The following is a 144,179-nucleotide window of genomic DNA, read 5'->3' on the forward strand; positions in this document are numbered from 1 at the left end:
GCAGTGCTGAATTCACTCTTTGTAAGTAAAGTGTGGCCACTGGGACCTAAGTGACTCCCCGTGTGGACTGTGAAGCCATATGGTCACCCTCCACTTTTTGTGGTGTTTCTTGCTGATGCATTAGGAGTTTGGTATTTGCTTCATGAAATACAAGGAGTTCAAGTGGGACACAGTGCTGGAGGGAGTTCTGTCATGTGTGTATTGTCAGGGTCTGCAGGAGAATGCACCATCCAGGCTTCTATTCCTCATATCTTGCCCCCATGTCCATAGCAACCTGATTCTGAAAATTTCCCTGAAACCTCTCCATATAACAATTTGCCTTACATATATATAAGGGTCTGCTGGCTGCACCATGTGAGTCACAAGCCACTTAGAAGACAATGGCAGATCCACATGGCCCCACCACAGATGTTTTATCACACACATGCCCACCACTTCTCTAGGCCTACTACTTAGCAGGCTCCAACTTACTGGCATCTCAATTTTACACCATTTTAATGAAACCCAGTCAATCAAGGCACTGTCTGGTGTACTCATGAGCAGCCACAGGACATTCAAAGGTTCTCCAGTGCCACCTGGTCATGGGAATTTCAAAAATTTCATGGTATTTATCTAGCCATTATTCAAGGTTGAAGTTGGAGGCACTGTGGGTTTCAATTAATCCAGGCACCATTAAATTTGGAGGAAGCACATTTTAAAAAAAGGTCTGGAGAACTCTCACAGGCAAGAATTCCCAAAGAGTGGGCAAAAGATCACATGAAGTCAGGCACATTGAGGTCTACAATGTGAAGTCGATGTGTGTTTTGACTCTCTTTTTTTTATCTCTCTTTTTTTATTGGTTATTCAAAACATTACAAAGATTGCAGAATCACATCGGTTTCACATCCACATTTTTACATAATACCATAATAGTAACTGTTGTATTCTGCTACCTTTCCTATCCTCTACTATCCCCCCTCCACTCCCCTCCCATCTTCTCTCTCTACCCCATCTACTGTAATTCATTTCTCTCCTTATTTTTTTTTGACTCTCAAATATGACTGCCAAGTCTTTCAGAATATAATCATGTGATATCCTGGCTAAGATTCCCAGTGTTCTGTGGAAAGTCGCAATGGGCCATCAGTTCCAAGGGAGACTCTCATGCATAGCATCCTAAAATTCCAACACAATTAGTGTTAATACTTCTCTGAGGTGAGATCCAGAACTCAGTCTCTAAGGGGAATCTCACCAGAGTTCAAGCCCATGTGGACCCAGTCATCTCTTCCAACCACCACAGAAATGACCACAAAAAAAAAAAAACACTCCCCCATGGCCCTCATCTTCTTTCATATAGGCACTCATCATAACCTCTGGCTGATAGTTTCTTTGAGGTGTGCAGCTATAGAGAGTGTCCAAAATATGCTCCCTTGCCCCTCATTTTCCTAAAGTCATGGTGGCCTGGACACAATTCCTGTGAACCAGGAGGGATCAAATAGGCCTGCCGTTAATACTGCTCTGCTTCTTCTATTTGGGGCCTATTGACTGTCATGAATAGATTCTTTATGTGATTTGGAGTCATGAGAGAACCCAAGAACCTCTGAAGGGCTTTGAAGAACTCATTTGACACAAAGAATTCCTATTCTCACTTGATGGAGGTCAGGAACCTTACAGAGAAAGGCGAGTGACTTCATCAACAATGATTCCTTTTTTTTCCATTTTGGTTTTGGATGCACACAAGGCATCTTTCTTTAGAACCATCAGGTGCTGAGAATCTAAGCCACAACCTCACACAGGGCCAACAGGCTCATTCAGACACATCCCTTTCAAAAGCAATTACTCAAAGAGCCACAGGTGATGCGCATTCATTTCCATTAAAAACTGTTTTCTTCTGGCTTCAAAAAGGGGTGGCCATAGGCAAAGTCCTTCCTGACATTCAGTGGTACAGAACAATAGTAAGCAAAAGGCCCCAAGCACGGTTTCTCCACTGAGACTTTCCTGGTCACACTGATATCTGAGTTTTCTGAGATGCTCGCCATTCTCTACAGCTATCCAGTACATGGCCATGTCACAGAGCTTTGAAGCGGTACATATCTTGGACACAAAACCATGAGACTATTCTGGCGGGTAAGCAGAATTATGGAAGAAAACAGGAACTTAGGAAGATAGCAGGTCTTGCCCATCAATAAGGCAAGCCTCTGTCCTTTCATAAATTGGGCAGGATGAATGTTGCGAAGTTTTCTCCTAGACAGGAACCATCCATTGATGCATTTTCTTTTGTAATGTCTACAACCACGGACACAGTGGGATACACAAACATAGAAACACTCACTTTGTCAAATAACTTACTAGAAACAGTCCCCTACAAACCAAAGAAACCACCTTTCCTACCTATTCTCAGATCATGAGACAAAACCACAAACCCACACCCACACACCAAAGGAACCTCCTTCCCCCAAGTAGGTCTGTGACTATCCGGAGTGTCCTCTGCCTGGTGGGCTATACTATGTTCCCCCGAAATGGTCTGTCTGTTCTCAAATCTGGACTACTTGGCCAACTCTGTGAAGTTGTCAAGAGCCAGCGGTGAGCCACTAAATGCTTGCTCAGAAAAGACCCCTCTTTAGATGTTTCCTGGTATTTGGCCATCCTCACATCTGTAGGTACCAAGGAAGTCTGACTCTCTCCTTGATAAATCCAATCAAGTGAGACCTCTGAGACTGTTACTGGCCCTGGCTCTGGGTGCCTGGTTTCCGGGATCCCAAGTTCAAAGAGTTCCATCACCAAGTAAGTGAGGTAGGTCACTTCCTTCATGAAGGGAATGAGCTCACAGCCTTGGCAACCACTTTGTCCTAACAGTTTCTTCCTATGGTCCCATGAGATGGAGGCTGCCCCTACTTCCTGTGACTCTTTCACAAATTAGAATGGAATATAAACCGTAGGTACTGTGGGAAAGTCCTGGTTTGGTCCATTTTCTCTACATTAAAAAGAGTGAGGCTGATTCAGACACATCCCATCATCCTGTCCAGGTTTCTTGCCATGGAAGATGACTATTGCTCTCTCAGGTCCTACATAGCAGTCTACATCTTCTTCAGGGATCATTTCTGCATGGATCTTTGAGATTCTCAGCAGGTGGAAGATCCCCTACATTCCTGTATTGTAAGACCAACTCTGTCCCTGCACTGTTGTAAAGTTAGATTGAGGGAAAAGTGTATGGTTAGGGTTACTAATATGTTCAATATGTGTTAGGAATCATTCTGCTGGATGAATAATGGTATTGGGAACCTGCGATATTTACAAGAATATATAGGTGAAATATAAGAATGGAAACAGAAATCTAGGAAGGATTTGAAGCCAAGTATGGCATTGGGCCCTTAAGTGGGATATTTAGCTTTGAATTATATTCTGCACAGATGTCTCAGATAAATTAATATACAATGAAATAGGATTTTCTACCTTGGATGACTGAATAAGAAACAGAACATCCAGTCAAAAAGGGATAGTCTGTAGGATTAGCAAAATAGTCAGTAGGTTTAGAAAGAAAAGTAAGTATAGGATTTGGCCCAAAAGTTCTTTAGCAATAGGGTTTCGGGTAGAGAGTGAATGTAAATGTGAGCACATGTGAAGAGTCAGTCACAATGATGAAATGGGAAAATATGTAGGAAAGCAGATATAAATAGAGACATTAGGAAATAAGCAAAAATATAAAGTGTGTAATTGGATTAGACATTTTTAACTTTTTTCAGTTTGAATATATCAACGTAGGAAGAAACAAATATGTAGTCACCAAGAGGATTGACATTTGGGAGCATTAGGTCACCAGGACATGCATGTTTTTAGTAATCCATGCTCACTTTCCATTTAAGCTTTGGTAAAATCATAAGTGTGACCTTTGCATTTTGTGTCCAGAGTATTATTGTGATAAAATGTATATGTAGATCAGGTGACATGAGTATTTCTTCTACCATTTCTGGAAAAATATTTTGTAGATGTATAAATTAGCATTTGGGTTACAAATAGGTGTACCCTGTGCCTATGAATATAGAGATAATGCATGAATAGACCATACTGTGTGCAAATAATATAACTGGTTCCACTTTAAATAATGGATTGAATTGATATCTGAAAAGTAAATAAGAATTCTCATATTGATATAAAATCATTCATTCCAACCAGTTATATATCTAATGGTAATATTAAGGTTATTGTTTATCCTGAAAGGTGTGTGAGTTTTGGTTCAAAAGTGATTATCGAAATCAAAGTTATGTGTTTGGAAAGAAGTCTCTTGAAAAGAACAGTCAAGAATCCTGGAGGAATACATTTGTTCTGAAGCAGGAAGTGATTGAACGTGAAAAACATGCCTGTAAATTTGTGAACTTTTGGATGAAATATATATAGTGTGATGTGCATAAACTTCAGAAATAGTAATGTACCAGTGTTCAATAAAAATGAACATAAAAATACACATCATGTCCCATAGGAATCTACTTGCATTGATGTTTATCTGGGTCAGTTACTGTAGAAATATTAGGATTTGTAAGCACCATTCACTGAAGTTAGTTTTCAGTACTAGGAAATAAATATGTATTTCAGGTGGATGAATATTTCTTGGAATAATCTTGTGAAAAGTTGATTATAAATCCACATAAATCACAAAACATTATAAACACAAAACAAACAAGGACATTAAAATGTAGCAATATATATGCCAATCAAATTCATCATTAAATATAAATGATCCACTGAACCAAAACTATTTATTTAATGAACTTGGATTTATGTAAAATGTTTTTCAAATAGGAAGCTCCTCCATAGATTGAATTTTTTGTTCCAACAGTGTTTAGGAGGAGTGATCTCCAAAATCTGTATGCAAATATGTGCTACACAAAAATTTTTCCACTCTCATCCAGAACAATGCCTTGATATTACCTTCGCCCCAAGTAAGAAGGCAATTGGAGGAAAAGAGTTAGAAAATCTGTGAATACATATCTGGAATGTAAAAAGGTCAGGAGTTCAAAACCTTGGAGGTTGTAGATGAGTTTCCAAAAGTAAGGGACAGGCTTGATAGACCCAACCGGATCTTTTATTAAAATTGGGAGCCATCTTGCCAAAAAGCTGTGAAAAGTTAATTTTGACTTTACTGTAAATTACTGCAAATTCTGAACCTGCTTGGAATGCCTGCATTTGTCTTGAACTCATCCATGCCTGGCTCTCTGACCAGATAACAGTGGTCTCTGAAACTTTAGTGACACCTCATAAATATTGGCCTTCCGTCGCCAGACAACAACCCTCTCTGAGGCTCTAATGGTCCTCATAATTTCTGATGTTGGGGATAGCAAAAAAAAAAAATGTAAACTACCATTAGTGTGATGCTTGTCAAAGTTCTGTTATTTGTAATCACCCTTTTGTGTAACGTTTTGGGCTATATAGCTGGGCTGTAGGAAAGGTGGGGTTGCTGTCTTGTTCCTGCCATTTTGGAAGGGAGAGGCAGCCCGGCCAGTTGAAATAATAAGCTTGCCTTAATTTGATTTTAATTGGAGTCAGTGGTCATTTCTTGCATCCTAGTCCAACATTTTGGAGTTCCCCAGCAATATGACCCTGCCCGACCAGATCACAAGGCCAGATTGCTGAAAATTCTGAAGCTGGCTTTCCCTCCAGGACACCGGCCTGGAGAGCCACTCTAGGGTGTGCGCAACTTGAGATGTCCCAAGGCCTTGGAGTAAGCCTTCGGTCTGGGGAGCACGGCAGTGAACCACTGCACTAAAACAATTAGTAAGCACCTGGTGGAGGAGGCCTCCATAGGTAAGTGGTGCCTTTATAACATCTGATATCTGGTTAAGGGAGATTTCTTCTGATGAAAGAGAGGTGGCCTGAGGAGGCTCACATATACTCCTGTCCTGGACAGTAATGAGAATCGTTCTGTCCTCTGTTCTGTCCTCTAGGGAATTCCTCTGGAAGGTTAGAGAGGTACCGACGGGCACGCACGCGTTCCTAGCCCGGAGCTTTAGCAAATATTGCAGTGCTCCTCTTTTTTTTCTGTTTTGGCACCGGGACTCTATTTTTTTGTGTTTGGTTCTGTGTTCTATATGTTTTTTCTTTGTTTGTTTTTGTGTGTTTTCTTGTGTGATTTCTGTGGTAAAATCTTAAAAATATTGGACGTGAAAATGGGTAACAAAGCAAGTAAGCCTGACACCCTTTGGACTGTGTTATAAGGAACTGTGATGAACTTTACCCAACATTGTTAAGCAGGATCAGAGAAGCCCCTAGCTGGATGCCTGGAGCACACCCACTGCAGATGGCAATGCCTGCTGGGGAACTAAGAACTGAGTATCTCCCAAGTTAACAAGTGAAACTCCTTTAAAACCCCTTGTCCCTCCAGATCAAGAAAGTCACAACAAGTCCAGATCAACAAGTCCCCTTGTTTTTCCTTTGTTAGCAAAGCAAAAAAACTCCCTTTTTTTCTTTTTTTCAAAACCCTGTCCTCATTATTAAATTGGCTTTAAGTGGCTTCAAGGTCTGGAACCGAACATTAATTTACAAATTTTAATACCACCCCTCCATCCCGTAACTTTTTGAGACCTGACTACTGAAATGTTAGAAGATGGAGCATGCTAGGGGTGGAAACAAACCAGAAGAGTTAATTCTGTAAATAACAGGAATGACTGAGGGACTCACAGCAGCTACTGAAGCCCTATTTCTTCAGGGAATTCCCTCCTTCCTTCCCTGCACTGTAAGGATTATGCCACCTCTATCTTCTTTAAGAAGAGAAAAAGAAATGGGGGACACTAAATGCAGTAAAGTCACCATGGAAACCCTTGATTTTACATTTCAGGTTGCCCCTCTGTGAAAACATCTGGTGTCCTTGTGAGGACATCTGTGGTGGCACTGCTGTAGGAGATTTTTCTCTTATCTGCTCTGTTTTAAAGGCTTCTGTCTATCAGCCATATCTGGAGCTCCTGTCTGTCTGTCTTGTGTCTTTGTTTCTGGCCCTTTAAGACATGTGCAATAATGTGTTGATATTATAAATTGTTACTTGCAAGTGATCTTAGCTGAATGTGTATCTAAATGATGATGTTTCATTGTAACAATCTGGTATCTGAATGCATTTTTGAAGCATTGCACAATCTTGCAGTTAAGAGTCGGGTTTAGGTAATTGTTTAGTTTATGATTTTAGAAAATTCATGCCAAAGAATTTAAATACTTAGGATGGAAAACTAAAGAACTCCACTTTCAAGTTGGCAAGTAACTTCCCAATCATTCAGTTATTTTTTTCACCAATTTTGAATTGGGTAGCCTGGGAAAATATCACTGTGTGTACCAGTGCATTAATTTGGACAAGGATAGTAAATCATAGTATGGTATCTGTTGACAAAACAAGATGTAAAGATATAAAATTTTGTGAATTGTAACGTAAATTTGTACCATAATTTTCAACATCCTAACCTGAAAATCATGTTTAAAATGCCTTAGGCCTGAGGTGTCTGCTCATAATAGCAGTTTTTTCCTGCTCCTTCCAGACCTCAGCCAGGACTTATATTGAAATGCAAATGAAAAAAGTCTGTAAGCTCAGTATGAGACTGATCAGAGCCCTAAGGGAAAAAAAAGGTAAATTGTATGGTATTTACTAATTACTGGCCAGTCATTTTTTCTAGGACTCTTAATTTTTTACTTATATTTTTTATTTATTTATTTTTTGTTTTGGCTCATGATTTTGATCCTACAGACCTAGGTTAATGTTTTTCTGATCAGTTCTATCTTTAACCAACTCTGGAGATTTTGAAACATTGCAGTGGAGATTTCACCTATGAAAAGCTACAAGGCCTTTAGTATTATTATGTGTTCACATTTTTGTTTTGTGTTGTATGTCTATATATATACATATGTCCGTATATTATATATGTATGATACACAAATTAACATATATAAGGAGCACTCATATACAAAAGCACTCATAAAAACACATTTGAAAAAGTGGATCCAAAGATCTTAAATTCACGTGATTTAAAGGTTTCAAATTAAATTGGATAAACAGATAAATATAAATGTCTTTAAATTTAAGCTTACAAGTTTTTCTAGGTGTTCAAAATCTAATAAAATATTACTGTCTTCAAAAGGTCTAAAATGCCTTTGTTCTAGGACTTTTCCTTAAACAAAAAAAAATGGTTTACACTGTTCAATACATTTGTCTAATATTTTGATACATATGTAAAGTAATTTTGATATGGGGTTACTCATTCATGAGTACTTTTGTTTTATAACTGATTTATATACTAAGGTCTGTATAAGTTTGTACTAAAGTCTGTATAAGATTTTTAAAATCAGTCATGTGTTAAAGAGACAAAATTTTTTTAAAACATAAGTTTACCCATAAAATTGTGTTTATTAAGTTTTATTTTTTCCAGAGAAAGCAACCATAAAAATTAAACTGTTTAAATAAGAACTGTTATTTTAGAGCACTGTACTGTCATTTCTTTAAAAGCGATATTTGGTTACTGTAGAAACGTCAATGTAATTGTGATGCTATTAATGTGCTCATATCTTCCAGGTATACAAGCCGATAAGGTAGAAACTTTAAAACAGCATTATATCAAGCAGGTGTTCTGAAGTTGTATGGTAAGTAAAATATATATTGGGGATTTTTTAACTTGTTGTCAATAAGATTTGTAATGTTTTATGTTACTTTTTACATTGTGGAACAATTTAAATGTATTTTTAAGTTAATGAGACCCTAATCTACGTAAAGGTTAAAAACTTTCAGCTGTTCTTTAATTCATGTTTTAAATGTGATATCATATGGCATCAGCTAATGTTCATGTGACCTCAAACAATTTATGTAAACTTTGTAAAATGTTATTTAAAAAACAAAGATCAGCTTTAGAACTAAAACACTTAAGATTTATAAAGAGCCCGGCCTTACCTGAGATAAGGCTCTGTGTCCTATCTTACTACATGTGAGAATGACTATGAAAGCAGTAGGTCAGATTTTATTTCATTTAAAGTTTTGTTCAAAAGTTTTCTCTTTTTTTTCTGTCAAGATTACTAGGATCTCAAACAGGGGATATAATGTATAACTCAGCCAAAAAATTCAGGGTAGCTATTATATGAACTAAGTATTTTTACTCTTGTTAGAAAATTTTATTTTTTAATTTCCTTATAAGTGATCTAAAGATTCCCTGTTAGTGTTTTACAGAAGTTTTGCTTTAAGAACAGAACATGGATTAATTTAAGATAATAAGTCATCACCTAAAAGACAGACAGAATAATAAGATTTCAATGAATAATAAGATAAATAATTAAAAAGTTATAGACATTAAAGCCCTGTACTCTTAATATAAGGCTGTTTAAATGTATTTGCTTGATGGTTAATATTAGGATTTAAAATAAAATTTAAATGAAAAGGGCCAAGAAAACCAATATTTGGCTCTTTCCCTCTGAGTCATTCTGAATCCAGGGAACAGAGGGACTTCTCTAAGTGCTTTGCAACTCTGGACCACAAAACCTCCTGATCAGGGAGATTAAGGAGACCACTGTAGAACAGAAAGCCAATCAGTGCATTTGCTACAAAGAGGAGAGTTGTTTAGAGCAGTGTTGGGGTATTTATGCTGATAGTGTCATCGGTGGAACAATTTTTCCAAAAGGAGCCGTCAGCTGGCTTGGTGTATCTTCCTCCCTTCTGTTTGTCATGATCGTTCAGCTAAAATTTGGGGGCCAACAGAGGTGAGGCAAAGAACCTCACACCCCCGCTGGTACAAAGACCTCTACACAGGTGTGGCTGTATACTGGACTGGTAGTCAATGACGGGTAAGATCCAATTACTATGATACCAACCTAAGACAGGAGGCTGACGCCTTGAGGTCAGCTCATCTGATAACGGGTAAGGACCATATGTACTATTGGACAACCTAAGGCAGGCACGGTCCCTAAGCCACATGCTTGTTGTTTAAACAGAGAGGGGGAGATGTTGAGAGACACAGTCAAAGGGGCCCCAGCAAACTTTCAGACTGCCAGCTGATGAGCTGAAGGGGCCCCAGCAAACTTTCAGACTGCCAGCTGATGATTGGCTCACAGCGGCCCCAGCAACATCTAGCTGATTGGCTCCTCTGTGGTGATGCTCATTGGGCTGTTTCCCTGCCCTTTCAGACCACGGAGCTGCTCATTGGGGGACTTTTTTGGCTCCGCCCATGCGACCCAGCCAATCGGCCTCAAGAGCAGGAGGATTGTGGAAGAAAGAGGTTGTTGGGGTGTGTGGCTTGTGGGAAGCCGGTGCTGGAAGTTGGGCTCTGAGGGTTTTTTCCTGAGGAGCTGTTTTGTTTATTGTGTGTGGTTCTAAAAATAAAGTTAGTTTCTTTTGACAAGTGGCTCCTGAATTGTGCCCAGCCAGACTGCAGCAGAGAGTCATCAGAGAAGGGAGACATCCCTGATGCTTCCGAGGGAAGCCACATGGTCAAGCATGACCTGGACCCACCTAGCACAAATGGCACTAGCAGAACTGAGAAGCTGCTCTCAAGTTTCCCCAGGCATTACTCCCATAAAAGCTTAGCTGACTGTTAACAATAGATAAAAACAAAAGTCAGTTTGACTGCTTCATCTTAAAGACTTAGCAAAGACAGTTGAACGCAAAATACAGCCATTCCTCGGCATTTTAAATAATAAAAATAATAATAATAATATTCTAAGGTATACACTTTATGTTAGCCTCCCAAAATAAGGAAGACTGGAGGCTACAAAGAAGGATTCTCAGACAGAAATGCCTAATAACTGTAAAAAGAGACTATCAAGAGGAGCTGCCAGAGGCAGAAATTTTTAGTTTAAGGTCTACAGATATTTCTAACCTACACAAGTAGGCTTGGTGTTTGCTAGTACGATTATCCATCCCTGAGTAACAGAATTAAAAGTTTCTCTATTAGACACAGAGGTCATAGTAGTAAAAAAATTTTGCAAGATCAGATGACATTCAATTATTAAACTGTATCTTAGCGGGAGGGACAACTGTAACACTATAAGTTAAATATTATGTTGACAGTCCTGATAATTGGGGATATTAAAGACTGGTGAGGGAACTTCATACAGTGACATGTTCCAGCTGCTGCAACATTATTTCAGTACTCATGATTTTTGTTTCTCTCATAGAAGAACCAATCCCCAGATGACTTTATAACCTTTTCTTCCAAAACCAGACTTCAAAACGTACTGACTTCTAAAAGGCAACTCATGTCCCTCACGCCATGCCCCCTCACGTCACCCTCTCTCAGGTCAGAAGAAGCCAAAAGGAGAGACGACTCTATATTTAAAACAATGGAGCCAAAAATAAATAGACTATCAATATATGTAATTAATTAAGTCAGGTAATATTAGGGAGACCGGTTTTCGGTGAGTTCTAAATATTTGGAGACTGTTACCTGAGGGATTATAATTTCCCCAGTTCTCTTCCCCTACCCTATCAAAGATTTGAAAGGGACACATAAGAAAACGCGGGGATGATAGACCCAACCTTATCTTTTATTAAAATTGGGAGCCATTTTGCAACAAAGCCATGAAAAGATAATTTTGGTTTTACTATAAATTACTGCAAATTCTGAACCTGCTTGAAATGCCTGCCTGTGCCTTGAATTCACCCATGAATGACTCTCTGATCAGATAGCAGCCCTCTCTTAAACTTTAGTGACACCTCATAAATATTGGCCTTCTGTGGCCAGACAATTACCGTCTCTGAGGCTCTAATGGTCCTCATGAATTTTGATGTTGGGGATAGCAAAAAAAAAAATGTAAACTACAATTAGTGTGAGGCTTCTCAGAGTTCTGTTATATGTAACACCCCTTTTGTGTAACTTTCTGTGCTATAAAGCTGGGCTGTAGGAAAGTTAGGGTTGCTGTGTTGTTCTGGCCATTTTGGGAGGGAGAGGCAGCACAGACGTTGGAAATAATACGATTGCTTTAATTTGATTTTAATTGGAGTCAGTGTTCTTTTCTTACATCCTGGTCTAACAGGTAAAAACTACATAAACATAGAGCTCTGCCGACCTAAAGACTTCTTGAGAAACTGCCTCTGAGGTTGGGCACTTGAAATACATGTTGTTCTCAGGAGCTTTAGCATCTATGTGACTGGAGTGCATGGTTTCTTATTTTCCAATGAACATGAGGCAGCAGTGCTTAATTCTCTCTTTGTAGGTAAACTGTGGCCACTGGGGGTTAAGTATCTCCCCTTGTGGACTGTGAAGCCATTTGGTCATCCTCCATTTTCGTGGTGTTTCTTGCATCTGCACTGTGAGTTTGGTATTTGCATCACGAAATACAAGGAGTTCAACAGGGTCACGGTGATGGCGGGAGTTCTGTCACGTGTCGTGGGTCAGGGTCTGCAGGAGAATGCACCTACCAGGCTTCTATCCCACATAGCTTTCTCTTTGACCATAGCAACCTGATTCTGAACATTGCCTTGAAACCTCTCCGTATAACAAGATGCCTTCACATATAAGGGTCTGCTGGCTGCACTTTGTCACCCACAAGCAATTTGGAAGTCAATTGGAGATCCACATGAACCCACCATAGATATTTTACACACACATGCACACCACAGATCTGGGCCCACTACTCAGCAGTCTCCATCTTACTGGCATCTCTGTTCTTTACCATTTTCATGAAACCCAGTCAATCAATGCACTGTCTGGTACACTCATGATCAGCAACAGGAGATCCAAAGGTTCTCCAATGCCACCTGGTCATGGGAGTTTCAAAAAATTCAGGGTATTTATCTAGCCACTTTTCAAGGATGAAGTTGGAGGCACTGTGTGTTTCAATTCATTCAGGAACCATTAAATGTTGAGGAAGCTCATTTCAATGAATGCTCTGGAGAAATCTCAAAGGCAAGGCTTCCCAAAGAGTAGCCAAAAAGTCACATGAAGCCCAGCCAATTGAGGTCTACAATGTGAGGTCCATGTGTGATTTGATTCATTACTATGGCTGCCAAATCTTTCAGAATGAAATCATGTGATATCCTGCCTGAGATTCGCAGTGCTCAGTGGAAAGCCACCCTTGCCCTAGATCTCAGTTTCCAAAGGCAACTCTCAAGCGTGGCTTCCTAAAATCCCAACAAAATTCAGGGCAATACTTCTCTGAGGTCAGTTCCAGACTGAGTCTCTAAAGGGCATCTCACCAAAGTTCAAGCCCTGGTGGACCCACTCATCTCTTCAAACCGCCACACCAATGAACACAATTAAAAGCAAAACACTCCCACATGGCCCTCACCTTCTTCCATATAGACAGTCATCATAACCTCTGGCTGGAGAATTCCATGAGGGGCACAGCCCAAGACAGTGTCCAAAATAAGCTCCGTGCCCGTCATTTGCCTAAACTTAGGGTGGCCTGGACACCCTTCCTGTGAACCAGGAGTGATCAAATAAGCCTGGCATTAATACTGCATTGTTTCTCCAATTTGAGGCCTACTGACTGTCAGGTATAGATTTTTTATGTGATTTGGAGTCATGAGAAAACCCAAGCACCTATGGGCTAGCCTCTGCAGGGCTTTGAAGAACTCATTTGACCCAAAGGATCCCTATTCTCACTTGATGTAGGTCCGGAACCTATCAGAGTAAGGCAATAGACTTCCTACACAATGACTGATCTTTTTGTCATTTTGGTTTTGGATGCACACATGGGATCTTTCTTTAGATCGATCAGGTGCTGAGAATCTAAGCCATTGCCTCACAAAGGGCCAAGAGGCTGATTCAGACACATCCCTTTCTAAAGCAATTAAGCATAGAGCCACAGGTTATGCCCATTCATTTCCATTTGAAAACGTTTTTCTTCAGGATTTACAAAGTGGGGGCCTGAGGCAAAGACCTTCCTGACATTCAGGGCAACAGAACAATAGGTAAGCAAAAGGCCCAAAGCAGGGTTTCTCCACTGAGACTTTCCTGGACACACTGATATCAGAGTTTTCTGAGATGCTCGCCATTCCCTTCAGCTATCCTGTACATGACTATGTCACTCAGCTTGGAGATGGTACATATCTTGGACACAAAATCATGAGCCTATTCTTGAGAGTGACCAGAATTCAGGAAGAAATCAGGAACTTAGGAAGATAGGAGGTGTTGCCCATCCATAAGGCAAGCGGCAGTCCACTCATAAATTGGGCATAATGAATACTGGGAAGGTTTCTACTAGACAGGACACATACATTAATGCATTCTCTTTTCTAATTTCTACAACCGTGAACACAGTGGGATACACATACATGCAAAAAACCACCTTGTCAAACGACTTACTAGAAATAGTCCACTCCAAACCAAACAAACAGCCTTTTCTACATATTCTCAGAACAAGACACTAAACCACAAAATCACACACACACACCCACAAACGCACCTCCTTCATTCAAGTAGGTCTGTGACTATCCGGAGTGTCCTCTGACTGGTGGGTCATACTATGTATTTCTGAAATGGACTGTTCTCTCTCAGATCTTGTCTCCTTGGCCAACACGGTAAAATTTTCAGGAGCCATTGGTGAACCACTACCTGCTTTCTCAGGAAAGGCCCATTTTCAGAGCTTTCCTGGCATTTGGGAAATCTCACATTAGTAGGTACCGAGGAAGACTTATTCTGTCTTTGGTTATTCCAAACAACTGAGCCCAATGGGAAAGAAACTGGGACTGACTCTGTGTGCCGGCTTACTGGATGTCAAGTTCAGAGACATTCATCCCCAAGGAAGAGCGGTAGGTTGCTTCATTCAGAAATTTAATGAGGTTACTGCCTTGGAAACCACTTTGTCCTAACAATTGCTTCTAAGGGTTCCAAGAGATGGAGGATTCCCCTACTTCTTGGGACACTTTCACAAGTTAGAATGGTATATCAACCTTAGGCACGTGGGATCAGATCTCCACACAGGTCTGGTTTGGTCCATCTTCTCTACATTAAGAAGAGAGAGGCTGATTCAGACACAACCCTTCATCCTGACCAGGTTTTTTGCCATGGAGGATGACTTTTGCTCTCTCAGGTCCTTCATAGCTGCTTACAACTTCTCCAGGAATCATTTCTGCATGGATCTTTGAGTTTCTCAGCAGGTGGAAGATCCCCTACATTCCTGTATTGTAAGACCAAGTCTGTCCCTGCTCTTCTGTAAAGTTAAATTGACTGAACAGTGTATGGATAGGGTTACTAACAAGTTCGATTTGGATTAGGACTCATTCTGTGGGATGAAAAATGGTATTGGGAAACTGCAATATTTACAAGAATATACAGGTGAAATATAAGTATGAAAACAGAAATCTAGCTAAGATTTGAAGCCCAGAAGTGCATTGGGCCCTTGATTGGGATACTTAGCTTTGAATTAAGTTCTGCACTGATGTGTCAGATGAGTTGATATACAATGGCTTAGGACCTTGTACCTTAAATGATTGAATGTCGAAGAGAACATCCAGTCAAAAGGGATAGTCTGTAGGATTAGGAAGATTCTCGGTTGATATAGAAAGAAGAGTGAGTACAGAATTTGGACCAAAATTCTTCAGCAATAGGGCTTCGGGTAGACAATGAATGTTAATGTCAACATATGTGAAGAATCAGTCACAATGATGAACTGAAGAAAATAGGTAGGAAAGCAGATATCAATAGAGACATTAGGAAATCAGGCAAAGTATAAAGTGAGTGATAGGATTAGATATTTTGAACAGGGTTGAGTTTGAATATATAATCATAGGAAGAAACACATTTGTAGTGACCAGTAGGATTGACATTTGAGAGCATTAGGCAACCTGAACATGGATATTTTAGTAATCCATGGTCACTTTCCATTTAGGCTTTGGTACAATCTTAAGTGTGACCTTTGCTTTTTGTGCAGAATTTTACTGTGATAAAATGTATATGTAGATCAGGTAACATGACTATTTCTTCCACCATTTCTGGGAGCAATATATTGAAGACGTATAAATTAGTAGTCTGGGTACAAAGAGGTGTACTGTTTGTCTATGCATATAGAGATAATGCGTGAATAGACCATACTGTGAATAAATAATATATCTGGTTCTGACTTTACATAATGGATTGAATTTATATCTGAAAATATACAGGAAATCTTAGATTGACATATAATCATTCATTCCAACCATTATATATCTAATGGTGATATTAAGGTTATGGTTTATTATGAAGTGTGTTTGAGTTTTACTTCAAAAGTGATTACGGAAATCGAAAATAATGTGTTTGGAAAGAAGTCTCAGGAAAAGACCAGTCAAGAAATATTGAGGAATACATGTGTTCTGAAGCAGAAAGTGATTGTGAAGCAAATGCCTATAAATCTGTGAAATTGTGAATGAAATATATATCCTATGATTTGCAAAAACTGAAGAAATATTAATGTACCAGTTTTGAATGAAAATGAACATCAAAATACACATCATGTCCCATAGGAATCTACTTGCATTGATGTTAATCTGGGTCAGTTACTGTACAAATATTAGGATTTGTAAGCATAATTTACTGAAGATAGTTTTCAGTACTAGGAAACAAATGTATATTTCAGGTGGATGAATATTTCTGAGAATAATCTTGTAAATATTTGATTATAAATCCACATTCTTGAACATGAATGAATTTAGGGAGTGTATATAAGATACATATATTTCATATTTTGAAAAATCAGGAGAGTGTATATATAATATATATACACACACACACACACACACACACACACACACACACACACAGACACACACACAGACATTAAAATGTAGGAATATAGATGCCAATCGAAATTCATAATAAAATATATAGCATCCACAGATTCAAAAATCTTCATTTTACTGAACATGGATTTATGTATGATATTGTTCAACTAGGAAGCTCACCCACAGTTTGAATTTTCAGATCAAACAGCCTTTAGGAGGAGTCATCTCTTCTCCCAATTTGTATCTGCCAAGTCAGCCACCTCACAAGAATTTACGTGTAGTACCAGGTAGGATTCTATATGTGCATATAAAAATACATGTGGTGAATAGGCTACAGAGAAAGGGGGACAAGAATTCACATATTTGTTAACTTTAAAAACACATGGAGAACTATTTCAATTAAAAATTAAGTAGATTTATAACACCTACGCTATATCATGCAAAAGGCAACTCCAACTATAAAAAACGCCTCCTCTGAACTGGTTGTATTTCTATTCTGTTTGGGTTATTTTTCTCCAACCTATTAGGATTAGTAGGCAGAGTCTAGTAGGGTATGTGTTAGTGTCAGGAATTCAGAATTTTTAATGGAAAATAGGAAATTGAATCCAATGTATATTCAAATATGTACTACACAAAAATCTTCCCACTCTCATCCAGAACCATGCCTTGACATTACCTTCACCTCAAGTAAGACACAATTAGAAAAGAAGAGTTAGAAAATCTGTGAATATATATCTGGAATGTAAAATGCTCAGGAGTTCACAAATTTGTAGGTGGTAGAGGAGTTTCTAAAAGTAAGGGACAAGGTAAACACTCTACAAACATGGATCTCTGCTGGCCTAAATACTTTTTGAGAAACTGCCTCTGAAGTTGGGCACTTGAAATATATGTTGTGTCAGGAGATATAGTTCCTTTGTAGAGAGACCATCAAAGCTGGGTCTGCATCTATGTGACCTGGAGGACATAGTTTCTTATTTTCCAATGAACATGAGGCAGCAGTGCTGAATTTTTTCTTTGTATGTAAACTGTGGCCAATGGGGGCTAAGTGTCTCCCCGTGTGGACTGTGAAGCCATTTGGTCATTCTCCACTTTTCGTGGTGTTTCTCGTTGCTGCACTGGATATTTGGGTATTTGCTTGACAGTATACAAGGAGTTAAAATGGAACACAGTGGAGGAGGGAGTTCTTTAAGTTGTGGTGAGTCAGGATCTGCAGGAGAATGCACCAACCAAGGTTCTATACCACGTAGCTTGCCCCCTTGAGAATAGCAACTTTATTCTGAACATTGCTCTGAAACCTTTCCATATAACAAGATGCCTTTACATATAAGGGTCTGCTGGCTGCACCATGTCAGTCACAAGCCATTTGGAAGCCAATGGCAGATCCACATGGCCCCACCACAGATGTTTTATCACACAATTGCATACCACTGCTCTAGGCCCACTACTCACCAAGCTCCAACTTACTGGCATCTCTTTTCTACACCATTTTCATGAAACCCAGTCAATCAAGGCAATGTCTGGTATACTCAGGATCAGAAATAGGACATCAAATGGTTATTCAGTGCCAGCTGGTAATGGGAATATCAAAAATTTCATGGTAATTATCTAGCCATTTTTCACGGATGAAGTTGGAGGCTCTGTGGGATTCAATTAATCCAGGAACCATTAAATGGTGAGGAAGCTAATTTCAATGAAAGCTCTGGAGCACTCTCACAGGCAAGGCTTCCCTAAGAGTGGCCAAAATGTCACATAAAGCCAGGCCCATTGAGATCTACAATGTGAGGTCCATGTGTGTTTTGAAACTCAAATTTGGCTGCCAAGTCTTTATGAATAATTTTATGTAATATCCTGGATGACATTCCCAGTGTTCTGTGGATATCCAAACTGGGCCTAGATCTCAGGTTCCAAGGGTGACTCTCATGCGTGACCTCTTAAAATCCCAACACAATTCATGGCAATACTTCTCTGAGGTCAGTTCCAGAACTCAGTCTTTAAGGGGAATCACACCAGAGTTCAATCCCAGGTGGACCCAGTCATTTCTTCCAACCGCCATACAAATGACCACAATTAAATCCAAAACACTCCCACATGGCCCTCATCTTCTTCCATATAGACACTTCCAAACGTCTTGATGGAGTTTTCCATGAGAGGCACAGCCCAAGACAGTGTCCAAAATATGCTCCTGTTTCCCTCATTTGCCTAATGTCAAGGTGGCCTGGACACAATTCCTGTAAACCAGGAGTGATCAAATAGGCCTGCCATTAATACTGCTCCCATTTCCAATTTGATGCATTCTGACGGTGCGGTTTAGATTCTTTATGTGAATTGGAGTCATGAGAAATCCCAAGCAACTCTGCAGAGACTTGAAGAACTCATTTGACCCAAAGGATCTTTATTCTCACTTGATGGAGGTCAGGATCGTAACAGAGAAAGGTAAGAGAATTTATTCACAATGAGTGAACATTTTGCCAATTTTGTTTTGGATGCGCACATGGGATCTTTCTTTAGATCCATCAGGTGCTGAGAATCTAAGCCACAGCCTCACACCGGGCCAAGAGGCTGATTCAGACACATCCCTTTCTAAAGCAATTAAGCAAAGAGCCACAGGTGATGCCCATTCATTTCCATTTAAAAACCGTTTGCTTCAGGCTTCCCAAAAAGGTGGCCAGAGGCAAAGACATCCTGCTATTTAGAGAAACAGAAAAATAGGTAAGCAAAAGGCCCAAAAGCAGGGTATCTTTACTGTGACTTTCCTGGTCACACTGATATCTGAGTTTTCTGAGATGCTGGCCATTCCATTCAGGTATCCAGTTCATGGCCATGTCACAGAGCTTGGAGGTGGTACACATCTTGGACACAAAACCAAGAGCCTATTCTGAAGATTGGTCAGAATTAAGGAAGAAAACAGGGACTTAGGAAGATAGTAGGTTTTGCCCATCCAAATGGCAAGCCACACTCCATTCATAAATTGGGCATGATGAATGTTGTTAAACTTTCTACTGGAGAGGACACATCCATTGATTCATTCTCTTTTCTGATGTATACAACCACGGACACAGTGGGAAACACAGACTTAGAAACACCTTGTCAAAAGACTTACTAGAAACAGTTCACTCCAAACCAAACAAACCTCCTCAGAACAGAGAGACAAAACCACACACCCACACTCATAAAGGCACCTCTTCCCCCAAGTCGCTCTGTGAGTACCCAGAGTGTCCTCTGACTGGTGGGCGATACTATGTTCCCCGGTAATGGTCTGTACTGTCTCAGATCTGGTCTCTTTGGCCAACTCTGTGAAGCTGTCTGTAGCCCGCGGTGAGCCAGTACCTGCTATGTCAGGAAAGGCCCCTTTTTTAGATCTTTCCTGGCATTTGGCCATCCTCACATCAGTCGGTACCAAGAAGACTGACTCTGTCCTTGGTGATTCCAAACAAATGAAACCACTGGGACTGGGACTGTGCCTGGCTCTGGGTGCCTGGCTTCCTGGATCCCAAGTTCAGAGAATTCCATCAGCAAGGAAAAGAGTTAAGTCACTTACTTCCAGAACTGAATGAGGTCACTGCCTTGGCAACCACTTTGTACTAACAGTTTCTTTCAAGGTTAAGATGAGATGGAGGCTTCCCTTACTTCCTGTGACACTTTCACAAGTTAGAATTGTATATCAAACTTAGGCACCCAGGAACAGCTCTCCACACAAGCCAGGTTTGGTCCATCTTCTCTACATTAAAAAGAGAGAGGCTGATTCAGACACAACCCTTCATCATGACCAGGTTGTTTTCCATGGAAAATGATTTTTTGGAAAGATAACTTTTGCTCTCTCAGGTCCTTCATAGCTGCCTACATCTTCTCCAGGGATCATTTCTGCATGGACCTTTGAGGTTCTCAACAGGTGACAGATCCCCTACATTCCTGTATTGTAAGAACAAATCTCTCCCTGCTCTTCTGTAAAGTTAGATTGAGTGAACAGTGTATGGTTAGGGTTAATATCATGTTCAATTTGGGTTAGGAATCATTCTGCTGGATGAATAATGGTATTGGGAACCTTCGATATTTACAAGAATATACAGGTGAAATATAAGTTTGAAAACAGAAATCTAGATAAGATTTGAAGCCCATTAAGGCATTAGGCCCTTGAGTGGGATATTTACAGTTGAATTATATTCTGCACAGATGTCTCATATAAATCGATATACAATGGCAGAGGAACTTTAATCTTAGATGATTGAATGCAGAAGAGAACATCCAGTCAAAAAGGGATAGTCGGTAGGATTAGGACGATAGTCCATAGGTTTAGAAAGAAGAGTGAGTACAGGAGTTGGACCAAAAGTTCTTTAACAATATTTTTTCGGGTAGAGTGTGAATGTAAATGTCAGCACATATGAAGAATCAGACACAATGATGAACTGGGGAAAATATGTAGTAAAGCAGATATCAATAGAGACATTAGGAAATCAGGCAAAGTATAAAGTGAGTGATAGGGTTAGACATTTTCAACATGGTTGAGGTTGAATATATAATCTTACAAAGAAACAAATATGTAGTCACCAATAGGATTGACATTTGAGAGCAGTAGGCAACCTGGACATGGATGTTTTTTAGAAATGCATGCTCACTTCCATTTAGGCTTTGGCAAAATCATAAGTGTGACATTTTCTTTTTGTGTCCAGAATAGTAACGTGATAAAATGTTTATGTAAATCAGGTGACATGAGTATTTCTTCCAACATTTCTGGGAGCTACATTTTGAAGATGAATAAATTAGTATTCGGGTTACAAATATATGTACCTGTGTCAATGAATATAGAGATAATGCATGAATAGACCATATTGTGAATACATAATATAAGTGGTTCCAACTTTAATAATGGATTGAATTGATATTGGAAAATATACAGGGAATCTTATATTGATATACAATAATTCAACCAAACCAGTTACACATGTAATCGTAATATTAGGGTTATGGTATATCATGAAGTGTGTGTGAATTTTGCTTCAAAATGATTATGGAAATCGAAAGTAATGTGTTTGGAAAGAAGTGTCATGAAAAGACCAGTCAAGAAACCAGGAGGAATACATGTGTTCTGAAGCAGGAAATGATTGAAAGTGAATAAAATGCCTATAAATGTGTGAACTTGTGGATGAAATATATATCCAATGATATGCAAAAACTGATAAAATAGTAATTTACCAGTGTTGAATAAAATGAACTTCAAAATACACATCCTGTCCCATAGGAATCCACTGCATTGATGTTAAACTGGGTCAGTTACTGTAGAAATATTAGGATTGTATGCACCATTCACTTAAGTTAGTTTTCAGTAGTAGGAAACAAATATGTAGTTCAGGTGGATGAATATTTCTGAGAATAATCTTGTGTAAAGTTGAATATAAATCCACATATTTGAACATGAATGAATTTAGGTAGTGTATATAAGACACAAATATTTTATATTTTGAAAAATTTGGAGAGTGTATATATATATATATATATATATATATATATATATATACACAAAAATAACACACACACACAATTAAAAGTAGCAGTATATATGCCAATTGAAATTCATCATGAATATATATATCAACCACAGATGCAAAAATATTTATTTACTGAACTTGGATTTATGTATAATGTTGTTCAACTAGGAGGTTCACCCATTGTTTGAATTTTCAGTTCCAACATCGTTTAGGAGGAGTGAACTCTTCTCACAATTTGTATCTGCCAAGTCAGCTCACCTCAAAAGAATATACGTGTGATACGAGGTAGGATTCTATATGTGCATATAAAAATACATGTGATGAATCAGCAACAGAGAAAGGGAGACAGGTATTTTCATATTTGTTAACTTTAAAAACACATGGAGAACTATTTCAAATAAAAATTGACTAGATTTATAACACCTACACTATATCAAGCAAAAGGCAAGTCCAACTATACACCATGACTCCTCTGAACTGCTTGTATTTCTATTCTGTTTGGGTTATTTTTCTCCATCATATTAGGATTAGTAGTCATAGTCTAGTAAGTTGTGGTTTAGTGTCAGGTGTCCCGGCCAGCAGGACACATCAACTTGGCATCGAACCTAGTTGGCGAGGAATTAAGGGACAAAAGACATGAGAGATGACAGCAAGATAGGGGTTCTGATTATGCTGCAAACTTTCATTGTTCTCACAGCGTATTTATATGCTGCGGATGGAAAAGCTGTCTTATCAGTAGTTGCTGGATGTCTTCACAGGGTGAGATAACCTCAGGATACTTCAGGAAGACAGATGGCCGCAAAATGTCTCAGGGAGATAGATAGCTGTGGGATGTCTCCCATGCAGGATGTCTCCCAGGGGGCTATTTCTTGTAACTGTCAGGCTATTCTTTGAAGGAGAACTTCCTTCTAGCCCCTGACATCTCTTCCTTTCTTATATAAAATATTTGATGATACCTTACCGGCCAATGTTTTAGGGGGTGATAGAGGCTCTGTTTCTCTAGGAGGCCTTAGAATATTTCCTGATCCGAGCGAGCATGTTTACTAGGAGATTTCATGGTGGCCTTGGCATGTTTTTGGAAAAGACGGCTTTTAGGGGGAAGCATGCCAACCACCATGCACCAGAGCGTGTCACTCAGAGGTCTTGTATATTGAGATCCGTGGATCCATTCTCCTGCAGTCCTTCCTGCACTGTCCGTTATTATGGCCTAACGTCCTCACTCCATGGGTACGTCCTCCCCCATGTGGAGGGGCCCAGGGAAAATGAACCCTTATGGCAATGTCAGAAGATGGTTGGTCAGAGCTGTTACATAGAGTTTTATGTAAGAATGAGTGATCTGTGGGGATGTAAACTTAAGAAATAAGCCTGTGAGAAAGGTAGAACATCCTTTTAAATGTTGGCAGTGTGGTCTTCCATCTCCAGACGATGATAGTGGACCTGAATGGGCTTAGAGGCCAAACTATTAATCTGTTCTTTAATAAATTTTACCAGCCTGTTTATAATTCAGGGTCCTATGGACACCATTAAAAGTAAACCCAACAAATGGCCTAATAGGTGAAGAAGGTAGGGTAGAAATCCTAAGCCCAGTCCAGAGGGAATTTTCAAATAGTTCCTTTCATCTCTTTTCTTGATTTTCTTGAAGCTGCTTAATTTTAGTGCATACTATGCCTGAATTATTGGCTTAAAAGCAGCATAGTTCCCCTTAGGTCAAGCAAATTCCTCCCTTGATAGCTGTCAGCAAATCTAAGCCTCGTCTTTTTTGAAGGAACACTTCTGCCAGGGAGTCTATTTGGTCCTGCAAATCTTTAATTAATCCTGATAGAGTTTGTACATCATTTATAAGTTGTTGAGACAGGCGATGGTAAGAGTGTATAGCCGTGCCTAAGCCAGTATACCTGTGCCCACAGCAGCTGTTATTCCAAGGCTGGCAATGAGTGGTAAGACCTGTATTGCCCGCCTGTGTCTTTTGACTAAGGTGCCTAGGCTAGGAATGGGTAGAGGTTCGTCTCATGGGACAATAGTTATATCAGGGAGTAATAAGGTAAGAACACAGCCACCGGTCCAATTCTCTGGAAGCCTGGGGAAGGCCGAATTTCCTCCACACATAAAAACTTTGTCATTGGGGGGACAAAGAGATGGGGTGGGTGAGGAACAATTTTGTACTGTTGAGCAATTTCCAAAGGAAGAAACTCCAACATCAAAATCATATGTATTATACTGCATCGCGCTTAAAAGACATAATGTAAAAGTACCTATGGGCTGTACTTCAAAAGGAAATCTGGGTTGGCATGTATTATCACTGTCTATGATAGAATTAATAGAAACTGCCATAGGCATGATTGTCGCTGTTGTTATGCAGAGCCAGCAATCACTAGAAAGGGTGGGGTTGGAATTATTAAGCAAGGAGAAGGTAGTTTCCAAAATTTCTAATGTAATGGTATCTAAACCTGGAGCTGGGATTTAGGCTACATTAAGGGATGATATGTGAGCTCAGGGATTTGGGGGTTCAGAAGTTTGAGTACCTGAGGATGCTTGACAGCATCAGTTTGACTCCACCTTGAGAGAATGCTCTAGGGGCCTTAATGGGCCAGCAGGACGGTTTACCGAAAGGGCCTTGGCACCCAGGTGCCTGTAGATTGGTGTGTGTGCCTTCTCCTCCCCGGTCAAAGAGAACGGTTGTATAATGAATAGTGGTCTCCCCTGCTGCCTGAGTTTTAGTTAGGGAGGCTTCAAAAAATTGTTCACCCTGCTTGTTAACACAAATTGAGTGTGACACATAACAAGAGTCATGCATCGCCTAGGTATGCATACAGGTTGCAGAACAATTTTGGAGAGCTTTCTTGTACTATGGGGAATAAGCTTTGGCTTCTTAACACATACCCATTTAGGCTGATGAACTCCTCCGAGTTTATGGTCAACTTCGGCACGGAGGTAAGCCATTTTAGTCACACAGTCAGCAGTCTGGGTACAACTAGTGGGAGCCTGAGTCCAAGATCCTCCCTTGAATCACAGGGGGGCCAAAAAGGTACTCCATGATGTTGGAAGGTGGAGGGCCAAGGCCTCCATGTACAAACCTGTTCAGCAGAACTGCCTTAAGCAGGATCCTCGCACAGATTGTTGGCTGCATCTGAAAAAGAGGAAAATTTGTCCTCAGGCCGAGGGCCTCCATCCCTGTGTTGAGGTAAGTCATTAACCTGTTTAACCAGGCGTTCGGGTTACCATCTTGGGGCTGCTTGCTCTTGTTCCCAAACACAAGCTGAGTCTCGTCCCCAGATTAGGACAGGAAGTGGGCTTTTCCATTTATTTGTAAGGGGATTGCGCCACATAACAGGTGGGCGAACAGAATTGGATGAGGGATGCCAGTGTCTGTCTGCGGCCAAATGGGATTCACTGTCTAGGGTAAGAAAAATAAGGGCAAATAATGCATGGTTAAGGCAATGCCTGGGAGTGGTAAATACAAATGCGGAAGCCTTAAAGCGGGTTAGCCAAGTTTTTAAGGTAAGGTCGGCACGTTCCACAATGCCTTGGCCCTGAGGTTTGTATGGAAATCCAGTAGTATGACAAATTTGCAAGGTAACACAAAACAGTTTAAACTTGGCACTGGTATATGCAGAACAATTATCAGTTTTAATATATATTGGTTTAGCCATTACGGAATAGGCTGAAACAAGATGAGAAAGGACATCTTTTGTAGCCTCTCCAGAATGTGCTGATGCAAAAATAAAGCTGCTGAAGGTATTTATAGAAACGTGTATATATTTGGATTTTGCCATTCAGGAAAATGAGTAACATCCATTTGCCAAAACTGATTGGGCAGTAATCCTCGGGGGTTAATTCCCAAGTGTTGAATGGGGAGGGAGACTGTGCAACCAGGGCATGTTTTTACTATCTCTTGTGCCTGTTACCTGGTAATTTTACAAAGTAATCGAAGGCTCTGGGAATTTAGATGGTGAAGATTGTGTAACTCCATGATCTTTTGAATGGAGCCAACAAAAATTGCAAAGATGGTACGAGTTGCTGCATCAGCTTGGGAATTACCTTGTGTTAGAGGGCCGGAAAGATCAGAGTGTGCCCTGATGTGTCCTAAGAAAAATGGGTGTTGTCTGGCCTGAATTAGCTGCTGAAGCTGGTGAAACAGAAAGGCCACATTGGAAGAAGACTTCATGGTTGATGAAATCTCCAGCTGGGGCACAGAATGAGCAATCTAGGCACTGTCTGCATAAATATTAACAGGATTATCAAAAAATGTTATAAAAACTTGTGTTATGGCAAAAAATTCCACAAACTGTGCTTACTGATAGACAGTATCAAGTGTGGTAGGCTGGTTATTGACAACAAAGACTGCATGGCCATTACTGGAAACATCTGTAAAGACAGTAAAGGCTTGAGGAATGGGAGCCTTTTGAGTAATTTTGGGAAAAATAAATGGATGTAACTGGACAAAATATAAAAGGGGGTCATTGGGGACGTGGTTATAAATTGTTCCCCAAAAGCCTGATAGGGCAATACCCCATTCATTCTCTGTAGTAAAAATTGGGTTTGGTCCTTAGTATATGGAATTAAAATATTATCAGGGTCTTTGCCAAAATGTTGTAGAGAAAGCAAATGACCTTTAATAATAATAGAAGATACCTGAGCAAGATAAACAGTAACAATCTTGTAGCATGTGGTGGGTAAATGGACCCACAGTAAGGGGCAGCCTTTATTTTTAAAATGTGGATCTCATTGCCAAAATATTCCTGTCGGTGTATGAGGAGTGTGTAAAATAACCAGAACCAGAGGAAGGTTACAAGAAATTTGTGTAACAAACTGTTGGGCAATGGCTTCTGTGACTGGTTTAATGCTTTCCATGCCTTGGGAGTAAGGTTTTGAGGGGAGGCGCGGTGGGAATCACCTCTCAAACTATCAATAATGGGCAAAAGTACACAAGTGGTTAATCGTAAATATTTTCTTAGCCATTGAATATCCCCCAGTAATTTTTGAAAATCATTAAGGGTGTGATGATGGTCCACACGTAGTTGTATTTTAGGAATTTGGATCTGATTATCTTGAAGTTTAAGGCCCAAAAGGTATAAGGCTCCTGTGTTTGAACCTTATCAGGAGCTATCTGCAGTCTGAAGGTACGGAGGGTTTTGTAAAGGTCCAAGTAACAATTATTAAGGTCATGGGTATTAGGTGCAGCAATTAACAAATCATCCATATAATGTAAAATATAAATTTGTGGCCATCGCTCTCTCACAAGGTCTACTGCTTGAGCAACGTATTTTTGGAAAAGACTAGGGCTGTTGGCCATACCTTGAGGAAGAACCTTCCATTGAAATCTCTGCAAAGGGCCCTGAAAATTAATGCGAGTGAGACTAAAGGCAAAATAGGGTCTATCCTCAGGATGTAAAGGAATGGTAAAAAAGCAATCTTTTAAGTCAATAACCATTTTACAATAGTTTTGTGGAATAGCCACTGGTGTGGGAATGCCTGGCTGTAGTGCTCCCATCGGGCACATAACTTTGTTAATGGCACACAAATATTGTAAAAGGCGCCACTTGCCTGATTTTTTCTTGATAACAAAAATTGGAGTATTTCATGGTGAGGTTGAGGGCTCTACATGGCCGGCTGCCAGCTGTTCCTGCACTAACATGGAGGCAGCCTCGAAATTTTCTTGGGTAAGGGGACACTGATCCACCCACCAAGAGTCTGAGTCTCCCAAATAATTTTATCTGCATGGGGAACAGGAGGGTCAGGGACCGACACTAAAAATATGAATACCCAAGTCCATATGTATTTGTTTTTTGTATGGGTTGTATAGGCTCAACCAGTCCTTGTCTCAGTCTCACAAGGCCTGTACCAGGGACAAAATTCATAGGAAGCATTTGATGAGTCACCATGGAATTGGGACTGGCAAGAATAACTTCCATTTGACTCAAAATATCTTGGCCCCATAGGTTAACAGTGAGGTCAGGAACAACGAATGGAGTGACATTTCCCTTATTACCCTCTTTATCAGTCCAGCTAAGAGCCCTAGAGCTGACCAGAGGATTTTTTGACTGTCCTATCCCTTTAAGGTCTGTCAAGGATGGGGTGAGGGGCCAACCTGATGGCCAGTATTTTTGAGAAATAATTGTGGCATCAGCTCCAGTATCTAGAATTCCTTTGAATTCCTTTCCTTCAATAAGTAAGGTAATGGTGGGTCTATTGTGAGAAATGGGCTGAACCCAATATACTTCAGAGGAGCCAAAGGAGGCAGTCCCCCGCGGTCATTTTGGGCAGTGGAATTGCCTCTTGAATCCAAGGGAAAGAGTATTAATTGTGCAAGTCTTGTTCCTGCTGGGATGGCTGTAACTACATTAATAGCTGTGGCCAATGTTTTTATTTCTCCAGTGAAATCATTATCATTAATGCCAGGGAAGAACTGAACACCTTGTAAGAAGTAGAGGCTCTTCCAAAAATTAGGGCACATGTATGAGATGGAGGGGGACCCATAATTCCAGTGGGTATTATTTGGGGCCCTTGCATTGAGTCTAATATTGTATCGGTGGAGGCAAAATGTTCCAATCCTGCGCTGCCTGGGGTGGCTAGTTGGAGGGAGGCAATTGTGGAGAAGGATTTTGAGGTAGGTTGGGAGTATGGGAGGGAACAAATCTTATTGCCCCTGGGCTTGTCCTGGGGGAGGTCGTGGCCAGGGCTTGGCCCCACAGGGAGTTTCCGGAGAAGCAGGAAGAAATAGGTTGCCGAGGGCATTTGTCTTAGATCTACACTCACTGGCCCAGTAATGACCTTTACCACATCTAGGGCAAAGGGTAGCTGCAGGCGGTTTAGCCCCAGTTTGAGGAGATGGTATTCCTAGGCTTTGTTTTCCTGTGGGACACTCACGTGCAAAATGGCCAGGTTGTTTACAAGTAAAGCAAGTACATGAGCCAGGATTGTGAAAGGCCTTGTTAAAGGCGGCACCTAGGGTGACACACATGGCAAGGGCTGCACCCACCCCTGCACAGAGTCTAATAAAGTCAGAAAGTTTCCCTTTATCCTTATGTGGTTGAAGAACATTCTGACATGCTGGGTTGATGTTTACAAAGGCAAGATGTTTTACAAAGGTGCTTTTGCTTTCGCTTGGTGCAAGCAAGCATTCCGCAGCTAGGTTAAGCCGGGGAACAAAGTCGCTATAAGGCTCGTTGGGCCCTTGTCGAACTTTTGCCAGGGAAGTGGTAACCGAGGCCTTTTGAGGGAGGCGTCTCCAAGCATGTAAGCCAGCCATCTGAATCTACCCCAAAAGTTCAGCAGGGAAACTTGCCTGTTTAGTTTTAGTGTCAAAAGGCACATTGCCCACTAGCTTAACATAAGTCCAGGATTTAGAGAAGGGCTTAGTTAATTTTTTTGAGCAGTTTCCTGACAGTGCTCTTTGAAATCTGCATTCTGGAACAGGAAGTCTCCGTCCCTTAGGGTAGCTTGGTCTAAAAATTTCCAATCATTGGGAATAAGCCATTGTGTGCTGTGGCTTTCTAATAAAGCCACCGTATAGGGCGCAGTGGGGCAATAGTGAGCACAAGCCTTTTTAAGTTTTTCAAGAAAATGCAGGCTTAATTTTTTGTAGACACTTTGTGTTTCTTCCTTCCTAGGGGTGAACTCCTCATCCTCTGAGTCCTGATCTCCTTGATCCATTTCCCCCGCTTCCTCCTCTTGATCCTCGTCTAAGTCTCTGAACTCAGCCTGGGCAGGCTTATGTATCTGACTGCGGGTGACTGGGAAGGCGAGAACAGGCCAATGGAGTGGCTTAGCCTTTGTATTAGACCGCTGTGGGCCAGCTTGCGTTGACTCTGTGCCTAAGACTAATGAACTGAGCTCAGAGTCAAGGGATCTTAATTCTTTTAAAAGTTGGATCTGTTCCCATCTATGTTGGAGAGACTCTCTCAAGGGAGCCAGGTTAGGGAAGGGAAGGGGGGAAAATTTTTTTTTTGGGGGGGCATTAGGCCACTGAAAGTCCGGAGCACAAAAGGCAGGTGGGATATAGGAGGGAGGTGGATATGTAAGTCCTGTAGGCTGTGGCAGGGTCCTGATAGGTGGCGGGTCTTCTGAATGGTAGCCAGCTGCTTAATTCTCCAAGGTAGCCTTCTCCCCAGGGGTTCAATGTGTCTCCAGGATTTAAAACTGGATAAAGGCGGTTGGTAACCATTACGAGCCTTATTCATTAGGGTGGTATTTTGAGTGGGACCAGGAAGGTTCCCAGGGTCCTGGGGAGACTGAGAATGGTCTATGTCTATACTAACTGATGGGCATGCCGATGGGGAACGAGAGGTCTTTTGTACAGTCTCTTCCCCAATCCTGACAAGTTTTAAGGTACCATTGTCAAAGGGTGAACTTTTAAGAATTTCATTAATTAAGTTCCTGTAATAAAAGGTGGGAACAGGCACTTTTTCTGGGCCAAAGGAATCATAATGATCTTTTAAACAGCCTCCTACTCTAAGCCATCTTTTACCATCAATGGTCCCTTCAAGGGGAAACCATGGAAACAATTCTCCTATATATGAAAAGAAAAATTTTAAGTCCTTTTTCTTAAGACATGCCACCCATGTCTTGAAGGACACCTTGAGGCCTGACAAAAAATAAAAATCATGTGACGAAATTGCTTGTCCCATGGTGGATCACTCCCCGTGCGTCATCCCCACTCTCCTCCTGGATCTGTCTCTCGGTGGTGTCTGCTGAAGCAATTGCGAGCTCCACGTGACCAAGTCTTCCAGGAGGATGGGGTTCCCAATCAGTCAAAGGCTCGAGCCCCAGTCAGTGGGCACCAGATGTCCCGGCTGGCAGGACACATCAAGGTGGGCAGCGAACATAGAAGGGGAGGAATGAAGGGACAAGAGACACGAGAGATGACAGCAAGAAAGGAGCTCTGATCAAGCTGCAAACTTTTATTGTTCACACAGTGAATTTATATGCTTGGAGATGGGAAAGCTCTCATATTGGCAGTTCCTGGATTTCTTCACAAGGTGAGATAACCTCAGGATATTTAAGGAAGACAGATGGCCACAGGATGTCTCAGGGACACCGATGGCTACAGGATGTCTCCAAGACAGGATGTCTCCCTGGAGGCTGTTTCTTGTAAGTGTCAGTCTATTCTTTGAAGGAGAATTCCTTCTACCCCTGAGAGACAGGAATTCAGTATTTCGAATGGAAAATTGGAAAAAGCATCCAATGTGTATGCAAATCTGTGCTACACAAAAATCTGTCCACTCTCATTCAGAACAATGCCTTGACATTACCTTCAACCCAAGAAAAACACAATTAAAGGAGAAGAGTTAGAAAATCTGTGAATACACATCTGGAATGGAAAATGCACAGGAGTTCACAACCTTGGAGGTGGTAGAGAAGTTTCCAAAAGTAAGGGAAAGGGTAAAAACTCCACAAACATGGAGCTCTGCCGGCCTAAAGACTTCTTGAGAAACTGCCTCTGATGTTGGGCACTTGAAATATATGTTGTTGTCAGGAGCTTTAGCTTTCTTTGTAGTGAGACCATGAAAGCTAGGTCTGTATCTATGTGACCTGGACGACATGGTTTCTTATTTTCCAAAGGACATGAGGCAGCAGTACTGAATTCTCTCTTTGTAGGTAAACTGTTGCCACTGGGGGCTAAGTGTCTCCCACTGTGGACTGTGAAGCCATTTAATCATCCTCCACTTTTCGTGGTGTTTCTTGCAGCTGCACAGGGAGTTTGGTATTTGCTTCACGAAATATGAGGAGTTCAAATGGAACACAGTGCTGGAGGGAGTTCTGTCATGTGTGGTGTGTAAGGGTCTGCAGGAGAATGCACCAACCAGACTTCTATCCAACATAGATTGCCCCCTTGACCATACCAACCTGATTGTGAACATTGCCCTGAAACCTCACCATATAACAAGATGCCTTTATATAAGAAGGTCTGCTGGCTGCACCATGTCAGTCACAAGCCATTTGGAAGCCAATGGCAGATCCACATGACACCACCACAGATTTTTTAACACACACCTGCACACCACTGCTCTAGGCCCACTACTCATCAGTCTCCAAATTACTGACATCTCTGTTCTACACCATTTTCATGAACCACAGTCAAACAAGGCATGGTCTGGTACACTCATGATCATCAATAGGACATCCAGAGTTTCTCCTGTGCAAACTGGTCATGGGAATTTCAAAAATTTAATGGTATTTATCTAGACATATTTCAAGGGTGATGTTGGAGGCACTGTGGGTTTCTATTCATTCAGGAACCATTAAATTGAGAGGATGCTCAATTCAATGAAAGCTCTGGAGAACTCTAACAGGCAAGGCTTCCCAAAGACAGGCCAAAAGGTCACATGAAGCCAGGCCCATTGAGGTCTACAATGTGAGGTCCATGTGTATTTTGACTTGCAGCTATGCCTGCCAAGTCTTTAAGAATAAAATAATGTGATATCCTTCCTGAGATTCCTAGTGCTCTGTGGAAAGCCCCCCTGGGCCTAGATCTCAGATTTCAATGGCGACTCTCATGCATGGCCTCCTAAAATCCGAACACAATACACAGCAATACTTTTTTGAGGTAAGTTTCAGAACTCAGTCTCTAGGGTAATCACACCAGTGTTCAAGCCCACGTGGACCCAGTCGTCTCATCCAAAGGCCACACAAATCACCACAATTAAAACTAAAACACTCCCACAAGGCCCTCTTCCATATAGACACTCATGCATAACTACAGGCTGTAGGTTTCCATGAGGGGTGCAGCCAAAGACAGTGTCCAAAATAAGCTCCCTTGCCCCCATTTGCCTAAAGTCAGTGTGGCCTTCCTGTGAACCAGGAGTGATAAAAAGGGCCTGCCATTAATACTGCTCTGGTTCTCCTTTTTGAGGCCTACTGACTGTGGGGTTTAGATTCCTAATGTTAATTGGAGTCATGAGAAAACCCAAGCACCTATGGGCTTGACTCTGCAGGACTTTGATGAAATCATTTGACCCAATCGATCCATATTCTCAATGATGGAGGTCAGGAACCTTACAGAGGAAGGCGAGAGACTTCATACACAATGATTGCTCTTTTATCTACTTTGTTTTTGGATGCACACATGGGATTTTTGTTTAGATCCATCAGGTGCTGAGAATCTAAGCCACAGCCTCACACAGGGCCAAGAGGCTGATTCAGACAGATCCCTTTTGAAAGCAATTAAGCAAAGAGCCACAGGTGATGCCCATATGTTTCTATTTGAAAACTGTTTTCTTCAGGATTCACAAAGGGGTGGCCTGAGGCAAAGACCCCCTGACATCCAGGGCAACAGAAGAATATGTAAGCAAAAGGCCCAAAGCAGGGTTTTTTCACTGAGCCTTTCCTGGTCACACCGATATCTGAGTTTTCTGAGATGCTCATCATTCCCTTCAGCTATCCAGAACATGGCCATGTCACAGGGCTTGGAGGTGCTACATATCTTGGACACAAAACCATGAGCCTATTCTGGAGAGTGGCCAGAATTCAGAAAGAAAACAGGAACTTAGGAAGATAGTAGGTGTTGCCCATCCATAAGGCAAGCCGCAGACCATTCATCAATTGGGCAGGATGAATGCTGGGAAGATTTCTCCGAGACAGGACACATGTATTGATGCATTATCTATTCTAATGTCTACAACCACGGACACAGTGGGATGCACTGACCCAGAAACACTGGCCTTGTGAAACAACTTACTAGAAACAATTCTCACCAAACCAAACAAAACGACTTTCCTACCTATTCTCAGAAAATGAGACAAAACCACAAACCCACACCCACACTCACACCTACACAGACCCCCAAGTAGGTATGTGACAATACAGAGTGTTCTTTGACTGGTGGGCTATAATATATTCCCCCAAAATGGGCTGTCCTTTCTCAGATCTGGTGTCTGTGGCCAACTATGTGAAGCTGTCTGGAGCCAGCAGTGAGCCACTACCTGCTTTCTCAGGAAAGGCCACTCTTCAGACCTTCCTGGCATTTGGCCATCCTCACATCAGTAGGTACCAAGAAAGACTGACTCTGTCCTTGGTAAATCCAAACAAGTTTGACCACTGGGACTTGGACTGGGACTGGCTCTGGGTGCCTGGCTTCGTGGATCACAAGTTCAGAGAGTTCCTTCACCAAGGAAGTGAGGTGAGGTCACTTCCTTCAGGAATTGAATGAGGTCACTATCTTGGAAACCACAATGTCCTAAAAGTTGCTTCCAAGGGTCCCATGAGATGGAGGCTGCACCTACTTGCTCTGATATTGTCACAATTTAGAATGGTATATCAACCATTGGCACCCAGGAACAGCTCTCCACACAGGCCTGGTTTAGTCCATCTTCTCTACATTAAGAAGAGAGTGGCTGATCCGGCACAACCCTTCATCCTGACCAGGTTGTTTACCATGGAAGATGGCTTTTGCTCACTGTGGTCCTCCGTAGCTTCCTACATCTTCTCCAGGGATCATTTCTGCATGGACTTTTGAGGTTCTCAGCAGGTGGAAGATCCCCTACATTCCTGTATTGTAAGACCAACTCTGTATCTGCTCTTCTTTAAAGTTAGATTGAGGGAAGTGTGTATAGTTAGTGTTAATAACATGTTTGATTTGTGTTACAAATCATTCTGCTGGATGAATAAAGGTATTGGGAACCTGCGATATTTATAAGAATATATAGGTGAAATATATGTATGAAAACAGAAATCTAAAATTTGAAGCCCAGAAAGGCATTGTTCCCTTGATTATGATACTTTGTGTTGAATTACGTTCTGCACAGATGTCTCAGATAAATTCATATACAATGGCATAGGACCTTGTACATTGGAAGATTCAATGTGAAAGAGAACATCCAGTCAAAAATGGATAGTTGGTAGGATTAGGAAGATAGTCGGTAGGTTTAGGAAGAAGAGTGAGTATAGGATTTGGACCAAAAGTTCTTTAGCAATAGGGTTTCGGTTATAGAGTGAATGTAAATGTTAGACATATGAAGATTCAGTCACAATGATGAACTCTGGAAAATATGTAGGAAAGCAGATAATAATAGAGACATTGCAAAATCAGGCAAAGTATAAATTGAGTGACACGATTAGACATTTTGAACAGCGTTGAGTTTGAATATATAATCTTAGGAAGAAACAAATATGTAGTCAACAATAGGATTGACATTTGGGAGCACTGGGGAACCTGGACATGGATGTTTTTAGCAATCCATGTTCACTTTACTTTTAGGCTTTGGTAGAATCATAAATGTGAACTTTGCATTTTGTGACCAGAATATTACTGTGATAAAATGTATATGTAGATCAGGTGACATGAGTATTTCTTCCAGAATTTCTTGGAACAATGATTTGAAGTCCTATAAATTAGTATTGGGGGTACAAAGAGGTGTACCCTGTGTCTTTGTTTATAGAGATAATGCAAGAAGAGACCACATTGTGGATAAATACTATAACTGGTCCCACATTAAATAATGGATTGAATTGTTATCTGAAAATATATAAGAAATCTTATATTGATACAATCATTCATTCCAACCAGCAATACATCTACTGGTAATATTAGAGTTATGGATTATCATGAAGTGTGTGTGAGTTTTGCTTCAAAAGTGATCATGGAAATAGAAAATAATGTGTTTATAAAGAAGTCTCATGAAAAGAACAGTAAAGAAACATTGAGAAATGCATGCGTTCTGAAGAAGAAAGTGATTGAAAGTGAAACAAATGCCTATAAACTTGCAAAATTGTCGATGAAATATATATACTATGATGTGCATAAACTGAAGAAATAGTAATGTACCAATGTTGAATAAAAATGAACATCAAAATACATATCATGTCCCATAGGTATCTACTTGCATTGTGAAAATTTGTTTATAATTCCACATCCATGAATATGAATGAGTTTAGAAAGTTTATAATAAGACACATATTTCATATTTTTAAAAATCTGGAGAGTGTGTGTGTATAAATATACACACACACACACACACACACACACACAGAGACATTAAAAATAGCATAATAAATGCCAATTGAAATTCACCATGCAATGTATATCATCCACAGATCCAAAAATTATTTGTTTTATTGAACATGGATTTATATATAATGTTTTTCAACTAGGAAGATCACTCATAGGTTGAATTTTCAGTTCCAACAGCGTTTAGCAGAGTGATCTCTTAAAATTTGTATCTGCCAACTCAGCCACCTCACAAGAATATACGTGTGGTATCAGGTAAGATTCTAAAATTGCATGTAAAATACATGTGCTGAATAGCCTACAGAGAAAGGGAGACAGGAATTCACATATTTATTAACTTTAAAACACATGGAGAATTATTTCAATAAATAATTGACTAGATTTATAACTCTTACACTATATAATGCAAAAGGCAATTACAACTATACACCATGCTTCCTCTGATATGCTTGTATTTCTATTCTTTTTGGGTTATTTTTCTCCATCTTATTAGGAATAGTTGTCAGAGTCTAGTAGGGTAGGTGTTAGTGTCAGGCATTCAGTATTTCGAATGAAAAATTGGAAAATGAATCCAATGTGTATGTAAATATGTGGTACACAAAAATTTTCCTACTTTCATCCAGAACAATGCCTTGACATTACAATCGCCCAGAGTAAGACACAATTAGAGGAGAAGAGTTAGAAAATCTGTGAATAAATATCTGGAATGGAATATGCTCAGGAGTGCACAACCTTGGAGGTGGGAGAGAAAATTCCAAAAGTAAGGGACAGGGTAAAACTTCACAAACATGGAGCTCTGCTGGCCTAACGACTTCTTGAGAAACTGCCTCTGAGGTTGGGCACTTGAAATATATGTTGTTGTCGGGAGCTTTAGCTTCCTTTGTAGTGAGACCATCAAAGCTGGGTCTGCATCTATGTTACCTGGAGAACATGGTTTTTTATTTCCCACCATATATTTGGCAGCAGTGCTGAATTATTTCTTTGTAGGTAAACTGTGGACACGGGGGGCTAAGTGTATCCACATGTGGACTGCAGAGCCATTTGGTCATCCTTCACTTTTTGTGGTGTTTCTTGCTGCTTCACTGGGATTTTGGTATTTGCTTCATGAAATACAAAGAATTCAACTATTACCCGGTGCTTGAGGGAGTTCTGTCATGTATGGTAGGTCACGGTCTGCAGGAGAATGCACCAACCAGGCTTATATCCCACATAGCTTGCCCCCTTGACCATAGCAGCCTGATTCTATACATTGCCCTGAAACCTCTCCATATAACAAGATGCCTTTACATATAAGGGTCTGCTGGCTGCACAATGTCAGCCACAAGCCATTTACAAGCCAATGGCAGATCCACATGGCCCCACCAAAGATGTTTTTTACACACCTGCCCACCACTGCTCTAGGCTCTCTACTCTGCAGGCTCCAACTTCCAAACATCTCTGTTCTGCACCATTTTCATGAAAACCAGTCAATCAAGGCACTGTCTGGTATACTCATGATAAGCCACAGGATATCCAAAGATTCTCCAGTGCCACCTGGTCATGGGAATTTTAAAAAATTTCATGGTATTTATCTAGCAATTTTTCAAGGATGAAGTTGGAGGCACTGTAGGTTTCAATTCATTCTGAAACCATTAAATGGTTAGGAAGCTCATTTCAAAGAAATCTCTAGAGAACTCTCAAAGGCAAGACTTCCCAAATAGTGGCCAAAAGATCACATGAATCCAGGCCCATTGAGGTCTACAATATGACGTTCATGTGTGTTTTGAGTCTTAACTGTGGCTGCCAAGTCTTTCAGAATAAAATCATGTGATATCCTGTCTGAGATTTCCAGTGCTCTGTGAAAAGCCACACTGGGCCTAGATCTAGTTTCCAATGGCGACTCTTGCGAAGCCTCCTAAAATCCCTACACAATTCTTGGCAATACTTCTCTGAGGTCAGTTCCAGAACTCAGTCCCTAAGGGAAATCGCACCAGAGTTCAAGCCCAGGTGGACCCAGTCATCTCTTCCAACCGCCACACAAATGACCACATAAAAACCAAAACACTCCCACATGGCCCTCATCTTATTCCATACAGATACTCATCATAACCTCTGGCTGGAGGTTTCCATGAGGGTGGCAGCCCAAGACAGTGTCCAAGATATACTCCCTTGCCCTCATTTGCGTAAATCAGGGTGGCCTGGACACTCGTCCGGGAAACCAGGAGTGATCAAATAGGCCTGCTGTAAATACTGCTCTGCTTCTCCAATTTGAGGCCTACTGATTGTGAGTTATAGATTCTTTATGTGATTTGGATACTGGAGGAAACCCAAGCACCTATGGGCTAGCCACTGCAGGGCATTGAAGAACTCACTTGTACCAAAGGTTCGTATTCTCACTTGATGGAGTTCAGGAACCTTACAGAGGAAGGCGAGAGACCTTTTCCACAATGCCTGCTCTTTTGGACAATTTAGTTTTGGATGCACTCATGGGATCTTTCTTTACATCTGTCATGTGCTGAGAATCTAAGCCACAGTCTCATACAGGACGTAGAGCCTGATTCAGACACATCCCTTTCCAAAGCAATTAAGCAAAGAGCCACAGGTGATGCCCATTCATTTCCATTTGAAAACTGTTTTTTTCAGACTTCCCAAAGTGTGGCCTGAGGCAAAGACCTTCCTGACATTCAGAGCAACAGAACAATTGGTAAGCAAAAGGCCTAAAGCAGTGTTTCTCCACTGAGACTTTCCTGATCACAATAATATCTGAGTTTTCTGAGATGCTCACCATTCCCTTCAGCTATCCAGTACATGGCCATGTCACAGAGGTTGGAATTGGTATATATCTTGGACACAAAAACATGAGCCTATTCTGGAGAGTGGCCAGAATTCAGAAAGAAAGAGGAACTTAGGAAGATATCAGGTGTTGCCCATGGATAAGGCAAGCCGCAGTTCATTCATAAATTGGGAAGTATGAATGCTGGGAAGCTTTGAACTAGACAGGACACATCACTTGTTGCATTCTCTTTTCTAATGTCTAAAAACACAGACACAGTGGGATACACAGACCCAGAAACACTCACCTTGTCAAACGACTTACTAGAATCAGTTCACTCCAAACCAAACAAATCGCCTTTCATACATACTCTCAGAACATGAGACAAAACCACAAAAACACACCCACACCCACAAAGGCACATCCTTCCCCCAAGTAGGTCTCTGACTATCCGGAGTGTCCTCTGACTGGTGGGCCATACTATGTTCAAATGAAATGGCCTGATCTGTCTCAGATATGTTCTCCTTGTCCAAGTCTGTGAATTTGACAGGAGCCAGTGGTAAGCCACTACCTGGTTTCTCAGGAAAGGCCCCTCTTCAGAGCTTTCCTGGCATTTGGCCATCCTCACATCAGTAGGTACCAAGAAAGACTGACTCTGTCCTTGATAAATCCAAACAAGTGGGATTGGGACTGAGACTTGGACTGGATTTGGGTGCCTGGCTTCCTGGATCCCATGTTCAGAGAGTTCCATAACCAAGGTAGTTAGGTGAGGTCACTTCCTTCAGGAACTGAATGAGGTCACTGCCATCGCAACCACATTGTCGTAACACTTGCTTCTAAGTGTCACATGAGATGGAGGCGGCCCCTACTTCCTGTGACACTTTCACAAGTTAGAATGCTATATCAACCATAGGCACTCGGAAACAGCTCTCCACACAGGCCTGGTTTGGTCCATCTTCTCTACATTAAGATGAGAGAGGCTTATTCAGACACAACCCTTCATCCGGACCAGGTTGTTTGCCATGGAAGATGACTGTTACTCTCTCAGGTTTTTCATAGCTTCCTACATCTTCTACAGGGATCATTTCTGCATGGACATTTGAGTTTCTCAGCAGGTGGAAGATCCTCTACATTCCTGTATTGTAAGACCAACTCTTTTCCTGCTCTTCTGTAAATTTAGATTGAGGGAACAGTGTATGGTTAAGGTTAATAACATGTTGGATTGGGTTAGGAATTATTCTGCTGAATGAATAATGGTATTGGGAACCTGCGATATTTAGAAGACTATAGTGGGAAATATAAGTATGAAAAAAGAAAACTAGGAACCATTGGAAGCCCAGAAGGTCATTGGGCACTTTATTGGTATAGTTAGCTTTGAATTACGTTACGCACAGATGTTTCAGATAAATAGATAATCAATGGCATAGGACCTTGTAACTTGGATCATTGAATTTAGAAGAGAACATCCACTTAAACAGGAATAGTCGCTAGGATTAGGAAGATAGTTGGTAGATTTCAAAATAAGAGCGAGTAAAGCATTTGGACCAAAAGTTCTTTACCAATGTTGATTCAGTTAGAGAGTGAATGTCAATGTCAGAACATGTGAAGAGTCATTCACAATGATGAACTTGAGAAAAGGTGTAGGAAAGCAGATATCAATAGAAAAATTAGGAAATCAGGCAAAGTACAAAGTGTGTGATAGAAAAAGACATTTTTACCAGGGTTGTGGTTGAATATGTAATCTTAGGAAGAAACAAATATGTCCTCACCAATAGAAATGATATTTGAGAGCATTAGGGAACCAGGACATGGATGTTGTTAGTAATACATGGTCACATTCAATTTAGGCTTTGGTACAATCATAAGTGTGACCTTTGTATTTTGTGTGAAGAATTTTACTGAGATGAAATATATATGTATATCAGGTGAGTAGAAAATTCATCATGAAATATATATTATTCACAGATCTAAAAATATTCTTTTTACTTAACATGGATATATAGGTAAAATATAAGTATGAAAACAGAAGCCTAGGTAAGATTTGAAGGCCAGAAGAACATCGGGCCTTGATTGTGATACTTAGATTTGAATTATGTTCTGCAGAGGTGTCTCAGATATACAATAGACAATGGCACAGGACCTTATACCTTGGATGATTGAATGTCAAAGAGAATATCCAGTCAAAAAGGTATAGTCGGTAGGATTAGGAAGATAGTTGGTAGGATTAGAAAGAATAATGGGTAAAGCATTTGGACAACAAGTTTTGCATCTCCAATTTGAGGCCTACTGTCATGCGTGGGTGACGCTCATGCATGGCCTCCTAAAGTACCAACACAATTCATGGCAATACTTCTCTGAGGTCATTTCCAAAACTGAGTATCTTAGGGGAATCACACCAGAGTTCAACCCCAGGTGTATCCAGTCATCTCTTCCAACCACCACACAAATGACCACAATTAAAACCGAAACACTACCACGTGGCTTTCATCTTCTTCCATACATACACTCATCATAACCTCTGGCTGGAAGTTTCCCTGAGAGGCGCAGCCCAAGACAGTGTCCAAAATAAGCTCCCTTGCCCTCATTTGCCTAAGTCAGGGTGGCCTGGACACCCTTCCTGTGAACCAGGAGTGATCAAACAGACCTGTGGTTAATCCTGCTTCACTTCTCCAATCTGCGGCCTACTGACTGTGGAGTTTAGATTCTTTATGTGAATTGGACTCATGAGAAAACCCAAGCACCTATGGGCTCGCCTCTGCAGAGATTTGAAGAACTCATTTGACCCAAAGGATCCCTATTCTCACTTGATGTAAGTGAGGAACCTTACAGAGGAAGGTGAGAGACTTCATCTACAATGACTGCTCTTTTGACCATTTTGGTTTTGGATGCACACATGGGATCTTTCTTTAGTTCCATCAGGTGCTGAGAATCTAATCCCCAGCCTCACACAGGGCCACGAGGCTGATTCAGACACATCCATTTTCAAAGCAATTAAGCAAAGAGCCACAGGTGATGCCCATTCATTTCCATTTGAAAACTGTTTTCTTCAGGCTTCCCAGAGGGTTGGCCATAGGAAAAGACCTTCCTGACATTCAGAGCAACAGAAAAATAGGTAAGCAAAAGGCCCAAAGCAGGGTTTCTCCACTGAGACTCCCTGGACACACTGATATCTGAGTTTTCTAAAATGCTCGCAATTCCCTTCTGCTATCCAGTACATGGCCATGTCACAGAGCTTGAAGGTGGTACATATCTTGGACACAAAACCATTAGACTATTATGGAGAGTGGCCATAATTCAGGAAAAATACAGAAATTTAGGATGATAGTAGGTCTTGCCCATGGATAAAGAAAGCTGCAGTCCATTCATAAATTGGGCAAGATGGATGCTGGGAAGCTTTCTACTAGACAGGACACACCCATTGCGGCATTTTTTTTCTAATGTGTACAACCACGGAGACAGGGGCATTCACAGACATAGAAACACTCACGTTCTCAAGACTTATTAGAAACATTCCACTCCAAAACAAACAAACCGACTTTTTTACCTATTCTCATAACATGAGACAAAACCACAAACTGTTATCCACACACACGAAGGCAACTTTTGCCCCAAGTTGGTCTGTGACTATCCAGAGTGTCCTCTGACTTGTAGGCCTTATGATGTTCTTCAAAAATGGCCTTTCTTGTTATAGATCTGGTCTCCTTTGCCAACTCTATGAAGTTGTCAGGAGCCAGGGGTGAGCCACTTCCTGTCCTCTCAGGAAAGGCCCCTCTTCAGAGCTATCCTGGCATTTGGCCACCCTCACATCAGTAGGTACCAAGAAATACTGACTCAATCCTTGGTAAATCCAAACAAGTGAGCTCACTGGGACTGGGACTGGTACTGGCTCTTGGTGCCTGGCTTCCTGGATCCAAAATTCACGTAGTTTTATCACCAAGGAAGTAGGTGAGGTCACTCTCTTCAGGAACTGAATTAGGTCACTTTCGTGGCCACCAATTTGTCCAAACTGTTGCTTCCAAGGTTCCCATGAGATGGAGGCTGCCCCTACTTTCTGTGACACTTTCAAAAGTTAGAATGGTATATCAACCATAGTCAACCAGAGACAGATCTCCACACAGGCCTGGTTTGGCCCATATTCTCTACATTAAGAAGAGAAGCTGATTCAGACAAAACCCTTTATCCTGACCAGTTTGTTTGCCATGGAAGATGACTTTTGCTCACTCAGGTCCTTCACTGCTGCCTACATCTTCTCCAGGGATCATTTCTGCATGGACTTTTGAGGTTCTCAGCAGGTTGAAGATCCCCTACATTTCTGTATTGTAAGACAAACTCTTTCCCTGCTCTTCTGTAAAGTTAGATTGAGGGAACAGTGTATCGTAATGATTAATAACGTATTAGGTATGCATTAGAAATCATTCCGCTGGATGAATATTGATTTTGGGAACCTGTGATATGTATAAGAATATATAGGTGAAATATATGTATGAAAACAGAAATCTAAGTAAGATTTGAAGCCCAGAAGGGCATTGTGCCCTGGATTGGGATACGCAGTGTTGAATTACGTTCTGCACAGATGTCTCTGATACATCGATATACAATGGCATAGAACCTTGTACCTTGGATAATTGAATGTAGAAAAGAACATCCAGTCAAAAAGGGATAGTCGGAAGTGAAAGGTTAATAGAATAGCTACTTGTCACTTTCTGTTTTTCTGTATGCTTAACAAGACTCTGTTGCAATCTTGAGAAATGTTTGCTAATCTTTTTCTCAGAATGTGCTGTTCCCAACTGCCAAACTGCAAAATGTACTCCCTCACATGGTGTCAAGCAAACCCCCCACTCGCCCTTACCCATCAGTAATCTTCCCTCCCTTCCGTCTACAAGGAAAGTATATAAGCTCGGCTTAAGCTGTTCTCAGGGCTCTCTGCTCTATTCAAGTGAGCTCTGAGGCTCAGCATGCTGGAACCCAAATAAACCCTTAGCTGTTGCATGAGACAGTCTCTTGGTGGTCTCTTCCTCCAACCCTCACACGTCTTGTATATATTGAGGTTTCACCGAGTTCCCGCAGCGGCGGGCGAGAGACCCCAACGGGCTCCTCTCGGGCAAGTAAGGTGCCTCTTTCTGGTTTATGTTTCAGGTTAGTGCTTGGCAAAATCGTTGGCGATGAAGATCCTGAGCTTTCTCTGATGGTGTCTGAGAGACGTGTCACAGAGACACAGGGCATGTCCCTGGGGGACGCCCCAGAGGACTCGGGAAATCAAGGAACAATAGTCTTCTCAACTCAGTGATATTTTGTTTCAGATTCGGTATTGCCATCCCATCGGGTTTTTCCGGCTACTCATTCCTGGTCTCAGTGTTGGAAATCCATTGCCTGTCTTTATTGTCATGTCTTTTCTGTGTCCTATGTCTTTGCTTTTACTGTTTGTGTACCTTTCATTTTGGGACATATCCCTTCAATGCGTCTGTCTCTGACCCTTGATCACTGCACCAAAGTCTGCTTAAGGGCTCAGAATCTTTCTTATTTAGTAAAACGCTGGACCTGGCAAACTCTCTGTGCCTCAGAATGGCCCACCTTTGGAGTCGGATGGCCCCTAGAAGGATCTTTCTACTTCCCACTAATTTAAAAAGTCAGAGATATTGTCTTTCACGTGGGGCCACATAGCCATCCTGATCAACAGCCATATATCTTAACATTGCAGGACCTCTGCAAATCACCTCCTCCATGGGTGAAGCCTTTACTTGCCCCAGCCCCGGCTCTTATTCCTTACCCCATGATCTCTCAAACCCTCTGGTCCTTCTTCTCCTCACTCTCTGTTCTCCCTGAGTCACAAGATTTGACTAAACTGGACTCTCCTCCCCCTCCTTATCCCCTGCCCTCTTCCCCTAACCCACAACACACTCTAAGTGATTCTCTTTCTGTTGACTCAGCCTCTCTGCCATTGGAGGAAGCTAAGCCAGCCCAGCGCCCTCCAGATGCCTTCCTCGTGGCACACACATCTCCTCCTCCCATGGGCGAAGCTGGCCCGGCTAAAGGAACTCACTGGCGGTTAATGATTGAAAACCCTGGAACTCCCATGATTCACCCTCTCTGTCCCTATGGGCCAACAATTGACGATGGCCATCGTGGAAAAATGCAAGCCTACCAGTATTGGCCTTTCTCCTCTTCAGACCTATTTAACTGGAAAAATAACAACCCCCTTTTTCTGAGGAACCCACCCAGCTCACAGGTCTGGTTGAGTCATTGATGTTTTCACACCAGCCTACTTGGGATGACTGCCAAAAACTCCTAGGGACTCTCTTCATGACACAGGAACAAAAGAGAATCCTCTTGGATGCTAGAAAAAAAATGTCCTCAGAACAGATGGGCGACCAACACAACTTCCCAACATAATCAAAGCCGGCTCTCCCTTGAACCGACCCAACTGGGACCCCAACACCTTTGAAGGTAGGGAGAATTTGTCCACTTATCACCAGGCTCTAATAGCAGGTTTCCAAGTGGCCACTAGGCGACCAACTAATTTGGCCAAGGTAAGATAGGTTATTCAAGGGCCTGATGAATCTCCCTCTATGTTTCTGGAGAGAATAATGGAGGCATATAGGATATATACTCCTTTTGATTCTCAGGCAGAGGATCAAAAGGCATCTGTCACGATGGCCTTTATTGGGCAAGGTGCCCTGGATATTAAAAGAAAGTTACTATGCTTAGATGGATTACAAGATATGAATTTGAGAGATTTAGTCAGAGAAGCCGAGAAGGTATACTATAAGAGAGAAACTGAGGAAGAGAAGGGAGCAAAGGGAGGATAAAAGAAACACATACAGACTAAGGCGTTGACTAAAGTCCTGGTCACAACAATAAATAGGTCAGATAATAAGAAACAGGGAGACAGGAAGGGATACCTGGGCCCACACTAGAGGCCACCCCTGGCCTCAGATCAATGTGCCTACTGTAAATAAAAAGGACACTAGGCCAAAAAGTGCCCCAGAAATAGACAGCCACACCAGCCATCCATTCTGACTCTGGAGGATGACTACGAAAGTTGGGGCTCAGATCCCCTCCCTGAGCTCAGGGTAACTTGAAGTGGAGGGGACCACAGTAAACTTTGAAGTGGATACAGGGGCAATATACTCAGCCCTTAAGGCCCCATTTGGCCCTTTATCAAATAGAAGGTCTCTAGTTCAAGGGACAAACGGGAGTAAATATTGGGCTTAGACAACTAAGAGGACCAGGGACATGGGGAAAAGAAAAATATATCACTCCTTTCTAGTAATCCCAGAATGCCCGTCCCCATTGATGGGCAGAGACCTTCTCACCAAGCTCTGTGCCAAAATAACTTTTAACCCTGAAGGCCTCCAAGTGGAATTTCTAAATCCTTCAGTAAAAATTCCTATAGTCATGGCTCCAACTATGTCATTAAAAAATGTACATCAACTCACTCACCTTGGTTCAAAGAAACTGCAGGCATTCCTGAAGGATAAAGAACAGAGATTTAAACTAACTTACTCACAGCCAAAGGAAATAATGGAATGGTTAACAAAATCCTGTCAGGTCTACCAATTGGTTAATGCTTACCCTTCCAAGCTTCCTGCAGGAAAGCACCTACGAGGAACCAGACCAGGACAATTCTGTGAAGTGGACTTTACTGAAATTAAGCCAGCAAGGTATGGACTTAAATATCTCCTAGTCTTTGTAGATACATTTTCAGGATGGATTGAAGCCTTCCCCACAAAAAAAAGAAAGAAACAGCGCAAATGATGGTCAAGAACATCCTGAAAGATATTTCTCCAAGATACGGCCTGCCTAAGGTAATAGGGTCTGATAATGCACTGGCGTTCATGGCCCAGGTAAGTAAGGGTTAGTCAGGACCCTGGGGATTAATTGGAAGTTACATTTTGCTTATAGACCCCAGAGTTCAGGACAGGTAGAAAGAATGAATAGAATCATTACACAGACCTTGACAAAATTAAGCTTAGAGACCAGCATAAAAGATTGAACTATGCTCCTATCTTATGCAATGTTGCATGCAAGAAATACTCCCTCTGTTTCTTTGTGTAATTTCACCCCCTGTGAAATTCACTATTGTGCACCTCATCCAGTAAGGGACATAATCCCAACTCTAACACCTAACGATCCCTTCCACACCCCCTTGCTTGACAGACTTAATGCTCATGAAAGAACTCAGAAATACCTGTGAAAACAGCTGGCCACTGCCTACCAACCTGGGGACGAGGGGACTCCAAAACGATATCAAGTACGAGACTTCATCTATGTAAGACGACATCAGGTGTCATTCCTGGAACCCCGCTGGAAAAGACCATTGCAGATGTTACTTATAACACCTACAGTGGTAAAGGTTGACGGAATCACTTCCTGGATCCATGCCTCTCATCTCAAGCCTGCTCCCTGTCCAGACTCTGGCTGGAAACTAGAAAAGACTGGTTACTCTTTCAAATTGCGTATTCGCCGTGTGGATAAGACTATAGACTCTCCCATTTACCACAAGTAGTCCTAACCCTCATCAGTCAGTTCAGCAGCGATGGTTGATCACAAATCCTACTGGAAAAGAAGTATAATCTATCTTGCATACAGCCCCCTTAGGAACCTGGTGGCCATCTCTCCACACAGACATTTGTGAGCTGGCTATAGGTCTTTTCAATTGGGATATCCCTGATGAAAAGGATCCCACTAAAATTCCATTTAATCACTTCCGTACCATAGATAATGGAAACAAACATTATGGATGTAGGGACACGCGAGCCAGATGCAGGTTGGCTAGGCTAGATTAGTATGTTTGCCAGGCGGACTATCAAACCCACAAACAGTCACAGCTATGTGGGGGAAAAGCCGACTTATTCTGTATGTCATGGGGATGTGAGCATACAGGGGCTGCCTGATGGAACCCAAACTCCTCATCAAATTCAGTACACAGCATTGGTTATATTACCAATTAGAAAACCAAAACTGATGGCCCCCAGAGGGGTCTCTAGATCCTCAAATTATGCGTGAACTTTTTAACTTCAGGAAGTGCTCAAAAGGGTGAAAGGAAGGAGATTCCCCTATGTGAAAGCCTTTTTCCTCCTTCACTTACATCCTGAACTATGCTTCTCCAATAGATCCTCACCCTCTGCCTTCTGCTCCAGAATCTCTGCTGTCACTCCCACCTCAGCAACCTGATTTCTCCCCTCCGATTACTAGATCAAAAACCCAAACCTCCACCGGTTCTCAGACCACTGCCCCCTTGCTGTGGTAGCAGGTACTGATGTACCCCTCCACCCACTCATTCCTCTCTTCTCCTGTCAGTGCCCACACCGGGTCCCACCAGTTCCTCTTACCAGCTAACCCAAAACTCAAACCAGATGAGTAGAGCCCTCATACCCTTATCCAAGATGTAATTAAAATGGCCTTTAATGTTGCTTTGTCATCACTGAAAACAGGTTACAAAGAATTTAAAATCTCTCACAGGATTTTGGGATACTCACTCCCATCTTCCCCTCTGCTCTACCTGTTCTAATGCTCAAGTTTTTGTTGCCTGGAAAATCCCAAACCCCTTTCCCATTATTCTTTTACATCTCTCCTTCCTCATTCTCAGATCCTCGAAGCTGCTGTCAGCCCCAAATTGCCCGTCATCCCCCGCTGTACCAGGCCCACAGAAAAGTCTTAACTGACCTTCTCCAGAAGTCTTCATAATGGCTGACTTTAAAACTTTCAGCAAAAGAGTCCCTATAAAAGAGTTCAATATAGATAAACTTTCTCTTTTAGTGTTCCTCTGTTGTACTTGGCCACTGGCTAAAAAACTCAGCACTTCTAAGCTTGACACCCCCTTACTAGTTTTTCACAAGATAAGTGAACAAGGCCTCTGGCCTTCAGCTGGGGCTTCACAGAGATGGCTACATTTCTAAGATAAAGAAGTTACCAACTGGGCTCCTTTGTAACAGCTGACAGGGAGAAAAAAGATAGGGAAGAAAAAGCTTTCCCCCTCCCAGGTGTCCTTGAAAAGTTAACTTGCCAAGAACAGAGGAAAAAACAGAAACAAAAACTGCTTTTTCTGAACTTCTGCAGACTGTGAACTTCTGAGCCACATCCCTTACATGTTGGGTACAAAATTCTGAAACTATCTTCTAAGCTGGGGATTCAGGGGATTAATTGATTACAACAGAAGCAATGCCATCTGAATCCGGTTGCAAGCAAATAGGACTGTTTCCCTGTCTTCAGTGCTATCTTAGGTGCCTTGCCTTGTCCTTTCCTACAACAGTATAATTCTATATACTTAAACATTGTTTATGTTTTCATAAAATGGTCAACAGATGTGATTAATTAATGGTGCAGATGTTTCCCAGAGTGCACTATCATGACGCAAGTTTATTTGAAGATCAAATAGGGGGGCATTCAACCCGGTTCCCCTGGGAACATACACCCTCACTTTAGCCATACTATTAGGAATAGGGGTTGCTTCAGGGGTGGGCACAGGAACCTCTGCCCTGGTCCATGGGACACAACAAGTGACCCTATTAGAAGCAGCAATAGACCAATACATAAAGATATTAGAAACCTCCTTCACAGCTTTGCAGGAGACTTTTACCACTCTATCTGAAGTTGTTTTTCAGAACACTCGAGGGTTGGACCTCCTCTTCATGAGAGAAGGGGGCCTTTGTACTGCATTGAGAGAAGACTGTTGTTTTTATGCCAACCATACTGGAGTTGTAAAAAAATCTGAGTAAATTAAAAAGACGCTTTGAAGAGCAACAGTGAGAGAGAGAGGCCCAAAAAGGGTGGTTTGAGTCTTTGTTCACTCCTTCCCCCTGGTTAACTACGCTTTTATCAACCCTGGCCAGTCCAATAATAATCCTCATATTAGTGCTAACTATAAAACCCTGTTTGCTCAACCGTGTAACTTATTTTCTCCAAGCTCAAATTGGACAAGTTAAACATTTGGTAATACCCCACTAGCAGACATATAATGTACACACCCCAATGATCACTTTTATGAATAAAAGTACCATAAGAAGAAGTGGGGAATGAAAGGTTAATAAAATAGGTACTTGTCACTTCCTGTTTTTCTGTAAGCTTAGAAAAACACTGTTGAAATATTGACAATGGTTTGCTAATCTTCTTCCCAGAATGTGCTGTTCCCAACTGCCAAATTGCAGAATGTACTTCCTCACTCGGTTGAAAGCAAACCGCCCACTCACCCTAACCATTCAATAAAGTTCTCTCCCTGCCGCCTCCAAGGAAAATATATAAGATCTGCTTAAGCTGTGCTCAGGGCTCTCTGCTCTATTCAAGGGAGCTCTGAGACAAAGCATGCTGGACCCCCAATAAACCCTTAGCTGTTGCATAGGATAGTCCTTGGTGGTCTCTTCCTCCGATGCTCACCTGAATATTATTGGATGATTGAATGTAGAAGAGAAAATCAAATCAAAAAGGGATTGTTGGTAGGATTAGGAAGATAGTCTGTAGGTTTAGGAAGAAGGGTGAGTATAGGATTTAGAACAAAAGTTCATTAGCAATAGGGTTTCAGTTAGAGAGTGCAGTTAAATGTCAGCACACATAAAGAGTCAGTCACAATGATGAACTACGGAAAATATGTAGGAAAGCAGATATCAATAGAGACATTACAAAATCAGGCAAAGTATAAAGTGAGTGATAGAATTAGACATTTTCAAGAGGGTTGAGGTTGAATATATAATCTTAGGAAGAAACAAATATGTAGTTACGAATAGGATTGACATTTGAGAGCATTAGGAAACCTGGACATGGATGTTTCTAGTAATCCATGTTCACATTCCTTTTAGGCTTTGGTACAAGCATAAGCGTGTCATTTGCATTTTGTGTCCAGAATATTACTGTGATTAAATGTATATATGGATCAGGTGACATGAGTATTTCTTCCAGCATATCTGGGAGCAATATTTTGAAGACGTATAATTCGTATTGGGGAAACAAAGAGGTGTACCCTGTGTCTATGAATATAAAGAAAATGCATGAATAGACATTAATGTGAATGAATAATATAACTTGTTCCACTTTAAATTATGTTTAAATTAATATCTGAAAACTAATAAGAAATCTTATATTGATATAAAATCATTCATCCCAACCAGTTATACAACTAATGGTAATATTAGGGTTATGGTTTATCTTGAAGTTGTGTGAGTTTTGGTACAAAAGGGATTAGGGAAATCAAAAATAATGTGTGTGGAAAGAAGTATCATGAAAATACAAGCCAAGAAACATGGACAAATACATGTGTTCTGAAGCAGGAAGTGACTGAATGTGAAAAAAATGCTTATCAATTTGCTAACTTGTGGATGAAATATATATATCCTATGATGTGCATTAACTGAAGAAATAGTAATGTACCAATGTTGAATAAAAATGAACGTCAAACTACATATCATGTCCCATTGGAATCTACTTGCATTAATATTAAACTGGGTCAATTACTGTAGAAATATTAGGATTTGTATGCACCATTCACTTAAGTTAGTTTTCAGTACTAGGAAAAAAATATTTATGTCAGGTGGATGAATATTTCTGAGAATAATCTTGTGAAAAGTTGATTATAAATCCACATGCATGAATATGAATGAATTTAGGGAGTGTATAATAAGACCCATTTTTCATATTTTGAAAAATCTTGAGAGTATATATATATATATATATATATATATATATATATATATATATATATACATACACACACACACACACACACACACACACAGAGACACCAATATATATTCCAAAGGAAATTCACCATGAAATACATATCCACCACAGATCCAAAAATATTCATTTGGCTCAACATGGATTTATGTATTATGTTGTTCAACTTGAAAGCTTACCCATAGGTTGAATTTTTAGTTCCAACAGTGGTTAGGAGGAGTGGTCTCTTCTAACAATTTGTATCTGCCAAGTCAGCCACCTCACAAAAATGTACGTACATTTATATGTGCATATAAAAATACATGTGCTGAATAGGATACAGAGCAAGGAGACAGGAATTTGTTGAGATCCACAGCTGAAGGGGCCCCAGCAAACTTCCAACTGCCAGCAAATTTCCAGCTGCCTGCCGATTATTGGCTCACAGCAGACCCAGCAACATCTAGCTGATTGGCTCCTCTGTTGTGGTGCTCATTTGGGCTGTTTCCCTGCCCTTTCAGACCACAGAGCTGCGAATTGGGGTCTTTTTTGGCTTCAACCATGCAACACAGCCAATCGGCCTCAAGAGCAGGAGGATTGTGGGAGGTGGAGAGGCTTGTGGGTGTCAGAGAGACTTTACAAGGAAGCCAGTGGTGGCAGTTGGGCTCTGAGGGTTTTTTCTGAGGAGCTGTTTTATTTGGCGAGTGTGGTTCTAAAAATAAAGTTCGTTTCTTTTCACAAGTGGCTCCTGAATCATGCCCAGCTAGAATGCAGCATTTGGTGGCTCCCACGGGAAGCGACTGAGGGTAAGTGATAAGGTAAACTGCTCACCCCTGAGGGCAGGGCGAGAGGATGGGTAGCCCGTTTAAGATTCCTCTTTTGTTTTGCTTCACTTTTGTTTTAAGCAGCCTATACCTGGAGATGAGTGAGATGGAAAAAAAACAGCTCACATCTGAGAAAAAACAATTTACATCTGAGGAACAGATAGGGATTAAGGACGGATGCACATGTCAGGAGGATAGAAAGGCTATTATGACTTTTTGTTTTTTCCTTTTTATTTCATTCTGACTCAGTTTTGTTTGGCCTCATCTTGTTTGGTTGTATTATAGTAGAAATACGGGATCAGAAATTAGTAAAAAAACAAACTGAAAGAGTGTTAAGTAAATTGTTAGAGGAAGGAAGCATCTTAGAAAAATCAAGAACAGTCAGGGCACTCGTTGATACAATACAAAAATGTAGCCCATGGCTTTTTAAGGAGGAATTGTTAAATATATTAAAATGGAAGCACCATGGTCAAGATTTAAAAAGAGTAGAAAAGAACAGCCCAGGGACTATGCCAGTTGGCACATTGCCATTGTGGACGTTCATATTGGTTTGCTTAGTCCAAAGCCTTCAGTTCAGACAAAGATAGAGGAACAAAGCTTAGAGCAGAAAAAGCCATCAGGGTCAAAATTACAAAAGGAGACTGCTAACAACAACTTTCTATCACCAGAGGGTGTAAGTGTCCAACCAACAGCACCACCTCTACAGGAGACTGTTATTAACACCTTTCTATCACCAGAGGATGTAAATGTTCAACTAACAAGGCCACCTCCATATGCTGGGAGGCCCCCAACCCCCATAGTTGATAGTTCGGATCCTGAGACAGTATCTCAAGTATTAACATGCCCTGTATTTGAGGTAGGAGGGCAGCGAATTCACCATGCTTTAAATTTCAAAATTTTGAAGCAGCTAAAGTAGGCTGTAACAACCTATGGTCCTCAAGCACACTTCATTGTAAGCTTAGTCGAATCCATTAACAACTTGAACATGATGCCAGCATATTGGGCTAGTATGTGTAAAGCTGTGCTAAATGAAGGTCAATACCTGTTATAGAAGGTTGCCAATGAGGAATTTTGCAAGGAGATGGCTAGGCGAAATGCAGCAGCTGGTTATCCTCAGAGAAATATAGATATGTTGTTAGGAAAGGGACCTTATGAGGATCAGCAGCAACAAATTGCGTATGATCCTGGCGTATATACACAAATTGCTGTAGACGCGGTTAGGGCATGGAAGACTTTACACGGACATGGAGGTTTACAAGGTCAATTATCTAAGGTAATACAAGGAGCTAATGAATCTTGTGCTGAATTTGTAGATAGGCTTATTCAAACAGCTATAGAGTTTTTGAGAATACAGAACAAGCAATGCCACTAATAAAACAACTGGCTTATGACCAAGTGAATTCTTGGTGCAGAGGTAACATGAGACCATGGAAACATGAAGATTTAAACACATATATTGAATTATGTAGAGACATTAATTAACAAGAGCAAGTCGTGGCAGCTGCAGTAAAACAGGCTTTAGATGCCAGAGACATTAATGAACAAGGGCGAATTGTGGCAGCTCAGTAAAACAGGTTTCAGATGCCAAGCCAAGAACGTGCTACTATCGTGAACAAACAGAACTTTTTAAAAGGAATTGCCCCATAGGAGGGTTTAACAAAACTAGCTATCCAAGGAGTAGAATACCGGGTATTTGCCCACGATGCCGTAGAGGCAGACATTGGAATAATGAATGCCATTCTCCAACCACCATAGAGGGTACTTCACTATCAAAAAACGAACAGGGACCAGATATTTATCCATGTTGTCATGGAGAAAGGCATCAGGCTCCATTGCCAAAAATGGACAGGGGGGCCCAATGCTCTGGGGCCCGAAACCGAAAATATGTGGAGCACTGGGGAAACCCAGCAACCCCATCAAGGTAGTGCCCAGGACACATGGTCCATCATAACCCTCATCAGACAAACCAGAGAAAGCGCAGGGTTGGACATCTGTTCCTCCGCCAGATCAGAAATAAATAGAGATGGGAGTTCAAATCATTCCCACAGGGGTGAAAGAACCTCTTCCCAAAAGAACAGTAGGCTTATTATTGGGACACAGCTCTTCTACTCTAAAAGGACTTATGATAAGTCCTGGGGTAATTGATCCCGATTATGAAGGTGAAATAAAAATTATAGCCAGTTCTCCAAAGGGTATATCAGTAATTTCACCAGGAGATAGAATAGCACATTACTAATAATACCCAGACTACATGATAAATTTTCCAGTAGTACTGTAGAATGAGGTTCCAAGAGATTAGGCTCCACAGGTGTAGATTGGGCTATGCTTTCTTTAAATTTAGATTCTCGCCCCATGCTAAAACTAAATATTCAAGGACATGAATTTAATTGCCTACTGGATACAGGTGCAGACCTTAGCATCATCTCTTGGCAGGAATGGCCAAAATATTGTCCATTGCAACAAGCCACTCAAATGCTTGGAGGCCTAGGATTGGCGACTAATTCCCATAAGAGTGCAATGGTATTAGATTGGAAGGATCCTGAAGGATGTGAAGGAACTATACAGCCATAGGTATTGGATCATCTTCCCGTAACTTTATGGGGATGAGATGTCATAGATCAATTACGTTTGATATTAACAAATAACATCAATCAAAATTCACCCACTATTATGGCTAGACAAGGTTTTAGGAAAGGAAAAAGATTAGAAAAACAAGAACAAGATATAGCAGCACCAATACAAATAGTTCAAGGAACAGAGAGATATGGGTTGGATTTTCAGAAAGGGCCACTGAGACAATAAAAATTACTTGAAATCAGAAAGACCAGCATGGGTTCCTCAGTGGCCCCTGACTAAAGAAAAGATACAAGCAGCCCATGACCTGGTCAAACAACAATTAGCAGAAGGACATATACAACCTTCTGTGTCTCCTCATAATACCCCCATCTTTGTCCTCAAAAAGAAATCTGGTAAATGGAGATTATTGCAAGATTTAAGAGCCATTAATAATGAGATGGTTATTATGGGACCTGCTCAATCGGGGATTCCTCAATTGTCTTCTTTGCCAAAAACTTGGTATGTTTTCGTATTAGATATTGAAGATTGTTTTTTTTTTCAATTCCAAGTCATCCAGAAGATAGTCCAAGTTTTGCATTTACTATCCCTGCACTGAATCATGAAGGTGCTGATCAGAGATATGAGTGGAAAGTACTCCCTCAAGGGATGGCTAACAGCCCAACTGTGGGTCAAATTTATGTTAACAAAGTAATCCAGCAACATAGATATCAAAATCCTGAACTACAAATATTTCACTATACGAATGATGTACACAAAGCTATACGAATTTAGCACACAAAGCTAAAAACCTATTGCTAGAATGTTATGCCACACTTACAAACTTATTAAAAAATTAAACCTAGAGATAGCAATAGATAAAATACAATTAAATTTTCCAATTAATTATTTAGGAATTCTATTATCCTCAGCCATGGTCAGTCCACCAAAAATTCAAATACGAGTAGATCAACTCAAATCAATTAATGACTTTCAAAAGTTATTAGGAGACATAAATTGGATAAGGCCTTATCTAGGTATACAAACAGAAGATTTGGGACCTTTATTTGATATCCAAAAAGGTCCATAATATCCAAATTCACCGCGAATGTTAATGCCTGAAGCAAGAAAGGCATTAAAATCATTGAAACATATATGGGAAAAATGCATTTGGATAGAGTTGATATAATTTTGCCTTTATTATTTATTTTACTACCAACAAAAAATATTCCTAAAGGAGTATTTTGGCAAGAAGGTCCATTATTATGTATACATTTATCTTATTCTGGTAACACTATTATTACTAGGTATTCTGAGGCTGAGGGACAATTAATACTCATAGGAATAAAAGCAGCAAACGGAGTGTGTGGAATTTCACCCAATAAAATTATTACTCCATATACTATGTATCAAATTGATGAATTAGCTAATGAGTTAATTACTTGGGCAATAATCATGTGTAAATCTAATGTTTCATTTGATAACCACTTACCATCTAATCTTTTATTGTCTTTTTGGTCATCGCATCCTGTAATTTTCATAAAAATGCAAGAAAACACCTATCATGAATGCTCCAAATATATTCACTGATGGGTCAAATAATGGTACAGCAACAATAGTTACACCTGATCAAACTTTTGCATTTTTAGTACCCAAAGAGTTAGCTCAAAATTTAGAGCTTAATGTAGTATTACAAGCTTTTGTGATGTTTAAAGATTCTGTATTTAGTTTATTTTTTGATAGTCAGTATATAGTTAATGCTATAGTATCCCTTGAAGATGCTGGTAGGTTTTCCCCTTCCTCTACTGTTTACTCTTTGCTTTCCACTAAACAAAGTGTAATCTGGGACAGAAAAGATCCATTTTTATAGGACATGTCAGGGCACATACAGGATTGCCTGGAGCCCTTAGTTTGGGCAATGTTTTAGCAGATAAAACAACACATGACATACATACATATTTTCTCTACACTAGAAGAAGCTATAAATTTTCATAAAAAGTTCCATGTCAATGCTAATACTTTACAAAAGCATTTTAAAATAACTAAAGATCAAGCTAGACAAATAATAAAACAATGTCAAAATTGTGTGAACTTTTTACCACAAGTTAATCTTGGAGTCAATCCTAGAGGATTGATACCTAACCATATTTGGCAGATGGATGTCACACACTTGCCAGAATTTGGAAAATTAAAATATTTGCATGTTACAGTTGATACTTCTTCTGGATTTTTGATGGGTTCCCTTCATGCTGGAGAAAAAACTAAAGATGTTATAGCTCATTGCTTACAAAATTTTGCCACTGTGGGCGTTCCAAAACAGTTAAAAACAGATAATGCCACTGGTTATACTTCTAACTCTTTTAAACAATTTTGCTCATCATTTGGCATTACTCGTATAACAGGAATCCCATTCAATCCACAGGGTCAAGGCATAGTTGAAAGAGCACATCAAACTATTAAAATGTACTTACTAAAGCAAAAAGACAGAATTGGGAAGGGGTATATATTCCCCAAAGATAAACTTAAAATAACCCTTTTTACTCTAAACTTCTTAAATTTGGATTCATCAGGACTCAGTGCTGCGGAAAGGCATATGTGTTCAAAAAATGTGCATAAGCCTAAGGTATTTTGGAAGGATATTCTAACAGGACAATGGAAAGGTCCGGACCCAGTAATTGTCTGCAGTCGGGGGTCTGTTTGTGTGTTTCCACAGGAAGAACAGCAGCCGATTTGGATTCCAGAGAGATTAACTAAAGTGATTTCTATAGACCAAAAAGAAGATGATTTGGCTCAAATCCTTAACAGCTGATATCCAAAACTCCAATTTGGCTATCCTTACATCTGCGACCAAACCAGGATGCTTTTTTCAATATCTATTTTATTATTGCCCTTTCCCACATCATGAAGTTCTATTTTGTTTTTTTTTTTTTTTTTTTTTTTTGTTTTGTTTTTTTGAGCTCATACAGACCTAGGTTAATGTTTTGCTGATCAGTTCTATTTTTTTGACTATACAGTTTTTAAACATTCCAACGGTGATTTCAGCTGTAAAATGTTATAAGGCCTTTACTATTATGTTATATGTTGCATGTATTATTTTATGTGTGCACAATTGTGTTTTTTGTTATATGTTTGAATGTACGTTTGTCCATATATCATATATGATGAGCGCTCATGAAAAAATGGATACAATACATATATTTTTTTATTCACGTGATTTAAATGGTTTAATTTAAATTTGGTAAACAACTGTTCAGGATTGTTTTAATATGTAAGCAAAAAGGGAGTTTAGCAGAACTGTTTGTTTACTTTCATCTTTCATTTTTATTATATATAATAATCCTCTTGAAAAAAATGTAAATTGTTAAGAAAATTGTTTTTTAGTGCCTTCTGGAATGATACATAATTTTTTCTTAAGCCATTATTGCCAGAATTGGTATGTTCATCGCAGTGCTAGTGAAGACAAAGATAAAACCAATCTAAAGCTTCTGCAATAGCCATCACTGAACTGCTTGCAGAACTTGCCTGGACTATGTATCACTTGCATGCATTGTGAACTCACTTGTATGCATTGTGAACTATGTGTTGGTTCAGCCACTTGTGGTGGCGTTGGGGTATTTATGCTGATTCTCTCATCGGTGGTACAATTTTTCCAAAAGGAGACATCCATTGGCTTGGTGTATCTTCCCAATTCTCACTTGATAGAGGTCAGGAACCTTACAGAGGAAGGCGAAAGATTTCATCTGCAAAGACTACTTTTTTGGCCATTTTGGTTTTGGATGCACACATGGGATCTTTCTTTAGATCCATCAGGTGCTGAGAATTTAATCAACAGCCTCACACAGAGCTAAGAGGCTGATTCAGACACATTGCTTTTCAAAGCAATTAAGCGAAGAGCCACAGGTGATGTCCATTCATTTCCATTTGAAAACTGTTTTCTTCAGTTTCACAAAGGGGAGGCCTGAGGCAAAGAACTTTCTGACATTCAGGGCAACAGAACAATAGGTAAGCAAAAGGCCCAAAGCAGGGTTTCTCCACTGAGACTTTACTGGTCACACTGATATCTGAGTTTTCTGAGATGCTCACCATTTTCTTCAGCTATCCAGAACATGGCCATGTCACAGAGCTTGGAGGTGGTACATATCTTGGACACAAAACCATGAGCCTCTTCTGGAGAGCGGACAGAATTCAGGAAGAAAACAGCAACTTAGGAAATTAGCACGTGTTGCCCATCAATAAGGCAAGCCACAGTCCATTCATAAGTTGGGCAGGATGAATGCTGGGAAGTTTTCTACTAGACAGGATACATCCATTGAATCATTTTCTTTTCTAATGTCTACAACCACGGACACAGTGGGATACACAGACATAGAAACACTCGCCTTGTCAAAAGACTTATTAAAAACAGTTAAACTCCAAACCAAACAAACCACCTTTCCTACATATTCTCAGAACATGAGACAAACCAAAAACCCACACCCACACCCACAAAGGCACCTCCTTCCCCAAATGTGTCTGTTACTATCTGGAGTGTCCTATGACTGGTGGGCTACACTATGTTCACCTGAAATGGCCTGTCCTGTATCAGATAAGGTCTCCTTGGCCAATTCTGTGAAGTTGTCAGAAGCCAGCGATGAGCCTCTACCTGCTTGCTCAGGAAAGGCACCTCTTCAGAGCTTTCCTGTTATTTGGCCATTCTCACATCAGTAGGTATCAAGAAAGAATGACTCTATCCTTGGAAAATCCAAGCAAGTGAGACCACTGGGACTGAGACTGGCACTGGCTCTGGGAGCCTGGCTTCCTGGATCCCAAGTTCAGAGAATTCCATCACCAAGGTAGTGAGGTAAGTCATTTCCTTCAGGAACTGAATGAGTTCACTGCCTTGGCAACCACTTTGTCCCAACAGTTGTTTCCAAGTGTCCCATGAGATGGGGGCTGCCCCTGCTTCCTGTGACATTTTCACAAGTTAGAATAGTATATCAACCATAGGCACCCGGGAACAGCTCTCCACACAGGTCTGGTTTGGTCCATTTCTCTACATTAAGAAGAGAGAGGCTGATTCAGACACATCCCTTCATCCTGACCATGTTGTTTGCCATTGAAGATGACTTTTGCTCTCTCAGGTCTTTCATAGCTTCCTACAACTTATCCAAGGATCATTTCTGTATGGACATTCGGGGTTTTCAAAAGGTGGAAGATTGCCTACATTCCTGTATTGAAATAACACCTCTTTTCCTGCTCTTCTGTGAAGTTTGATTGAGGGAAGAGTATATGATTAGGGTTGATAACAGGTTTGATTTGGGTGAGGAATCATTCTGAGGGTTGAATAATGGTATTGGGAACCTGCAATATTTACAACAATATATAGGTGAAATATAAGTATGAAAACAGAAATCTAGGTAAGATTCGAAGCCGAGAAGGGCATTGGGCACTTGATTGGGATACTTAGCATTGAATTACGTTCTGAACAGGTGTCTCAGAAACATCGATACACAATGGCATAGGACCATGTACCTTGTATGATTGAATGTAGAAGAGAACATCCAGTCAAAAAGGAATAGTTGGTAGGATCAGGAGATAGTCAGTAGTTTTAGGAAGAAGAGTGAGTATAGGATATGGAACAAAAGTTCTTTAGCAATAGGGTTTTGTATAGAGAGTGAATGTAAATGTCAGCACATGTGAAGAGTCAGTAATGATGATGAATGGGGGAAAATATTTAGGAAATCTGATATAAATAGAGAGATTAGGAAATCAGGCAAAGTATAAAGTGAGTCATAGGATTAGACATTTTCAACAGGGTTGAGTTTGGATATATAATCTTAGAAAGAAACAAATATGTAGTCACGAATAGGATTGACATTTGAGAGCATTAGGCAACCTGGGCATGGGTATTTTTAATAATGTATAGGGGGTACAAAGAGGTGTACCAGTGTCATAGAATATATTTATAATGCATTAATAGACCATCATATGAATAAATAATATAGCTGGTCTCACTTTAAACAATGGATTGAATTCATATCTGAAAACATATAAGAAATTTTATACTGATATACAATCATTCATTCCAAGGAGTTATACATCTAATATTAATATTAGGGTTATGGTTTATCATGAAGGGTGTGAGAGTTTTGCTTCAAACGTGATTATGGAAATCGAAAATAATGTGTTTCGAAAGAAGTCTCATGAAAAGATCAGTAAAGAAACATGTAGGAATACATGTGTTCTGAAGCAGGAAGTGATTGAGAGTGAAACAAATACCTATAAATTTGCTAAATTGTGGATGAAATATATATCCTATGATGTGCATAAACTGAAGAAATAGTAATGTACCAGTGTTGGATAAAAATGAACATCAAAATTCACATCATGTCCCATAGGAATCTACTCGAATTGATGTTAAACAGGGTCAGTTACTGTATAAATGTTAGGATATGTATGCACCATTCAAAGAAGTTTGTTTTCAGTAGTAGGAAACAAATATGTATTTCAGGAGGATGAATATTTCTGAGAATAATCTTGTGAATAGTTGATTAGAAATCCACATACATGAACATGAATGAATTTAGGAAGTGTATAATAAGACGCATATATTTCATATTTGGAAAAATCTGGAGAATATATATATATATATATATATATATATATATATATATATATATATATATATATATATATATACACAAAACCCACACAGAGACATTAAAAAGTAGCAATATATATGCCAATTGAAATTCATCATGAAATATATATCCTCCACAGATAAAAAATATTCATTTTACTGAACATAGGTTTATGTATAATGTTATTCATCCAGGATGCTCACCCATAAGTTGAATTTTCAGTTCCAACAGTGCTAAGGAGGAGTGATCTCTTCTCAAAATTTGTATTTTCCAAGTCAGCCACCTCACAAAAATTTACGTGTGATACCAGTTAGGATTCTATATGTGCATATAAAAATACATGTGCTGAATAGGCTAGAGAGAAAGGGAGACAGAAATTCACATATTTGTTAACTTTAAAAACACATGGAGAAATATTTCAATAAAAATGACTACATTTATAACTCCTGCCCTATATTATGCAAAATGCAAGTCCAAATATACACCCTATCTCCTCTGAACTGCTTGTATTTCTATTCTGTTTGGGTTATTTTTCTCCATCATATTAGGATTAGTAGTGAGAGTCTAGTAGGTTATGAGTTAGTGTCAGGGATTCAGTATTTCAAGTGGAAATTTGGAAAAAAAATCCAATGTGTATGCAAATATGCGCTACACAAAAATCTTCCCACTTTCATCCAGAACAATGCTTTGACAATACCTTCGCCCCAAGTAAGACACAATTAGATAAAAAGAGTTAGAAAATCTTTGAATACATAACTGGAATGGAAAATGCTAAGGAGTTTACATCCTTGGAGGTGTTAGAGGAGTTTCCAAAAGTAAGAGACAGGGTAAAAACTACACAAACGTGGATCTCTACTGGCCTAAAGACTTCTTGAGAAACTGAATCTGAGGTTGGGATCTTGAAATATATTTTGTTGTAGGGAGCTTTTGCTTCCTTTCTAGTGAGTCCATCAAAGATGGGTCTGCATCTATGTGTCACCTAGAGGACTTGGTTTCTGATTTTCCAATGAACATGAGGCAGGAGTGCTGAATTTTCTCTTTGTAGATAAAATGTGGCACTGGGGTCTAAGTGTCTCCCTGTGTGGACTGTGAAGCCATTTGGAATTCCTCCACTTTTCGTGGTGTTTCTTGCTGCTGAACTGGATGCTTGGTATTTGCTTCATGAAATACAAGGAGTTCAACAAGGACACAGTGCTGTAGGGAGTTCTATCACGTGTGGTGTGAAACAGTCTGCAGGAGAATGCACCAACCAGGCGTCTATCTCACATAGCTTGCCCCCTTGACCATAGCAACCTGATTCTGAATATTGCCCTGAAACCTCTGCATATAACAAGATGCCTTTATATATAAGGGTCTGCTAGCTGCACCATGTCAGTCACAAGCCAATTGGAAGCCAATGGCAGATCCACATGGCCCCACCACGGATGTTTTATCATACTCCTGCACACCAATTCTCTAGGCCCACTACTCAGCAGGCTCCAACTTTCTGGCATCTCTGTTCTAAACCATTTTCATGAAACTCAGTCAATCAAGGCACTGTCTGCTACATTCATGATCAGCAACAGGACATCTGAAGGTTCTCCAGTGCCACCTGGTAATGTGAATTTCAAAAATTTTATAATATTTATCTAGCCATTATTCAGGTATGGTGTTGGAGTCACTGTGGGTTTCAATTTATTCGGGAACAAGTAAAATTGAGGAAGCTAATTTCAATTAAAGCTCTGGAGAAGCCTCACACGCAAGGATTCCTAAGAGTGGCCAAAACGTCACATGAATCCAGGCCCATTGAGGTCTACAATGTGAGCTCCATGTGTGTTTTGTCTCTCAACTATGGCTTCCAAGTCTCTAAGAATAAAATCTTGTGATATCATGGCTGAGATTCCCAGTGGTCTATGGAAAGCCACCCTGGGCGTAGATCTAAGTTTCGAAAGGTGACTCTCATGCATGGCCTCCTAAAATCCCAACACTATTTATTGCAATTCTTTTCTGAGGTCAGTTCCAGAACTCAGTCTCTAAGGGGAATCACAACAGAGTTCAAGCCCAGGTTGACCCAGTCATCTCTTTCAAAGCGCCACTCAATTGACCACAATTAAAACCAAAGCACTCCCTCATGACACTCATCTTCTTTCATATAGACACTCATCATAACCTCTGGCTGGAGGTTTCCATGAGGGGTACACCCAAAGACAGTGTCCAAAATAAGCTTGCTTGCCCCTCATTTGCCTAAAGTCAGTATGGCCTGGACACCTTTCCTCTGAACCACGATTGTTCAAATAGGCTGGCCGTAAATACTGCTCTGCTTCTGCAATTTGAGGCCTACTGACTCTGGGGTTTAAATTCTTTATGTCAATTGGAGTCATGAGAAAACCCAAGCACATTTGGGCTAGCCTCTGCAGGGATTTGAAGAGCTCATTTGACCCAAAGGATCCCTATTCTCAATTGATTGAGGTCAGGAACTTAATAGAGGAATTCAAAAGACTTCATCCACAATGACTGATCTTTTTGCGATTTTGGTTTTGGATGCACACATGGGATCTTTCATTAGATCTATCAGTTGCTGAGAATTTAAGCTGCAGCATCACACAGGGTCAAGAGGCTGATTCAGACACATCCCATTCCAAAGCAATTAACAAAGAGCCACAGATGATGCCCATTCATTTCCATTTGAAAACTGTTTTCTTCAGGCTTCACAAAGTTGTGGCCTGAGGAAAAGACCTTCCTGACATTCAGGGCAACAGAACAAAAGGTAAGCAAAAGGCCCAAAGCAGGGTTTCTCCACTGAGATTCTCCTGGTCACACTGATATATGAGATTTCTGAGATGCTCGCTATTTTTTTCAGCTATCCAATACATGGCCATGTCACAGAGCTTGGAGGTGGTACATATCTTGGACACAAAACCATGAGCCTATTTTGGATAGTGGCCATAATTCAGGAAGAAAACATTAACTTAGAAAGATAGCAGGAGTTGCCCATCCATAAGACAAGCTCCAGTGGAATCATAAATTGGGTAAGATGAATGCTGAGAAACTGTCTAATAGACAGGACACATCCATTGATGCATTCTCTTTTCTAATGTCTACAACCACGGACAGTGGGATACACAAAAATAGAAACACACCTTGTCAAAAGACTTACTAGAAAGAGTCCACTCCAAACCAAACAAAGCACCGTTCCAACCTATTCTCAGAACATAAGACAAAACCACAAACACACACCCACACCCAAAAAGGCACATCCTTCCCCCAAATAGGTCTGTGACTATCCGGAGTGTCCTCTGACTGGTGGGCCATACTATGTTCCCCCAAAATGTCCTGTGCTGTCTCAGATCTGGTCTCCTTTGCCAACTCTGTGAGGTTGTCAGGAGCTAGCGGTGAGCCACTACCTGCTTTCTCAAGAAAGTTCCCTCTTCAGAGCTCTCCTGGCATTTGGCCATCCTCACATCAGTATGTACCAAGAAAGACTGACTCTATCCTTGGTTTATCCAAACAAGTGAGTCCACTGTGACTGGGATTGGGACTGGCTCTGTGTGCCTGGATTCCTGGATCCCAAGTTCAGAGAGTTCCATCACCAAGGAAGTGAGGTAGGTAACTTCTTTCAGGAATTGAATGAAGTCAATGACTTGGCAACCACTTTTTCTTAACAGTTGCTTAAAATTGTCCCATGAGATGAATGCTGCCCCTACTTTCTGTGACACATTCATAAGTTAGAATGGTATATCAACCATAGGCACCCAGTAATAGCTCTCTACACAGGCCTGGTTTGGTCCATCTAATCTACATTAAGAACAGAGAGGCTGATTCAGACACAACCCTTCATCCTCACCGGTTTTTTTGCCATTTAAGATGATTTTGTTCTCTCAGGTCCTTTATAGCTGCCTAAGTCTCCTCCAGTGATAATTTCTAAATGGACGTTTGAGGTTCTCAGCAGGTGGAAGATCCCCTACATTCCTGTAGTGTAAGACCAACTCTGTCCCTGCTCTATTGTAAAGTTAGATTGAGGGAACAGTGTATGGTTAGGGTTAATAACAGGTTTGATTTGGGTTAGGAATCATTCTACAGAATGAATAATGGTATTGGGAACCTGCGATATTTACAAGAATATAGAGGTGAAATATAAATATGAAAACAGAAATATAGGTAAGATTTGAAGCCAAGAAGTGCATTGGGCCCTTGATTGGGATACTTAGCATTGAATTATATTCTGCAAAGATGTCTCGGGTAAATAGATATACAATGGCAAAAGACCTTGTATCTTGGATGATTGAATGTGGAAAAAAACATCTAGCCAAAAGGATAGTCAATAGGATTAGGAAGATATTCAGTAGGTTTAGAAAGCAGAGTAAGTATAGGATTTGGACAAAAAGTTCTTTAGCAGTAGGGTTTCAGGTAGAATGAATATAAATATCAGCACATCTTAAGAGTCAGTCACTTTGAAGAACATTGGAAATTATGTCGGAAACCATATATCAATAGAGACATTAGGAAATCAGGCAAAGTATAAAGTGAGTGATAGGATTAGACATTTTCAACAGTTTTGAGGTTGAATAAATAATCTTGGGAAGAAACAAATATTTAGTCACCAATAGGAATGACATTTAATAGCATTCGGTAACCTGTACATGGATGTTTTTAGTAATCCATGATCACTTTCCATTTAGACTTTACTACAATCATAAGTGTGACCTTTGCATTTTGTGCCCAGAATATTACTGTGATAAAATGTATATGTACATCAGGTGACATGATTATTTCTTCCACCATTTCTAGGAGCAATATTTTGAAGACCTATAAATTAGTATTGGGAGTACAAATAGATGTACCCTGTGTCTGTGAATATAGAGATAATGCATGAATAGACCATATAGTGTATAAATAATATAAATGATTTCAACTTAAAATAATGGATTAAATTGATATCTGAAAATATACAGGAAATCTAATATTGATATATATACATTCATTTTAACCAGTTATACATCTAATGGCAATATTAGGGTTATGGTTTATCATGATGAGAGTGTGAGTTTTGGTTCAAAAGTGATTATGGAAAGAGAAAATAATGTGTTTGGAAAGAAGTCTCATGAAAAGACCAGTCAAGAGACTTGGAAAAATACATGTTTTCTGAATTAAAAAGTGATGGATAGTGAAAGAAAATGTTTATAAATTTGTGAACTTGTTGATGAAATATATAACTTCTCACGTGCATTAACTGAAGAAAATATAATGTACCAGTATTGAATAAAAAGGAACGTCAAAATACACATCATGTCCCATAGGAATCTACTTGCACTGATGTTAAACTGGGTTAGTTACTGCAGAAATTTTAGGGTTTATATGCACCATTTACAGAAGGTAGTTTTCAGTAATAGGGATCAAATATGTAGTTCAGGTGGATGAATATTTCTGAAGATAATCTTGTGAATAGTTGATTATAAATCCACATACATGAAATATGAATGAATTTAGGGAGTATATAATAAGACACATATATTTCATATTTTGAATAATCTTGAGAGTGTATATATATATATATATATATATATATATATATATATATATATTTATACACACACACACACACAGACATTAAAAAGTAGCAATATATATATATGCCAATCAGAATTCACCATGAAATATATATCATCCACACATCCAAAACTATTCATTTTACTGAACATGAATTTATGTATAATCTTGTTCAGCTAGGATGCTCACCCATAGGTTGAATATTAAGTTCCAACAGTGTTTAAGAGGAGTGATCTCTTCTCACAATTTGTATCTTCCATGTCATCCAACTTACAAGAATGTACATGTGTAACCAGGTAGGATTCTATATGTGCATATAAAAATGCATGTGCTGAATAGGCTACAGAGAAATTGAGACAAGAATTCATATATTTGTTAACTTAAAAAACACATGGAGAACTATTTCAAAAAAAATTGAGTAGATTTATAACTGCTACACTTTATCATGCAAAAGGCAAGTTCAACTATACACCAGGCGTCCTCTGAACTTCTTGAATTTCAAATCTGTTTCGGTTAATTTTCTACATCATATTATGATCAGTAATCAGAGTTTAGTAGGATATGGGGTAGTGTCAGGGATTCAGTATTTCGAGTGGAAAATTGTAAAATGCATCCAATGAGTAGGCAAATATGTGCTACACAAAAAATATCGTCCCACACTCTTCCAGAACAATGCCTTGACATAACCTTTAACCCAAGTAAGACACAATCAGAGGAGAAGAGTATGAAAATCTGTGAATATATATCTGAATGGAACATGCTCAGGAGTTCACAACCTTGGAGGTGGTAGAGGAGTTTCCAAAAGTAAGGGACAGGGTAAACACGCCAGAAACATGGAGCTCTGCTGGCCTAAAGACTTCTTGAGAAACTGCCTCTGAGGTTGGGCACATGAAATATATGTTGTTGTCAGGAGCTTTAGCTTCCTTTGTAGTGAGACCATCAAAGCTGGGTCTGCATCTATGTGACCTGGAGGACATGGTTTCTAATTTTCCAATGAACATGAGGCAGCAGTGCTGAATTCTCTCTTTGTAAGTAAACTGTGGCCACTGTGTCTACCCCCCTGTGGACTGTGAAGCCATTTGTTCATCCTCCACTTTTCCTGGTGTTTCTTGCTACTGGACTGGGAGTTTTGTATTTGCTTCATGAATTACAAGGGGATCAATTGGGACACAGTGCTGAAAGAAGATCTGTCACATGTGGTGGGTCAGGGTTGGTAGGAGAATGCACCAACCAGGCTTCTATCCCACATAGCTTACCTCTTTTACAATAGCAACTTGATTCTGAGCATTGTCCTGAAACTTCTCCATATGACAATATGCCATTACTTATAAGGGGGCTGGCTGCACCGTGTCAGTCACAAGCCATTTGGAAGTCAATGGCAGATCCTCATGGCCCCACCACAGATATTTTATCACACTCTTGCCCACCACTGCTCTAGGCCCACTACTCAGCAAGCTCCAACTTACTGGCATCTCTTTTCTACACCATTTTCATGAAACCCAGTCAATCAAGGCACTGTCTGGTACACTCATGATCAGCAACAGGAGATCCAAAGGTTCTCCTGTGCCACCTATTTATGGGAATTTCAAAAATTTCATGGTATTTATCTAGACTGCTTTCAAGGATGAAGTTGGAGGCACTGTGGGTTTCAATTTATTCTGCAACCATTAGGGTGTGGAAGCTCATTTCAAAGAATGTTCTGGACAACCCTCACAGGCAAGGATTCCAAAGAGTGGCCAAAAGGTCACATGAAGCCAGGTCCATTGAGGTCTACAAGGTGAGGTCCATGTGTGTTTTGCCTCTCAACTATGTCTGCCAAGTTTTTCACAATAAAATCATGTGATATCCTGGCTGAGATTCCCAGTGCTCTGTGGAAAGCCACCCTGGCCTTAGATCAGTTTGCAAGGGCAACTCTCATGTGTGGCCTCCAAAAATCATAACACAATTCATGGCAATACTTCTCTGATGTCAGTTTCAGAATTCAGTCTCTAATAGGAATCACACCAGAGTTCAAGACCAGGTGGACAAAGTCTTCTCTTCCAACTGCCACACAAATGACCACAATTAAAACCAAAACACTCCCACATGGCCCTCATCTTCTTCCATGTAGGCACTCATCATAAACTCTAGCTGGAGTTCTCCATTAGTGGGGCAGCTCTAGACAGTGTCAACAATAAGCTCCCTTGCCACTCATTTGCCTAAAGTCACGGTGGCCTGGACACCCTTCCTATGAACCAGGAGTGATCAAATAGACCTGCTGTTAATACTGCTCTGCTTCTACAATTTGAAGCCTACTGACTGTCAGGAATAGATTCTTTATTTGATTTGGAGTCATTAGAATACACAAGCACTTCTGCTGGGGTTTGAAGAACTCATTTGACCCAAAGAATCTCTATTCTCACTTGATGGAGGTCAGGAACCTAACAGAGGAAAGCAAGAGACTTCATCCACAATGACTGATCTTTTTGCCATTTTGGTTTTAAATGCACACATGGGATGTTCATTTAGATTCATGAGGTGCTGAGAATCTAAGCCACAGCCTCAAAAAAGGCCAAGAGGCTGATTCAGACACATCCCTTTCCAAAGCAGTTAAGCAAAGAGCCACAGGTGATGCTCATTCATTTCTATTTGAAAACAGTTTTCTCAGGCTTCAAAAGGGGGTGGTCTGAGTCAAAGACCTTCCTGACATTCAGGGCAACAGAATATTAGGTAAGCAAATGGCGCAAAGTATGGTTTCACCACTGAGACTTTCCTGGTCACACTGATATCTGAGTTTTCTGAAATGCTCCCATTCCATTCAGCTATCCAGTACAGGGCCATGTGACAGAGATTGGAGGTGTTACATATCTGGGACACAAAACCATGAGCCTATTCTGGAGAGTGGCCCGAATTCAGGAAGAAAACTGGAACTTAGAAAGATAGCAGGTGTTGCACATTAATAAGCCTGCCACACTTTATTCATAAATTTGGCAGGATGAATGCTGAAAAGCTGTCTAATTGACAGGAAACATCCACTGATGCATTCTCTTTCTAATGTCTACATCCACAGACACAGTGTGATACACAGACATAGAAACAAACCCCTTGTCAAACAACATTCTAGAAACAGTCCAGTCCAAACCAAGCAAACCAACTTTCCAACCTATTCTCAGAACATGAGACAAAACCACAAACTCACACCCACACCCACAAAGGCACCTCCTTCCAACAAGTAGGTCTGTGTCTATCTGGAGTGTCTTCTGACTGGTGGGCCATACTATCTTCTCCTGAAATTGCCTGTCCTGTCTCAGATCTGGTCCCTTTTCCAACTCTCTGAGGTTGTCAGTAGCCAGTACCTGCTTTGTAAGGAGAGGCCCCTCTTCAGAGCTTTACTGTCATTTGTCCATCCTCAAATCAGTAGGGAGCAAGAATGACTGACCATATCCTTGTAATTCCAAACAATTGGGCACACTGAAACTGGGACTGGGGTTGGCTCTGGGTGCCTGGCTTCCTGGATCCCAAGTTCAGAGCGTTCCATCAACAAGGAAGTGAGGTGAGGTCTCTTCCTTCAGGAACTGAATGAGGTCACTGCTTTAGTAACCATATGTCCTAAGGGTTGCTTCCAAGAGACTCATGAGATGGAGGCTGCCCCCACTTCCTGTGAAACTTCCACAAGTTAGAATGGTATATCAACCATAGGCACCCTGGAACAGCTCTCCACACAGGCCTGGTTTACTCCACCTTCTCTACGTTGAGAAGAGAGTGGCTCATTCAGACACACCCCTTCATCCTGATCAAGTTGATTGCCATGGATGATGACTTTTGCTCTCTCAGGTCCTTCATAGCTGCATACATCTTCTCCAGGGAAGATTTCTTCATGGACCTTTGAGCTTCTCAGCAGGTGGAAGATCCCTTACATTCCTGTATTGAAACACCAACTCTGTCCCTGCTCTTCTGTAAAGTTAGATTGAGGAAACAGTGTATGGTTAGGATTAATAACATGTTCAATTTGAGTTGGGAATCATTGTGCAGGATGAATAATGGTATTGGGAACCTGCGATATTTACAAGAATATAGAGGTGAAATATAAGTATGAAAACAGAAATCTAGGTAAGATTTGAAGCCCAGAAGGGCATTGGGCCCTTGATGGGGATACTTAGCTTTGAATTACGTTCTGCACAGATGTCTCAGATAAATTGACGTACAATGGCATAGGAGCATTTATCTTGGATTATTGAATGTAGCAGAGAACATCGAGTCAAACAGGGATAGTCGGTAGCATTAGGAAGGTAGTCGGTTGAATTTGAAAGAACAGTGAGTATAGGATTTGGACCAAAAGTTCTTTAGCAATAGGGTTTCAGGTAGAGAATTAGTGTAAATGTCAGCACATGTGAAGATTCAGTCACAATGATGAACTGGTGGAAATATGTAGGAAAGCATATATCAATAGAGACATTAGGAATCAGGCAAAGTATAAAGTGAGTGATAGGACTGGACATTTTCAACAGGCTTGATTGAATATATAATCTTAGAAAGAAACAAATATGTAGTCACCAATACTATTGACATTTGAGAGCATTAGGCAACAGGAACGTGGATGTTTTTAGTAATCCATGCTCACTTTCCATTTAGGTTTTGGTACAAGCATAAGTGTGACCTTTACATTTAGTGTCCAGTATATTACTGTGATAAAATATATATGTAGATAAGGTGACATGAGTTTTTCTTCCACCATTTCTGGTAGCAATATTTTGAAGACCTATAAATTAATATTGGTGGTACAAATAGGTTTACTCAGTGTCTATGAATATAGAAATAATGCATGAATATACCATTCTGTTAATAAATAATATCACTGATTCCAACTTTAAATAATGGTTTGAATTGATATCTGAAAATATACAGGAAATCTTATGTTGATATATATACATTCATTCCAATGAGTTATACATCTAATAGTAATATTAGAGTTATGGTTTATAAGGAAGAGTGTGTGAGTTTTGCTATTATGGATGTAGGGACGCGCTAGCCAGATGCAGGTTGGCTAGCCTAGATAACTATTTTTACCCGACAGACTATCAAAGCCACAAACAGCCACAACTGTGTGAGGTAAAATCCGACTTCTTCTGTAAGTCATGGTGATATGAGCATTAGGGCCTTCCTGGTGGAACCCAAACTCCTCATCCAATTCAGTACACAGCATTGGCCATATTACCAATTAGACAACCAAAACTGATGGACCCCAGAGGGTTCTCTAGATCCTCAAATTCTGCGTGACCTTTTTAACTTCAGCAAGTGCTCAAAAGGGTGGAAGAAAATTCCCCTATGTGGGGCCTTTTCCCTCCTTTGCTCACATCCTGAACTATGCTTTTACAACAGATCCTCACCCTCTGCCTTCTGCTACAGACGTTCTTCTGTCAATCCCACCTCAGGAACATGATTTCTCCCCTCCAAATACTAGATCAAATACCCAAACTTTCACCGGTTCTCAGACCATTGCCCCCTTGCTGAGGTAGCAGGTACTGAGGTACCCTTCCAACCACTCACTCTTCTCTTCTCCTGTCAGTGTCCACCCCGTGTCCCAACAGGTCCTCTTACCACCTAACCCAAAGCTCAAACCAGTTGAGGAGATCCCTCAGACCCCTATCCAAGATGTAATGAAAATGGCCTTTAAGGTTGGTTTGTCAACACTGAAAACAGGTTACTTAGAATTTAAAGTCCATCATAGCTTTTTTGGGATTCTCAATCCCATCTTCCCCTCTGCTCTACCTGTTCTACTGCTGAAGTTTTTCTTGCTAGGAAAATATCAAATCCCTTTCCCATTATTCTTTTACATCTCTCCTTCCTCATTCTCAGATCCACGGAGCTGCTCTCACCCCCTGACTTCCACATCTTCCTCCTCTGTACCAGGACCACAGAAAAGTCTTAACTGACCTTCTCCACAAGTCTTCACCATGGTTGACTTTAGGACTTTCAGCAAAAGAGTCCATATAAAAGAGTTCAATGTAGATAAACTTCCACTTTTCTTGTTGCCATATTCTACTTGCCACTGGCTGGAAAAATCAGCACTCCTAAGCTAGACACCCCCTTACTAGTTTTTCACAAAATATGTGAACAAGGCCTCTGGCCTTGAGGTGGGGTCTCACAGAGATGGCTACATTTCTAAGATAAAGAAGTTACCAACTGGGCTCCATGGCAACAGCTGTCAGGGAGAAAAAAAAAAGAGAGAAGACAAAAGCTCTCCCACTCACAGGTGTCCTTAAAAAGTTAACTTGCCCAGAACAGAGGAAATAAACAGAAACAAAAACTGCTTTATGTGAACTTCTGCAGACTGTGTACTTCTGAGCCCCTTCCCTTACATGTTGGGTACAAAATTGTGAAACTGCCTAAACTTGGGATTCAGGGGCTTAATTGATTACAACAGAAGCAATGCCCTCCAAATCCGTTTGCAACCCAATAGGACTGATTCCCAAGCTTCGGTGCTATCTCAAGTGCCTTGCCTTTCCCTTCCATACAACAGTATAATTCTATATACTTGAACATTGTTTATGTTTTCATAAAATGGTCAACAGATGTGATTTATTATGTAATGATGCAGACTTTTCCCAGAGTGCTCTATCATGACACAAGTTCATGTAAAAATCAAATGGGGGGGGCATACAACCCGGTTCCGCCGGGAATCTGTATCCCTCGCTTTAGCCATCCTATTAGGAATAGGAGTTGCTGCAGAGGTGGGCACAGCAACCACTTCCCTAGTCCATGGTACACAACGAATCACCCAATTAGAAGCAGCAATAGACCCAAACTTAAAGATATTGAAAACCTCCATCACAGCCTTACAGGAATCTTTAACCTCTCTCTCTGAAGTTGTTTTACAGAACAGTCGAGGGTTGGACCTCCTCTTCATGAGAGAAGGGGCCTTTGTGCTTCATTGAGGAACAAATGTTATTTTTATGCCGACAATACTGGCGTTGTAAAAGTTCCAGTACTCAGTCTCTAAGGGGAATCACGCCAGAGTTCAAGCCCTGGTAGACCCAGTCATCTCTTCCAACTGCCACACAAATTACCACAATTAAAATCAAAACACTCCCACATGGCCCTCATTTTCTTCCATATAGGCCCTCATCATAAAATCTGGCTGGTTGTTTCCATGAGGGGGGAAGCTCAAGACAGTGTCAAAAATGAGCTCCCTTGCTACTCACTTGCATAATGTCAGAGTGGCCAGGACATTCTTCCTGTGAACCAGGAGTGATCAAATAGGCCTGATTTTAATACTGCTCTGCTTCTCCAATATGAGGCCTACTGACTGTCAGGTATAGATTCTTTATGTGATTGAGAGTCATGAGAAAACCCAAGGACCTCTGCAGGGCTTTGAAGAACTCATTTGACCCAATGGATCCCTATTCTCAATTGATGGAGGTCAGGAACCTAACAGCGAAAGGCAAAAGACTTCATCCACAATCACTAATCTTTTTGCCATTTTGGTTTTGGATGCACATATGGGATCCTTATTTACATCCATCAGGTGCTTAGAATCTAAGCCACAGCCTCACACAGGGTAAAGAGGCTTATTCAGACACATCCTTTTCCAAAGCATTTAGCAAAGAGACACAGGTGATGCCCATTCATTTCCATTTGAAAACTGTTTTCTTCAGGCTTCACAAAACAATGGCATGAGGGACAGACCCTCCTGATATTCAGGGCAGCAGAATATGAGGTAAGCAAATGGCAAAAAGCAGGGTTTCTCCACTGAGACTTCTGAGTTTTCTGAAATGCTCCCATTCCCTTCAGCTATCCAGTACATGGCCATTTGGAGGGGGTACATATCTTGGACACAAAAGCATGAGCCTATTCTGGAGAGTGGCCAGAATTCAGGAAGAAAACAGGAACTTTTAAGATAGCAGGTGTTGCACATCAATAAGGCTAGCCACACTCTATTCATAAATTGGGCAGTATGTATGATGGAAAGCTGTCTTCTAGTCAGGAAACATTCATTGATGCATTCTCTTTTCTAAAGTCTACATCCACAGACACAGTGGGATACACAGATATAGAAACACTCACCATGTCAAATGACATTCTAGAAACAGTCCTGTACAAACCAAACAAACCGCCTTTCCTACCTATTCTCAGAACATGAGACATAACCTCAAACTCACACCCACACCCACAAAGGCACCTCCTTCCACCAAGTAGGTCTGTGACTATCCGGATTGTCCTCTGACTGGTGGGCCACACTACCTTCCTCTGAAATGGCCTGTCCTGTCTCAGATCTGGTCCCTTGGCAAACTCTCTGTTGTGTTCAGTATCCAGGGGTGAGCCACTACCTGCTATTTCAGGACAGGCCCCTCTTCAGAGCTTTCCTGGTATTTGCCATCCTCACATCAGTAGGTACCAAAAACGACTGATTCTGTCCATGGTAATTCCAATCAAGTGAGCACACTGAAACTGGGACTGGGACTGGTTCTGGGTGGCTGGCTTCCTGCATCCCAAGTTCAGAGAGTTCCATTAACAAGGAAGTGAGGTGAGGTCACTTCCTTCAGGAACTGAATGAGGTCACTGCTTTGGTAACCATATGTCTTAACATTTGCTTTCAAGAGTCCCATGAGATGGAGGCTGCCCCTACTTCCTGTGACACTTTCACAAATTAGAATGGTATATCAACCATAGGCACCCTGGAACAGCTCTCCACAGAGGCTTGGATAGATCCACCTTCTCTACATTGAGAAGAGAGTGGCTTATTCAGACCATCCAGATCAATTTGTTTGCCATGGATGATGACTTTTGTTCTCTCAGGTCCTTCATAGCTGCATACATCTTCTCCAGGGATCATTTCTGCATGGACCTTGAAGTTCTCAGCAAGTGGAAGATCCCCTACATTCCTGTATTGTAAGAAAAACTCTGTACCTGCTCTTCTGTAAAGTTAGACTGAGGAAACAGTGTATGGTTAGGATTAATAACATGTTCGATTTGAGTTAGGAATCATTCTGCTGGATGAATAATGGTACTGGGAACCTGCGATATTTATAAGAATATAGAGGTGAAAGATAAGTATGAAAACAGAAATCTAGGTAATATTTGAAACCCAGAAGGGCATTGGGCCCTTAATGGGGATGCTTAGCTTTGAATTACATTCTTCACAGATATCTCAGATAAATCGACATCCAATGGCATGTGACCTTGGGGGATTGAATGTAGCAGAGAACATGCAGTCAAAGAGGGATAGTCGGTAGGATTAGGAAGGTAGTGGGTAGATAATGGAAGAAGAGTGAGTATAGGATTTGAACCGAAAGTTCTTTAGCAATAGGGTTTCGGGTAGAGAATGAGTGTAAATGTCAGCTCATGTGAAGAGTCAGTCACAATGATGAACTGGTGAAAATATGTAGGAAAGCAGATATCAATTGAGACATTAGAAAATCAGGCAAAGTAAAAAGTTAGTGATAGGATCTGACAACAGGCTTGAGTGAATATATTATCTTAGGAAGAAACAATTATTTAGTCACCAATAGGATTGATATTTGAGAGCATTAGGCAACCTGAACGTGGATGTTTTTAGTAATCCATGCTCACTTTCCATTTAGGTTTTGGTAGAAACATAAGTGTGACCTTTGTTTTTTGTGTCCAGAATATTACTGTGATAAAATGTATATGTAGATAAGGTGACATGAGTATTTATTCCACCATTTCTGGGAGCAATATTTTGAAGACGTATAAATTAGTATTGGGGGTACAAATAGGTTTACCCTGTGTCTCTAAATACAGAGATGATGCATGAATAGACCATAATGTTAATAAATAATATAACTGGTTCCAACTTTAAATAATGGTGTGAATTGATATCTGAAAATATATAGGAAATCTTATATTGATATACAAACATTTATTCCAACGAGTTATACATCTAATTGTAATATTAGGGTTATGGTTTATCAGGAAGAGTGTATGAGTTTTGCTATTATGGTGAAGGGACACTTGTGCCAGATGCAGGTTGGCTAGCCTAGATTACTATGTTTATGCGGCAGACTATCAAAGCCTCAAACAGCCACAGTTGTGTGAGGAAAAGCCGACTTCTTCTGTATGTCTTGGGGGTGTGAGCATATAGGGGATGAATGGTGGATACCAAACTCCTCGTCAAATTCAGTATACAGCATTGGCCATATTACCAATTAGACAACCAAAACCGATGGCCCTCAGAGGGGTCTCTAGATCCTCAAGTTCTGCGTGACCTTTTTAACTTCTGCAAGTGCTCAAAAGGGTGGAAGGAAATTCCCCTAAGTTAAGGCCTTTTCTCTCCTTTGCTCAAATCCTGAACTATGCTTCTCCAATAGATCCTCACCCTCTGCCTTATGCTCCAGATGCTCTGCTGTCAATCCCACCTCAGGAACCTGATTTCTACCCTCCAATTACTGGATCAAATACCCAAACCTCCAACGGTTCTCAGACCATTGTTTCTTGATGAAGTAGCAGGTACTGAGGTACCCCTTCACCTGCTCACTCCTCTCTTCTCCTGTCAGTGCCCTCACCGCGTCCAAACAGGTACTGTTACCAGCTAACCCAAAGCTCAAACAGGCAGGGGAGAGCTCTCAGACCCCTATCCAAGATGTAATGAAAATGGCCTTTAAAGTTGCTTTGTCAAAACTGAAAACAGGTTACTAAGAATTTAAAGTCCCTCACAGTCTTTTTGGGATACTCACTCCCATTTTTCCCTCTGCTCTACCTGTTCTACTGCTGAAGTTTTTGTAGCTAGAAAAATCCAAAACCCCTTTCCCAATATTCTTTTACATCTCTCCTTCCTCATTCTCAGATCCACAGAGCTGCTCTCACCCCGCGCCTTCCATGTCTTCCCCCTCTGTACCTCGACAACAGAAAAGTCTTAACTGACCTTCTCCAGAAGTCTTCACCATGGCTGACTTTAGGATTTTCAGTAAAAGAGTCCCTATGAAAGAGTTCAATGTACATAAACTTCCTCTTTTCTTGTGGCCGTGTTCTACTTGCCACTGGCTGGAAAAATCAGCACTTCTAAGCTAGACACCCCCTTACTAGTTTTTCACAAAATATGTGAAAAAGGCTTCTGGCTTTGAGCTGGGGCTTCACAGAGATGGCTACATTTCTAAGATAAAGAAGTTACCAACTGGGCTGCATGGTAACAGCTGGCAGGGGGAAAAAAGAAAGGGAAGAAAAAGCTCTCCCCTTCAAAGGTGTCCTTAAAAAGTTAACTTGCCCAGAACAGAGGAAATAAAACAGAAACAAAAACTGCTTTTTGTGAACTTCTGCAGTCTGTCAACTTCTGAGCCCCTTCTCTTACATGTTGGGTACAAAATACTGAAGCTACCTAAACTTGGTGTTCAGTGGATTAATTGATTACAACAGAAGCAACGCCCTCTAAATTTATTTGCAACCTAATAGGACTGTTTCCCTAGCTTCCGTGCTATCTTAGGTGCCTTGCCTTGTCCGTCCCTACAACAGTATAATTCTATATACTTTAACATTGTTAATGTGTTCATAAAATGGTCACCAGATGTGATTAATTATATAATGGTGCAGATGTTTCCCAAAGTCCTCTATCATGATGCAGGTTCATTTAAAGATCAAATAGGGAGGCATAAAACCCGGTTCTGCTGGAACCTCTATCCCTCACTTTAGCCATCCTATTTGGAATAGGAGTTGCTGCAGGGGTGGGCACAGGAACCACTGCCCTAGTCCATGGGAAACAACAAATGACTCAATGAGAAGCAGCAATAGACCAAAACTTAAAGATATTAAAAACCTCCATCACACCTTTACATGAATCTTTAACCTGTCTCTCTGAAGGAGTTTTACAGAACAGGCGACGGTTGGACATTCTCTTCATGAGAGAAGGGGCCATTGTGCTGCATTAATGGAAGAATGTTGTTTTTATGCCAACAATACTGGAGTTGTAAAAGAATCTATGAGTAAATTAAGAAAACGCCTTGAAGAGCGTCAACGAGAGACAGAGGCCGAAAAAGTGTGGTTTGAGTCTTGGTTCACACAGTCCCCATGGTTAACTATGCTTTTATCAGCCTTGGCCTTTCCATTAATAATCCTAATATTATTGCTAACTTTAGGGCCCTGTTAGCTCAACCATGTAGTTTCCTTTCTCCAAGCTCAAATTAGACAAGTTAAACTTATGGAAATCAGACAAAAATATACCCCACTAGCAGACATAAAATGTGACACCCGCCAATAATCACTTTTATGATTAAAAATAACCAGAAAAAAGTGGGGAATGAAAGGTTAATAAAATAGGTACTTGTCACTTCCTGTTCTTCCTGTATGCTTAACAAAACACTGTTGAAATCTTGAGAACTGTTTGCTAATCTTGTTCCCAGAATGTGCTGTCCCCAACTGCCAAACTGCAGAATGTGCTCCCTCACACATTTGCACGCAAACTGCCCACTCGCCCTGACCCATCAATAAACTTCACTCCCTGCCCTCTCCAAAGAAAGTATATAAGCTCTGCTTAAGCTGTTCTCAGGGCTCTCTGCTAAATTCAAGTTAGCTCTGAGCCCCAGCATGATGGACCCCCAATAAACTCTTTGCTGTTACATGAGACAGTCTCTTGGTGGTCTCTTTCTCCGACGCTCGCCCGACCTTTACATTGGTACAATCATAAGTGTGACCTTTGCTTTTTGTTTCCAGAATATTAATGTGATAAAATCTATTTGTACATCAGGTGACATGAGTATTTCTTCCACCATTTCTGGGAGTAATATTTTGAAGACGTATAAATTAGTATTGGGGGTATAAAGACGTGTACCCTGCGTCTATGAATATAGAGGTAATGTATGAATAGACAATACTGTGTATAAATAATAAAACTAGTTCCACTTTAAATAATGGATTGAATTGATATCTGAAAATATATAAGAAATCATATATTTATATACAATCATTAATTCCAACCAGTTATTATCTAATGGTAATATTAGGGTTATGGTTCATCAAGTAGGGTGTGTGAGATTTGCTTCAAAATTAATTATGGAAATCAAAAATAAGTAACATATATTTCATTTTTTGAAAAATCTGGAGAGTATATATACATATATATACAAACACACACACAGATATTAAAAAGTAGCAGTATATGCCAATTGAAATTCACCATGAAATATATATCATCCAGAGATCAAAAATATTCATTGTACTGAACATGGATTTACGTATAATATTGTTCAGCTAGGAAGCTCACCCAAAGGTTGAATTTTCAGTTCCTACAGCGTTTAGAAGGAGTGATCTCTTCTCACAATTTGTATCTGCCATGTCTGCCACCACACAATAATGTACGTGTCGTACCAGGTAGGATTCTACATGTGCTTAAAAAAATACATATGCTGAATAGGCTTCAGAGAAAGGGAGACAGAAATTCACATATGTGTTAACTTTAAAAACACATTGAGAACTTTTACAACAAAAAATTGACTAGATGTATAACTCCTACCCTATATAATGCAAAAGGCAAGTGCAACTATACACCATGCTTCTACTGAACTGCTTGTATTTCAATTCTGTTTGAGTTATTTTTCTCCATAATATTAGGATTAGTAGTCAGAGTCTAGTAGGTTATGGGGTAGTTTCTGGGATTAAGTATTTTGAATGGAAAATTGGAAGATGAATCCAATTCTTTGACATTACCTTTGCCCCAAGTATGACACAATTAGAGGAGAAGAGTTATAGAATCTCTGAATACATATCTGGAATGAAAATTGCTCAGGAGTTTACAACTTTGGAGGTGGTAGAGGCGTTTATAAAGTAAGGGACAGGGTATTACTCCACAATCATGGAGCTCTGCTGGCCTAAAGACTTCTTGAGAAACGGCCTCTGAGGTTGGGCACTTGAAATATATGTTGTTGTCAGGAGCTTTATCTTCCTTTGTAGTGAGACCATCAAAGCTGGGTCTGCATCTATGTGACCTGGAGGAAATGCTCTCTTATATTCCAATAAACATTAGGCAGCAGTGATGAATTCTCTCTTTGTACGTAAAATGTGGGCACTGGGGTCTAAGTGTCTCCCCGGGTGGACTGTGAAGCTATTTGTTCATCCTCCACTTTTGGTGGTGTTTCTTGCTGCTGCACTGTTAGTTTGGTATTTGCTTCATGAAATACAAAAAGTTTTACTGGGACACGGTGCTGGAGGGATTTCTGTCACGTGTGGTGGGTCAGGGTCTGCAGGAGAATGCACCAACCAGGCTTCTATCCCACATTGCTTGCCCCCTTGACCACAGCAACCTGATTCTGAACATTGCCCTGAAACTTCTCCTATAACAAGACGCCTTTACATACAAGGGTCTGCTGGCTGCACCATGTCAGTCACAAGCCATTTGGAAGCCAATGGCAGATCCACATGGCCTCATCACAGATGTTTTATCACACGTCTGCACACCACTGATCTAGGACCACTAATCAGCAGTCTCCAACTTACTGACATCTCTGTTCTACACCATTTTCATGAAACCAAGTCTATCAAGGCACTGTCCGTTACATTCATGATCAGAAACAGAACATCAAAGGTTCTTCAGTGCTACCTGGTCATGGGAATTTCAAAAATGTCATGTTATTTATGTAGCCATTTTTCAAGGATGAAGTTGGAGGCACTGTGGGTTTCAATTCATTCAGGAACCATTAAATGTTGAGGAAGATCATTTCGATGAAAGCTCTGGAAAACTCTCACAGGCAAGCCTTCCCAAAGAGTGGCCAAAAGGTTACATGAAGCCAGGACCATAGAGGTGTACAATGTTAAGTCCATGTGTGTTTTGACTATCAACTATGCCTGCCAAGTCTTTCAAATAAAATCATATGATATCATGGCTGAGATTCCCTGTGCTCTGTGGAAAGCAAACCTGGGCCTAGATCTGAGTTTCCAAGGGCGACTCTCATGCGTGGCCTCCTAAAATCCCAACACAATTCATGGCAATACTACTCTGAGGTCAACTCCAGAACTCATTCCCTAAGGGGAATCACACCAGAGTGTAAATCCAGTTGGCCCCAGTCATCTCTTCCAACCGCCACACTAATGATCACAATTAAAACCAAAACACTCCCACATAGCACTCATATTCTTTTATATAGACACTCATCATAACCTCTGGCTGGAGGTTTCCATGAGGGGCACATCCAAAGACAGTATCCAAAATATGCTCCCTTGCCTCTCATTTGCCTAACGTCATTGTGGCCAGGACACCTGTGAACCAGGAGTGATCAAATAAGCCTGCCGTTAATACTGCTCTGCTTCTCCAATTTGAGGCCTACTGACTGACAGGTATAGATTCTTTATGTTATTTGGAGTCATGAGGAAACCCAAGCACCTCTGCAGGGCTTTGAAGAACTGATTTGACCCAAAGGATCCCTATTCTAAATTGATTGAGGTCAGGATCTTTAGAGAGGAAGGCAAGAGACTTCATCCACAATGACTGCTCTTTTGGCCATTTTGGTTTGGGATGCACACATGGGATCTTTATTTAGATCCATCTGGTGCTGACAATCTAAGCCACAACCTCACAGAGGGCCAAGATGCTGATTCAGACACATCCCTTTCCAAAGCATTTAAGCAAAGAGCCACAGGTGATATCCATTCATTTTCATTTGAAATCTATTTTCTTCAGGCTTCACAAAGTGTGGCCTGAGTCAAAGACCTTCCTGACATTCAGGGCAACAGAAGAACAGGTAAGCAAAAGAACCAAAGCAGGATTTCTCCACTGAGACATTCCTGGTCACACTGATATCTGAGTTTTCTGAGATGCTCCCATTACCTTCAGCTATTCAGTACATGGCCATTTCATTTAGCTTGGAAGTGGTTCATATCTTGGACACAAAACCATGAGCCTATTCTGGAGAGTTACCAGAATTCAGGAAGAAAACTGGAACTTAGGAAGACAGTAGGTGTTGCCCATCTATAAGGCAAGCTGCAGTCCATTCATAAATTGGGCAGGATGAATGCTGGGAGCTTTCTACTATACATGAAAAATCCATTGATGCATTCTCTTTTCTAATGTCTACAACCTCGAACACAGTGGTATACACAGACATAGAAACACTCGCCTTGTCAAATGACATACAAGAAACACTCCACTCTAAACCAAACAAACCGACTTTCCTACCTATTCTCAGAACATGAGATAAAACCACATACTCATACGCACACCCAAAAAGTCACCTCCTTCACCCAAGGAGGTCTGTGACTATAGGGAGTGTCCTCTGACATGTGGGCCATATTATGTTCACCCAAAATGGCCTTTACTGTCTCAGATCTTGTCTCCTTGTCCAACTCTGTGGAACTGTAAGGAGTCAGTGGTGAGCAAATACCTGCTTTCCCAGGAAAGGCTCCTCTTCAGAGCTCTCCTGGCATTTGGCCATCCTCACATTAGTAGTTACCAAGAAGCCTGACCCTGTCCTTGGTAAATCCAAACAAGTGAGCCCACTGGGAGTGGGACTGGGACTGTCTCTGTGTGCATGGCTTCCTGGATCCCAAGTGCAGAGAGTTCCATCACCAAGAAAGTTAGGTAGGTCAATTCCTTCAGGAACTGAATGAGGTCACTGCCTTGACAACCATTTTGTCCTAACAGTTGCTTCCAAGGGTCCCATGAGATAGAGGCTGCCCCTGCTTCCTGTGACACTTTCGCAAGTTAGAATGGTATATCAACCACAGGCACCCGGGAACAGGTCTCCACACAAGCCTGGTTTGGTCCATCTTCTCTACATTAAGAAGAGAGAGAGACTGATTCAGACACATCCCTTTGCTCTCTTATGTTCTTCATAGCTGCCTACATCTTATTAAGGGATCATTTCTGCATGAATCTTTGAGATTCTCAGCAGGTGGAAAACCCCTATCTTCCTATATTATAAGACCAAATCTGTCCCTGCTCTTCTGTAAAGTTAGATTGAGGTAAGAGTGTATGGTTAGGGTTAATAACAGGTTCGATTTGGGTTAGGAATTATTCTGCGAAATGAATAATGGTATTGGGAACCTGTGATATTTACAACAATATACAGGTGAAATATAGGTTTGAAAACAGAAATGTAGGTATGATTTGAAGCCTAGTAAGGCATTAGGCCCTTGACTGGGATAATTAGCTTTGAATTATATTCTGCACAGATGTCTCAGATAAATCGAGATACAATGGCATAGGACGTTTTACCTTGGATGATTGAATGTTTAAGAGAACATCCAGTCAAAAAGGAATAGTAGGTAGGATTAGGAAGATAGTTGGTACGTTTAGAAAGAAGAGTGAGTATAGGAGTGGGACCAAAAGTTCTCTAGCAATAGGGTTTTGGGTAGAGAGTGAGTGTAAATGTCAGACCATGTGAAGAGTCAGTCAAAATAATGAACTGGAATAATATTTAGGGAAGAAGATATGAATAGAGACATTAGGAAATCAGGCAAAGTATAAAGTGAGTGATAGGATTAGACATTTTCAACAGGGTTGAAGTTGAATATATAGTCTTACGAAGTAACAAGTATATAGTCACCAATAGGATTGACATTTGAGAGCATTAGGCATTCTGGACATGGATGTTTTTAGTAATCCATTGCTCACTTTCCATTTAGGCTTTGGTACAATCATAAGTGTTACCTCTGCTTTTTGTGTCCAGAATATTACTGTGATAAAATGCATATTTAGATCAGGTGACATGCGTATTTCTTCCACCATTTCTGGGAGAAGCATTTTGAAGACGAATAAATTAGTATTGGGGTTACAAATAGATGTACCTTGTGTCTATGAATATAGATATAATGCATGAATAGACCATAGTTTGAATAAATAATATAACTGCTTCCAACATTAAATAATGGATTGAATTTGAATCTGAAAATATACAGGAACTCTTCTGTTAATATACAATCATTCATTCCAACCAGTTATACATTTAATGGTAATATTAGGGTTATGGTTTATCATGAAGAGTGTGTGACTTTTGCTTCAGAATGATTATGGAAATCGAAAATAATGTGTTTGGGAGAAGTGTCATGAAAAGACCAGTCAAGAAACATGGAGGAATACATGTATTCTGAAGCAGGAAATGATTGAAAGTGAATCAAATGTCCATAAATCTGTGAACATGTGGATAGAATATATATCCGATGATGTTGATAAACTGAAGAAATAGTAATTTACAAGTGTTCAATCAAATGAACTTCAAAATACACATCCTGTCCCATAGGAATCTACTTCCATTGATGTTAAACAGGGTCAGTTACTGTAGAAATATTAGGATTTTATGCACCATTCACTGAAGTTAGTTTTCAGTACTAGGAAACAAATATGTACTTCAGGTGCATGAATATTTCTGAGAATAATCTTGTGAAAAGTTGATTATAAATCCACATACATGAACATGAATGAATTTAGGTAGTGTACATAAGACATATATATTTCATATTTTGAAAAATTTGCAGAGAATATATATATATATATATATATATATATATATATATATATATATATCACAAACACAGACAATTAAAAGTAGCAATATAAACGCCAATTGAAATTCATCATGAAATATATATCAACCACAGATGCAAAAATATTTATTTTACTGAACATGGATTTATGAATAATGTTGGCAAACTTGGAGGCTCACCCAAAGTTTGAATTTTCAGTTCCAACAGCGTTTAGGACGAGTGATCTCTTCTCACAATTTGTATCCGCCATGTCAGCTCACCTCACAAGAATATACGTGTGATACCAGCTAGGATTCTATATGTGCATATACAACTACATGTGCTGAATAGGCTACAGAGAAAGGGAGGCAGAAATTCACATATTTGTTAACTTTAAAAACACATGGAGAACTATTTCATTTAAAAATTAACTAGATTTATAACACCTACGCTCTATCATGCAAAAGGCAAGTCCAACTATACACCATGCCACCTCTGAACTGCTTGTATTTTTAGTCTGTTTGGGTTATTTTTCTCCATCATATTAGGATTAGTAGTCATAGTCTAGTAGGTTATAGTTTAGTGTCAGGTATCCCGGCCAGCAGGACACATCAACCTAGGCATCGAACCTAGTTGGGGAGGAATGAAGGGTCAAGAGACATGAGAGATGACAGCAAGATAGGAGTTCTGATCATGCTGCAAACTTTTATTGTTCTCACAGTGTATTCATATGCTGCGGATGGGAAAGCTCTCTCTTCAGCTGTTGCTGGATGTCTTCACAGGGTGAGATAACCTCAGGATATTTCAGGAAGACAGATGGCCGCAGGATGTCTCAGGGAGATAGATGGCTGTGGGATATCTCTCAGGCAGGATGTCCCCCAGGGGGCTGTTTCTTGTAACTGTCAGGCTATTCTTTGAAGGAGAACTTCCTTCTAGCTTCTGACCTCTCCCCCTTTCTTATATAAAATATTTGACCATACCTTATCGGCCAATGTTTTATTGGGTGATAGAGGGTCTGTTTCTCTAGGAGGCCTTAGAATATCTCTTGATCCTAGCGAGCATGTTTACTAGGAGATTTCGTGGTGGCCTTGGCATGTTTTTGGAGGAGACGGCTTTCAGGGGGAAGCATGCCAACAGCCATGAACCAGAGCGTGTCACTCAGAGGTCTTGTGTTTTGGGATCCGTGGATCCATCCTCCTGCAGTCCTTTCTGCACCCTGCGTTATTATGGCCTAATGTCCTCACTCCATGGGTGCGTCCTCCCCTAAGTGGAGGGGCCAATGGAAAACAAACCCTTATGGCAATGGCAGAAGATGGTTGGTCAGAGCTGTTACTTAGATTTTCATGTAAGAAAGAGTGATCTGTGGGGATGTAAACTTAAGAAATAAGCCTGTGAGAAGGGTAGAACATTCTTTTAAATGTTGGCAGTGCGGTCTTTCATCTCCAGACGATCATAGTGGATCTGAATGGGCTTAGAGGCCAAATTATTAATCTGCTCTTTTGTAAATTTTACCAGCCTGTTTATAATGCAGGGTCCTATGGACACCATTAAAAGTAAACCCAACAAATGGCCTAATCGGGGAAGACGGTAAGGTAGAAATCCATTAAGCCCTATCCAGAGCGGATTTTCAAATAGTTCCCTTCGTCTCTTTTCTAGATCTTCTTGAAGCTGCTTAATTTTAGTGCATACTATGCCTGATTTATTGGCAGAAAAGCAGCATCTTTCCCCTAAGGCCAAGCAAATACCTCCCTGGTTTGCTCTCAGCAACAGGCTTGAGGTTGAATATATAATCTTAGGAAGAAACAAATATGTAGTCACCAATAGGATTGACATTTGAAAGCTTTAGGCAACCTGGACATGGATGTTTTTAGTAATGCATGCTCACTTTCCATTTAGGCTTTGGTACAATCATAAGTGTGACCTTTGCATTTTGTGTCCAGAATACTACTGTGGTAAAAAGTATATGTAGATCAGGTGACATGAGTAATTATTTAACCATTACAGTGAGCAATATTCTGAAAACATATACATTAGTACTGGGGATACAAATAGGTGTATCCTGTGTTGATGATTAAAGAAATGATGCATAAATAGACCATTTTGTGACTAAAGTATATAATTGGTTCCAACTTTAAATAATGGATTGAATTTACATCTGAAAATATATAGGAAATTTTATATATATATATATACATTCATTCCAACCAGTTATATATCTAATGGTAATATTAGGGTTATTGTTTATCAACAATAGTGTGTGAGTTTTGCTTCAAAAATGATTATGGAATTGAAAATTATGTGTTTAGAAAGAAGTCTAGTGAAAAAACCAGTAAAGAAACATGGAGGAATACATGTGTTCTGAAGTAGGAAGTAATTGAAAGTGAAACAAATGCCTATAAATTTGTGAACTTGTCAATGAAAAAATATATCTTATGATGTCCAAAATCTGAAGAGATTGTTATGTACCAATGTTGAATAAAAATGAACTTCAAAATACACATCAGTTCCCATAGGAATCTACTTGCATTGATGTTAACCTAGGTCAGTTACTGTAGAAATATTAGGATTTGTAAGCACCATTCACTGAAGTTAGTTTTCATTACTAGGAAACCAATATGTATTTCAGGTGGTTGAGTATTTCTGAGAAAAATCTTGTGAAATGTTGTTTATAAATACACATGCAAGAACATGAATGAATTTAGGGAGTGTATAATAAGACACATATATTTCATATTTTGGAAAATCTGGAGAATGAATATATATATATATATATATATATATATATATATATATATATATACACACACACACACACACAGACACACACACATTAATATGTAGTAATATATATGCCAAGCTAAATTCATCATGAAATATAATTCATCAACATATCCAAAAATAGTCATTTTACAGAACATGGATTTATGTATAATGTTTTCCATTAGCAAGCTCACCCATAGGTTGAATTTTCATTTCCATCAGTATTTAGGGGGAGTTATCTCTTTTCACAATTTTTATATCCAAAGTCAGTGAGCTCACAAGAATGTACATGTGATACCAGGTACGATACTATATATGCATTAACAAATACATGTACCGAATAGGCTACAGAGAAAGGGAGACAGGAATTTAAATATGTGATAACTTTAAGAACTCATGGAGAAATATTACAATGAAAAGTTGACTAGATTTATAACACATACCTTTGATAAAGCAGAAGGCAAATCCAAGTATACACCATGCTTCCAATGAAAGGCCTGTATTTCTATTCAGTTAGGTTTCTTTTTCTCCATGATATTAGGATTAGTAGTCAGAGTCTAGTAGGGTATGGGTTAGTGTCAGGGATTCAGTATTTCAAATGGAAAATAGGAAAACGAATCTAATGTGTATGCAAACATGTGATACAGAAAAATCTTCCCTCTCTCATCCAGAACAATGCCTTGACATAACCATCGCTCCAAGTAAGACACAATTAGAGGAGAGGAATTAGAAAATCTGTGAATACATATGTGAAATGGAAAATGCTCAGGAGTTCACAACACTGGAGGTGGTAGAACAGTTTCCAAAAGTAAGGGAGAGGGTAAACACTATACAAACATGGAGCTCAGCTGGCCTAAAATTTCTTGAGAAACCTCCTCTGAGGTTGGGCACTTGAAATATATGTAATTTTCAGGAGATTTAGCTTCGTTTGTAGTGACATCATAAAATCTAGGTCTGCATCAATGTGACCTGGAGGACATGGTTCCTAATTTTCTAATGAACATGAGGCAGCAGTTCTGAATTCTCTCTTTGTAGGTAAACTGTGGCCACTGGTAGCTAAGTGTCTCCCCATGTGGTTTGTGAAGCCATTTGGTCATCCTCCAATTTTCGTGGTGTTTCTTACTGCTGCACTGGGAGTTTGGTATTGGCTTCAAGAAATACAAGGAGTTCAACTGGGACACAATGCTGGAGGGAGTTCTGTCACGTGTGGTTGGTCAGAGTCTCGCAGTGAATGTACGAAACAGGCTTCTATCCCACATAGCTTTCCCTCTTGAATACAGCAACCTGATTCTTAACATTGCCCTGAATCCTTTCCATATAACAAGATGCCTTTACATATAAAGGTCTGCTGCCTGCACCATGTCAGTCACAAGGCTATTGGAAGCCAATGGCAGATCCAGGTGGTCTTACCAAAAATATTTATTAACACACCTACAGTCCACAGCTCTCTGCCCACTACTCAGCAGGCTCCAACTTAGTGGCCTCTCTGTTCTACACCATTTTCATGAAACCGAGTCAATCAAGACACTTTCTGGTACACTCATGATCAGCAACATGGCATACAAAGGTTCTCCAGTGCCACTTGGTCATGGAAATTTCAAAAATTGCATGGTACTTATCTAGCCATTTTTCAGGGTTGAAGTTGGAGGCACTGTGGGTTTCAATTCATTCAGGAACCATTAAATGGTGAGGAACCTCATTTCAGTGAAATCTCTGAAGGACACTCACAGGCAAGTCTTCCCAGAGAGTGGCTGAAAGGTCACTTGAAGCCAGGCCCATAGAGGTCTACAATGTGAGGTCTATGTGTGTTTTGACTCTCAACTATGACTGCCAAGTCTTTCAGATTAAAATCATATGATATCCTGGCTAAGATTCCCAGTGCTCTGTGGAAAGGCATTCTGGGCCTAGATCTCAGTTTCCAAGGGAGACTCTCATGCATGGCCTCCTAAAATCCCAACACAATTCATGGCAATATTTCTTTGAGGTCAGTTCCAGAAATCAGTCTCTAAGGGGAATCACACCAGAGTTCAAGCCCAGGTTGACCTACTCAAATCTTTTAACCGCCACACAAATGACCACAATTAAAACCAAAACACTTCTGCATGACCCTCATCTTATTCCAGGTAGACACTCATGTTAACCTCTGGCTGGAGGTTTCCATAAGGGACGCAGCCCAAGACAGTGTCCAAAATAAGCTCCCCTGCCCTCATTTGCCTAAAGTCAGGGTGGCCGGGATACCCTTCCTGTGAACCAGGAGTGATCAAGTAGGCGTGGCATTAATATTGCTCTGCTTCTCCAATTTGAGGTCTACTGACTGTGGGGTTTAGATTCTTTATGTGAACTTGAGTCATGAGAAAACACAAGCACTTCTGGGCTAGCCTCTGCAGGGCTTTGAAGAACTCATTTGATACAAAGGATCCCAATTATCACTTGATGGAGGTCAGGAACCTTACACAGGAAGGGGAGAGACTTCACCCACAATGACTGCTCTATTGGACATTTTGGTTTTGGATGCACACATGGGATCTCTCTTTAGATCCATCAGGTGCTGAAAATCTAAGCCACAGCCAAGAGTCTGTTTCAGACACATCCCTTTCCTAAGAAACTAAGCAAAGAGCCACAGGTGAGGCCCATATATTTCCATTTGAAAAATGTTTTCTTCAGGCTTCACAGGGGTGTGGCCTGAGGCAAAGACCTTCCTGACATTCAGGGGAACAGAACAAAAGGTAAGCAAAAAGGCCCAAAGTGGGGTTTCTCCACTGAGACTTTACTGGTCACAGTGATATCTGAGTTTTCTGAGATGCTCACCATTCCCTTCAGCTATCCATTGCATGGCCATGTCACAAAACCTGGAGGAGGTACATTTCTTGGACACAAAACCATGAGCCTATTCTAGAGACTGGCCAGAATTCAGGAAGAAAACCAAAACTTAGGAAGATTGTAGGTGTTGCCCATCGATAAGGCAAGCCACAGTGCATTCAGAAATTCGGCAGGATGAATGCTGGGAAGCTTTCTACTAGACAAGACACATCCATTAATGCATTCTCTTTTCTAATGTCTACAATCACGGACACAGTGGGATACACAGACATAGAAACACTCGCCTTGTCCAATGACTTACTAGAAACAGTCCATTCCAATCCAAACAAACCGCCTTTCCTACCTATTCTCAGAACATGAGACAAAACAACAAACACACACCCACACCCACAAAGTCACCTCCTTCCCCCAAGTAGGTCTCTGAATATCCGGAGTGTCCTCTGACTGGTGGGCCATAGTATGTTCCCCAGAAATTGCCTGTTCTATTTCAGATCTGTTTTCCATGTCCAACTCTTTGATGTTGTCAGGAGCCAGCGTTGAGCCACTACCTGCTTACTCATGAAAGGTCACTCTTCAGAGCTTTCCTGGCATTTGGCCATCCTCACATCAGTAGGTACTAAGAAAGACTGACTCTGTCCTTGGTAAATCCAAAGAAGTGAGAACACTGGGACTGGGACTGGGACTGGCTATGGGTTCCTGGCTTCCTGGATTCAAGTTCAGAGAGTTCCATCACCAAGGATGTGACGTGAGGTCACTTCATTCAGAAACTGAATGAGCTCACTGTCTTGGCAACCACGTTGTCCTAACAGTTGCTTCCATGGGTCCCATGAAATGGAGGCTGCCCATACTTCCTGTGACAGTTTCACAAGTTAGAATGGTATATCAACCATAGGCAACCGGGAACAGCTCTCCACAAAGCCTGGTTTGGTCCTTCTTCTCTACATTAAGAAGAGAGAGACTGATTCAGACACATCCCTTTGTCCTGACCAGGTTGTTTGCAACGGAAGATGACTTTTGCTCTCTCAGGTTCTTCATTGCTGCCTACATCTTCTCCAGGGATCATTTCTACATGGACCTTTGAGTTTCTCAGCAGTTGGAAGATCCCCTACATTCCTGTATTGTAAGACCTACTCTGTCCCTGCTCTTCTGTAAAGTTAGGTTGAGGGAACAGCGTATGGTTAGGATTAATAACATGTTGAATTTGGATTAGGAATCATTCTGCTGGATGAATAATGGTACTGGGATCCTGCGATATTTACAAGAATATATAGGTGAAATATAAGTATGAAAACAGAAATCTAGGTAAGATTTGAAGGCCAGAAGGGCATTGGGCCCTTGATTGTGATACTTAGCTTTGATTTATTTTCTGCACAGATGTCTCAGATACATTGATATACAAATGTCCTTGTACCTCAGATGATTGATTGTCAAAGAGAACTTCCAGTTGAAAAGGGATAGTCGGTAGGATTAGGAACATAGTCAGTAGGTTTAGAATGCAGAGTGAGTATAGGATTTGGACCAAAAGTTCTTTAGCTATAGGGTTTCGGGTATAGAGTGAATGTAAATGTAAGCACATGTGAAGAGTCAGTCACAATGATGAACTGGGGAAAATATGTAGGAAAGCAGATATCAATAGAGACATTAGGAAATCTGGCAAATTATAGTCGGTGTTGAAATGTTAATAAAATAGATACTCGACACTTCCTGTTTTTCTATATGCTTAATAAAAAACTGTTGAAATCTTGAGAACTGTTTGCTAATTTTGTTCCCAGAATGTGCTGTCCCCAACTGCCAAACTGCAGAAAGTACTCCCTCACCCGGTTGCACCCAAACCGCTCACTCACACGGACCCATCAATAAACTTCTCTCCCTGCCCTCACCAAAGAAAGTATATAAGCTCTGCTTAAGCTGTTCTCATTGCTCTGTTCTCATCACTCTATTCAAGTTAGCTCTGAGCCCCAGAATGCTGGACCCAAAATAAACCCTTTGGTTTTGCATGAGACAGTCTCTTGGTGGTCTCTTCCCCCGACACTCGCCCATCCTTTACATATGGAGGTTCCACCAAGATCTGGCAGTGGTGGACGAGAGACCCCAATGGGCTCCTCTCGGGGTAAGTAAGGCGCCTCTTTATTGTTTCAGGTTTCAGGTTAGGGCTTGGCAAAATGGCTGTCAATGAAAAACGTGAGCTCTCTCCGACAGTGGCTGACAGACGTGTCACAGAGCCACAGGCCACATCCCTGTGGGAAGCCACAGAGGACTCGGAAAATCGAGGAACAATAGTCTCCTAGACTCAGTGATATTTTGTTTCAGATTTGGTATTGACAGCCCATCGGGTTTTGCCGGCTACTCAGCCCTGGTCTCAGTGTTGGACGTCCATTGCCTGTCTTTATTGTCTTATCTTGTCTGTGTCATGTGTCATTGCTTTTAAACTTAGTGTATCGTTCATTATGGGACAGAGCACTTCAATGCCTCTGTCCCTGACCATTGATCACGGGAACAAAGTCCACCAAAGGGCTCAGAATCTTCCTTTTTCAGTGAAACGCTGGACCCGGCAGACTCTCTGTGCCTCAGAATGGCCCACCTTTAAATTTGGATGGCCCCTAGAAGGATCTTTCTACTTCCCACTAATTTATAAAGTCAGAGATATTGTCTTTCAGCCAGGGAAACATAGCCATCAAGATCAACAGCCATATATCTTAACTTGGCAGGACCACTGCAAATCTCCTCCTCCATGGGTGAAGCCTTTCCTTGCCCCTGCCCCCGCTCCTACTCCTTCTCCCACGATCTCTTAAACCATCTGCTCCTCCTCCTCCTCCACCCTTTGTTCTCCCTGAGTCACAAGATTTGACTCTACTGGACTCTCCTAGCCCTCCTTATCCCCTGCCCTCGTTCCCCAACCCCCAAGACCCTCTAATTGATTCCCCTGCTTCTGACTCAGCCTCTCCGCCATTGGAGGAAGCTAAGCCAGCCCAGTGCTTTCCAGATAACTCCCCCGTGGCAAACACAGCGCCTCCTCCCCTGGAGGAAACTGGCCCGGCTAAAGGAACTTGCCAGGAGAGAATGATTGAAAACCCTGGAACTCCCGTGATACTCCCCCTCCATCCCTACAGGCCAATGATTGACAACAGCCATGGTGGAAAAATGCAAGCCTACCAGTATTGGCCTTTCTCCTCTTCAGACCTATATAACTGGAAAAATAACAATCCCCCTTTTACCGAGGACCCCACCTGGCTCTCAGGTGTGGTTGAGTCATTGATGTTTTCACACCAGCCTACTTGGCATGACTGGCAAAAACACCTAGGGACTCTCTTCATGACAGAGAAACAAAAGAGAATCCTCCTGGATGCTAGAAAAAATTATCCTCGGACCAGGTGGGTAACTGACAAAACTTCCCAATATATTCAAAGCTGGCTTTCCTTGAACCGACCAACTGGTACCCTAACAAGTTGGAAGGTAGAGAGCATCTGTCCACTTATCACCCGGCTCTAATACCGGGTATCTTAGTGGCCAGTAGGCGACCAACTAATTTGGCCAAGGTAAGAGAGATTATTCAATGGCCTGATGAATCTCCTTCTATGTTTCTAGAGAGAATTATGGAGGCATATAGGAGATACCCTCCCTTCGATTCTCAGGCAGAGGATCAAAAGGCATCTGTCACAATGGCCTGAATTGGGCAAGCTGCCCTGGATATTAAAAGAAAGTTACAATGCTTAGATGGATTACAACGTATGACTTTGAGAGATTTACTCAGAGAAGCCAAGAAGGTATACTATAAGAGAGAAACTGAGGAAGAGAAGGGAGCAAAGGGAGGGTAAAAGAAACAAAAGACAGACTAAGGCATTGACTAAGGTCCTGGTCACAACAAAAAATAGGCCAGAAATTAAGAAACATGAAGACAGGAAGGGATACCTGGGCCCACACTAGAGGCCAGCCCTGGCCTCAGATCAATGTGCCTACTGTAAAGAAAAAGGACACTGGGCCAAAGAGTGCCCTAGAAAGACACAGTTATGCCAGACAGACATTCTGACTCTGGAGGATGACTAAGAAAGTCATGGCTCAGATGCCCTCCCCGAGCTCAGGGTAACTTTTGAAATAGAGGGGATCCCAATAAACTTTGAAGTGGATACAGAGGCAATATACTCAGCCCTTAATGCCCCAGTGGGCCCTCTATCAAATAAAAGGTCTCTAATTCAATGGGCTAATGGCAGTAAATATTGGGCTTAGACAACCTAGAGGACAATGGACTAGGGGAAAGAAAAAATCCATCAGTCCTTCCTAGTAATCCCAGAATGCCCTGCCCCATTGATGGGCAGAGATCTGCTCACCAAGCTCCGGTCCAAAATAACCTTTAACCCGTAAGGCCCTCAAGTGGAATTTCTAAATCCTTCAGTAAAATCTCCTATAATCACAGCTCTAACTATGTCAGTAGAAAATGTACATCAACTCACTCACCTTGGTTCAAAGAAACTGCATTCATTCCTAAAGGATCAAGAACAGAGTTTTCCACTCACCAACTCACAGCAAAAGGAAATAACAGAATGGGTAACAAAAGCCTGTCAGGTCCATCAATTGGTTAATGCTTACCCTTCCAAGCTTCCTGCAGGAAATCACCTACGAGGAACCAGACCAGGACAATTCTGGGAAGTGGACTTTACTGAAATTAAGCCAGCAAAGTATGGCCTTAAATATGTCCTAGTTTTTGTAGATACATTTTCAGCATGGATTGAAGCCTTCCCCACAAAATAAGAAAAAAAAAAAGAAAAAAAGAAACAGCGCAAATTGTCGTCAAGAAGATCCTGGAAGATATTTTCCCAAGATATGGCTTGCCTAAGGTAATAGGATCTGATAAAGGACCGGCGTTCATGGCCTAGTTAAGTCAGGGGTTAGGCAGAACCCTGAGGATTAATTGGAAGTTACATTTTGCTTATAGAGCCCCCAGTTCAGGACAGGTAGAAAGAATGAATAGAACCATTAAAGAGACAATAACAAATTAAGCTTAGAGAGCGGAATAAAAGATTGGACTATGCTCCTGCCTTATGCACTGTTTCATGCAAGAAATACTCACTCTGTTTCTTTGTGTACCCTTACCCCATATAAAATTCTCTATGGTGCCCCTCCTCCAGGAAAGAAACTACCCCAACTCTAAGAGCTAACGATCTCTTCCACACCCCCTTGCTTGACAGACTTGAAGCTCTTGAAAGAACTCAGGGATACCTTTGAAAACAGATGGCCACTGCCTACCAAAATGGGGATGGGGGGATTCCACATCGATATCAAGTAAGAGACTTTGTCTATGTAAGATGACATCATGTGTCATCCCTGGAACCCCGCTGGAAAGGACCATACCAGGTGCTGCTTATAACACCTACAGCGGTAAAGGTAGACAGGATTACTTCCTGGATCCATACCTCTCATATCAAGCCTGCACCCTGTCCAGACTCTGGCTGGAAACTGGAAAAGACTGGTACCCTTTCAAAATGTGTATTCGCAGTGTGGATAAGGCTATAGACTCTCCCCTTGATCACCAGTAGTCCTAACCCTCATCAGCCCGTTCAGCAGTGATGGCTGATCACAAATCCTAGTGGACAAGAAGTATGGTCTATCTCGCATACAGCCCCCTTACGTACCTGGTGGCCATCTCTCCACCAAGACATTAGTTAGCTGGCTATAGATCTTTTCTATTGGGATATCCTTGATGAAGAGTATTCCACTAAAATTTCATTAAATCCCTTCCATACCATAGATAATGGAAACAAATATTATGGATGTAGGGACACACGAGTCAGATGCAGGTTTGCTAGCCTAGATTACTATGTTTGCCCAGCGGACTATCAAAGCCACAAACAGTCACGGCTGTGTGGTGGGAAAACCGACTTCTACTGTAAGTCATGGAGACGTGAGCATGCAGGGACTGCCAGATGGAACCCAAACTCCTCATCAAATATTGTACACAGTATTGGCCATATTACCAATTAGATAACCAAAACCAATGGCCTCCAGAGGGGTCTCTAGATCTCAAATTCTGCGTGACCTTTTTAACTTCTGCAAGTGCTCAAAAGGGTGAAAGGAGATTCCCCTATGTGGAGGCCATTTTCCTCCTTTGCTCACATCCTGAACTATGCTTCTCCAATCGATGCTCACCCTCAGCCTTCTGCTCCCGACTCTCTGCTGTCACTCCCACCTCAGCAACTTGATTTCTCTCCTCCAATTACTAGATAAAAAACCCAAACCTCTGATGGTTCTCATACCATTGCCCACTTGCTGAGGTAGCAGGGGCTGAGGTACCCCTCCACTAACTCACTCCTCTCTTCTCCTGTCAGTGCCCGCACCGGGTCCCACCAGGTCCTATTACCAGCTAACCCAAATCTCAAACCAGCTGAGGAGAACCCTCAGACAGCTATCCAAGATGTAATGAAAATGGCCTTTTATGTTGCTTTGTCATCACTTAAAACAGGTTACTAAGAATTTAAAGTCCCTTGCAGGCTTTTTGCTATACTCAGTCCCGTCTACCCATCTGTTCTACTTGTTCTTATGCTCATGTTTTTTTTTTTTTTTGCTAGAAAGATCCCAAAACCCTTTCCCATTATTCTTTTACATCTCTTCTTCCTCAATCTCAGATCCAAGGAGCTGCTCTCAGCCCTGCCTTTCCCTTCTCCCCCCACTGTACCAGGCCCACAGAAAAGTCTTAACTAAACTTCTCCAGATGTCTTCACCATGGTTGACTATAAGACTTTCAGCAAAAGAGTCTCTATAAAAGAGTTCAGTGTAGATAAACTGCCTCTTTTCATGTTCACCTGGTCTACTTGGCAAATGTCTAAAAAAATCAGTACTCCTGAGCTAGACACACTCTTACTAGTTTTTCACAAAATATCTGGACAAGGCCTCTGGCCTTGAGGTGGGACTTCACAGAGATGGTTACATTTCTAAGATAAAGAAGTTACATGGAAAGAGTTGGCAGGGTGAAAAAAATGAAAGGGAATAAAAAGCTCTCCTTCACCCAGGTGTCCTTGAAAAGTTAACTTGCCCCTAACTGAGGAAAAAACAGAAACACAAACTGCTTTTTTAAACTTCTATGCAGACTGTGAACTTCTGAGCCCCTTCCCTTACATGTTGGGTACAAAATTCTGAAACTACCTAAACTTGGGATTCAGGGGATTAATTGACTACAACTGAAGCAATGCCCTCTGAATCTGGTTGGAACCAAATAAGACTGTTTCCCTGTCTTTGGTGCTATCTTAGGTGCCTTGCCTTGTCCGTCCCTACAACAGTATAATTCTATATACTTAAACATTGTTTATGTTTTCATGAAATGGTCAACAGATGTGAGTAATTGTGTAATGGTGCAGATGTTTCCCAGAGAGGTCTATCATGATGCAGGTTCATTTGAAGTTCAAATAGGGGGGCATACAACCCGGTTGTGCAAGGAACATATATCCCTCACCTTAGCCATTCTATTACAAATAGGAGATGCTGCAGGGGTGGGCACAAGAACCACTGCCCTGGTCCATGGGACACAACAAATGACACAATTAGAAGCAGCAATAGATCAAAACTTAAAGATATTAGAAACCTCCATCATAGCTTTGCAGGAATCTTTTACCTCTCTCTCTGAAGTTGTTTTACAGAACAGTCGAGGGTTGGACCTCCTTTTCATGAGAGAAGGGGGCCTTTCTGCTGCATTGAGGGAAGAATGTTGTTTTTATGTCGATCATACTTGAGTTGTAAAAAATCTGAGTAAATTAAAAAGATGCCTTGAAGAGCGTCTACAAGAGAGAAAGGCCCAAAAAGGGTGGTTTAAGTCTTGGTTTACACAGTCCCCCTGTTTAACTATGTTTTTATCAACCCTGGCAGGTCCAATAATAATCCTCATATTTTTGATAACTATAAAACCCAGTTTCCTCAACCGTGTAATTTCTTTTCTCCAAGGTCAAATTGGACAAGTAAAACTTATGGTAATACCCCACTAGCAGACATAGAATGTGACACCTCCCAACAATCACTTTTATGATTAAAAGTAGCCAGAAGAAGAAGTGGGGAATGAAAGGTTAATAAAATATGTAATTGTCACTTTCTGTTTTTCTGCATGCTTAACAAAACACTGTTGAAATGTTGAGAAATGTTTCCCAATCTTGTCCCAGAATGTGCTGTCCCCAAATGCCAATCTGCAGAATGTAATCCCTCAGCCGGTTGCTTGCAAACTGCCCACTCGCCCTGACCCATCAATAAACATCGCTCCCTGCCCTCCCCAAGGAATGTATATAAGCTCGTCTTAAGCTGTTCTCAGGGCTCTCTGATCTATTCAAGTCAGCTCTGAGCCCCTGCATGCTGGACCCCCAATAAACCCTTTGCTGTTGCATGAGATATTCTCCTGGTGGTCTCTTCCTCCGACACTCACCCGATCTTTACGTGGATGATTGAATGTACAACAGAACATCCATTCAAAAACTGATAGTCGGTAGGATTAGGAAGAAGAGTGAGTAAAGGATTTGGAACAAAAGTTCTTTAGCAATAGGGTTTCGGTTAGACAGTGAATGTAAATGTCAACAAAAGTGAAGAGTCAGTCACAATGATTAACTGGGGAAAATATGTAGGAAAGAAGATATCAATAGAGACATTATGAAATCAGGCTAAGTATAAAGTCAGTGATAGGATTAGACATTTTCAACAGGTTTGAGTTTGAATATATAATCTTAGGAAGAAACAAATATGTAGTCACCAATAGTATTGACATTTGACAGCATTAGGCAACATGGACATGGATATTTTTAGTAATCCATGTTCACTTTCCATTTAGGCTTTGGTACAATCATAACTGTGACCTTTGTATTTCGTGTCCAGAATATTACTGTGATAAAATGTATATATTGATCGGGTGAAATAAGTATTTCTTCCACCATTTCTGGGAGCAAGATTTGGAATATGTATTAATTAGTATTGGGGGTACAAAGAGGTGTACACTGTGTCTATGATTATAGAGATAATGCATAAATAGACCAGATTCTGAATAAGTAATATAACTTTTTCCACTTTAAATAATGGATTGAATTGATATTTGATAATATATAAAAATCTTATATTGATATACAATCATTCATTTCAACCAGTTATATATCAATGTTAATATTAGGGTTATGGTTTATCATGAAGGGTGTGTGAGTATTGCTTTAATGTGATTATGAAAATCGAAAATAATGTGTTTGGAAAGAAGTCTCATAAAAAGACTAGTCAAGAAATATGGAGGAATACATGTGTTCTGAAGTAGGAAGTGATTGAAAGTGAAACAAACGCCTATAATTTTGTGAACTTGTGGATGTAATATATATCCTATGATGTGCACAAACTGAAGATACAGTAATGTACCAGGATTGAATTAAAATAAACATCAAAAGACACATCATGTGAAATAGGAATCTTCTTGCATTGAGGTTAAACTGGGTCAGTTAGTGTAGATATATTAGGATATATATGCAACATTCACTGAAGTTAATTTTCAGTACTAGGTAACAAATAAGGATTTCAGGTGAATGAATACTTCTGAGAATGATATTGTGAAAAGTTTATTATAAATCCACATACATGAATATGAATGAATTTAGAGAGTGTATTATAAGACATATATATTTCAAATTTTGAAAAATTTGGAGAGTGAGTGTATATATATATATATATATATATATATATATATATATATATATATATATATACACACACACACACACATTAAAAACTAGCAATATATATGCTTTTCAAAATTTATCAAGAAATATATGTCATTCACAGATCTAAAAATATTCATTTTATGAACATATATTTATGTATAATGTTGTAAACCTAGGAAGCTCACCCATAGGTTGTATTTTCAGTTCCAACAGCATTTAGGAGGAGTGATCTCCTCTCTCAATTTGTATCTGCCAAGTCGTCCACCTCATAAGAATGTAGGTGTGGCACCAGGTAGGATTCTATTTGTGTTAATTGCTGCTGCACTGGGAGTTTGGTAATTGCATCATGAAATAGAAGGTGTTAAACTGGGACACAGTGCTGGAGGGAGTTCTGTCACGTGTGGTGGGTCAGGGTATGCAGGAGAATGCACCAACCAGGCTTCCATCCCACATAGCTTTCCCCCTTGACCATACCAACCTGATTGTGAACATAGCCCTGAAACCTCACCATATCACAAGATGCCTTTATATAGGAAGGTCTGCTGGCTGCACCATGTCAGTCACAAGCAATTTGGAAGACAATGGCAGATCCACATGGACCCCCCACAGATGTTTTATTACACAGCTGCCAACCATTGCTCTAGGAAAACTACTCAGTAGGCTCCAACGTACTGACATCTCTTTTCTACACCATTTTCATGAAACACAGTCAATCAAGGCACTGTCTGGTACTCTCATGATCAGCAACAGGACATCCAAAGGTTCTCCAGTGCCACCTAGTCATGTGAATTTCAAAAATGACATGGTATTAATGTAGCCATTTTTCAAGGATGAAGTTGGAGGCACTGTTGGTTTCAATTCATTCAGGAACCATTAAATGCTGAGGAAGCTCATTTCAATGAAGGTTCTAGAGAACTCTCACAGGCACGGCTTCCCAAAGAGTGGCCAAAAAGTCACATGAAGCCAGGCCCATTGAGGTCTACAAATTGATGTCATTGTGAGTTTTGACTCTCAACTATGGCTGCCAAGTCTTTCAGAATAAAATCATGTGATATCCTTGCTGAGATTTGTAGTGCTCTGTGGAAAGCCAACCTGGGACTAGATCTCCATTTCCAAGGGCGACTCTCATGCTTGGTCTCCTAAAATCCCAACTAAATTCATGGCAATACTTCTCTGAGGTCAGTTCTAGAACTCAGTCTCTAAAAGGAATCACACCAGAGTTCAAACCCAGGTGGACCCAGTCATCTCTTCCAACCATCACACAAATGAACACAATTAAAACCAAAACACTCCCACAAGGCCCACATACTTTTCCATATAGACACTCATCATAACCTCTGGCTGGAGGTTTCCATTAGGGCGCAGCCCAAGACAGTGTGCAATATAAGCTCCCTTACCCCTCATTTACCTAATGTGAGGGTGTCCTGGACTTCCTTAATGTGAACCAAGAGTGATCAAATAGGCTTGCCATTAATACTGCTCTGGTTCTCCAATTTGAGGCCTACTGAATGTCAGGTATAGATTCTTTATATGAATTGGAGTCATGAGAATACCCAAGCTCCTCTGCAGGCCTTTGAAGAACTTATTTGAATAAAAGGATCCCTATTCTGATTTGATGGAGGTAAGGAACCTTACAGAGGAATGTGAGAGACTTCATCCACAATGACTGCTCTTTTGGTAATTTTGGTTTTGGATCCACACATGGGATCTTTCTTTAGATCCATCAGGTGCTGAGAATCTAAGCCACAGCTTCACACAGGGCCAAGAGACTGATTCACACACACCCCTTTCCAAAGCAATTAAGCAAAGAGCCACAGGTGATGCCTATTAATTTCCATTTGAAAATTGTTTTCTTCAGGCTTCACAAAGGGGTGTCCTGAGGCAAATACCTTCCTGACATTCAGCGCAACAGAACAATAGGTGAGCAAAAGGCCCAAAGCAGGGTTTCTCCACTGAGACTTTCCTGGTCACACTGATATCTGAGTTTTCTGAGATGCTGGCCATTCCCTTCAGCTATCCAGTACAAGGCCATGTCACAAAGCTTGCAGGTGGTACATATCTTGGACACAGAACCATGAGCCTATTATGGAGAATGGCCAGAATTCAGGAAGAAAACTGGAACTTAGGAAGATAGTATTTGTTGCCCATCAATAAGTCTAGCCGCAGTACATTCATAAATGGGAAGGATGAATGCTGGGAAGCTTTCTACTAAACAGGACACATCCATTCATGCATTTTCTTATCTAATGTCTACAAACATGCACATAGTGTGATACACAGACATAAACACACTCCCACACCCACAAAGGCACTTCCTTCTCCCAAGAATGTCTGTGACTATCCGGAGTGTCCTCTGACTGGTTGGCCATACTCTGTTCCCCCGAAATGGCCTGTCCTCTCTCAGATCTGGTCTCCTTGGCCAACTCTGTGAAGTTTTCAGGAGTCATCAGTGAGCCACTACCTGCTTTCTCAGGAAAGGCCCCTCTTCATAGCTCTCCTGGCATTTGGCCATCCTGATATCAGTAGGTACCCAGAAAGACTGAATCTGTCCTTGGAAAATCAAAGCAACTGTGCCCACTGGGACTGTGACTGGGACTGGCTCTGGGTGCCTGACTGCTTGGATCCCAAGTTCAGAGAGTTCTATCAGCAAGGAAGTTAGGTAGGTCACTTCCTTCAGGAACTGAATGAGCTCACTGCTTTGGCAACCACTTTGTCCTAATAGTTGCTATCAAGGGTCCCAGGAGATGGAGGGTGCCCCTACTTCCTGTGACACTATTACAAGTTAGAATTGTTAATCAACCATAGGCACCCAGAAACAGCTCTCCACACAGGCCTGGTTTGGTCCATCTTGTCTATATTAAAAAGAGAGAGGCTGATTGAAATGAATCCCTTCATCCTGACCAGGTTTATTGCCATGCAAGATGACTTTTGCTCTCTCAGGTCCTTCATAGCAGCCTACATCTTCTCCGGGGATCATTTCTGCATGGACCTTTGAGGTTCTCAGCATGTGGAAGATCCCCTAAATTCCTGTATTGTAAGACAAACTATTTCAGTGCTCTTCTGTAAAGTTAGATTGAGGGAACATTATATGGTTAGGGTTAATAACAGGTTCATTTTGGGTTAGGAATCATTCTGCTGGATGAATAATGGTACTGGGAACCTCCAATATTTCCAAGAATATATAGGTGAAATATAAGTATGAAAACAGATATCTAGGTAATATTCGAATCCTAGAAAGGCAGTGGGCCCTTGATTTGGATACTTAGCCTTGAATTATGTTCTGCACAGTGTTTCAGATAAATCGATATAGAATGGCACAAGACCTTTTACCTTGTATGATTGAATGACGAAGAGAACTTCCAGTCAAAAGGGATAGTAAATTGGATTGGGAAGATAGTCGCTAGGTTTAGAAAGAAGAGTGAGTATAGGATTTGTTCCAAAAGTTCATTAGCATAAGGGTTTCGGTTAGAGAGTGAATATCAATGTGGGCCCAGGTGAAGAGACAGTCACAATAATGAATTGGGGAAATTATGTAGGAAAGCAGATATCAATAGAGACATTATGAAATCAGGCAAAGTATAAAGTGAGTGATAGGAATAGACATTTTCAACAGGGTTGAGTTTGAATATATAATCTTAATAAGAAACAAATATGTAGTCACGAATAGGATTGAAATTTGGAGCATTAGACAACCTGACATTTATGATTTTCGTAGTCCTTTCTCACTTTCCATTTAGGCTTTGGTACAATCATAAGTGTGACCTTTGCATTTTGTGTCCAGAATATTACTGTGATAAGATGTTTATGTAGATCAGGTGACATAAGTATTTCATCCACCTTTTTTGAGAGCCGTATTTTGAAGATGTATAAATTAGTATTGGGGGTACAAAGAGGTGTACACTTTGTCTATGAAAAAAGAGATAATGCATGAATAGCCAATACAGTGAATATATAATATAACTGGTTCCAACTTTAAATAATGTATTGAATTGATATCTGAATATATACAGGAAATGTATTATTGATATATATATATATATATATATATATATATATATATATATATATATATATATATATATATACACATTCATTCCAACCAGTTATACATATAAATTTAATATTATTTTTATGTTTTATCATGAAGAATGTGTGAGTATTGCTTCAAAAGTGATTATGGAATTCGAAAATAAAAAGTTTGGAAAGAAGTGTCATGAAATGACAAGTCAAGAAACTTGGTGGAATACCTGTGTTCTGAAGCAGGAAGTTATTGAAAGTGAAAAAAATGCCTAAAAATTTGTAAAATTATGGATAAAATATATACTTTATAATGTGTAAAAACTGAAGAAATTGTAATGTACCAATGTTGAATCAAAATGAACTTCAAAATACACATCATGTCCCATAGGAATCTACTTGCATTGATGTTCAACTTGGTCAGTTACTGTAGAAATATTAGGATTTTTCAGCACCATTTACTGAAGTCAGTTTTCAGTACTAGGAAACAAATACGTAGTTCAGGTGGATGAATATTTCTGAGAATAATCTTGTGAAAAGTTGATTATAAATCCAGATACATTAACATGAATGAACTTAGGGAATGTATATAAGACACATATATTTCATATTTTGAAAATCTGAAGAGTGTATGAAAAAAAAATATATATATATATGCAAAACATACACGGACATTTAAAAGTAGCAATATATATGCCAATCGAATTTCATCATGAAATATGTATCATCCACAGATACAAGAGTATTTATTTTACTGAACATGGATTTATATACAATGTTGTTCTACTAGGAAGTTCTAGCATAGGTTGAATTTTCAGTTCCAACAGTGGTTAGGAGGAGTGATGCCTTCTCACAATTTGTATCTGCCAAGTCAGCCACCTCACAAAAAGGTACGTGTGATACCAGCTAGGATTCTGTATATGTAAATAAAAATACATGTGCTGAATAGGCTATAGAGAAAGGGAGACAAGAATTCACATATTTGTTAATTTAAAATCACATGGAGAACTATTTCAACCAAAAAATTGACTAGATTTATAACTCCTACCCTTTATCATGCAAAAGGCATGTCCAATTATACATCATGGCTCTTTTTAACTGCTTGTGTTTCTATTCTGTTTTGGTTATTATTCTCCATCATATTAAGATTAGTAGTCAGAGTCTAGTAGGGTATGGGTTGGTGCCAGGGATTCAGTATTTTGAATGGAAAATTTTAAAATGGATCCAATGTGTATGCAAATATGTGCTACACAAAAATTTTTTCACTCTCATTTAGAACAATGCCTTGACATTACCTTCGCCCCAAGTAAGATACAATTAGAGGATAAGAGTTTGAAAATCTTTGAATAAATATCTGGAATGGAAAATGCTCAGCAGTTTAAAACCTTGGAGGTGGTAAAGGAGTTTCCAAAAGTAAGGGACAGGTTAAATAATCAAAAAACATGAAGCTCTGCTGGCCTAAAGACTTCTTGAGAAACTGCCTTTGAGGTTGGGCAATTAAAATATATGTTGTTGTCAGTAGCTTTAACTGATTTTGTAGTAAGACAATCAAAACTGCGTCTGCATCTATGTGACTTGGAGGATATGTTTTATTATTTTCCAATATACATGAGGCAGCATTGCTGAATTCTCTCTTTATAGGTAAATGTGGCCACTGGGGGCTATGGTTCTCCCTGTATGGACTGTGAAGCCATTTGGTCAACCTCCATTTTCGGGGTCTTTCTTGATGCTGCACTGGAAGTTTGGTATTTTCTTCATGAAACCCAAGGAGTTCAACTGGGACACAGTGCTGGAGGGAGTTCTGCCACGTGCGGTCTGTCAGCATCTGCAGGAGAATTCACCAACCAGGCTTCTATCCCACATAGATTGCCCCCATGACCATAGCAACATGATTCTGAACATTTCCTTGAAACCTCTCCATATAACAAGATGCCTTTACATATAAGGGTATGCTGGCTGCACCATGTCAGTCACAAGCTATTTGGAAGACAATGGCAGATCCACATGGCCCCACCACAGATGTTTTATCACACACTTTCTCAACTTACTGGCATCTCTGATCCATACCATTTTCATAAAACCCAGAAAATCAAGGCACTGTCTGGAATACTCATGATCAGCAACAGGACATCCAAAGGTTCTCCAGGGCCACCTGGTCATGGGAATTTCAAAAACTTCAAGGTATTTATCTAGCCATTTTTCAAGGATGAAGTTGGAGGCACTGTGAGTTTCAATTCACTCAGGAACCATTAAATGGTGAGGAAGCTCATTTCAATGAAGCTCTGGAGAATTCTCACAGGCAAGGTTTCACAAATAGTGGCCAAAAGGTCACATGAACTCAGGCCCATTGCGGTGTACAATGTGAGTTCCATGTGTTTTTTGACTCTAAATTATGGCTGAGAAGTTTTTCAGAATTAAATCATGTGTTATCCTGACTGAGAATCCCAGTTCTCTGCAGAAAGCCACCCTGGGCCTAGATTTCAGTTTCCAAGAAAGACTCTCATGCATGGCCTCCTAAAATCCAAACAGAATTCATGGCAATACTTCTCTGAGGTCAGTTCCAGAAGTCAGTCTCTAAGGCAATCACACCAGAGTTCAAACCCAGGTGGACCCAGTCATCTCTTCCAACCGCCACACAAATGAACACAATTAAAACCAAAACACTCCCAGATGGTCCTCATCTTCTTCCATATAGACACTCATCATAACCTCTGGCTGGAGGTTTCCATGAGGGGTGCAGCCCAAGACAATGACCAAAATAAGCTCCCTTGCCCCTCATTTGCCTAAAGTCAGGGTGGTCTGAACACCTTTCTTGTGAACCAGGAATGATCAAATAGACCAGCCGTAAATTCTGCTCCATTTCAGCAATTTGAGGCCTTCTGACTTTGGGGTTTAGATTATGTGAATTTGAGTCATGAGAAACCTCAAGCACCTATGGGCGAGCCTCTGCAAGGCTTGAAGAATTCATTGGACCCAAAGGATCCCACTTCTCACTTGATTGAGATCAGGAACCTTACAGAGGAAGTCAAGAGACTTCATCCACATTGACTGCTATTTGGGGCATTTTGGTTTTGGACGCACACATGGGATCTTTCTTTAGATCCATCAAGTGCTGAGAATCCAATCCACAGCCTCACACAGGGCCAAGAGGCTGATTCAGACACATCCCTTTCCAAAGCAATTAAGCAAAGAGCCACAGGTGATGCCCATTACTTTCCATTTGGAAACGTTTTCTTTCAGGCTTCAAAAATGGGTGAGCTGAGGCAAAGACCTTCCTGACATTCAGGGCAACAGAACAATAGTTAAGCAATAGGCCCAAAGGAGGGTTTCTCCACTGAGACTTTACTGGTCACATTGATATCTGAGTTTTCTGAGATTCTCGCCATTTCCTTCATCTATTCAGTATATGGCCATGTCACAGAGCTTGGTGATGTTACATATCTTGGACACAAAACCATCAGCCTATTCTGGAGAGTAGCCAGAATTCAGAAAAATACAGGGACTTAGGAAGATAGCAGGTGTTATCCATCGATAAGGCAAGCAGCAGTCCATTCATAAATTGGGCATTCATAAATCTAGCTTTCTACCAGACAGGACACATCCATTGATGCATTCTCTTTTCTAACGTCTACAACCACGGACACAATGGGATACACAGACATAGAAACACTCACCTCATCAAATAACTTATCAGAAACAGTCCACTCCAAACCAAACAAACCACCTTTTCAACCTATTCACAGAACGTGAGACAAAACCACAAACTCCCACCCACACCCACAAATGCGCCTCCTTCCCCGAAGTAGGTCTGTGTCTATTTGGAGTGTGCTCTGACTGGTGGCCCATACTATGTTCCCCAGAAATGGCCTGTTCTGTCTCAGATATGGTATCCTTGGCCAACTCTGTGAATTTGTCAGGAGCCAGCAGTGAACCACTTCCTGCTTTCTCAAGAAAGGCCCCTCTTCTGAGCTCTTCTGGCATTTGGCCATCCTCACATCTGTAGGTGACAAAAAGACTGACTCTCTCCATGGTAAATCCAAACCAGTGAGCCCACTGGGACTGAGACTGGGTGTGGCTCTGAGTGCTTGGCTTTCTGGATCCCAGGAAAAGAAAGTTAAATCACCAAGAAAGTGAGGTAGGTCACTTCCTTCAGGAAATGGATGAGGTCACTGCCTTGGCAACCACGTTGTGCTAACAGTTGCTTTCAAGTGTCCCATGAGATGGAGGCTGCCCCTACTTCCTGTGACACTTTCACAAGTTAGAATGGTATATCAACCATAGGCACCCGAAACAGCTCTCCACACAGGCCCCCTTTGGTGCATCTTCTCTACATTAAAAAGAAAGAGGCTGATTCAGACACAACCCTTCATCCTGACCAGGTTGTTTGCCATGGAAGATGACTTATACTCTCACAGGTCCTTCATAGCTGCCTATATCTTCTCAAGGGATCATTTCTGCATGGACCTTTGAGGTTCTCAGCAGGTGGAAGATCCCCTACATTCCTGTATTCTAAGATCAACTCTGTCCCTGCTCTTCTGTAAATTTAAACTGAGGGAACAGTGTATGGTTAGGGTTAATAATATGTTCGATTTGTGGTAGGAATCATTCTGCTGTATGAATAATTGTATTGGGAATCTGCGATACTTTTAAGAATATATAGGTGAAGTATATGTATGAAAACAGAAATCCTAGAAACATTTGAAACCCAGAAGGGCATTGGGCCCTTGATTGGGATACTTATCATTGAATTACGTTGTGCACAGATGTCTCAGATAAATCGATATACATTAGCTTAGGACCTTGTACCTTGGATGATTGAATGTAGAAGAGAATATCCATTGAAAAAAGGATAGTTGATAGGGTTAGGAAAATAGTCAGTAGGTTTAGGAAGCAGAGTGAGCATAGGATTTGGACAAAAAGTTCTTTAGCAATAGAGTTTCGGGTAGACAGTGAATGTAAATGTCAGCACATGTGAAGAATCAGTCACAATAATGAACTGGGGAAAATATGTAGAAAAGCAGATATCAATAGATGCATTAGGAAATCAGGCAAATTATAAAGTGAGTGATAGGATTAGACATTTCAACAGGCTTGTGGTTCAATCTTAGAAAGAAACAAATATGTAGTCACCAATATGATTGACATTTGAGAGCATTAGATGTTTTTCGTAATCTATGCTCACTTTCCATTTAGGCTTTGGTACAAACATAAGTGTGATCTTTGTATACGTGTCCAGAATATTACTGTGATAAAATGTACAAGTAGATCAAGTGACATGAGTATTTCTTCCACCATTTCTGCCAGCAACATTTTGAAGTTGAATAAATTAGTATTGGGGGTACAAATAGGTGTAACCTGTATCTATAAATATAGAGATAATGCATGAATAGACCATACTCTGAATAAATAATATAACTGGTTGCAACTTTACATAATGGATTGAATTGATATCTGAAAATATACAGGAAATCATATATTCATATACAATCATTCATTCCAACCAGTTGTTCATCTAATGGTAATATTATGATTATGGTTTATCATGAAAAGTTTGTGAGTTTTGCTTAAAAATGATTAGGGATATCGAAAATAATGTGTTTGGAAAGAAGTCTCATGAAAAGACCAGTAAAGAAACATGGAGAAATGCATGTGTTCTGAAGCAGGAAGTAATTGAAAGTGAAACAAATGCCTATAATTTTGTGAACTTGTGGATGAAATATATATCCTCTGATGTGAAAAAACTGAAGAAATAGTAGGGTACCAGTGTAGAAATAAATGAACGCCAAAAACGCATCATGTCCCATAGGAATCTACTTGCATTGATGTTAAACTGGGTCAGTTACTGTGGAAATATTAGGATTTGTATGCACCATTCACTGAAGTTAGTTTTCAGTACTAGGAAACAAATATGTATTTCAGGTGGATGAATATTTCTGAGTATAATCTTGTGTAAAGTTGATTATAAATCCATATACATGAACATGAATGAATTTAGGGAGTGTATATAAGACACATATATTTCATATTTTGAGTAATTTGGAGAGTGTATATAAATACACACACACATAACACACACAGACATTAAAAATAAAAATACATATGCCAATCGAAATTCATCATGAAATATATATCATCCACAGATGCAAAAATATTTATTTTACTGAACATGAATTTATATATAATGTTGTTCTACTAGGAAGCTCACTCATAAGTTGACTTTTCAGTTCCAACAGCGTTTAGGAGGAGTGATCTCTTCTCACAATTTGTATCTGCATAATCAGCAACCTCACAAGAATATACGTGTGACTCCAGGTAGGATTCTCTATGTGCATATAAAAAATACATGTGCTGAATAAGCTTCAGAGAAAGGGAGACAGGAATTCACATATTTACTAACTTTAAAAACACATGGAGAACTATTTCAATTAAAAATTAACTAGATTTATAACACCTTCCCTATATAATGAAAACGGCCAGTCCATCTATACACCATGCCTCCTCTGAACTACTTGTATTTCTATTCTGTTTGGGTCATTTTTCTCCATCATATAAGGATTATTAGTCAAGTCTAGTAGGTTATGTGTTAGTGTCAGGTTTCCCGGCCGGCAGAACACATCAACTTGGGCGGCGAACCTAGGTGGGGAGTAATAAAGGGACAAAGACATGAGAGATGACAGCAAGACAGGAGTTCTGATCAGTCTGCAAACTTTTATTGTTCTCACAGGGGTATTTTAATGGGGCGGATGGTAAAGCTCTCTTATCAGCAGTTGTTGGATGTCTTCACAAAGTGAGATAACCTCAGGATGTTTCAGTAAGACAGATGGCCACAGGATGTCTCAAGGAGATAGATGGCTGTGGGATGTCTCCCAGGATGGATGTCTCCCAAGGGGCTGTTTCTTGTAAGTGTCAGGTTATTCTTTGAAGGAGAACTTCTTTCTAGCACCTGACATCTACCCCTTTCTTATGTAAAATATTTGACCATACCTTTCCAGCAATGTTTTTAGGGGGTGATACAGGCTCTGTTTCTCTAGGCGGCCTTAGAATATCTCCTGATCTGAGCCAGCATCTTCACTAGGAGATTTCATGGTGGCCTTGGCATGTTTTTGGAGGAGACGGCTGTGAGGGGGAAGCATGCCAACCGCCATGCACCAGAGCCTCTCACTTAGAGGTCTTGGATTTTGGGATCCGTGGATCCATCCTCCTGTAGTCCTTCCTGCACCCTCCATTATTATGGCCGAACGTCCTCACTCCATGGGTGCGTCCTCCCCCAAACGGAGGGGCCCATGGAGGAGCAAATCCTAATGGCAAGGGCAGAAGATGGTTGGTCATAGCTGTTACTTGTAGTTTTATATAAGAAAGAGAGATCTGTCTGGATGTAAATTTAAGAAATAAGCCTGTGAGAAGGGTAGAACATCCTTTTAAATGTTGGCAGTGCGGTCTTCCATCTCCAGACGATGATAGTGGACCTGTATGGGCTTAGAGGCCAAAATATTAATCTGTTCTTTAATAAATTGTACCAGCCTCTTTATAATGCAAGGTCCTATGGACACCAGGAAAAGTAAACCCAACAAAGGGCCTAAGAGGGGAAAAAGGTAGGGTAGAAATTCACTAAGCCCAGTCCAGAGGGGATTTTCAAATAGTTCCTTTCATCTCTTTTCTAGATCTTCTTGAAGCTGCTTAATTTTACTGAGTACTATGCCTGATTTATTGGAATAAAATCAGCATCATTCCCCTAAGGCCAAGCAAATACCTCCCTGGTTAGCTGTCAGCAAATCTGAGCCTCGTTTGTTTTGAAGGACCACTTCTGCCAGGGAGTCTATTTGGTCCTGCAAATCTTTAATGGCTTCTGATAGAGTTTGTACATCATTTATACATTGTTGAGACATGCGACAGTAAGATTGTATAGCTGTGCCTAAGCCAGCTGTACCTGTTCCCACAGCAGCTGTTATTCCAAGGCTGGCAAGAAGTGGTAAGTCCTGTATTGCCTGCCTGTGTCTTTTGACTAAGGTGTCTAGGCTAGGAATGGGTAGAGGTTCGTCTCCTGGGACAATAGTTATATCAGGGAGAAATAAGGCAAGAACACCACCACGGGTCCAATTCGCTGGAAGCCTGGGGAAGGCCGAGTTTTCTCCACACATAACAACTGTGCCATTGGGAGGACAAAGAGATGGGGTGGGTGAGGAATAATTTTGTACTGTTGAGCAATTTCCAAAGGAAGTAACTCCAACCTCAATATCATACATATTATTCTGCATCACGTCTAAAGACATAATATAAAAGTGCCTGTAGGCTGTATTTTAAAAGGAAATCCGGGTTGGCATGTATTATCATTGTCTATGATAGAATTAATAGGAACTGCCATAGGCATAATTGCCCCTGTTGTCATGCAGAGCCAGCAATCATAAGCAAGGTTGGGGTTGGAATTATTAAGCAAGGAGAAGGTACTTTCCAAAATGTCTAATGTATTGGTATCTAAATCTGGGAGCTGAGATTTAGGCAGCATAAAAGGATGATATGTGAGGTCAGCTATTTGGGGTTTCAAAAGTTTGATTATCTGAAGATGCTCCACCATCAGATACCCCTGTAGGGGCCTTAATGTGCCAGCAGGAGGGTTTACCGACAGTGCCTTGGCACCCAGCTGACTGTAGCTTGGTGTATTTGCCTTCTCCTCCCCGGTCAAAGAGAATGGGTGTATAATGAATAGTGGTCCCCCCTGTTGCATGAGTTTTTGTTAGGGTGGCTTCAAAAAATTGTTCTCTCTGCTTGTTAACACAAATTGAGGCCAACGCATACTAAGAGACATGCATCGCTTGGGTATCCATACAAGTTGCAGAACAATTTTGGAGAGCTTTACTTGTACTAGGGGGAATAATTTTTGGCTTGTTAACACATATTCATTTAGGCTGATGAACTACTCCGAGTTCATGGTCAACCTTGGCACAGAGGTAAGCTACCTTATTCATGCAGTCAGCAGTCTGGGTCCAACTAGTGGGAGTCTGAGTTCAAGATCCTCCCTTGCATTCACAGGGGGCGCTAAAAATGTACTCCATGATGTTGGAAGGTGGAGGGCCAAGGCCTCTGTGTGCCAACATGTTCAGCAGAAGTGCCTTAAGCAGGATCCTCACACAGATTGTTGGCTGTATAGGAAAAAGAGGAAAAATTGTCCTCAGGGGGAGGGCCTCCGTCCCTGTGTTGAGGTAAGTCATTAATCTGTATAACCAGGCGTTCTGGTAACCATCTTGGGGCTGCTTGCTCTTGGTCCAAAACACAAGCTGAGCCTCATCCCCAGATGAGGACAGGACATGGGCCTTTCCATTTATTTTTAAGGGGATTGTGCCACATAACAGGTGGGCGAACAGAATTTGATGTGGGATGCCAGTGTCTGTCAGCGGCCGAATGGCCTTCACTGTCTAGGGTAAGAAAATAAAGGGCAAATAATGCATGGTTAAGGCGATGTCTGGGAGTGGTAAATAAAAAGGCAGAAGCCTTAATGAGGGTTAGCCAAGTCTTTAAGTTAAGGTGGGCACGTTCCACGATGCCTTGGCCCTGAGGGTTGTATGGAATTCCAGTAGTATGAAAAATTTGCAAGGTAGCACAAAACTGTTTAAACTTGGCACTGATATATGCAGGACCATTATCTTTTTTAATATGTGTTGGTTTACCCATTACGGAAAGGCTGAAACAAGATGAGAAAGGACATCTTTGGTAGCCTCTCCAGAATGTGGTGATGCAAAACTAAAGCCGCTGAAGGTATCTATAGAAACATTTATATATTTGGTTTTTCGAAATTCAGGAAAATGAGTAACATCCATTTGCCCAAACTGATTGGGGAGTAATTCTCAGGGGTTAACTCCCAAGTGTTGAATGGGGAGGGAGACAGAGTAAGCATTGCAAGCTTTTACTATTTCTCGTGCCCATTGCCTAGTAATTTTAAAAAGTAATAAAATGCTCTGGGAATTTAGATGGTGAAGATTGTGTTACTCCATGGCGTTTTGAATGGAGCCAACAAAAATTGGAAAGATGGAACAAGTTGCTACATCAGCTTGGGCATTACCTTGTGTTAGAGGGCTGGGAAGATCAGAGTGTTCCCTGATGTGTCTTAAGAAAAATGGGTGTTGTGTGGACTGAATTAGCTACTGAAGATGTAGAAACAGAAAAGCCGCATTGGACAAAGCCTTAATGGTGGGTGAAATCTCCAGCAGGGGCACAGAATGAGCAATGTAGGCACTGTCTTTATAAATATTAACAGGCTTATAAAATATGTTATAAAAACTTGTGTTATGGCAAACAATTCCACAAGCTGTGCTGACTGATAGACAGTATCAAAGGTGGTAGGCTGGTTATTGCCAACAAAGCCCGCACGGCCATTACTGGATCCGTCTGTAAAGACAGTAAAGGCTTTAGGAATGGGAGCCTTTTGAGTAATTTTTGGAAAAATAAATGGATGTAATTGGGCAAAATGTAAAAGGGGGTCAATGGGGAGGTGGTTATTACTTGTTCCCCAAAAGTCTGGTAGGGCAATACCGATTTCATCCCTGTCGGTAGTAAAAATTGGGTTTGGTCCTTAGTATATGGAATTAAAATATTATCAGGGTCTTTGCCAAAATGTTGTCGAGAAAGCAAATGACCTTTAATAATAATAGAAGCTACCTGAGCAGGATAAACAGTAATAACCTTGGAGGATGCGGTGGGTAAATGGACCCAAAGAAAGTGGCAACCTTTATTTTTAAAATGCCGATCTCGCTGCCAAAATATTCCTGTGCACGTATGAGGAGTGAGTAAAATAACCAGAACCAGAGGAAGGTTATAAGAAATTTGTGTAACAAACTGTTGGGCAATGGCTTCTGAGACTTCCTTTAATGCCTGCCATGCCTCGGGAGTAAACTTTTGAGGGGAGGAGGGGTGGGAATCACCTCTCAAAATATCATTAATGGGCAAAAGTACACAAGTGGGTAATTCTAAATATGGTCTTAGCCATTGAATATCCCCCAGTAATTTTTGAAAATCATTAAGGGTGTGAAGAAGGTTCAAACGTAGTTGGATTTTAGGAATTTGGATCTAATTATCTTGAAGTTTAAGGCCCAAATAGGTATAAGGGTCCTGTGTTTAAAACTTATCAGGAGCTATCTGTAGTCCGAAGGTAGGGAGGGTTTTGTGAAGGTCCAAGTAACAATTATTAAGGTCATGGGTATTAGGTGCAGCAATTAACAAATCATCCATATAATGTAAAATATAAATTTGTGGCCATCACTCTCTCACAGGGTCTACTGCTTGAGCAACATATTTTTGGCAAAGACTAGGGCTGTTGGCCATTTTTTGGGGAAGAACCTTCCATTGAAATCTCTGCTTAGGGCCCTGAAAATTAATGTGAGGTAGACTAACGGCAAAACAGGGTCTATCCTCAGGATGTAAAGAAATGGTAAAAAAGTAATCTTTAAGTCAATAACCATTTTACAATAGTTTTTTGGGAATAGCCACTGGTGTGGGAATGCCTGGCTTTAGTGCTACCATCGGGCACATAACTTTACTAATGGTGCGCAAATCTTGTAAAAGGCACCACTTGCCTGATTTTTTCTTGATAACAAAAATAGGAGTATTCCATGGTGAGGTTGAGGGCTCTACATGGCCGGCTGCCAGCTGTTCCTGCACTAACATGGAGGCAGCCTCCAATTTTTCTTGGGTAAGGAACCACCGATCCATCCACACAGGAGTCTGAGTCTCCCAAATAATTTTATCTGCATGGGGTACAGGAGGGTCAGGGACCGACACTAAAAATCTGAATACCCAAGTCCATATGTATTTTTTTTTGTATGGGTTGTATAGGCTCCACCAGTCCTTGTCTCAGTCTCCCAAGGCCTGTACCAGGGACAAAATTCATAGGAAGCATTTGATGAGTCACGATGGAATTGGGACTGGCAAAAATAACTTCCATTTGACTCAAAATATCTCGGTCCCATAGGTAAACAGGGAGGTCTGGAACAACGAAAGGAGTGACAGTTCCCTTATTACCCTCTTTATCAGTCCAGCTAAGAGCCATAGAACTGAACAGAGAATTTTTTGACTGTCCTATCCCTTTATGGTCAGTCAAGGATGGTTTGAGAGGCCAACCTGATGGCCAGTATTTTTGAGAAATAATTGTGGCATCATCTCCAGTATCTGGAATTCCTTGGAATTCCTTTCCTTCAATAAGTAAGGTAAGGGTTGGTCTATTGTGGGAAATGGGCTGAACCCAATACACACCAGAGGAGCCCAAGGAGGCAGTCTCCCACAGTAGGTTTTGGGCGGTGGATGTGCCTCCTGAATCTAAAAGAACGAGTATTAATTGTGCACGTCTTGTTCCTTCTGGGATGGCCGCAACTCCATTAATAGCTGTGGCCAGTATTTTTATTTCTCCAGTGAAATCATTATCAATAATGCCAGGGAAGACCTGAACACCTTGTAAGGTAGTAGAGGCTCTTCCAAGAATAAGGGCACATATATAAGATGTAGGGGGACCCATAATTCCAGTGAGTATTTTCTAGGGCCCTTGCATTGAGTCTAATATTGTATCAGTGGCGGCACAGAGGTCCAATCCTGCATTGCCTGGGGTGGCTAGTTGGAGGGAGGCAATTGTGGAGAAGGATTTTGAGGTAGGTTGGGAGTTTGGGAGAGAACAAACCTTATTGCCCCTGGGTTTTTTCTGGGGGAGGTCGGTGCCAGAGGCTGGCCCCACAGGGAGTTTCCTGAGAAGCGGGAAGAAATAGGCAGTCCGAGGGCATTTGTCTTAGATCTACGCTCACTGGCCCAGTGATGACCTTTACCGCATCTAGGGCAAAGGGTGGCTGGGGGCGGTTAAGCCCCAGTTTGAGGAGATGCTATCCCTAACCTGCGTTTGCCTGTCAGACACTTTCGTGCAAAATGGTCAGGTTGTTTACAAATAATGCAAGTCCGTGAGCCAGGATTGTGAAAGGCATTGGTAAAAGCGGCATCTATGGGGAGACCCATGGCATGGGCTGAACCCACCCTGGCAGAGAGTCTAATAAAATCAGAAAGTTCCCCTTTATCCTTATGTGGTCGAAGAATATCCTGACATGCCGGGTTGGCATTTTCAAAGGCAAGATGTTTTACAAAGGTGCTTTCACTTTAGCTTGGTCCAAGCAAGGGTCCCCAGCTAGGTTAAGTTGGGCAACAAAGTCGCTATAAGGCTCAACGGGCACTTGTCGAATTTTTGCCAGGGAAGTGGTAGCCGAGCCCTTTTGAGGGAGGTGTCTCCAAGCATGTAAGCCAGCTGTCTGAATCTGGGCCAAAAGTCCAGCAGGGAAACGCACCTTTTTAGGGTCAGTGTCAAAAAGCGCATTGCCCACTAGCTTAACATAAGTCCACTATTTAGAGGAGGCCTTAGTTATATTTTTTTGAGCAGTTTCTCGACAGTGCTCTTTGAAATCTGCATTCCATAACAGGAAGGCTCCGGCACTGGGCTAAAAACTTCCAATCATTGGGAGTAAGCCATTGTGTGCTGTAGTTCTCTAATAAAGCCAATGTGTAGGGCGCAGTGGGGCCATGGAGAGCACAAGCCTTTTTAAGTTATTCAAGAAAACACAGGCTTAATTTTTTGTAGACACTCTGGGTTCCTTCATGCCTAGGTGAACTCCTCATCCTCTGAGTCCTGATCTTCTTCTTGCCATCCCCCTGCTTCATCTTCTTGATCCATTTCCCCCACTTCCTCCTCTTGGCCCTCGTCAAAGTCTTTCTCCTCAGCCTGGGGAGGCTTATCTATCTGACTGAGGGTGGCTGGGAAGGTGAGAACAGGCCGATGGAGCGGCTTAGCCTTTGTATTAGACCACCTTGGGCCAGTTCGCGTTGACTCCTTGCCTAAGGCTAATGAGCAGAGCTCAGAGTCAAGGGATCTTAATTCTTTTAAAAGTTGGATCTGTTCCCATCTATGTTGGAGAGACTCTCACAAGGGAGCCAGGTTAGGCAAGGGAAGTGGAGAAAAAATATCTGGGGGGGTCAGTTGGCCCCTGAAGGGCCCTAGCACAAAAGGCAGGAGGGATATAAGAGGGAGGTGGATTTGTAAGTCTTTTAAGCTGTGGCAGGGTCCTGAGAGGTGGGGGGTCTTCTGAATGGTAGCCTCCAAGGTAGCCTCCTACCAAGAGGTCAATGTGTTTTCAGGATTTAAAGCTGGATAAAGGTGGTTGGTAACCACTGGAGCCTTATTTATTAGGTTGGAATTTTGAGGGGGACCAGGAAGGTTCCCAGGGTCCTGGGGAGTCTGAGAAGGGTCTATGTCTATACTAATTGATGGGCATGCCAAGGGGGATGAGAGGTCTTTTGCATAGCTTCTTTCCCAATCCTGACAAGTTTTAAGGTACCATTGTCAAAGGGTGTACTTTTAAGACTTTCATTAATTAAGTTCTAGGATAAAAAGGTGGGAACAGGCCCCTTTTTCTGGTTGAAAGGATTCATAATAATCTTTTAAACAGTCTCCTACTCTAAGCCGTCGTTTTCCATCAATGGTCCCTTCAAGGGAAAACCATGGACACAATTCTTCTATGAATGAAAAGAATAACTTTACGTCCTTTTTCTTAACATGCGTTTCCCATGTCTTGAGGGCCTCCTTGAGGCCTGACAGAAACAAATTATGTGAGGAAACTGCTTGTCCCATGGTGGGTCACTCACTGTGCGTCATCGCCACTCTCCTCCAGGATCTGTTTTTCAGTGGTGTCTGCCGAGGCAATCGCAAGCTCTGCTTTTCCAAGACTTCCCGGAGGACTGGGTTCTCCCTCAGTTAAAGGCCCCAGTCGGTGGGCGCCAGATGTCCCAGCCGGCAGGAAACATCAACGTGGGCGACGAATCTAGATGGGGAGTAATGAAGGGACAAGAGACACGAGAGATGACAGCAAAACAGGAGTTTTGATCAAGCTGGAAACTTTTATTGTTCACACAGGGGTATTTATATGCTGGGGATGGGAACACTCTCTTATCCACAGTTCCTGGATGTCTTCACAAGGTGAGATAACCTCAAGATGTTTCAGGAAGACAGATGGCCACAGGATGTCTCAGGGAGACACATGGTAACAGGATGCCTCCCAGACAGGATGTCTCTCAGGGGGCTGTTTCTTGAAAGTTTCAGGCTATTCTATGAAGGAGAACTTCCTTCTACCCCTGATAGTCAGGGATTTAGTATTTCAAATGGAAATTTGGAAAATTAATCCAATGTGTATGCAAATATGTGCTACACAAAAATCTTCTCACTCTCATTCAGAACAATGCCTTTACATTACCTTCGCCCCAAGTAAGACAAAATTAGAGGAGAAGAGATAGAACATCTTTGAATACATATCTAAAATGGAAAATTCTCAGGAGTTCACAACCTTGGAGGTGGTATAGGAGATTCCAAAAGTAAGTTACAGGGTAAAAATTCCACAAACATGGAGCGCTGGTGTCCTAAAGACTTCATGAGAAACTGCCCCTGAGGTTGGGCACTTGAAATTGATGTTTTTGTCAGGAGCTTTAGCTTCCTTTGTAGTGAGACCATCAAACCTGGGTCTGCATATATGTGACCTGGAGGACATGGTTTTTTATTTTCCAATGGACTTGAGGCAGCAGTGCTGAATTCTCTCTTTGTAGGTAAACTGTTGCCACTGGGGGCTAAGTGTCTCCCTGTGGGAACTGTGAAGCCATTTGGTCATCCTCAATTTTTCGTGGTGTTTCTTGCTGCTGCACTGGGAGTTTGGTATTGGCTTCACGAAATACAAGGAGTTCAACTGGGACACAGTGCTAGAGGGAGTTCTGTCACATGTGGTGGGTCAGGGTCTGCAAAATAATGCACCAACCAGGCTTCTATCGCACATTGCTTGCCCCTTGACCATAGCAACCTGATTCTTAACATTGCCCTGAAACCTCACAGTGTAACAAGAATCCTTTTGATACAAGGGTCTGCTGGCTGCACCATGTCAGTCACAAGCCATTTGGGAGCCAATGGCAGATCCACATGGCCCCACCATAGATGTTTCATCACACACCTGCACAGCACACATCTGGGCCCACTACTCAGCAGGCTTCAACTTTTTTTTCAAGAATGAAGTTGGAGGCACTCTGGGTTTTCATTCTTTCAGGAACCTTTAAATGGTGAGGAATATTATTCCAATGAAATCTTTGTAGTACTCTCACAGGCAAGGATTCCCAAACACTGGCCAAAAGGTCCCATGAAGCCATGCCCATTGTGATCTACAATGTGAGGTCCATGTGTGTTTTGACTCTCAACTATGACTGCCAAGTCTCTCAGAATAAAATCATGTGATATCCTGGCTGAGATTCCCAGTGATCTCTAAAAAGCCAACCTGGGCTTAGATCTCAGTTTCCAAGGGCAACTCTCATGCGTGGTCTCCTAAAATCCCAACACAATCCATGGCCAAAACACTTTCACATGGCCCTCATCTTCTTCCATATAGACACTCATCATAACCTCTGGCTGGAGGTTTCCATGAGGGGCAAAGCCCAAAAGAGTGTCCAAATTTACCTTCCTTGCCCCTCATGTGCCTAAATTCAGGGTGGCATGGACACCCTTCCTGTGAACCAGGAGTGATCAAATAGGCCTGCCATTAATACTGCTCTGCTTCTCCAAATTGAGGCTGACTGACTGTCAGGTATAGATTCTTTATGTGAATTGGAGTCATGACAATCCCCAAACACCTATGAGCTCGACTCTACAGGGATTTGAAGAACTCATTTGACCCAAAGGATCCCTATTCTCACTTGATGGAGGTCAGGAACCTAACAGAGGAAGGCAAGAGACTTCATCAACAATGACTGATATTTCTACCCTTTTGGTTTTGGATACACACATGGGAATTTTCTTTAGATCCATCAGGTGCTGAGAATCTAAGCCACAGGCTCACAAAGGGCCAAGAGGCTAAATCATACACATCCCTTTCCAAAGCAATTAAGCAAAGAGCCACAGGTGATGCCCATTTATTTCCGTCTGAAAACTGTTTTCTTCAGGCTTCACAAAGGTGTGCCTGAGGCAAGGACTTTCCTGAAATTCAGGACAACAGAACAATAGGTAAGCAGAAGGCCCAAAGCAGGGTTTCTCCACTGAGACTTTCCTGGTCACAATGATATCGGAGTTTTCCTTGATGATCACCATTCCATTCAGCTATCCAGTAAATGGCCATGCCACAGAGCTTGGAGGTGGTCCATATCTTGGACACCAAACCATTAGCCTATTCTGCATAGTGGCCAGAATTCGGGAAGAAAACAGGAACTTAGGATGATAGTAGGGGTTGCTCAACAATAAGGTAAGCTGCAATCCATTCATAAATTGGGTAGGATGAATGCTGGGAAGCTTGCTACTAGACAGGACATATCCATTGATGTATTCTCTTTTCTCATGTCTACAACCACAGACACAGTGGGATACACTGACATATAAACACTCGCCTTGTGAAACGACTTTCTAGAAACAGTTCACTCCAAACCAAATAAACTGCCTTTCCTACCTATTCTCAGAACAAAAGACAAAACCACAAACTTACACCCACACCCACCAAAGCACTTCATAACCCCAATAGTTCTGTGACTATCCAGAGTGTTCTCTGACTTGTGGACCATACTATGTTACCAAGAATTGGCCTGTCCTGTCTCACAACTGGTCTCCTTGTGCGAATCTGTGAAGTTGTCAAGAGCCAACGGTGAGCGACTCCCTGCTTTCTTAGGAAATGCCCCTCTTCAGAGCTCTTCTGGCATTTGGCCATCATCACATCAGTAGATACCAAAAAAGACTGTCTCTGTCCTTGGTTAAACCAAACAAGTGATCCCACTGGAACTGAGACTGGGACTGGCTCTGGGTGCATGGCTTCCTGGATCCCAAGTTCAGAGAGTTCCATCATCAAGTAAGTGAGTTGAAGTCACTTTCTTCAGAAAATGAATGAGGTCACTGCCCTGGCAACTACTTTGTCCTAACAGTTGCTTCCAAAGGTCCCATGAGATGGAGGCTGCTCCTACTTCCTGGGACACTATCACAAGTGAGAATGGTATACCAACCATAGGCACCAGGGAACTTCTGTCTACACAGGCCTGCTTTGGTCCATCTTCTCTACATTAAGAAGAGAGAGGCTGATTCAGACACATCCTTTCATCCTGTCCAGGTTGTTTGACATGTAAGAGGACTTTTGCTCTCTCAGGTCCTTCATAGCTGCCTACAACTTCTGCAAGGATCATTTCTGCATGGACCTTTGAGGTTTTGAGCAGGTGGATGACCCCTACGTTCCTCTATTGTAAGACCAACTCTGCCCCTGCTCTTCTGTATAGTTAGATTGAGGGAACAGTGTATGGTTAGGGTTAACAACAGGTTCTATTTGGGTTTGAAATCATTTGTGGGATGAATAATGGTATTGGGAACCTGCGATATTTAAAAGGTGAAATATAAGTATGAAAACCGAAATGTACGTAAGTTTTGAAGCCCAGAAGGATATTGGGTCATTGAGTGGGATACTTAGCTTTGAATTATGTTCTGCACAGATGTCTCTGATAAATCTATATACAATATCATAGAACCTTGTGCCTTGGATGATTGAATGTGGAAGACAACATCCAGTCAAAAAGTGAGAGTCGGTAGGATTAGGAAGATAGTCGGTAGGTTTAGAAAGAAGAGTGAGTATAGGATTTGGAACAAAAGTTCTTTATCAATAGGGTTTCCGTTAGAGAGTGAATGTAAATGTCAGCACATGTGAAGAGTCAGTCACATTGATGAACTCGGGAAAATATGTAGGAAAGCAAATATCAATAGAGACATTAGGAAATAAGACAAAGTATAAAGTGAGTGATAGGATTACATAATTTCAACAGGGTTGAGGTTGAATATATAATCTAAGAAAGAAACAAATATATAGTCACCAATAGGATTGACTTTTGAGATCATTAAGCAAAAAGGACATGGATGTTTTTAGTAATCCATGCTCACTTTCCATTTAGGCTTTGGTACAATCATCAGTGTGATCTTTGCATTTTGTGTCCAGAATATTACTGTGATAAAATGTATATGTAGATCGGGTGACATGAGTATTTCTTCCACCATCTCTGGGAGCAATATTTTGAAGACGTATCAATTAGTATTGGGAGTACAAAGAGGTGTAACCTGTGTCTATGAAAATAGAGATAATGCATAAATAGACCATACTGTGAATAAATAATATAACTACTTCAAACTTTAAATAATAGATTTAATTGATATCTGAAAATATATAAGAAAACTTATATTAATATACAATCATTCATTCCAACCAGTTATACATCTAATGGTAATATTAGGGTTATGGTTTATCATGAAAACTGTGTGCGTTTTGCTTCAAAACTGATTATGGAAATCCAAAAATAATGTGTTTGGAAAGAAGTCTCATGAAAAGAACAGTCAAGAAACATGGAGGTATGCATGTGTTCTGAAGAAGGAAGTGATTGAAATAAAAAAAAATACCTATAAATTTGCGAACTTGGGGATGAAATACATATCCTATGATGTGCATACACTTAGAAAATAGTAAAGTACCAATGTTGAATAAAAATGAACGTCAAAATACACATAATATCCCATAGGAATATACTTGCATTGATGTTAAACTAAGTCAGGAAATGAAGAAATATTAGGATTTGTATGCCCCATTCACAGAAGTTAGTTTGCAGTACTAGAAAACAAATATGTATTTCAGGTCGATGAATAATTCTGAAAATACTCTTGTGAAAAGTTGATTATAAATCCACATACATGAATATGAATGAATTCGGGGAGTGTATAATAAGACACATATATTTCATATTTTGAAAAATCTGTATATATACACACACACACACACACAGACATTAAAATCAAGAAATATATATGCCAATTAAAATTCATCATGAAATATATATCTTCCACAGATCCAAAAATATTCATTTTACTATACATGGATTTATGTATAATGCTGGTAACTAGGGAGCTCACACATAGGTTGAATTTTCAGTTCCAAAAGAGTTTAGGAGCAGTGGTCTCTTCTCACAGTTTGTATCTGCCAAGTCAGCTACCTCACAAAAATGTACTTGTGATACCAGGGAATATTCTATATGTGCATATAAAAATACATGTGCTGAATAGGCTACAGAGAAAGGGAGAAAGGAATTAACATATTTGTTAATATTAAAAACACATGGAGAACTATTTCAACAAAAACTTGACTAGATTTATAACTCCTACCCTTTATAATGCAAAAGGCAAGTCCAACTAAAAACCATTCCTCCTCTGAACTGCTTGTATTTCTATTCTGTTGGGTTATTTTTCTACATCATATTAGGATTAGTAGTCAGAGTCTAGGAGGGTATGGGTAGTGTCAGGGATTCAGTATTTGGAATGGAAAATTAGAAAATGAGTCCAATGTGTATGCAATTATGTGCTACACAAAAATCTTTCCACTCTCATCCAGAACAATGCCTTGACATTACCTTCGCCCCAAGTAAGACACAATGAATGGAGAAGAATTAGAAATTCTGTGAATGCATATCTGGAATGGAATATGCTCAGGAGTTCATAAATTTGGAGATGGTAGAGGAGTTTCCAAAAGAAAAGGACAGGGTAAACACTTCAGAAATATGGAGCTCTGCAGGCCCAAAGACTTCTGGATAAACTGCCTCTGAGGTTGGACACTTGAAATATAAGTTGTTGTCAGGAGCTTTAGCTTCCTTTGTAGTGAGACCATCAAAGGTGGGTCTGCATCTATGTGACCTGGAGGACATGGTTTCTAATTTTCTAATGAACATGAGGCAGCAGTGCTGAATTCTCTCTTTGTAGGTAAACTGTCCCCACTGGTTGCAAAGTTTGTCCCTGGGTGGACTTTAAAGCCATTTGGTCATCTTCCACATTTCGTGGTCTTTCTTGGTGTTGCACTGTGAATTTGGTATTTGCTTCACAGAATACAAGTAGTTCAACTGGGACACAGTCCTGGAAGTAGTTCTGTCACATGTTTTGGGTCAGGGTATACAGGAGAATGCACCAACTAGACTTCTTTCCCACATATCTTGCCCCCTTGACAATAATAACCTGATTGTGAACATTGGCATAAACCTCTCCATATAACAAGATGCCTTTATATATAAGGGTATGCTGGATGCACCACGTCAGCCCCAAGGATTTGGAACTCAAAGGCAGATTCACAAGGCCCTACAACAGAAGTTTTATCACACACCTTCACACCAAAGCTCTGGTACCACAACTCAGCAGGCTCCAACATACTGGCATCTCTGTTCTACACCATTTTTATGAACCCAGTCAATCAAGGCACTGTTTGGTACACTTATGATCAGCAACAGTACATACAAAGTTTTTCTAGGCCACCTGGTCATGGGAATTTAAAAAATTTAATGATATTTATCTAGCGATTTTGCAAGGATAAAGTTGGAGGCACTGTGTGTTTCAATTCTTTCGGGAATCATTAAATGGTGTGGAAGCTCATTTTAATGAAACTTCTGGAAAACTCTCACAGAAAAGTCTTCCCAAAGAGTGGCCAAAAGGTCACATGAATCCAGGCCCATTGAGGTCTACAATGTGAGGATCAAGTGTGTTTTGACTCTCAACTATGCCTGCCAAGTCTTTCTGAAGAAAATCATGTGTTATCCAGGCTGAGATTCCCAGTGCTCTGTGGAAAGCCACCCTGGACCTAGATCTCAGTTTCCAAGGGCGACTCTCATGCGTGGCCTCCTAAAATTCCAACACAATTCATTGCAATACTTCTCTTTGGCCAGTTCCAGAACTCAGTCTCTAAGGGGAATCACACCAGACTTCAATCCCAGGTGGACCCAGTCAACTCTTCCAACCACCACACAAATGACCACAATTAAAACCAAAACACTCCCAAAAGGCCCTCATCTTCTCCATATACACACTCATCATAACCTCTGGCAGATGTTTTCCATTAGGGTGCAGCCCAAGACTGTGTCCAAAATAAGCTCACTTACCCCTCATTTGCCTAAAGTCAGGTTGGCCTGGACACCCTTCTTGTGAACCAGGAGTGACCAAATAGACCTGCCATTAATACTGCTCTGCTTCTAAAATTTGAGGCCTACTGAATGTCAGGTATAGATTCTTTATGTGATTTGGAGTCATTAGAAAACCCAAGCATCTCTGCAGGTTTTTGAAGAACTCAATTGACCCAAAGGATCCCTATTCTCACTTGATGGAGTAAGAAACCTCACAGAGGAAGGCGAGAGATTTTTTTCCACAATTACTGCTCTTTTTGCCATTTTGGTTTTGGATGCACACATGGAATCTTTCTTTAGATCCATCAGGTGCTGAGAATCTAAGCCAGAGGCTCACTCAGGGCCAAGGGGCTGATTCAGACACCTCCTTTTCCAAAGCAATTAAGCCAAGAGCCACAGGTGATCCCCATTCATTTCCATTTGATAACTGTTTTCTTCAGTCTTCACAAAGGTGTGGCCTGAGGCAAAGTCCTTCCTGACATTCAGGGTATAGAACAATAGGTAAGCGAATGGCCCAAAGCAGGGTTTCTCCACTGAGACTTTCCCGGCCACACTGATATCTGAATTTTCTGAGATGCTCGCCATGCCATTCCATTCAGCTATCCAGTACACGGCCATGTCACAGAGCTTGGAGGTGGTACATATCTTGGACACAAAACCATGAGCCTATTTTGGAGAGTGGTCTGAATTCAGGAAGAAAACAGGAACTTAGGAAGTTTGTAGGTGTTTCCCATTGGTAGGCAAGATGCAGTCCATTCATAAATTGGACAGGTTGAATGCTGGGAAGCTTTCTACTACACAGGACACATCCATTGATGCATTCTCTTTTCTAATGTCTACAACCACGGACACAGTGGGATACACAGACATAGAAACACTCACCATGTCAAATGACTTATTAGAAACAGTCCACTCCAAACCAAATATATCATCTTTTTTACCTATTCTCAGAAGATGAGACAAAACCACAAAGTGACATCCACACACCCAGGCACGTCCTTCCCCCATGTAGGTCTGTGACTATCCTGAGTGTCCTTTGACTTGTAGGCCATACAATGTTCCCCTGAAAAGGCCTTTCCTGTCTCAGATATGGTCTCCTTGGCCAACTCTGTGAAGTTGTCGGGGGGCAGTGGTGAGCCAGTTCCTATCCTCTCAGGAAAGGACCCTCTTCAAAATTTTCTTGGAATTTGGCCACCTTCACATCTGTAGGAACCAGGAAAGATTGATTCTATCCTTGGAAAATCCAAACAAGTGAGGCCACTGGGACTGGGACTGGGACTGGTTCTGAGGGCCTGAATTCCTGGATCCCAAATTCAGATTGTTCCATCACCAAGGAAGTAAGTGAGGTCACTTTCTTCAGGAACTGAATGAGGTCACTGTCTTGGCCACCACTTTGTCCTAACAGTTGCATCCAAGGTTCTTATGAGATTGAGGCTTCCTGTGACACATTCACAAAGTAGAATGGTATAGAAACCATAGGCACCCGGGAACAGCTCTCCACACAGGCATGGTTTGGTCCGTCTTCTCAACATTAAGAGAGAGGCTGATTCAGACACATCCCTTCATCCTGACCAGGTTGTTTGCCATGGAAGATGACTTTTACTCTCTCAGGTCCTTCATAGCAGCCTACATCTTCTCCAGGGATCATTTCTGCATGGACATTTGAGGTTCTCAGCACGTGGAAGATCCCCTACTTTCATGTATTGTAAGACCAAATCTGTCCATGCTCTTCTGTAAAGTTACATTGAGGAAACAGTGTATGCTTAGTGTTAATACCATGTTCGATTTTGGTTAGAAATCATTCTGCTGGATGAATAATGGTTTGGGAACCTGTGATATTTATAAGAATATAGACGTGAAATATAAGTATGAAAACAGAAACCTAGGTAAGATTTGAAGCCCAGAAGGGCATTTGGCCATAGATTTGGATACTAAGCTTGAATTGTGTTCTGCACCGAGGTCTCAGATAAATCGATATACAAATGGCATAGGATGCTGTACCTCGAATGATTAAATTTAGAAGAGATCATCCAGTCCAAAAGGGATAGTTCCTAGGATTAGGAGGATTGTCAATAGGATTAAGAAGAAGTGTGAGTCTAGGAGTTGAACCAAAAATTCTTTAGCAATAGGGTTTCAGTTGGAGAGTGAATGTAAATATCAGCATATGTGAAGAGTCAGTCACAATAATGAACTGGGGAAAATATGTAGGAAAGCTGATATAAACAGAGACATTAGGAAATCAGGCAAAGTATAAAGTGAGTTATAGGATTAGACGTTTTTAACAGGGTTGAGGTTGAATATATAATCTTAGGAAGAAACAAATATGTAGTCACCAATAGGATTGACATTTGAGAGCATTAGGGAACCTGGACATGGATGTTTTTAGTAATCCATGCTCACTTTAAATTTATGCTTTGGTTAAATCATAAGTGTGACCTTTGCATTTTGTGTCCAGAATATTACTGTGATAAAATGTATATGTAGATCAGGTGACATGAGTGTCTCTTCCACCATTATGGGGAGCAATATATTGAAAACTTATAAATTAGAATTGGGGTTAAAATAGGTGTAACCTGTGTTGATGAATATAGAGATGATGCATGAATAGACCATATAGTGAATAAATTATATAACTGGTTCCAACTTTAAATAAAGCATTGAATTGACATCTGAAATCATATAGGAAATCTTATATTGATATACATTCAATCATTCCAACCAGTTATACATCTAATGGTAATATTAGGGTTATGGTTTATCATGAAGTTTGTGTGAGTTTTGCTTCAAAAATGATTAAAGAATCGAAAATTGACTTTAATACTGCTCTGCTTCTCCAATTTGAGGCCTACTGTCTGTGCAGTATAGATTCTTGATGTGAATTGGAGTCATGAGAAAACACAAGCACATATTGGCTACTGTCTATAGGGTTTTGAAGAACTCATTTGACGCCAAAAATCCCTATTCTCACTTGATGGAGGTGACAAACCTTACAGAGGAAGGTGAGAGACTTCATCCTCAATTACTGCTTTTTGGGCCATTTCGGTTTTTGTTGCACACATGGAATCTTTCTATAGATCCATCAGGTGGTGAGAATCTAAGCCACAACCTCACACAGGGCCAAGAGGCTGATTCAGACACATTCTTTTCCAAAGAAATTAAGCAAAGATCCACAGGTGATACCCAATCATTTCCATTTAAAAACAGTTTTCTTCAGGTTTCACAAAAGTGTAACCTGAGGCAAAGACCTTCCTGACATTCATGGCAAGAGAAGAATAGGTAAGCAAAAGGCCCAAAGCAGGGTTTCTCCAATGAGACTTTCTTAGTAAAAGTGATAACTGAGTTTTCAGAGATGCTCATATTCCCTTCAGCTATCCAGTACATGGCCATGTCATAGACCTTGTAGGTGATACTCATCTTGCACTCAAAACCATGAGCCTATTCTGGTGAGTGGCCAGAATTCAGGAAGAAAACAGAAAGTTAGGAAGATAGTAGGTGCTGCCCATCCATAAGGCAAGCTGCTGTCCATTCTTAAATTGGGCAGGATGAATGCTGGGAAGCTTTCTACTACACAGGACACATCCATTGATGCATTCTCTTTTCTAATTTCTACAACCACGGACACAGTGGGATACACAGACATAGAAACACTCACCTTGTCAAAAAACTTACTAGAAATAGTCCACTCCAAACCAGACAAACCGCTTTTCCTACCAATTCTCAGAACATGTGACAAAGCCACAAACCCATACCCACACCCACAAAGCAATTCCTTCCCCCAAGAAGGTTTGTGACTATCCGGAGTGTCCTCTGACTGATGGGCCATACTATGTTCCCACGAAATGGCCTGTCCTGTCTCAGATCTGGTCTCCTTGTTCAACTCTGTGAAGTTGTCAGGAGCCAGCGATGAGAAACTACCTGCATTCTCAGAAATGGCCCCTCTTCAGAGCTTTGCTGTCATTTGGCCATCCTCACATCAGTAGGTACCAAGAAAGACTGACTCTATCCTTGGTAAATCCAAACAAGTGAGCTCACTGGGACTGGGACTGGTACTGGCTCTTGGTGCCTGGCTTCCAGTCAAGAGACCTGGAGGAATACATGTGTTTAGAAGAAGGAATTGATTGAATGTGAAACAAATGCCTATAAATTTGTGAAATTGTGGATGAAATATATATACCATGCTATATATATATATATATATGAATATATATAGAATACATAGGTGAAATATATGTATGAAAACAGAAGACTAAATAAGATTTGAAGCCCAGAAGGGCATTGGGCCCTTAATTGGGATACTTAGCTTTGAATTACTTTCTGCAAATCTGTCTCAGATAAATCCATATACAATGGCATAGGACCTTGTACCTTGGATGATTGAATGTAGAAGAGAACATCCAGTCAAAAAGGGATAGTCGGTAGTGAAAGGTTAATAAAATAGGTACTTGTCACTTCCTGTTTTTCTGTATGCTTAAGAAAATACTATTAAAATCTTGAGAATTGTTTGCTAATCTTGTTTCCAAAATGTGCTGTCCTCAACTGCCAAACTGCAGAATGTACTCCCTCACCTGGTTGCACGCAAACTGCCCACTCGCCCTGACCCATCAATAAACTTCCCTCCCTGCCCTCTCCAAGGAAAATATATAAGCTCTGCTTAAGTTGTTCTCAGGGCTCTCTGCTCTATTCAAGTGAGCTCTGAGCTCCAGCATGCTGGACCCTCAATTAATCCTTTGCTTTTGCATGATAAAGTCTCTTGGTTGTCCCTTCCTCCAATGCTCGCCCGACCTTACATATGGAAATTCCACCGAGATCCAGAAGCGGTGAATGAGAGACCCCAAGGGAACCCTCTCGGGTAAGTAGGCACCTCTCTCTGGTTTCAGGTTTCAGGTTTCGGCTTGGCAAAATGGCTGTCAGTGAAGAGTGTGAGATCTCTCCGACGGTGGCTGACATTCGTTTTACAGAAAAACAGGCCACGTCCCTGCAGAACGCAGCAAAGGACTTGAGAAATCGAGGAACAATCGTCTCCTCGACTCAGTGATATTTTGTTTCGGATTCGATATTGCCAGCCCATTGGGTTTTGCCGGATACTCAGTCCTGGTCTCAGTGTTGGACGTCCATTGCCTGACTTTATTGTCTTGTCTTGTCTGTGTCATGTGTCATTGCTTTCACTGTTTGTGTATCTTTCATTATGGGACAGAGAACTTCAATGCCTCTGTCCCTGACCCTTGATCACTCAACCAAAGTCCGCTTAACGGCTCAGAATCTTTCTCTTTCAGTAAAGCGCCGGATGTGGCAGACTCTCTGTACCACAGAATGGTCCACCTTTGGAGTTGGATAGCCCCTAGAAGGATCCCACTAATTTAAAAAGTCAGAGATATTGTCTTTCACCGGGGGCCACATAGCCATCCGGATCAACCGCCATATATTGTAACTCTGCAGGACCTCTGAAAATCTCCTCCTCCATGGGTGAAGCATCTCCTTGCCCCTGCCCCCGTTTCGACTCCTTCCCCCACGATCTCTCAAACCCTCTGCTCCTCCTCCTCCTCCACCCTCTCTTCTCCCTGAGTAACCAGATTTGATTCTACTGGACTCTCCTCATCCTCCTTATCCCCTGCCCTCGTCCCCCAAACCCCAACACCCTCTAAGTTGCCTGCTGCTCACTCAGTCTCTCCGCCATTGGAGGAAGCAAAGGGGGCCCAGCACCCTTCAGATAATTCCCCTGCGGTACACGCAGCCCCTCCTCCCCTGGAGGAAGCAGGCCTGGCTAAAGGAACTCACTGGCGGAGAATGATTAAAAACCCTGGAACTCTTGAGATGCTCCTCCTCCATCCCTACGGGCCAATGATTGATGATGGCCATGGGGCAAAAATGCAAGCCTATCAGAATTGGCCTTTCTCCTCTTCAGACCTATATAACTGGAAAAATAACAATCCCCCTTTTTCCGAGGACCCCACCTGGCTCACAGGTCTGTTTGAGTCATTGATGTTTTCATACCAGCTTACTTTGGATGACTGCCAACAACTCCTAGAGATTCTCTTCATGACAGAGGGACAAAAGAGTATCCTCCTGGAAGCTAGAAAAAATATCCACAGACCAATGGGCGACCGACACGACTTCCCAACATAATCAAAACCGGCTATCCCTTGAACCGACCCAACTGTGGCCCCAAAACCTTTGAAGGTAGGGAGCATCTGTCCACTTATCACCGGGCTCTAACAGTGGGTCTCCGAGCAGCCACTAGGCGACCAACTAATTTGGCCAAGGTAAGAGAGATTATTCAATGGTCTGATGAATCTCCCTCTACATTTCTAGAGTAAATTATTGAGGCATATATGAGATACACTCATTTTGATCATCAGGCAGAGGATCAAAAGGCATCTGTCATGATGGCCTTTACTGGGCAAGCTGCCCTGGATATAAAAAGAAAGTTACAATGCTTAGATTGATTACAAGATATGACTTTCAGAGATTTAGTCAGAGAAGCCAAGAAGGTATACTATAGGAGAGAAACTGAGGAAGAGAAGGAAGCAAAGGGAGGATAAAAGAAACAAAAGGCAGACTAAGGCATTGACGAAGGTCCTGGTCACAACAACAAATAGGCCAAAAATTAAGAAACAGGGAGACAGGAAGGGATACGTTGGCTCACACAAGAGGCCACCCCTGGCCTCAGATCAATGTGCCTACTCTAAATAAATAGGACACTGCGCCAAAGAGTGCCCTAGAAAGCAACAGCCACACCAGCCAGCCATTCTGACTATGGAGGATGACTAAGAAAGTCGGGGCTCAGATCCCCTCCCCGAGCTCAGGGTAACTTTTGAAGTGGACGGGACTCCAGTAAACTTTGAAGTGGATTCAGGGGCAATATAATCAGCCTTTAAGATGCCATTGGGCACTCTAATCAAATAAAAGGTCTCTAGTTCAAGGGAATAACGGCAGTAAATATTGGGCTTGGACAACTAAGAGGACCATTGACCTGGGGAAAGGAAAAATCCTTCACTCCTTCCTAGTAGTCCCAAAATGCCTTGCCCCATTGATGGGCAGAGTTCTGCTCACCATGGTACGGGACAAAATAACTTTTAACCCTGAAGGCCCCCAAGTGGAATTTTTAAATCCTTCAGTAAAAACTCCAAGAGTCCTGGCTCTAACCATGTTAGTAGAAAATGTATATCAACTCACTCACCTTGGTTCAAAGAAACTGCATTCATTCCTGAAGGATCAAGAACAGAGTTTTCCACTAATTGACTCACAGCAAAAGGAAATAACTGAATGGGTAAAAAAAGCCTGTTGGGTCCATCAATTGGTTAATGCTTACACTTCCAAGCTTCCTGAAGAAAAGCACCTACGAGGAACCAAACAAGGACAATTCTGGGAAGTGGACTTTACTAAAATTAAGCCAGCAAGGTATGGACTTAAATATCTCCTAGTCTTTGAAGATACATTTTCAAGATGGATTGAAGCCTTCCTTCCCCCCCCCCCAAAAAAAAAAACAAAGAAAAGAAAAGAAACAGCTCAAATTTTGGTCAAGAAGATCCTAGAAGTTATTTTTCCAAGATACGGCCTGCCTAAGATAATAGGGACTGATAATAGACTGGTGTTCGTGGCCCAGGTAAGTCAGGGGTTAGCCAGGACCCTGGGGATTTATTGGAAGTTACATTGTGTTATATATCCCATAGTTTAGGACAGGTAGAAAGAATGAATTAGATTGATTTATCAACCCTGGCAGGTCCAATAATAATCTTCACATTATTGCTAACTATAAAACCCTGTTCGACCTTAACGAAATTAAGCTTAGAGACTGGCATAAAAGATTGGACTATGCTCCTGCCTTATGCACTGTTTCATGTAAGAAATACTCACTCTGTTTATTTGTGTAACCTCATCCCCTATGTAATTCGCTATGGAGCCCCTCCTCCAGTAAGGGAACTATCCCGAACTCTAAGAACTAACGATCCCTTCCAAACCCCCTTGCTTGACAGACTTAAAGCTCTTGAAAGAACTCAGCGATACCTGTGAAAACTGCTGGCCACTGCCTACCAACCCGGGGACGAGGGGACTCCATATCGATATCAAATAAGAGACTTCGTCTACATAAGATGACATCAGGTGTCATCCCAGGAACCCCGCTGGAAAGGACCATACCAGGAGCTACTTATAACACCTAGAGTGGTAAAGGTAGATGGAATTACTTCCTGGATCCATGCTTCTCATCTGAAGCCTGCGCCCTGTCCAGACTCTGGCTGGAACCTGGAAAAGACTGGTAACACTTTCTAATTGCACATTCACCATGTGGATAAGGCTATAGACTCTCCCTTTGACCACCACTACTCCTAACCCTCATTAGCTCGTTCAGCAGCTTTGGCTGATCACAAATACTACTGGACAAGAAGTATGGTCTATCTGGCATACAGCCCCCTTAGGGACCTGGTGGCCATCTCTCCACCCAGACATTTGTCAGCTGGCTATAGGTCTTTCCTATTGGGAGATCCCTGATGAAGAGGATCCCACTAAAATTCCATTAAATCCCATCTGTACCATATATAATGGAAACAAATTTTATGGATTTAGGTACAGGCGAGCCAGATCCAGGTTGGCTAGCCTAGATTACTATGTTTGCCCCGGGGGACTATCAAAGCCACAAATAGCCATGGCTGTGTGGGGGAAAGCGGACTTCTTCTGTAAGTCATGGGGATTTGAGCAAACAGGGACTGCCTGATGGAACCCAAACTCCTCATCCAATTCAGTAAACAGCATTGGCCATATTACTAATTACATAACAAAAACCGATGGCCCTCAGAAGGGTCTCTAGATCCTCAAATTCTGCTTGATTTTTTAAGTTCGGCAAGTGCTCAAAAGGGTGAAAGGAGATTCCCCTATGTGGAGGCCTTTACCCTCCTTTGCTCACATCCTGAACTCTGCTTCTCCAATAGATCCTCACCCTCAGCCTTTTGCTCCAGACTCTCTGCTGTCACTCCCACCTCAGCAACCTGATTTCTCCCCTCCAGTTACTAGATCAAAAACCCATGCCTCCTCCGGTTCTCAGACCATTGCAACCTTGCTGAGGTAGCAGGTACTGACGTACCCCTCCACCCACTCACTCCTCTCTTCTCCTGTAAGTGCCCACACTGCGTCCCACCAGGTCCTCTTACCAGCTAACCCAAAGCTCTAACCAGCTGAGGAGAGCCCTCAGACCCCTATCCAAGATGTAATGAAAATGGCCTTTAAAGTTGCTTTGTTATCACTGAAAACAGGTAACTAAGAATTTAAAGTCCCTCACAGGCTTTTTGGGATACTCACTCCCGTTTTCCCCTCTGCTCTACCTGTTCTACTGCTCAAGTTTTTGTTGCTAGGAAAATCCCAAACCCCTTTCCCATTATTCTTTTACATTTCTCTTTCCTCATTCTCAGATCCTTGGAGCTTCTCTAAGCCCCTCCTTCCCCATCTTTCCCCTCTGTCCCAGGACCACACAAATCTTAACTGACCTTATCAGGAAGTCTTCACCATGGCTGACTTTAGGACTTTCAGCAAAAGATTCCCTATAAAAGAGTTCAGTGTAGATAAACTTCCTCTTTTCCTGTTGCCCTGTTCTACTTGGCCACTGACTAAAACAATCAGTACTCCTAAGCTAGACACCCCCCCTTACTAGTTTTTCACAAAATATATGAACAAGGCCTCTAACCTTGACCTGGGGCTTCACAGAGATGGCTACAATTCTAAAATAAAGAAGTTACCAACTGGACTTCATGGTAACAGCTGGCAGGGGGAAAAAAGAAAGGGAAGAAAAATCTCTCCCCCTCCAAGGTGTCCTTGAAAAGTTAACTTGCCCAGAACAGAGGAAGAAAAAACAGAAACAAAAACTGCTTTTTGTGAACTTCTGCAGACTGTGAACTTCTGAGCCCCTTCCCTTACATGTTGGGTACAAAATTCTGAATCTACCTAAACTTGGGATTCAGGGGATTAATTGATTACAACAGAATCAATTCCCTCTGAATCTGGTTGCAACGAAATAGGACTGTTTCTCTAGCATCGGTGCTATCTTAGGTGCCTTGTCTTGTCCGTCCCTACAACAGTATAATTCTATATACTTAAACATTTTTTTGCTTTCATGAAATGGTCACCAGCTGTTATTAATTGTGTAATGGTGCAGATGTGTCCCAGAGTGCTCTATCATGACGCAGGTTCATTTGAAGATGAAACAGGGGGCATTCAACCCGGTTCTGCTTGGAACATATATCCCTCACTTTAGCCATTCTATTAGGAATAGGAGTTGCTGCAGGGTGGTCACAGGAACCACTGCCCTGGTCCATGGGACACAACAAATGACCCATTTAGAAGCAGCAATAGACAAAAATTTAAAGATATTAGAAACCTCCATCACAGCTTTGCAGGAATCTTTAAACTGTCTCTCTGAAGTTGTTTTACAGAACAGTTGAGGGTTGGACCTCTTCTTCATGAGAAAAGGGGACCTTTGTGCTGCATTGAGGGAAGAATGTTGTTTTTAAGTCGACCATACTGGAGTTCTAAAAAAATCTATGAGTAAAGTAAAGAGACACCTTGAAGAGCATCAAGGAGAGAGAGAGGCCAAAAAAGGGTGTTTTGAGTCTTGGTTCACAAAGTCCCCCTGGTTAACTACGCATTTATCAACCCTGGCAGGTCCAATAATAATCCTCACATTATTGCTAACTATAAAACCCTGTTTGCTCAACCGTGTAATTTATTTTCTACAAGCTCAAATTGGACAAGTTAAACTTATGGTAATTCCCCACTAGCACACATAGAATGTGACACACCCCAATGATCACTTTTATGATTAAAGGTAGCCAGAAGAAGAAGTGGGGAATGAAAGGTTAATAAAATGGTATTTGTCACTTCCTCTTTTTCTGTATATTTAACAAAACAGTTCTTGAGAACTGTTTTCTAAACTGTTTCCCAGAATATTCTGTTCCCAACTGCCAAACTGCAGAATGTGTTCCCTCACCCGGTTGAACGCAAACCGCCCACTAGACCTGATCCATCAGTAAACTTCCCTCCCTGCTCTCTCCAAGGAAAGTATATAAGCTCTGCTTAAGCTGTTCTCAGGGCTCCTGCTCTATTCAAGAGAGCTCTGAGCCCCAGCATGCTGAACCCCCAATAAACCATTTGCTGTTGCATGAGACAGTGTCTTGGTGGTCTCTTCCTTCGACTCTTGCCCAAAATTTACTTGGATGATTGAATGTAGAAGAGAACATCCAGTCAAAAGGGATTGTCGGTAGGATTAGGAAGATAGTCAGTATGTTTAGGAAGAAGAGTGAGTATCGGATCTGGAACAAAAGTTCTTTAGCAATAGGTTTTTCATAAGAGAGTGAATGTAAATGTGAGCACATGTGAACAGTCACAATGATGAACTGGGGAAAATATGTAGGAAAGCAGATAGCAATAGAGACATTATGAAATCAGGCAAAGTATAAAGTGAGTGATAGGATTTGATATTTTCAACAGGATTGAGTTTGGATATATAATCTTAGGAAGAAACAAATATGTAGTCATTAATAGGATTTACATTTGAGAGCATTAGGCAACCTGGACATGGTTGTTTTTGGTAATCCATGTTCACTTTCCATTTAGGCTTTGGTACAATCATAAGTGTGCTATGCATTTTGGGTCCCGAATATTACTGTGATCAAATATATATGTATCTCAGGTAACATGAGTATTTCTTGCACCATTTCTGGGAGCACTATTTTGAAGATGTATAAATTAGTATTAGGGGTACAAACAGGTGTACCCTGAGTCATAGAATATATTTATAATGCATGAATAGACCATAATGTGAATAAATAATATAACTGGTTCCACATCAAATAATGGATTGAATTGATATCCTAAAATATATAAGAAATCTTATATTGATATACAGTCATTCATTCCAACGAGTTATATATCAAATGGTAATATTAGGGTTATGGTTTATCATGAAGGTTGTGTGAGTTTTGCTTTGAAAGTGATTATGGAAATTGAAAATGACGTGTTTGGAAAGAAGTCTCAAGAAAAGAACAGTCAAGAAACATGGAAAAATACTTGTGTTCTGAAGCAGGAAGTGACTGAAAGTGAAACAAATGCCTATTAATTTGTTAACTTGTGGATAAAATATATATCCTATGATGTCCATAAACTGAAGAAATAGTAATGTTGAAGTGTTGAATAAAATTGAACATCAAAATACATATCATGTCCCATTGTAATATACTTGAATTGATGTTAAACAGGATCAGTCACTGTAGAAATGTTAGGATATGTATGCATCATTCAAAGAAGTTAGTTTTCAGAACTAGGAAACAAATATGTATTTCAGGTGGATGAATATTACTAAGAATAATCTTTTGAAAACTTGATTACAAATCCACATACATGAATATGAAAGAATTTAGGGAGTGTATAATAAGACACATGTTTCATATATTGAAAAATCTGGAGAGTGTATATATACAAAACACACACACAGACATTAAAAATAGCAATATATATGCCAATCAAAATTCATTGTGAAATATATATAATCCACAGATCCAAATATTCATTTTACTGAACATGGATTTATGTATAATGTTGTTCAACTAGGAAGGTCACCCACAGTTTGAATTTTCAGTTCCAACAGCATTTAGAAGGAGTGATCTTTTCTCACAATTTGTATCTGCCAAGTCAGCAACCTCTCAAGTATTTACATGTGATGCCAGGTAGGATTCTATATGTGCATATAAAAACACATGTGCTGAAGAGGCTACAGGGAAAGGGAGAGAGTAATTCACATATTTGTTAACTTTAAAAACACATGGAGAACTATTTCCGTTTAAAATTGACTAGATTTTTAACTCCTACCCTATATAATGCAAAAGTCAAGTCCAACTATACAACAAGACTCCACTGAGCTGCTTGTATTTCTATTCTGTTTGGGTTATTATTCTCCATCATTTTAGTATTAGTACTCAGAATCTAGTAGGGTATGGGATAGTGTCCAAAATAAGCTCCCTTGCCCCTCATTTTTTTAAAGTCTTGGTGGCCTGGGCACACTGCATGTGAACCAGGAGTGATAAATTGAAGTTACTACTGCTCTGCTTCTCCAATTTTAGCCCTACTGATAGACAGGTATAGATTATTTATGTGATATGGAGTCATGAGAAAATCCAAGAACTTCTGCTGGGCTTTGAAGATTTCATTTGACCCAAAGGATCCCTATTCTCACTTGATGTAGGTCTGGAACCAAACAAAGGAAGGCAAGAGACTTCATACACCATAACTGATCTTTTTGCCATTTTGGTTTGGATGCAAACATGGAATCTTTCTTTAGATCCTTCTGGTGCTGAGAATCTAAGCCACAACCTCACCAATGGCCAAGAGGCTGATTCAGACCCATCCCTTTCCAAAGCAATTAAGCAAAGAGCCACAGGTGATGCCCATTCATTTCCATTTGAATACCAGTTTCTTCAGGATTCACAAAGGGTTGGCCTGAGGCAAAGACCTTCCTGACATTCAGGGCAACAGAAACATAGGTAAGCAAATGGCCCAAAGCAGGGTTTCTCCACTGAGACTTTCCTGTTATATCAACCATAAGCAACTGGGAACAGCTCTCCAAACAGCCTGGTTTGGTCCTTCTTCTCTATATTAAGAAGAGAGAGGCTGATTCCGACACATCCCTTTATCCTGACCAGGTTGTTTGCAATAAAAGATGACATTTGCTCTCTCAGTTTTTTCATAGCTGCCTACAACTTCTCCAGGGATCATTTTTGCATGGACCTTTGACTTTCTCGGCAGTTGGAAGATTCCCTACATTCCTGTATTGTAAGATCTACTCTGTCCCTGCTCTTCTGTAAAGTTAGATTGAGGGAACAGTGTATAGTTAGGGTTAATAAGTCGTTTGAGGTGGATTATTAATCATTCTTCTGGATGAATAATGGCATTGGGAACCTGCGATATTTACAACAATATATAGGTGAAATACAAGTATGAAAACAGAAATCTAGGTAAGATTTGAAGGCTAGAAGGGCATTGGGCCATTGATTGTGATACTTAGCTATGATTTATTTTCTGCAAGATGTCTCAGATACATCGATACTCAGTGGGAAATGTCCACGTACATTGGATGATTGAATGTTGAAGAGAACATCCTGTCAAAAAGGGATAATTGGTAGGATTAGGAAGATAGTAGGTAGGTTTAGAAAGAAGAGTGAGTATAGGATTTGCACCAAAAGATCTTTAGTAATAGGGTTTCGGGTATAGAGTAAATGTAAATGTCAGCACTTTTGGAGAGTCTATCATAGTGATTAACTGGGGAAAATATGTAGGAATACAGATACCAATAGAATCATTAGGAAATCAGGCAAAGTATAAGGTGAGTGATAGGATTAGAAATTTTCAAAAAGCTTGAGGTTGAATATATAATCTCAGGAAGAAACAAATATGTAGTCACCAATAGGATGGTCATTTGATAGCATTAGGCAACATGGACGTGGATGTTTTCCATAATCCATCCTCACTTTCCATTTAGGCTTTGGAACAAACATAAGTTTGACTTTTCTTTCTGTGTGAAGAATATGTCTGTGATAAAATGTCTATGTAGATGAGGTGACATAAGTATTTCTTCCACCATTTTTGGGAGCAATATTTTGAAGATGTATAAATTAGTATTGGAGATACAAATAGGTGTACCAAGTGTCTATGATTATAGAGATAATGCATGAATAGACCATACTGTGAATACATATTATAACTGGTCCCAACTTTAAATAATGCATTGAATTGGTATCTGAAAATATACAGAAAATATTATATTGATATACAATCCTTCATTCCAACCAGTTATACATCTAATGGTAACAGTAGCGTTATGGTTTTTCATGAAGAATGTGTGAGTTTCGCTTCAAAAGTGATTATGGAAATCGAAAATAATGTGTTTGGAAAGAAGTGTCATGAAAAACCAGTCAAGAAACTTGGAGGAATACATGTGTTTTGAAGCAGGAAGTGATTAAAAGTGAAACAAATGCCTATAAATTTGTGAACTTGTAAATGAAATATATATCCTACGATGTGCATAAACTGAAGAAATAGTAATGTACCACTGTTGCATAAAAATGAACGTCAAAATACACATCATGTCCTGTCCCATAGGAATCTAATTGCATTGATGTTAATATGGGTCAGTTACTGTAGAAATATTAAAATTTCTATGCACCATTCACTGAAGTTAGTTTTCAGTACTAGAAGCAATTATGTATTTCAGGTGGATGAATATTTCTGAGAATAATTTTGTGAAAATTTGACTTTAAACCAACATACATGAACATGAATGAATTTAGGGAGTGTATAATAAGACCTATATATTTCACATTTTGAAAAATCTGGAGAGTATATATATATATAGTCTCTCTCTCTCTCTCTCTCTCTCTCTATATATATATATATATATATATATATATATATATATATATATATATATATATCACAAAACATACAAACAAACACATGGACATTAAAACATAGCAATATATATGACAATAGAAATTCATCATGAAATATATATCATCCACAGATCCAAAATGATTAATTTTACTGAACTTGGATTTATGTATAATGTTGTTCAACTAGGAAGCTCACACATAGATTGTATTTTCTGTTCCAGCAGTGTTTAGGAGGAGTTATCACTTTTCACAATTTGTATCTGCCAAGTCAGCCACCTCACAAGACTGTACGTGTAATACCAGGTAGGATTCTATTTTGCATATAAAAGTATATGTGCTGAATAGGCTACAGAGAAAGGGAGACAGGAATTCACATATTTGTTAACTTTAAAAACACATGGAGAACTATTTCAATTAAAAATTGACTAGATTTATAACACCAAACCTTTATCATGCAAAAGGTAAGTCCAAGTATAAACAATGCCTCCTCTGAACTGCTTGTATTTCTATTATGTTTGGGTTAATTTTCTCCATCATATTAGGATTAGTAGTCAGAGTCTAGTAGGGTATGGTTTAGTGTCAGGTTTTTAGTATTTTAAATGGAAAATTAGATAATGAATCCAATGTGTATGCAAATGTGTACTACAAAAAATTCTTCCCACTCTCATGCAGCAAAATGCCTTGACATTAACATCACCACAATAAAGACACAATTAGAGGAGAAGAGTTAGAAAATCTGTGAGTACATATCTGGAATTGAAAATACTTACAAGTTTACAACCTTGGTGGTGGTAGAGGATTTCCAAAAGTAAGGGACATGTTTGATAGACCCATTCTGATCTTTTATTAAAATTGGGAACTGTCTTGCAACAAAGCCATGAAAAGAAAATTTTGGCTTTACTATAAATTACTGCAAATTCTGAAACTGCTTGGAATGCCTGCCCGCACCTTGAACTCACCCAAGCCTGGCTCTCTGACCAGATAGTAGCCCTCTCTGAAACTTTAGTGACACCTCATAAATATTTTACTTCCCTGGCCAGACAACAACCCTCTCTGAGGCTCTAATGGTTTTCATAATTTCTGATGTTGGGGCCAGCAAAAAAAAAAAAAAATTATATTCATTTGGTGATGCTTGTCAAAGTTCTGTTATCTGTAACCCCCCTTTTGTATATCTTTCTGGGCTATATTGCTGGGTTGTAGGAACAGTTGGGTTGCTGTCTTGTTCCCGCTGTTTTGAGATGGAGAGGCAGCCTGGCCGGTTGAAATAATAAGCTTGCCTTAATTTGATTTTAATTGGAGTCAGTGGTCTTTTCTTACATCCTGGTCTAATGTTTTGGAGTTCCCCAGCGAGATGACCCTGCCCCAACAGATCACAAGACCCGACTGCTGGAAATTCTGAAGCTGGTCTTCCCTCCAGGGCTCCAGGCTGGAGAGCCACTCTAGGTGGTGCTCAACTTGAGATGTTCCAAGGCCTTGGATTTAGCCTTTGCTTTGGGGAGCACTGCAGTGAACCCCCGCACTAAAACTATTAGCAAGCACCTGGTGGAGGAGGCCTCCATAGGTAAGTGGCGCCTTTATAACATCTGATATTCGGTTAAGGGATATCTCTTCTGATGACAGAGAGGTGGCCTGGAAAGCTCACATATACTCCTGCCCGGGACAGTAACGAGAATTGTTCTGTCCACTGTTATGTTCTGTAGGGAATTCCTATAGAAGGGTAGTGAGGTGCCGACGGGCACGCATGCGCTCCTACCCCAGAGCTTTAGCAAGATGTTGCATTGCTCTTCTGTTTTTCTGTTTTGGCACCGGGTTTCTTTGTTTGTGTGTTTTGTTCTGTGTTCTGTATGTTTTTCCTTTGTTTGTTTTTGTGCGTTTTGTTGTGTGATTTCTGTGGTAAAAACTTAAGGATATTGGACGTGAAAATGGATAATAAAGCAAGTAAGCCTGACCCCATTTTGGACTGTGTTTTAAGGAAATGAGATGAACTTTACCCGCCTCTGTTAAGCAGGATGAGAGAAGCCAGTAGCTGGCTGCCTGGAGCACACCCACTGCAGAGGGCAATGCCTGCTGTGGACCTAAGAACTGAGTATCTCCCAGGTTAACAAGTGAAACTCTTTTAAAACCCCTTCTCCCTCTAGATCAAGAGAGTCACAACCATTGGGCA

Source organism: Callospermophilus lateralis, chromosome 12 (assembly GCF_048772815.1).
Source record: "Callospermophilus lateralis isolate mCalLat2 chromosome 12, mCalLat2.hap1, whole genome shotgun sequence".
In the NCBI taxonomy this organism is placed as follows: domain Eukaryota; kingdom Metazoa; phylum Chordata; class Mammalia; order Rodentia; family Sciuridae; genus Callospermophilus; species Callospermophilus lateralis.